This window comes from Thunnus thynnus, chromosome 21 (assembly GCF_963924715.1).
Source record: "Thunnus thynnus chromosome 21, fThuThy2.1, whole genome shotgun sequence".
Taxonomy (NCBI): domain Eukaryota; kingdom Metazoa; phylum Chordata; class Actinopteri; order Scombriformes; family Scombridae; genus Thunnus; species Thunnus thynnus.
In genome coordinates this window covers 4,401,079-4,522,974 of record NC_089537.1, presented here as the reverse complement: position 1 = coordinate 4,522,974, position 121,896 = coordinate 4,401,079, and the positions used below count along the sequence as shown (strand labels likewise).

At 39.3% G+C, this 121,896-nt stretch overlaps 7 protein-coding genes and 2 long non-coding RNA genes across 15 annotated transcripts in view; 5 read left to right on the top strand and 4 right to left on the bottom strand.

Annotated features, from left to right (window-relative positions):
- Positions 1-395: 395 nt before the first annotated feature.
- Positions 396-10,520, top strand: irf9 (interferon regulatory factor 9). 2 transcript variants are annotated; one of them, XM_067577854.1, is made up of 10 exons: positions 396-478; positions 841-947; positions 2,492-2,614; positions 2,700-2,880; positions 6,616-6,746; positions 7,192-7,276; positions 7,443-7,502; positions 7,939-8,328; positions 8,746-8,861; positions 9,484-10,520. In XM_067577854.1, exons 2-10 carry the CDS (start codon positions 891-893, stop codon positions 9,634-9,636), a joined length of 1,296 nt encoding a protein of 431 aa, XP_067433955.1. In that variant the 5' UTR covers positions 396-478; positions 841-890; the 3' UTR covers positions 9,637-10,520. The 2 variants fall into 2 exon arrangements, with proteins under 2 accessions (XP_067433955.1, XP_067433956.1); XM_067577855.1 differs by lacking the exon at positions 396-478 and adding an exon at positions 8,946-9,001 and having other exon boundaries at positions 519-947; positions 9,484-9,619.
- A 2-nt stretch (positions 10,521-10,522) lies between these two features.
- Positions 10,523-16,048, bottom strand: emc9 (ER membrane protein complex subunit 9). Of its 2 annotated transcripts, none has more exons than XM_067577858.1 (6): positions 15,873-16,048; positions 15,534-15,736; positions 13,740-13,816; positions 13,505-13,574; positions 13,198-13,292; positions 10,523-12,218 (listed from the first exon to the last, which is right to left on the bottom strand). In XM_067577858.1, exons 2-6 carry the CDS (start codon positions 15,726-15,728, stop codon positions 12,038-12,040), a joined length of 618 nt encoding a protein of 205 aa, XP_067433959.1. In that variant the 5' UTR covers positions 15,729-15,736; positions 15,873-16,048; the 3' UTR covers positions 10,523-12,037. The 2 variants fall into 2 exon arrangements, with proteins under 2 accessions (XP_067433959.1, XP_067433960.1); XM_067577859.1 differs by having other exon boundaries at positions 15,534-15,733.
- A 2,526-nt stretch (positions 16,049-18,574) lies between these two features.
- LOC137173047 (uncharacterized) lies at positions 18,575-27,543 on the bottom strand. 5 transcript variants are annotated; one of them, XM_067577732.1, is made up of 7 exons: positions 27,430-27,543; positions 27,295-27,341; positions 27,084-27,223; positions 26,856-26,966; positions 19,576-19,812; positions 19,360-19,401; positions 18,575-19,281 (listed from the first exon to the last, which is right to left on the bottom strand). In XM_067577732.1, the coding sequence occupies exons 1-7, from the start codon at positions 27,444-27,446 to the stop codon at positions 18,721-18,723; spliced, it is 1,155 nt and encodes a 384-aa protein (XP_067433833.1). In that variant the 5' UTR covers positions 27,447-27,543; the 3' UTR covers positions 18,575-18,720. The 5 variants fall into 5 exon arrangements, with proteins under 5 accessions (XP_067433833.1, XP_067433834.1, XP_067433832.1 ...); XM_067577733.1 differs by having other exon boundaries at positions 19,360-19,392; XM_067577731.1 differs by lacking the exon at positions 19,360-19,401 and having other exon boundaries at positions 18,575-19,323.
- Positions 24,503-26,849, bottom strand: LOC137173046 (uncharacterized; the record flags this gene model as incomplete). Its single annotated transcript, XM_067577728.1, has 2 exons — positions 24,503-24,598; positions 24,733-26,849. Coding segments are annotated over 2 exons (2,160 nt in total), but the record flags the coding sequence as incomplete, so codon positions are not given.
- Positions 27,544-28,122: 579 nt separating the features above from the next.
- Positions 28,123-35,637, top strand: LOC137173049 (neutral cholesterol ester hydrolase 1-like). The gene is made up of 5 exons (XM_067577734.1): positions 28,123-29,607; positions 31,558-31,780; positions 32,062-32,131; positions 32,820-32,991; positions 34,072-35,637. Exons 1-5 carry the CDS (start codon positions 29,473-29,475, stop codon positions 34,690-34,692), a joined length of 1,221 nt encoding a protein of 406 aa, XP_067433835.1. The 5' UTR covers positions 28,123-29,472; the 3' UTR covers positions 34,693-35,637.
- A 19,550-nt stretch (positions 35,638-55,187) lies between these two features.
- tnfsf10 (TNF superfamily member 10) lies at positions 55,188-70,464 on the top strand. Its single transcript, XM_067578728.1, has 6 exons — positions 55,188-55,381; positions 56,368-56,493; positions 60,574-60,619; positions 60,796-60,912; positions 62,210-62,454; positions 65,937-70,464. Exons 1-6 carry the CDS (start codon positions 55,274-55,276, stop codon positions 66,144-66,146), a joined length of 852 nt encoding a protein of 283 aa, XP_067434829.1. The 5' UTR covers positions 55,188-55,273; the 3' UTR covers positions 66,147-70,464.
- Positions 70,465-72,863: 2,399 nt separating this feature from the next.
- Positions 72,864-79,979, bottom strand: msl2b (MSL complex subunit 2b). The gene is made up of 3 exons (XM_067578727.1): positions 78,647-79,979; positions 74,848-76,217; positions 72,864-73,682 (listed from the first exon to the last, which is right to left on the bottom strand). Exons 1-3 carry the CDS (start codon positions 78,786-78,788, stop codon positions 73,392-73,394), a joined length of 1,803 nt encoding a protein of 600 aa, XP_067434828.1. The 5' UTR covers positions 78,789-79,979; the 3' UTR covers positions 72,864-73,391.
- Positions 79,980-109,041: 29,062 nt separating this feature from the next.
- Positions 109,042-113,014, top strand: LOC137172990 (uncharacterized). The gene is made up of 4 exons (XR_010925097.1): positions 109,042-109,101; positions 109,508-109,577; positions 111,652-111,714; positions 112,141-113,014. It is a non-coding gene; the product is annotated as an uncharacterized lncRNA (long non-coding RNA).
- Positions 113,015-119,802: 6,788 nt separating this feature from the next.
- LOC137173440 (uncharacterized) overlaps positions 119,803-121,896 on the top strand; it is a 2,895-nt gene continuing 801 nt past the window's right edge. The window contains exons 1-3 of the long non-coding RNA XR_010925186.1: positions 119,803-120,198; positions 121,322-121,391; positions 121,824-121,896. The exon at positions 121,824-121,896 is cut by the window's right edge and continues 801 nt beyond it. This is a non-coding gene — a long non-coding RNA (uncharacterized lncRNA). The remainder of the gene's footprint in view (positions 120,199-121,321; positions 121,392-121,823) is intronic.

Below are 121,896 nucleotides of genomic sequence, written 5' to 3'. Positions count from 1 at the left end.
TCAATTTCAGTTTATTTTAATGCAGAACACTGAGGAATTAAACTATTTTAACACATATACATGTATTGTTTTTCTTTATATTGTATTCATCATGTAAAGAGGTTATTCATGACTTTTGAATGTACAGTTATGCATTTGTGTTTGGAGTTTTAGGAAATGGAGCATAAATGTAAATACAACCGGAAACACTGTATTTTATTTTTTAAAGTAATGTAGATATTTTTTAAAAAAAGAGGGGAACATATAAGAAATAACTTAAATAAAACACTGCTTTGATGTGTTACATAATACATAACCTGCACAATACACGGTGTTTCCGGTGTGTTTGTCGCCCCCTCGCGGGCCGCACGCGGACCCGTTTCTCGTAAGTCACGTGACTTCTGGGAAAAGGAGAGTCTGCTGCCTGTGAAGCGGCAGCATCGAGCAGCACTGACCGTCTGTCACATTCTGCAAGCACCGCGGAGGAAACGCAACCGAGGTAAACGAAACTTAAACCTACTTCCTAAATCCAACACCTCTCCGTCTATATTTGATATATTTATAAATATCAAGCGAAAGCGGATGTTTCTTCCGATCATTTATATATTTAGTCTCTAGAAGCGGGCAGCATTTTTTTTTTTTTTAATAAGGAAACATTTTGGATGTTGTGGGTTTAACGTGTTGTTGACAGCGGATTTCAAAATGTGCATTAAAACGACTCGATCGTGCAGTTTAGTTGCTGTTTTACACTTTGAAAAAAAAGAAGAAGGAAGTGTTTTTTCTGTCAGTGGAGGTATACGGGCTGTGATGTGTCTGCTCACGGTGGCTGTTTATTTGTTTTTGTTTGTTTGTTTGTGCCAGTGTGTGTGTGTGTGTGTGTGGTGGGGTTTTTTTGGTGCTTTTTTGGAGACATGGCAGGAGGGAGAATGCGCTCCACTCGCAGACTGCGCAACTGGATCGTTGAACAGGTGAGTTTGTGTTGGTTTCTTGTTTTTTATTATTATTCGTTTGTTTGAGGGTGTGTGAGTGAGCTGGGGGGTGAGGAAGAGGAGGAGGAGGAGGAGGATGATGAAGGAGAGGGAAAGGGAAAATAGAAGAGAGAGGGAGGGGGAGAGAGGGGGAGAGAGGGGGCTCCACTGAGACTGAATATACACGCAACTGCACATATTGAGGACTAAAATCTTCAGTAAGACTTTACTTGTTTTACTGATAAAAGGTTATAAACACCAGTCAGATCATCTATTTAAGTAAAAGTACCAATACTGCAATGTACAAATACTCCATTACATGTACTGCATGTAAAATCCTACTACAGTAAAAGTACATAAGTATTATGAGCTTGATGTAGTTAAAGTATTGCAGTAAAAGTACATAAGTATTATGAGCTTGATGTAGTTAAAGTATTGCAGTAAAAGTAGTGGTTTGGTCCCTCTGACTAATATATTATTATATATGACATCATTAGATTATTAATAGTGAAGCATCAGTGTTAGAGCAGCATGTTACTGTTGTAGCTGCTGGAGGTGGAGCTAGTTTACACTACTTTATATACAGTTAGCTAGTTTAGTCCAGTGGTTCCCAACCTAGGGGTCGGGGCCCCTCCAAAGGGTCAGCAGATAAATCCGAGGGGTCGTGAAATATTGGATCATTTGAACATTTATGTAAATGAAAGCATGTGAGAAGTTAAGAGGGAAAAATCACTATTTGGTGGAGCTGTTAACAACTCATAGACATGTGAAATGTGACCCCGACTACACACTGCTTTTTGTAAGATGTCAAAAGTCAAAAAGGTTGGAAACCACCGGTTTCATCTTTAACAATGTGTTGTATTTTAAAAGCTTGTTATATTATCCATTGTGTCAAATCTTCATCTGAAAAGTAACTAAAGCTGTTAAATAAATGTAGTGGAGTAGAAAGTACAATATTTCCCTCTGAAATGTAGTGGAGTGGAAGTATAAAGTAGCATCACTTGGAAATACTCAAGTAAAGTACAAATACCTTAAAATTGTACTTAAGTGCAGTACTTAGTTACTTTCCAACACTGCATATTACTTCTAATTTAGCATCCTGATGTATTTTTTGGCCTCTTATGTTTACATACAGTATTTAATCTGAAGTAAGGATGTGTTTTGATTGTTCTTTGGGGGGAAACAGTTGTGACACCATATGTTGATTTTTTACTTAAGTAAAAGTAGCAATACTGCAGTAAAGTACAAATAAATAAGTTCTACAGTGTTATAGTGATGATAGAAAACATCCCAACCTAGAAAGACACAAGAAGACAGAAGAAAGTTATATTTTACTTTTCTTTAGAGCTGCAAAAATTAATCACCATCTACTTTGATGACTGATTAATGGTTTTAAACCATTTTTTAAGAAAAAATACAAAAATTTTCTGGTTCCAGCTTCTCAAATGTGAATATTTTCTGAAATGTGACGCCGACTACTTGCTGCTTTTTGTGAGACAGTTTTTAAGTTGTGTTTAAGTGTTTTTACTTTGTTGCTGTTGCAGGTCAGCAGCGGTAAATATCCGGGGCTGGTGTGGGACGACGATGCTAAAACCATGTTCCGCATCCCGTGGAAACACGCGGGGAAACAGGACTTCCGCAAAGACGAGGACGCCGCCATCTTCAAGGTCAACATGCGTTTACCGGCTCTAAACTCTAAATTCTCAAAACACTTAACATCACTTGACACTGTGAAACCTGTGTCCTCTGCAGGCGTGGGCGGAGTTTAAGGGGAAACTGACGGAGGAGGGGCGCGACAACCCGGCGTCCTGGAAGACTCGTCTGCGCTGCGCCCTCAACAAGAGTCCGGAGTTCACAGAGGTGAACGAACGAGCTCAGCTGGACATCTCAGAGCCCTACAAGGTCTACCGCCTCGTCCCCATCAGCGAGCAGGGTGAGACACTGATCCAGACGCTCCGCACGCTCCACTTGAGCTTAAAACCGTTTGAATTCCTCCCACACACACAATATATCAAATAAATAATTGACTAACGTCTCACAGGTCAGTTAGAAACCGTTAAGAGAAACTTTCAGGTTCGCAGGTGGTGAAAAATCTCTCCTGCTGGTTAATAAATGGTAATAAAACATCAGTTCTGCAGTTACACGTTAATTAAAATGCTGATAAGTGCTCGATATCACCGTTATCTTACATTATAATTGGTTTTAAAAGAGTAAAAGCTTAACGTTCAACAATAACATGACTTACAAAATGTGCAAAATACAATATAACAGGGTGAGAAATATGTAAAGTATTCATAATCATCCTTCTGTTAATCCAACTGTTAAAAAAAAAAACCCACAAAATTAAAATATAATGATTTGCAGCAAATATTTTACTGTAAAAGCTCTGCCAACGCTAAAAACTATGACGTGTTCAAGAGCAGGAAGGAAAGTCCGACACGTCATAACTCTCATAACAACATGTAGCATATTAATGTAGGGAGGTGCCGCTACTACTATTCGCCTAATTAATGAAACCAATTAAACTGAGCAGTGAACTGTACGTTGCTGCATCCTGCAAATGAGCAACAACGAAACCTCTAAAAACACCACAAAGTTGAAAACAGTTGACCGAAATGACTTTAAACGCAGCTCGGTGTCTCTTTTAGATTTAGAAAAATCCTGCAAACTATCGATCACTTCTACTCACTAACTTCACCATACACTAGCTGTGCTGCGTTCATGGTTTGCTCTGAAAACAGCGACAGAAAGATGCTAAATTTAAGACCCAAACTAGGCACAACCTGATATTTACATTTTAATTATTCCTCCTTGAGAAAGAAATGAATATTCTTGTCTCAGAGATACAGAAACAGACCAATCGATGCTTTGATGAATAAAATAACAACTCGACCAGCTTCGGTTGTGCTTATTTGAATATATAAGTTCAGCATCTGATATCAGAGACGTTCTCGCTGCAGCAGGTTTACAGTCAGATACCAACAGCTTACACAACTCAGCATGACACACACACATCTCTCCTGTCAGATCACACCACTCGGGAGAGAAAAACAAGCGGGCATCTCCGGGTCAGAGATGCCTTTAATGTAATCAGGGAAGTCTGGTTCTCCTCCGGGACCCCTTATCTCCTCCTGCTGCTGCACTTAAGACAATAAAACACAGCGAGTGTGAGAGGCTGGAGGCCCTCTGATTAATTACCATGTCAACGTACAGTGAAAAAACATTCCTCTATGGCTATAAATCCGCCCACACAGCAATGCACAAATTGAGAACATCTGATCTAGGGCGTGCACGGTACGGATTAGACAGTCAATTAATCAGTTGATCAACGGAGAACATTCTCTAGTTCCTGCTTCTCAAAATATGTTTCTCTGTTTTATATGATCCTTAGTTGCAGCCTTACAGCATGCAACTCTGCAACATCTCATGCTAATTTAAAAAAACGTTAATCAACAATATACAAGATGAAGAGAGAGTTGATTCTTAATTAAACTGTCAAATATCCAAACCTACAACTGTGAACATATCACCGACACTGTTGACACTGTGGTTTCATGAGTCGGTCAGTCTGTACATCAGTGACCGCTGAATGTTTACAGATGATAAAACGAGGACGAGGTTGGTTGTATTTATCTGCTGTGGAAAGAAGAAGTTTTGACCTACTAGCCTGATGAAATACTGAAGCTTCATTCTTGCTCAAACAGACAAATGTAAACATCTCGCTGCTCAAAATACCAGCGTCCGTTTCCTTTATTTATGTTGGTGGTAAACAACGAGTCCGACAAAGAGCCGAGGAGCAACTTTTTATATCTGAGAGCAGCTGAGAGACGCCTCGGATGTATTCTGATAAGTCTATCAGCAGCAACAGGGAGGCTTCACATTTAACAGCCAATTTAAAATTCATCCAGCTGGTTGTAAAACACAAAAAAAACAACATGGAAGTTTTGGGTTGTGAGGTTTTAAGGCTGAATAATGAGGATTAAATTAATATCAGAGTATTAAAAGACGGACGAAGACACTTTAAAAATGTGAAATTGTCCTTTAATGCGAATATTTTAACATCAGTATAATCACAAATATGTCAAACGTTTGCAACGATTACAGTTAAAATAATCAAATTGATCATTAATGTGATTTTAAAAGTGTTTCGCTGCATTTCAACAGACAAAACTCGTCACTGGAGCTCAAACTAATCAATTATCGATTAATCGATTAGTCATTCGATCTTGTCGATCAATGTCTCTTAAAGCCCAAGATGACGTCCACAACCCAAAGATATTCACTTCACTGTCACAGAGGATGAAAGACAGACTGACTAAAACTGATTAATCGATTATTAAAACAGTTTGCTTTTAATTGTCTGTCGATCGACGGATCTTCGCCGCTTAATTTAGACAACAGAAAACAGTAAAACAATAACAGAATATGATGGAATTATTATATATATCGTTATAATATTAAAGTCACTTAATGTTAACGAACTATCAGTCGACCCTCACAGTGATTAAGACTGTAAAACTGTTACTGTCTCTCTGTGCATTTCTATTAACGATAATGATTAATTGATCAGTTGTAATTGAGTAAACAGATGTTTCTCTCGTCTGTAAATACAACAACGTGAGAGAAACGTTGCTACGTTTAACTTGTTGACCTTCATCACACAAACTGACACTCTGAACGTTCAGTCAGCAGAACGAAACACTGATTACAACGTTACACAACAAGTCTTAAATGTACCACAGTGAACCTTCCTCTCGTCTCTTACTGTACAAAGGAAACACGTCGTCACCTTTTCCCCACTGACTCACACACACACACACACACACACACACACACACACACACACACACACACACTCCTCTTCATCTTACTATTGTTTCAAAACTTCTTGTGACACCATCACCTGATAGTTTCTGGTGTTTTTTGGGGGGATTTCTGTATTTAAATTCTGCTTTTTTTTGCACATTTTAAGTCATAAGAACATCAAGGAAATATTTAAAAGCTGCTTTTCTGCTTAAATTATGGACAGAAGATCTTTTACTGCTCTGAAACTGGTGTTTCTTTTATTTTTATTGCTCTTAAACTCATTTTTATTGCTCTTTGCTCTCGTCTATTTGCTCTTAACTCAGTTTTAATGCGTATCAGGGTCTTATATAAAGACACCGTGTGTTTTATAAGGTGTTATTCAAATAAACTCGTCATGCCTTATTGCACCTGGTGGCTCTGGCAAAGCCTGACTGGTGTTACTGGTTCATTCTTTTATTGCTTTTCCTGGCGAGTGGAGATGTTTTGAGATGAAGTAAAAGTTGAGAAATACTTTTGTTTCCTGAAATTCATCTGTAAATCATGAATTAATACCGCAGGACGAAAGAAAGATAAAAACAGATCAGGTGACTTGTCGCCAGGGCAGCGAGCGTACTATCGAATCAGCTGTTTTGCTGAGTCAGCGGGGCAGGGTGTGAGCTAATACTGGGTCCAGAGAGTTCAGCCAAAGTTGACCCAGTTACTGGGGCAAATACACTTAGTGTAGAAACCAGTCATCAAAGCACAGCTGCTCCGCTTTCAATCGCTCAAAAATAAATTTGTTTATTCAAAAACCCAACAGACTCTTCTAGTGTTTGCCAAGACCGATAACGACGTGTCATAAAAAGAGTTTCTGTTTGTTCAGGTTTGGTGACGCCCGAAAAGAAACCCAGAGAGAAACCGACGAGGAGGCTGAAGAGAAGGAGCAGCGACGAGGAGAGCGACGACGAAGGTCGGGTCAAGCAGATAAAGACCGAGGAGGTCTCGTCTCAGCTGGTGAGGTCGCAGCCATGGCAACGGGGTTTTCAAAATCCATCCAGAGTCCATCTGAGATTTAGGAAAACCTGAGTCAAGTCTGACTTGTTCTAACATGAAGATTATAAATAGGATCTGATCACAACATGTTTTCTTTATTATGGCAACACCCAAGCTTTTAACCCCTGTGAGTCTGTTAGCACGTTGAAATTAATCTCACTGAAAAAAGGCTGTTATGGGTCTTATTCTGTTGTCTGGATGAGTCAGATAATCACTAAGGATGTTAGGATTCATCATGCAGGAACATTGACATTTGTATTGTGGCAATAAATCCATATTTAAGACGTACAGCTACACTGCAAATGTAGAAAAAAACAGGAGAAACTCAGAAAGATGATCGAAAATATCTGATTAAGAAACACAGGAGGGCTGCAGGATAAAAACCTTCAACCTTTGTGTTTCCCAGCGTGTTGGAGACCTGCTGCTGCAGAGCGACAGTCCCGTCCAATCAGAGGAGCCGATTCAGATCGACGCCATTATACAAAGAGACGGTGAGTGACAGCAGAGGAAGACTGAACTAATGGAGGGTGTTTGCTTTACTAAGATATGGATCTCAAACATGAACTAACCAGCCATCTAACTCTAAAGTGACACCTGAAACGAATGAAAAGAGACGCTACGCTCAGCTGATCCGTTGCTTTTTATTTCTCTCCGCAGTGGTCGATGAGATCCAGCTGGACGTGCGGATCGAGGAGAGCGTCCCTCCTCCTCCGGGAGGTAATAAACAAAACATTTACTGTACATAACGAGTACTGAACGAATCAAAAATGAGCTTTTCTCAGTGTCAGCTGACTGTGGGGTCTGACACTAGAGAACTGTTTTCCTATGAGCAGAGTTTGTGACATCACAACCAGTTTGGAGCCATTTGTGGTCCAGTGTGTAACTAACATGAAGCCTCCAGTGCACATACAATGAGAGGCTGAACTGAGGAGCTGCATAAAGAGCCAGTATGAGATAAATGAGGAGATATTCCAGTAGAGCCCCAGAATATAAACAGACACCTGTAAATGTGCAGATATATTAAATGTTCATGTCTGGAGCAGATCTTTAACTATAAAAAACATCCTAGAAATGCTGGACGATCTCCAGCTCACCGCCTCTTTTTTGTAGCTTTTTGACTAAAACGTCTCCATCTCTGTTTCTTCGTCTGCAGCTCAGGACTCCTTGAACGTGGCGGTTCACTATTTAGGTCAGGAGGTCCTCAAGCGGCAGATCCAGGGCACCGACGTCCGGATAACGTACTTGCCTTCCTCCCTCATGCCCCCGACGTCGGCCGCCTTGAAAGGCAGGTTCCCGCGCATCCCCCTGCCGGAGCCTCCCTCCACGCTGCCGGCCGGCCCCGAGCTGCAGGCCCTGCTCACCCTGCTGCCCTTCATGGAGAAAGGGGTGGTGCTGACCACCACGCCGCAGGGCGTTTACGGCAAACGCTTCTGCCAGGGGCGGGTCTTCTGGACGGGGCCGCATACGACCAGGCCGGGGCTGCACAAGATGGAGAGAAACACGGAGCCGGTGCTGCTGTTCAGCAAAGACACTTTCAAACAAGGTGAGTCCTCCTTTAAACACCGAGACGCCGAACCTTCACCTGCACGACGACCGTAACGACACGTCTGTGATTTAATCTGAACATGATTTAATTTGTTTTAAGAATATTCCTGAAAGATCCACCAGCTCGTCTGCACATCACCATTAAAAGAGCTTCTGATAATCATTACACAGGGTTATAAACCAGGTTATATTTAACAATCTTGTTGAGATTGAGACCACAGAAGAAGAAACATTCAGAAACACAACACGTATAAGACCAGTCGACCAAAATCAAGCGACACATAACTCATAAAAACTCTTTAGATGACAAAGAATATTCAGTTTTTTAAGATGATACAAACAGAACAATGTTGTGAATACTTCATGTTTGTGTTTCACTTCTTTTATTTTGAAACTCACTTCTTTTCCTGTTCAGAACTGGATAACTTCCGCTCAAACGGCGGCGAGCCTCCTCAGACCAGCATCACTCTGTGTTTCGGTGAAGAACTGTCCAACACAGAAGATCCATCCAGAAAACTCATTATTGTTCAGGTACGAAACCTTTTCTCATAACATCCTGATGTGTCACCTGCTACATTTAGTGAATTTAACTGTTTCTTTATTTGCTCTTAACAGGTGGAACTTCAGAACATTTTTGTTAAACCCTGATTTGCTTACAACACACAAACACAGTATGTGATGAACTTGACATTTTCTGGCACTTTTCTACAAAGATAAAAAAATTCTACTCGTAGCGGTCAAATGTTTAGTAAAAAAATAAAACCTATTTCAAAATAAAGCTTTTGTGGCATAATCTAAAAATGTTTTATTCAAAGAAAAAAGTAGTTTTGAGATCAAAACAATGAACTTGGTTGTATTCAGATCTATCTGCTGTCTCTATTCTCAATTAATTAATTGAAACTGCTCTCAATTCATTTGTAATTAATCCCAAAACAGCTTTTTGCTTTCATTAAAATACAGTTTGACTGCAGAACCACCTTAAAAACACAATGATCTTCGCTGCATCAGAGGCCTTTAAATGAACCAAACATGAGATCAGAATAAACACAAAGTTAACATTTACACTTGAAAAAGGAAAAAAATCCTCATAAACGAAGCCAAGTAAAGAATAATAACAGCTACTCTTCGTCTCCTCTTTTTCTCTCCTCTGCAGATCTCGTTGCCGTGGGCGGAGCGGCAGGTCCAGAACGCTCAGTCCATCTACGAGTCCATCACCATCCTCCAGTCTCTGGCCAGCCAGTCTCCATTGGGAGAGATCACCCTGAACCTGGTCACCGTGCCGACGCCGATTGCCGAGGCCGTCTGAGCACTGCGCCCAAGCCCCCGCCCCCCCACAGCATCAGCTTACAGTTTATAATGACAGAAACTTTTTTTTTTTGGAGGGGGGCGGGGTCCAAATTTAACAAACAGATCAATTACTGAGTCTGAATTCTGTAAATGTAATAGTGATAAACATATTTCAATATTGTTGGAATGAATCTGTGAGTGTTTCCTGGTGACAGGAAGCACAAAACAACTGAGCACTAAAAAAAAATATAGAAATAACTTTTTTTTTTCTTTTAAAGCTTTATGACTGGAGATCAAAGGTGTATTTTTTTTACCATGGAAACGGATATTGAGCTTCATGGATGGAGTTCATGTCCTCGTAGACATTAGTTGGTGTACTGGAAGCACTACATGTAAACCAACACTGACACCTTGTCTGTCAGTCTGTATGTACATATATATATAAATATATCTCTATCTCTTCTTTAATGGTTGCACATATATGTTCCTCTAATACCAGTGGTTCCCAACCTGTGGGTCGGGACCCTCACAGGGGGTCGAGAGGACAACAGGATAGGAAAGCAGGACTGGATCATTTTAGATACCTTTATTAAAAACAAACTGGTTGAACTGGTCACAATTGTTTTGGTTTTTTTTAAAACAGGTTGGGAACCATTGCTGTAAGTGTTTCTACTATAGTACTATATAAACCTTGTTTTGTAAAAAATGATTGTTTTTGCAGTAAATAAAAAGGGAAACTTCAATAAAAACCTTAGTAGTTTTTAAATAGTGAAGTAGAGTAGAAACAGTAGTGAGCAAAGACATATCTTGCAGTAGTTTTTCACTTTTTTTGTTTATCTGACTCTTCTTCCTGATTGTTTCGTCATCGTATTTGTTAAAAACAGACATGAAAACTTTTACAAACGTTGGGTTCATGGTCGTCTTTTAATAGATAAAGTTTCACACTCATGATGAGACAGAATGCTGCACCGTGCGCCAGGTCTGTAGTGGTGCTAATTCAGGATCAATAAAAGAAAAAAAAAAAACAACAACCTGTTATATATTCTTCCTCCATCTGGGACATTCAGTGCATTTTTAGAGTGTTATGTGAACTAATCTAGTAAATTAATGTTTTCCTCCAGAGGAGACGTGTAAACTTGAGATTAGTGTTCCTGAAAGTTACACCGAAGTCTGACGAAGACGCTTTAAAAAGCTTTTTTAAAAATGTTTTTCCTCCCGTCAGACTCTGTTGTAGCTGCTCTGGATGTACAGTAAATGGGTTCAACAAAAGTATCGTTTAGTTCAATACAACAATCCTGCAGTAAATACAGTCTGCTGAAGCTCACCATATTTGCTTTTTGTTCAGACTTTATATTAGTTTTTAAAGGTGTTGCAGATGTCTTGTTAGACGCCTGTTTGTTGTTTTGCTTTATAGGAAATTTCCTCTGTACATATTTTCCTTCTTTTTGCTACTGATGCAAAATCAATTCAGTCAGGAAGCAGCCACATTAAGCGAATCATGTCGATACCAATAAACAGTGTTTATCAGCTTTAAAAGCAACAACTACTGAGGATTTCAAGGCAGCATAAAGCAAAGTACAAAAAGATACATAAGCAGACACATAGCTGCTGCCTGAATATTTGGTGCATCGGTTACAAAAAGCAGAAATAAAGAGACATTTAACCAGATGTATCGAAGTCCATCTGAGCCACAAATGATGTATTTATACATTTATAGGTGGAATTTTATCTAAAAGTTAAGAGCTGAAAGTTTTTTTTAAATGATAATTTACTATTCAAACGTGTTACTACTGTTGTTTGATGTTTCAAGAATATCAGAAACTTGACTTCACGTGTTGAAAATCCGACCTCACGAGTTACACTTGAAAGCAACATCTGCAGAACGCCTTAAATCTACCATCAAACATCCACCTGCGGACAAAAAAACAAACATTTTGAGCTTCAACAAACTGATATTTACTGCAGGACTTTTGTATTGTCAGATGTTTGTTACTTTGTCAACCATTATGTGTTTTATGTAGGAAAAAATAATAGTAAAGTATCAGATAACAAAACTGGACCAGAAATACCACAGCTGCTTTGTTATAGTGTGTAAAAGGTGATTTTTAAGGTGGATTTTTTTTTTTCTTTAAATCAGCAGGGTGTCGGGCTAAACCACAAGGCACACTCTGAGGGGGGGGGGGGAAGACTGCAGAGATGGGGGGGAAGACTGCAGAGATCTACCAAGATGTAAATAGTTTTGTTATTTATGCATGTTCTATGTTATGTTCAGTCATGAAAATGCATTAAAAATAAAACGTATTCCTAAACTCTGGCTGGTTATAAAAGTCACACGTGTGTGTGTGTGTGTGTGCACGACGTCGGGTCAGAACAGAAATAAATCTGCGTTCTGGTACAAACTGATGTCACTTCTTCGGCGTCTAGATGTTCCCGTTGGCCGGCGAGGCGAGCTCCGCTATCTTGGTGTTAAGTTTCTGATTGGTCCAGTCTTTTGTTATGTCGTCCAGGTGGCTGTCGTAATCCACCAGTAGCGTGTGATCGCCGGACTCCTGCATCTGACTGGCTATCGCCCGGGTCTCCTCCCACTGTCTCAGCATTATCCTGAACAGAGAGAAAAACAAGAGACGGGTTAATGTTGGTGAGATCTTCATTATTTTTGCCTGATGATCGTTAGTCTGAAGCGCCCGATGCCCTCTGCTCCACACGGCTGGAACAGGAGCTGAACTTTAACATTTAACTAGAACAGATTGGAAAAATATATGGAATGTAGCGATTAAATCCTTTTCTTAAGCTCCTCTTCTTCAAGATTAAAAGGTAATTCAGTGTCAAATTTTGTGCAGAGCTTATTAAACTCTCACTTGGAGTTTCTCAGAAGTGACAACTCTCTGGTCTGGCTTAGTTTTGGTTATGAGTGAAATCTGCTGTGATGTGACAAGACGAGAGGACGACACATGATAAGAGCTCTAATCTTAAACCGAGGATGCAAAGTTCACCTCTGACACCTTCACTCATCTGCTCTCTTTTATTTTTTCTATTTCTAACATGAATGCTAAGCTAAAAACAAAGGATGTGTTGACTTTTATGTTAAATTTCTTCCATTTGCACAACGGTTTTACATGCACAAACTGATAATATGAATAAACAGGTGGATTAAAACATAACTTAAGCTTTTATCTTCAGCATACTTTGTCTATAAACTATGTGCGGTGCTCTGAAGAACGATCCTGCGGCTCGACAAGCAAAGACGAAACCGATGAGACGGCAAAAACTTGTCAAGTGTGTCATTTATAATTTCCAAGTTAACAGAAACCTACATATCAACAGTGATGCCTACAGGACATTAATTAAGCGGCAAATATTTAAACTGAAGTGGTAATCAGTACTCGATCTGGAGCGGAGTTTCCCAGGCTTGGCGACGCTCCAAACGAGCTCTACGGATCAAACCCTTCGGGTCATATAGTGATTCAAGAGATTGGAATTTAGCCTTTAAGCCGTCGACAGGCAGGTAGGATTTGGACGCAGCCTGAAAGGTTCAACTCAGGACAAAAACAAACCCGCGAGCCCTCTGGCTGGTTCTTACGTGTGTTTGTCTTTGAGCGTCCATCTTGAATCTTTTCGCTCGTACATCACTATGGGAGGAACCCGATAGTCTGGAGACATCTTACTACCGTCAAGCTGTGAAGAAGAACAGAGCAAAGAACGATTAACAGAGCTAATAATCAGATTTCTTTTAATAAATCAATCATTTATTAAATATCAAAAGTGACAAAATGCTACCAGGACCCAAAGAAATGCCTTTAAACTGCTGAACAACAGCAGAAATCCCAAAGTATTCATGTTTTTAATGATAATATTAAAAACAGCTAATGTTCTTGTGCTTTACTCACCATTAACAAAACAGCGCTGTCAAACTGCTCAGCAATCTTATCGGCTATCTTCAGTGCACATGGTGTCGGGCTGTTGAGTGGAAAAGATGAGGAGAGGGAAAAAAAAAAAAAAAAACTTCATTTTTAGAGAAGTTTAGAGTGTGTGGTGTATTTAAAGGATCAGTGTGTGGGATTTAGTGCCATCTAGTGGTGAGGTCGCAGATTGCAACCGACTGAAGACACCATGGAAACTCACCTGCTGTCTGAAACACAGGCGTTGGCTTGATAGTATCCCACTATCCTCTGCTGCGTCTGTGAACACCACACATCCACCTGAAACGGGAGGGAAAACTTTAAAATCAACATTTAAATCAGATGCAAAACTGGATTTTCTCTGCAAACAGCTGACAAAACACAGCCGGCAGCAGGGACATTTTTTTTTTTAGCTATTTTAAAGGGGGCTTGTTCTGCACATTTACAGGTTTATATTTATATTCTGGGGCTTTACTGGAATATCTTTGCATGATTTACAGTTAAAAACTCCTTTTTTATCTTATACTGGTCCTTTATGCAGCCCCTCAGTTCAGCCTCTTTCTGAAACAGGCTGTTTTAGCTCCGGTCTCTTTAAGGCCCGCCTCCTGAAGCTGCCTGGAAGGTAGTATTATTCCAAACGGGGGAGACGTGATATCATTTAAATACGGGGATAACGGCGCGTATTTTCTGACAGTCCCTCCTGGAAGGCCGTCATAGTGATGCACTCAGCTGTTCACATGAAAAGCGACAGAAACTGTTGTGGGAAGAATGAAAGAGTGAGAGAAAGAAGTTCAGACTCTGGCTCCTTTCTCACCTCAGCTGACCAATCACTGTGTGAATGTCGGTTTGTCTGTTTCAGAAAGTTACAGGTATGGCCGTATACCCCCCTCCCACCTTAACCGCCGTCGGAGTATACAGCCACCTTAAAGCTGCAACCAACAGTTATTTTCATTATCAATAGGTCTGACAATTATTTTCTTTCATAAAGGATTATGTAATTGTTGCAGCTCTAAATCGATTGATTGTTCAGTTTACTCTCATAGAGGATTAAAGAAACAAGAAAATATTCACATTGGAGAAGCTGAAATTAAGAGATTGTGGAAATTTTCTTCTTAAAAAAATAATTAATCCATTATCAGAATAGTTGAAGATTAATTTAGTAGCTGGCAACTAATCCATTAATCCTTTCAGCTCTAGAGCACTACCATGTGTAGTGGGGGTCAATAGAGTCCTGATTAATCCGGCCAAAGTATTGCAGTAAAAGTACATAAGTATTATGAGCTTGATGTAGTTAAAGTATTGCAGTAAAAGTACATAAGTATTATGAGTTTGATGTAGTTAAAGTATTGCAGTAAAAGTAGTGGTTTGGTCCCTCTGACTGATATATTATTATATATGACATCATTAGATTATTAATAGTGAAGCATCAGTGTTAGAGCAGCATGTTACTGTTGTAGCTGCTGGAGGTGGAGCTAGTTTACACTACTTTATATACAATTAGCTAGTTTAGTCCAGTGGTTCCCAACCTAGGGGTCGGACCCCTCCAAAGGGTCAGCAGATAAATCTGAGGGGTCGTGAAATGATTAATGGGAGAGGAAAGAAGAAGAAGTTCTGATACACAAATCTGCTTTAAGTTTTTGGACTTTTTCTCTAATCTTTGATTTTTGCTGAAATATTGGATCATTTGAACATTTATTGAAATGAAAGCATGTGAGAAGTTTAGAGGGAAAAATCACTATTTGGTGGAGCTGTTAACAACTCATAGACATGTGAAATGTGACCCCGACTACACACTGCTTTTTGTAAGACGTCAAAAGCCAAAAAGGTTGGAAACCACTGGTTTCATCTTTAACAATGTGTTGTATTTTAAAAGCTTGTTATATTATCCACTGTGTCAAATATTCATCTGAAAAGTAACTAAAGCTGTCAAATAAATGTAGTGGAGTAAAAAGTACAATATTTCCCTCTGAAACTGTACAGTACTTGAGTAAATGTAGTTACTTCCCACCGCTGTTACCTGTGTGAGAGCCAGCTGAGTGATGGGAGCCAGAGGCAGGTGGGAGTGAAGCAGTGGGACACAGTCGGTCACACAAACAGCTCCGCCCGCCGAGCTGGACGACAACAGCAGCCCGTTGATGCTGCACCGTGGAAACAGACAGGCGTGCAGGTACATCTTCACATAAGCCCGACAGGAAAGCTCCACCTCACCCATGACGACTACTGAGGAGACACACGGACAGACAACAAGCGCTGAAAACACACCGAGCAGAGGCTGCAGTCACCTCACACTCACATATATGAATGTGCATTAGCATTAGCACACGAGCTAACTGTGTAGAGCTGAGTTCAGTCTTACCTCTAGAGAAATATAATTATCAAAGAAAAATGTAGCAAGCGTAGCCTCGACGGACAAATGTTAATCTCACGATTTTCGATTATAACGGTTCATCTAGGGTAGTAAACCACCAGCAATAAAGATATAACGGCTCACTATTTAATCTGACAGTTAGTAAAAGGCAATTGAACGGCTACTTCCTGTCTCGCCCAGATCTGTGAAATGTAATCATTTGATTGGCCCTTTCGTCGACGTCCTCGTATCCGATTGGAGGATAAAGGTGCCAATCATTTCTTCATCCCCTGCATCACGCTTACGCTCTGCGGTAGTTCTCCCTCTAGTGGAGAGGATGTATAGAGACAAGTGAAGTAGACAGAAAAGTATAAACTGAAAGACAATATGAACCTCATTTGATGTTTTGTCACTTTAATCATAAATATTAAATTATTTTCTATTTATCGTCAGTTTTTTGTACTGTTTTGTCATCTTGATTTTCCATTTTTACTGTTTTAATCTGTTCTGCATGCACATTTTGAAATCTGAATTGACACTGTGAAGACAAAACAAAACAATACAAGACAAAAACAATTTACATATCCTCTACCTTATCCTTCTATGCCAATGTTTATTTCTGATCATCCATTTTTCATAGTTGTTCATTAAGTAGTTTTTAAACATTTTTTTAAAACTTACTAAGTGCTCAACATGTTTTCAGTTCCATAAATTCACACCTTTGACTGAAATACAATGTTTTTTTGTTTGTTTTGTTTTTTACATTAGTCTTCACTAATTGTTTTTAAACATGAAAATTCCTCTCAAATTACATTGACTTTCTCTTATTTTAATGACTTTTGGATGCTTTCATGTAATAATTGTTTTTTGCTTTATACATAATTTGAACTGTTTGAAAGTCAACCCAATCATTAAACATTAGAGCCTGTAATTCAATGAACAGTTTGTTGTTTCTCTATAAGTAGTTTTGTTTACAATTCTTATGGTTCTCTTTGAAAGTATGAAGATTGGATTAGTATGTTTTATATGAATTTTCCCACCCTTCCACACAGTAAGTTACTGTATATTGAGACTATTAGGGCACAGTATGAGGTTTATAATGAAACTTGATTTAGAAGATCTTTAACTTTATACAGTATTGCAATTGACTTCCTGGAAGAGGTATCCCTCCTCTGTTGCTCTTATAAATATAAGACTTGACCAGAAAAATAAGCTAATAATTGCTAAGAAAGTGCAAGTGGAATTTAAGATGAAGTATTTTGAGCATCAGTGTCAGATATCAGTTAAAGGATAGGTTCATAATTTTTCAAGTGTGTCTTAAAACAACAGTCAGGTGTCCATATGAACAGTGACAGAGGTTTTCCTCGCTGTAATCATTCCTCCTGTTCTTACTGGCTATTAAAAGATCCCCTTCAAATGTGCTTTCAATGTAAGTGATGGAGGCCAAAATCCACAGTCATTCAATGCAAAAATGCATTTAAAAGTTGATATGAAGCTTATATGAGGCTTCAGCAATTCTAGTTAGTCATATCAAGTGGATATCTGCCACATTTACAGTATTTTTAGCATCAAACTCCCTCTTTGTGTTTCCCTGTTGAGCTGCGGTGGAAGTATAGTAACAAAGAGGAACTTTGGCACTAAAAAGTTGAAAGATATCTACTTGATTTGACTCATTTGGACACTGAAGCTGCAGATAAACTTAAGTACATTTTTGCAGAGGATTGGATTATGGTCCCACACTACTTACATTGGTGCATTATGAAGGGGTCGTCTGGCCAGTATGAACATGATTGTGGCAAAAAAAAAAAAAAAAAAAAAAAAAAAACCCCATTTGGGTCCTTTAATATTTTAAAGGAGAGCACAACATAAGCCTTAAGTGTCCAGTAGATTGATTTGTCCCAACTACTGGAGGCTGACAGTAACAATCTAGATAAGATTGATAAAGACACCCAATACTAAAACTTGAAGTGGAATTTACTTGTGGCCAACAATGGATTCTTGCTGGCAACTTTGTGGTAGAGATGGTTGACATTTGAGACTAAGTGAATACAAACTGTTTTGAATCAGGTTTGAAGAACTAAGATTTAAGATTGAGAGTTAGATTTCCAGAATTACATGTTCACAGCAGGTATGAAACTAGCATTACCTGGTAACCTCAGCCCATCTAATCTGGTTGAAAAATACAAGTTGATTGCCAGTGCATTTTAAATCTGAAAGTGGTAAAGACTTGCCAGACTCCTTTTACCCAGAGTAGTTAAATGTGCTGCCTCAAAGCCTTATTTGCATATAAACTGCCCATGAATGATCAGGTTGAAGTGATGCTAAACTGTCCAATACCAAAGATTTTCTAAAAGAAAGATGGTCAGAAGCGTCAAGTCATAGAGATACAAGCTTTATTTGCATTTGACAAGTCAATACAATGGCTCAGTTGAAAGCAGTCTTTGATGCATCTGCAGTGTTGTAGTTCCTAAAAAACAAAACATGGTTTTAAGGAAAAGCACAGCATTTTAAGTCTTGCATCATCCAATTGCTGAGTATTAGTACATACCCTGCCCATTGCTCCTCTGGATTTGTTCCAAGTCCATACCCATTGCCAATGTTATTACTATAAACACCAGTGGTGCTGTAGCTGGAAGAAATTCAAGTTGGCCAGATTAAGCACTGATACTACCCATCTAGATAATGTGATGTGAATGATCCCAGCTTACCTATTTGAATCCATCTGGGCAGTGACTCCTTTGGCGAAAGTTGGATAATCATTGTAGCTTGGCTGCCAAGAATGCTGGGGTGAGTAGCTTGGTTGCTGGGGAAACTGGGGCTGCTTGGGAGGGTAGCTAGGCACCTGGGGTTTTTGGGATTAGTGCCTAGGCTGCTGGGGCACCTGCGGCCGCTGGGGTTTTTGGGAAGGGTACCTACGCTGCTGGGAAGGGTACCTAGGCTGCTGGGGCACCTGCGGCCGCTGGGGTTTTTGGAGCGGGTACCTAGGCTGCTGGGGCACCTGCGGCCGCTGGGGTTTTTGGAGCGGGTACCTAGGCTGCTGGGGCAGTTTGCTTGGCTGCTGGGGCACCTGCGGCCGCTGGGGTTGCTGTGGCTGGTACCTAGGCTGCTGGGGCACCTGCGGCCGCTGGGGTTGCTGTGGCTGGTACCTAGGCTGCTGGGGCACCTGCGGCCGGTACCTAGGCTGCTGGGGCACCTGCGGCCGCTGGGGTTGCTGTGGCTGGTACCTAGGCTGCTGGGGCAGTTTGCTTGGCTGCTGGGGCACCTGCGGCCGCTGGGGTTGCTGTGGCTGGTACCTAGGCTGCTGGGGCAGTTTGCTTGGCTGCTGGGGCACCTGCGGCCGCTGGGGTTGCTGTGGCTGGTACCTTGGCTGCTGGGGCAGTTTGCTTGGCTGCTGGGGCACCTGCGGCCGCTGGGGTTGCTGTGGCTGGTACCTTGGCTGCTGGGGCAGTTTGCTTGGCTGCTGGGGCAGTTGCGGCCGCTGGGGTTGCTGTGGCTGGTACCTAGGCTGCTGGGGCAGTTTGCTTGGCTGCTGGGGCACCTGTGGCCGCTGGGGCACCTGCGGCACCTGGGGCTGGTAACTTGGCTGCTGGGGCACCTGCGGCACCTGGGGCTGGTAACTTGGCTGCTGGGGCACCTGCGGCACCTGGGGCTGGTAACTTGGCTGCTGGGGCACCTGCGGCACCTGGGGCTGGTAACTTGGCTGCTGGGGCACCTGCGGCACCTGGGGCTGGTAACTAGGCTGCTGGGGCACCTGCGGCACCTGGGGCTGGTAACTAGGCTGCTGGGGCACCTGCGGCTGCTGGGGCTGGTAACTAGGCTGCTGGGGCACCTGCGGCTGCTGGGGCTGGTAACTAGGCTGCTGGGGCACCTGCGGCTGCTGGGGTGGGTAGCTAGGCTGCTGAGGTAGTTGGCTTAGCAGCTGGGAAGGGTACCTAGGTTGCTGAGGCACCTGTGGCTGCTGGGGTTGTTGGAGTGGGTAGCTGGGTTGCTGTGGTAGATGGCGTAGCACCTGTGGCTGTTGTGGCAGGTACCTAGGTTGCCTGGGCAGGTAACCAGACTCAGCCACCTGTTGCTGTTGTTCCCCTCTAGAGCCAAAGCTACTTGATGGTTGATAGCCTGGAACTGGCACTTCCTTGTCACCATACTTCCCAGAGTAGGCTGCTGATCCAGTTCTGTAAGCTATTGAGCAGATATTTTGGTCCATGAAACAGCAAATTAAGTAGATATTTTCACAAATGGAATAAACTTACCATTAGCTTGATGCCCTCCTACAACTAGCAGGGACACCAGCAACCATCTAGATAAGACATCCACAAAGACAAGTTATGATTTAATCATGAATTTAATAATTAAAACTAATTTAAAGCTGAAGATCTTTCTTCTACCTTATGAAAAACCCCATGGCTGAAGCCAACAATAGTAGGCCAGTGAAGCTGCAAACTCTGACACTTCTGTCAGCTCCTACCAAACCACACAACTGAACCAAACTGAAAACAATAAGTCACTGAGGTAACTCTGAACCCCTTTATAAGTCCTCCACACTCACTCTGCTTGTTGGTTAACGGGACACAGGTGTGAGTGGTTGAAGGCAGGTGTGGATGATTATCTGTCAGCAGAGGTCCACTGGATTATAGGAACGAGGAAAAGACTTTCAGCATTTTATTCCTTGAACATGGGAATCTTTTGACGAGCAAAAGGCTTCATCATTGTTTTATATCAGCTACTTGACAGAACATGATGGATTTTGAGTCCATCATTTTCCCTTAATTAAAATATTTGGGTCAGTAAATATGCAGATGAGGGCAGAGTAAACTCAGATCATCCAACCTCATCAAAACAATAAGTCAGTGTAATATCTCTGTGGATATAATAGCTCTGATCCTCTGTATAAGTCATCCATTCTTTGGTATAAGTAGTTGAAGGCAAGTGTGGCCAATTATCAGATGGGAGAGGACCACTGGACTGTAGGAACAAGAAAAAGATGACATTAGTCTTTCAGAGTTTCAGCATTTTATTCCTTGAACATGGGAATCTTTTGATAAGCAAAAAGATTGTGGTTTAATCTTTAGACATGTCCTATTTACAGTCCAACAGCCCAGACAAATAGATATTTGATAAAAGTAGGAACAAGTACAAGTACTAGGTCAGCTTCATCATCATGTTATTTTCAGCTTAACTTGATAGAAGATTATGAAATTTGAGTTCATGATTTTTCCCATTCATTAAAATATTTGGTCCAATAATTATCCACAAGAGGGCAGACTAAACTCAGAGTCTTCAACCTCATTAACAATAAGGTGATAGACACAAATTTCAAACTCAGTTTTGATTATCGGGGTCATTCCTTTCAAACAGCATACAGAGTGGTGGCTGTTTTTCTTTTCAATCTAACCCTGTTTAAGAGTCGCTGATCACGCCGGTGTGATAAAATCATGTGTCTGTTTCAGGAGGTCACAGCAATCATTGTTAATCACACTTAACAACAATTACAAGCAGCATATTTAACAAAAGCAAAATAAATACCTAAATATAAATTAAATTAACTTTAAGGGGGGGTTAATCAATATATAAAGTGAGTGGTTCAAAGAGGCACTTCTGTTTAAAAATGAAGTCACATTGAGCATTGTCGTCAACTTCTGTCGAAAGTGCCGGCTTGAAACTCCATGCTTGTTTTTGTTTAATGTTGATAGACTGAGTAAAAACTGAAATAGGGTGATATAAATTTGATATAAAAATCATATTGACACGTGCGTAAATGCAAGATGGGATGGGGCAGACGTTGCATTTATTTTATATCTTCATTGTTTTTTGTCATATGATGAAACAGAAAAAATGTCAGAATCTGCTGACCCTGGGGGTCAACTGAGCAAAGCACATGCAGAAAGAGACATGGAGAGAAACAGAGACATGAGGATATATTGAGTTAGTTTTTGGAAGAGTTTTTGTGGGGGAAAAATGAAGCAAACACTAAACCAAGCCATCAACTTTTTATTTCAAGAAGAAGATGCTATTTGCAATTCATTGTCTGAATCGGAGGGTGATGTTGGCGATGATGAAATTGACGACCCGTCTTTGTTATTGACAATGAGAGGTGAGACAAACTTCTAGTGAAAATGTATTGCTTTTGTTTTGCTTATTTCTCTTTGTGTAAACTTTATAAACTCTCTTTTTATATGTGTATATGTTTACATATGTACGTGTGTTTGTGTACATGCACAGTGATGATGAGCAGCCTGGAACAACCCCAACAACAAGCACAAAGAGGGGGCATGGGAGGGGGAATCAAACCAGGTCAAGATCTCCATGAGCCCGGCGACCACACCACAGCTCTGAGCCCTGGAAAACAGAAAACATTCTTGATACTGCCCCACAAACCAGTAGGTTCATGCCCCTCAGAACACCAGGAGCCCAGGTGAACCACATTCAGCAAACTCACCAATGGACCTTTTCCAGTTGTATTTGTCCACGGATACAATGAGGACATTCTGCAAAAACACCAATAAGTATGCAGCAAAAAACAAGGAAATGGGCCAGAAGTACAAATGGGTTGACGTTGAAGTTGAGGAACTCTACAAAATTCCTTAGTCTCCTCATATACATAGGGTTGGTGTCGCTGCCAAGTCTCCAAGACTACTGGAAACACAACCACATCTTGTCTGTGCTGTTTCCAGCCACTGTCATGACAAGAGACAGATTCCGGGTGTTATTATGGAACATCCACCCCAGTGATCCAGAGGAGGATGTCAAAAATGACAAGAAGAAGGGAACACCACACTATGATAAGATGTTTGGACTCAAGCCCCTTATTGATGACATTCACACTGCCTGCCAGGCTCATTACCACCCAAGGAAGGAATTGGCAGTCGATGAGAGGATGGTGGCGACTAAGGCGAAAACTGGCATGACCCAATATTTGAAAGACAAGCCAACGAAATAGGGGATCAAGCTTTTCATGTTGACTGAGTCAAATAATGGATACACCATCAATTTCAATATGTACCATGGCAAATCTCACACACCAGGTGTGCATGGACTGTTGTATGATGCTGTCATGGACCTCATTCAGCCATGATATCTCGGGACTGGATACCATATTGGACAATTTCTACACCAGTCCGAAACTGTGTCTTGACTTGGCCAGCATGAAGTTTGGAGCCTGTGGCACATACAGGGACAACAGGAAGGGGTATCCCAGTGGGAGAGCAAATGCCCTCACCAGAAAATCAAAAAGAGACACTGTGAGATGGATCAGAGTGGACCCCCTGCTCTTCGTGAGGTGGATGGACACACAGGAGGTGGCAGTATCTGGTGGGGTGGTCCAGAGGAGAGTGAAGGTTGGAGATGGACACTGGGCAGTGAAAAATATTCCCTGCCCCTCCCCCATCATTGTCTATAATAAGAACATGGGTGGGGTTGACCTATCGGACCAACTCATCCAGTATTACTCCACCCACCGCGAAACTGCTCCCTGGTATTGTACCCTGTTCCTGCACTTAGTGGACACTGCAACAACAAATGCCCACATCCTGCACTGAGAGATCAGCAACACACAACAGACACAGCACATGACGCATAAGAACTTCCTGGTTGAACTGGTGTCCCAGCTGTGTGGAGTGGACAAGACAGGAGTTCCCATCAACAGGAGAACCAACCATGTTCCTGATGCCATGGTTACAGATGCCAGTCAGAAAGCCACAGGACCTGCCAGCGCTGCCAACAAGTGGACAAAAAAAAAAGGAACCTCATACCATGGAAACACGAGTCCTGTGATGTGGCCCTCTCATCATTGACAAACTTTTTTCAGGGAGTGGCAGTTATGCATTTATAGTAAAAATACAATTTTCCAAATCCGATTGTGTTTTTGGGTCCAATATGTTAATATAGTATATCAAAGTGGAAAAAATATATATTGTCAGGTCATATAGGTGATGTGCTGAAAAAAAAAAAAAAAAAAAAAAAAAGACACCAGGCATTGGCATGGTAAACCTTTAAATGTGGTATATAAAAGCAAAAACATATGCAAAAAAAAAATCCCAGCCAAAACAGCCCAACACTCTTGAGTCTTTACAATTTGAGATATGTACTGGCAAAGTGTTCTGCATTGTCAATTAGGTCTTTTTAAAAGGTAAAAACATAAGCTGAGAAAGAGCAGCTGGTGATAGTTTTTGTTCAGATACAAATTTAATCAAATATTTTAAAAGAGCACAGTTCAGCATACCTTGGACCCCATGAAGTTTCACAAGATTTAGTAAAACTGGTAAGTTACCCAATACATTTGACGCCTACTAATAACACCCCCTTACCAGTATTAATCTAGATAGTTTTAAGACTGCAACAGACACCAATACCAAAACTTAGTTATGATTAATGATTTAGTAGTGATGTTTCAGAACTTGTGGCCCCACAATAGAGTCTTGAAGCAAGTTTATGGCAAGGAGGGTTGACATTTGAGACAACATTTTGGAGATTTGGTTTGTAGAGGGTCTGAAGCTTAAGATTTTAACTCCTTTTAGCTAGAGCAATTAAACGTGCTGCCTCAAAGCCTTTACTTGCATGATAAACTGCCCATGAATGATCAGGTTGAAGTGATGCTAAACTGTCTAATACCAAAGATTTTCAAAGAAAGATGGTCAGAAGCGTCAAGTCATAGAGATACAAGCTTTATTTGCATTTGACAAGTCAATACAATGGCTCAGTTGAAAGCAGTCTTTGATGCATCTGCAGTGTTGTAGTTCCTAAAAAACAAAACATGGTTTTAAGGAAAAGCACAGCATTTTAAGTCTTGTATCATCCAATTGCTGAGTATTAGTACATACCCTGCCCATTGCTCCTCTGGATTGCTAATGTGATGTGAATGATCACAGCTTACCTATTTGAATGCATTTGGGCAGTGACTCCTCCTTTGGCAAAAGTTGGATAATCATTGTAGCGTGGCTGCTGAGAAACCCAAGAATGCTGGGGTGAGTAGCTTGGCTGCTGGGGCTGCTGGGGACGCTGGGCAGGGTAGCCAGGCACCTGCGGCTGCTGGGGACGCTGCAGTCTTGGCAGCAGCTTTGGCAAGTGGCTGGGCTTCCTCAATTTATAGAAAGGCTGTTGCAGAACTGGCATTCGCCTGGGCAGATAGCGCTGCATCTGAGGCTGCTTTGGCAGGTAGCTAGGCTGCTGAGGTTGTTGGGGCACCTGGGGCCGCTTGGGTAGGTAGCCAGGAACCTGGGGCTGCTTGGGTAGGTAGCTAGGCTGCTGAGGCACCTGAGGTTGCTGTGGCCGCTTGGGCAGGTAGCTAGGCTGCTGAGGTTGTTGGGGCACCTGGGGCCGCTTGGGTAGGTAGCCAGGAACCTGGGGCTGCTTGGGTAGGTAGCTAGGCTGCTGAGGCACTTGAGGTTGCTGTGGCCGCTTGGGCAGGTAGCTAGGCTGCTGAGGTTGTTGGGGCACCTGGGGCCGCTTGGGTAGGTAGCCAGGAACCTGGGGCTGCTTGGGCAGGTAGCTAGGCTGCTGAGGCACCTGAGGTTGCTGTGGCCGCTTGGGCAGGTAGCTAGGCTGCTGAGGTTGTTGGGGCACCTGGGGCCGCTTGGGTAGGTAGCCAGGAACCTGGGGCTGCTTGGGCAGGTAGCTAGGCTGCTGAGGCACCTGAGGTTGCTGGGGCCGCTTGGGCAGGTAGCTAGGCTGCTGAGGTTGTTGGGGCACCTGGGGCCGCTTGGGTAGGTAGCCAGGAACCTGGGGCTGCTTGGGCAGGTAGCTAGGCTGCTGAGGCACCTGAGGTTGCTGGGGCTGCTTGGGCAGGTAGCTAGGCTGCTGAGGCACCTGAGGTTGCTGGGGCTGCTTGGGCAGGTAGCTAGGCTGCTGAGGCACCTGAGGTTGCTTGGGTAGGTAGCCAGGAACCTGGGGCACCTGTGGCAGCTGGGGCTGCTTGGGCGGGTAGCTAGGTTGCTGGGGCACCTGTGGCAGCTGAGGTTGCTGGGGCTGCTTGGGCGGGTAGCTAGGCTGTTGGGGCACCTGTGGCAGCTGAGGTTGCTGGGGCTGCTTGGGCGGGTAGCTAGGCTGTTGGGGCACCTGTGGCAGCTGAGGTTGCTGGGGCTGCTTGGGCGGGTAGCTAGGCTGTTGGGGCACCTGTGGCAGCTGAGGTTGCTGGGGCTGCTTGGGCGGGTAGCTAGGCTGTTGGGGCACCTGTGGCAGCTGAGGCTGCTGGGGCTGCTTGGGCGGGTAGCTAGGCTGTTGGGGCACCTGTGGCAGCTGAGGTTGCTGGGGCTGCTTGGGCGGGTAGCTAGGCTGTTGGGGCACCTGTGGCAGCTGAGGTTGCTGGGGCTGCTTGGGCGGGTAGCTAGGCTGTTGGGGCACCTGTGGCAGCTGAGGTTGCTGGGGCTGCTTGGGCGGGTAGCTAGGCTGTTGGGGCACCTGTGGCAGCTGAGGTTGCTGGGGCTGCTTGGGCGGGTAGCTAGGCTGTTGGGGCACCTGGGGCACCTGTGGCAGCTGAGGTTGCTGGGGCTGCTTGGGCGGGTAGCTAGGCTGTTGGGGCACCTGGGGCAGCTGAGGCTGCTGGGGCTGCTGGGGCTGGTAGCTAGGCTGTTGGGGCACCTGAGGTTGCTGGGGCTGCTTGGGTGGGTAGCTAGGCTGTTGGGGCACCTGTGGCAGCTGAGGTTGCTGGGGCTGCTGGGGCGGGTAGTTAGGCTGTTGGGGCACCTGTGGCAGCTGAGGTTGCTGGGGCTGCTGGGGCGGGTAGCTAGGCTGTTGGGGCACCTGTGGCAGCTGAGGTTGCTGGGGCTGCTGGGGCGGGTAGCTAGGCTGCTGGGGCACCTGCTGCTGGGGTGCCTTGGGTGGATTCAGCTGCTGGGGCACCTGTGGCAGCTGAGGTTGCTGGGGCTGCTTTGACAAGTAGCTAGGCTGCTGAGGTTGTTGGGGCACCTGGGGCTGCTTGGGTGGGTAGCTAGGCTGCTGGGGCACCTGAGGTTGCTGGGGCAGCTGGGGCAGCTGAGGTTGCTGGGGCAGCTGGGGCACATAGCTAGGCTGCTGCTGCACCTGCTGCTGCTGGGGTACCTTGGGTGGGTTGCTCAGCTGCTGGGGCACCTGTGGCTGCTGGGGCTGATAACCAGACTGAGCCATCTGTTGCTGTTGAGGATAACTAGATGAATACCAGATTTCTGGCACAGATTGAAAGTTTGGTTCCTGTGATTCAGCCTTAGGCTGATAACTGGAAATTATTAGTTGTATGTTGTCACCACTTGCCTGATTTGCATTTGAGTTTGAATCCCGACTATCAAGTGGCCCAGTGCTCCATGAAGATTCACCTCTAGTGTCAAAGCTACTTGAAATTGGTTTATAGCCTAGAACTGGCACTTCCTTGTCACCATGCTTCCCAGAGTAGGCTGTTGAGCAGATATTTTAGTCCATAAGACAGCAAATTAAGTAGATATTTTCACAAATGGAATAAACTTACCATTAGCTTGATGCCCTCCTACAACTAGCAAGGACACCAGCAACCATCTAGATGAGACATCCACAAAGACAAGTTATGATTTAATCATGAATTTAACAATTAAAACTAATTTAAAGCTGAAGATCTTTCTTCTACCTTATGAAAAACCCCATGGCTGAAGCCACAGTTGTAGGTCAGTGAAGCAGCAAACTCTGACACTTCTGTCAGCTCCTACCAAACCACACAACTGAACCAGTCTGAAAACAATAAGTCACTGAGGTAATTCTGAACCTCTTTATAAGTCCTCCACACTTGTCCTGCTTGTTGGTTAACGGGACACAGGTGTGAGTGTTTGAAGGCAGGTGTGGATGATTATCTGTCAGCAGAGGTCCACTGGATTATAGGAACGAGGAAAAGACTTTCAGCATTTTATTCCTTGAACATGGGAATCTTTTGACGAGCAAAAGGCTTCATCATTGTTTTATATCAGCTACTTGACAGAACATGATGGATTTTGAGTCCATCATTTTCCCTTAGTTAAAATATTTGGGTCAGTAAATATGCAGATGAGGGCAGAGATCACCAACTTCATCAACAGTGAAGTAATAGTTGACTGAGTGCTTATATAGATTTGTGTCTCATATCTGGCTCATTTTACACTGTTTAAACATCAAACACGCATACTAAATCAGACAGACATAGATGTAAAACCAAACTTTTAAAGCTTCAAATTTAATTTAAAATACAGACATACAATCCAACAGTGTAATGGTATGATGACCAAATATATTTGCAGAATAGATTCAATTTAAAAGCTTATAAGAGTTAAAGTATATATTTAAAATGATCTCCCAAAAGACGACAGTGTCTGAATGCAAATAGCTTTTTAAAAAAAAATGCTGGATCAGAATTTTCATTGAGATCATGACGATGAATTTTAAGTCTGACTCTATATTTTACCACTATACATTATTTTAGTTAGCCCTGTTGTTGACTGGTAACCTGTCCAGGGTGTACCCCGCCTCTCACCCAGTGTCAGCTGGGATCAGATCCAGCCCCCCTGTGACCTTCTAAAGGATAAGTGGGTGTGGATGGATAGATTATTTTAGCCTGCAGAATGACATTTTCAACTTTAACTAATTTTTCCAATGTGAATATCTTTCTGATTCAAAGCACAGAGTTTCCGTATAGTATAGTAAGTTTTTCTTTTCTTTTTTTTTTTTTTTTTTACAGATTTGTAAATATGAATTTTCTGCAGATTCCTTCACCAGTGTCAGAACTTTCTTTTTCTGGTTGAAGATTGAATATTTGAAGATAGTCAAGTGGTGAAGGATTAGGGGACCTTGTGGAAAAATATAAAGGTAAAGGTACTTTATTTGTCACACAAACAGTTGTACAGTGAAATTTGATCTCTGCGTTTAACCCCATCCTAAGTCTTAGGATTATCTCTCTTTTTTGTGTGTGTTTATGTATGTATTACAACTGGAAAAGAAATTCTAATTCTAAATTACAGAATGTGTATGAAACCCATGACCAAAATAGTCATACATTCTGTCATTGTGTTACTTATGGATGGAATTATAGTGAAATTAAATTATTCCTGCTTTTGCTGGAAACCCCCTGAAGGTCCCCAGATCCCACTTTGAGATCCACTTATTTTGTGTATCTAGCAGCGTTGGTGTTACTATTTATAAGGACCAACAACAACAAAAAAACTTTATTGTAACAAGTATACCAATAATAAAAAAAATAACACGTTCATAACACTTTTTGTATACAACTTGAACACAATCACAAACACGCCAGGGGAAATAAAGGTTAATAATAAATACAAAAATAGAAAATAATAGTTAAATAAAAATCCTGTAGAGCTTAAAGTGGTTATACGTATAAAGTTATATATATAAGTTGAAAAGTTTGGCTTTTTGCTTTTTATAAGGACTACATTTCCCTTGGGCAACAACATTACGCAATTCCTATACCACTTCCTGTACTGGCATTTCAAAATAAGACAATGGTCTTCGCATGTCGTTGCCAGCTCCGATGCAAACTTTAAACTCGGCTTTTACTTCGAAAACGGGGTCATTCCTCCGTGTTTCGTCGATCCCTGGCTGGCGGAGCCACCAACAACCTGGGACCGGGGCAGGTATTCCCGTGTGAACGGCAGGCTGCAGCCAGGTCCAGGTCCAGTCCGCCGCGATGAGGCTCCGTTTGGCCGGAGCCGCGCTGCTGTCGGTGGCCGCTTACTACGTTTACCTGCCGCTGCCGAGCGGCGTGAGCGAACCGTGGAAGCTGATGCTGCTTGACGCGCTGTTCCGGAGCTTCATGCATGCGGTGAGCGCTGACAGGAGCCCGGAGGAGGACAGGTTGATGTGAGGGAGAAACAGACCTGAGAGAAAACACAAGAAATAAGTCTGGTTATTCATATACAGAGCAGAGGGTCAGACAAAAGTGTGTTACATGCCTGTAAAATATAGCTAATTATAGCATATACATGATAGGTGACTGTCATGTATAGTTGGGGCTGGGCAATGTATCGATTTTATATCAATGTCATGATATGAGACTAAATATTGTCTTAGATTTTGGATATTGTAATATCATGATATGGCGTAAGTATTAGTAGACTGTCTCAGCTGTTGTATTATTTGCTTTTACCCACTTAGTCATTATATCCACATTACTGATGATTATTTATCAAAAACCTAATTGTGTTAATATGTTGTGAAGCAACAATACTGTCACAATATTGCTATCGAGGTATTTGTTTAAAAATATCGTGATATTTGATTTTTGTCCATATCGCCAAGCCCTACATATAATAACATGTTAGCAATATCAGCATAACAGAGATTATTTTAGAATAATGTATCATGCTGTAGAGAAAGGAATTATATAATATAATACACAATCAAATAGAATAAAACAAAAATTGGTAATAAAATAACACATCACAATAGCTTTTAGTGTAACAGATTCAAGAAGAATAGAATCAAACTGAGTACAATAGATTACTGCGTACTGTACTAGACTAGAATATAATATTTCATACTATACTATGCAGTATTATACTACAATATAATTTTCTTTATACTACAATATATAAAACTGTACTAGAATGGTATAGCATAGAATACTGTGAACAATACATTACTATACTATCCTATATTATACTACACCGTATACATAATGTAAATATTTGTAATGTACATATAATTATTCAGTGTTGTGATTTATTAGACTGAGAAAGAACTGAATACGCTGAAGTATACTACGCTTTACTATATAGTACTATACTGCAGTATACTATACTGTAATGTAATTTACTACATTATATATTGTGCTAGAAAAGACTTTATACTGTATATAACATATAATTTAACAGGAAATAATAGAATTGATAACAGAGAATAGAATAGATCTTTAGTATTATAGATTACTGTATATTAGGTGGAACAAGTGATCAGAGTCGAGTGTAGTGGAGAAGATTCATGCACAATAGAATAAAAGTAGGATCTTTACTTTAACAGGTGCAAGAACTGAAGCCACATTAGCAGCAGGTATAGAATGAGAGTTTTGTGACCTTTGACCCTGCAGCTGAACACCCTATAACATGTACCCATTTGATTGTATCATGAACCCGCGTGATGATGTTGTAATATGTACGTTTTAAGTTAAGCTGCTCTCAAGCTTGCAAAACCAGTTCACACCCAAACTATTTAATCTTATGGATCAATGTAGCGCAACAAGTTTTCAGGCCCAGTTAAGTCTTTCGCTACAGCTCTGGTGGACTCGCCTTCTCTTTATTATTTCACTGTGTTGTTAACCGACACAACGGCCGGCTTCAGATAGAGAGATTTTCTAGATATTAAAGGATAAGGCTGGCGATTTTCTAGATGTTTCTTATCGTCAACAAATCTCATGTTTAGAGACAAACCAACAATGATCTACTTACAGTTATTATGTGTCTCAAAGAACTTGATTATATACAGTGTAGTACAGAGGTTGCGATATGTGGCACAATAAGCTAGCAAAGCTCCTGCACATGCTCAGTTGCCTCACACAGAACTACTCTCCTGAGACTGAAAACGTGATCGCTGTTATTAGTCATTGGAGCTGTTTCTAAACAACACGATCAAACTCTTCATAAGATTTTGGATACACACACAATACTTAATAGATCAGTTCATTATTGGTTTGGATCTAAATTTGATGATAATACATTTGTGCAACCAGGGTATAAAACACTCAGATGTCATTTTTGTGTGCGTTTCTTATTTCTAGAGCGACGTGGCTCACGCGTTTGGCGTGTGCCATCGTGTCCACCTGCTGAGCCAGGTGGTGTCCTGGGTGGAGGTGATCGAGGCTCGTTCCTGCCCCGCCGTGCACGTGTTCGACTCCACGCTGGGCGGCGTGTCCACCCGGGTCTTCCAGCCGAAGGGCGGGAAGAAACTGAAAAGGGGAGTCATTTATTTCCACGGTGGAGGATGGGCCCTCGGCAGCGGACGTGAGTGCCGGTTTTGAAACTCTGTACTTTAATTGGATTGTAAAAATAATGTTAATTGGCTTCGGTTAAGTTTTGCTCAAACTGCTGCAGTACTGTTTAGTGTGTTGAATAATATTAATATTGATAAAAAACATCTATATTTAATTATATGGTCGATTCTACTGAAAAGAGAAAACAAACATCATCATTTTGGGTTAAAGTTCTATAAAAAACGTCACAGAATAATAACATTATAGTTTGCATCATTTCAGTATCACTTAATGAGTTTATCTGCTTCACAGGGATGCGATCATACGACCGTCTGTGTAGGAAAATGGCGGAGGATCTGGACGCTGTTATCATGTCTGTTGAGTAAGTTTTCATGTTAAATAGTTTGTATTTTGCTGACTGTCAATAAGATTTCTTCAGATTAAGTGAGTCAGTATATATATTGTTCCAAAAATGACAAGAAATCATTGTTTTCACTTTGTGTTAACAAAGTTTTTGAAGCTGCATAATGTTGGTGGTTGTTTTATTTAATTTAAATTCAAATCGATATTGATTTCTTATTTCTAATAAAAGACTCATTTCAAGCTCTTTCCAAACAGGGCTTATTATTGTCATTTTCTATTTTTAAAAGTAGTTGGGAATCATTTATTTGGAATTTTAAAAATAGGTTTTAAGTAGTAGTTTTAATCAAAAATACAAAAACTAGTAAAAAAGGATTGAACCATATGTTGTTTTTTACTCTGTTTTCCACTTTTAATTACATACAGTTAAGTATATTCTGAGCTGTACTTGTAATAAACTGCAGTGAGTTGTGTTTCCTTGAGCTCGGTCAATTAAATCTGAGTATTTTTCAATTAAAAATGGAAAAAAAACCCTGAAAATGATGAAACTGTCTTATTAGAGGTCTTGTGTCACTTGTTCAGTTTGTTCAGTCTGAAGATTTCCAATTAATAATGATATAAAATAGAAAAAAAGCAGTGAATCCTCACAAGTGAGAGGCTTGTACCGGCGTTATGTATCAAAATAACATCTTCCTGTGCGGTTGCTATAGTTACCGTCTTGCTCCGGAGGCGGTGTTCCCAGAGCAGTACCACGATGCGTTGGCAGCGTCGCGGGCCTTCCTGTCGGCTCGGGTTTTAGAGCGCTACAGCATCGATCCAGAGAGGGTGTGCGTGTCCGGAGACAGCGCCGGAGGAAACCTGGCCGCTGCTGTGGCTCAGGAGGTACGAAAAACACACACACACACACACATCTCACCATCATCTTTGCATATTTTAACCTTTTTACTTTTTAAAATTAATTTTCTATCCTGAGGCATAAAGGAGATGCTTTCAGTTATAGTTTGGAGGCTCAGTGTCCTGTAGTTTCTGCTCTCTGGTTGTAAACGAGCCGTATCTGTTTTCTACTTTTATCCACCAAACTGCTGTGCGAGCTGTTGGATTCTTCTCTTGTTCTGCAGAATACACAGTAGATCCATTTTCCTAGTTATCTATTCCCCTCTTTGTTGCAAATATCACTGGAAATATGGATGAAAGAACTAAAGCAGTAGAAGCGTGTGTCTTCTTGACACCAGCTGCATCCCAACTGTCAGAGTTTATGTTTACATGCACACTAATATTCCCAATATGACAATATTCCAAATTTGATACGGGTCATGTAAACAGCATAGCACAGCAATGTAGCATTAAGACATGTGGGATACATCAATATTATTCAGGTTTTAGGAGGATTCTTTAGACGTGGACACAGCACATTAGGAATATGCGTCTCAATTTGGTGTTTTTACAGCAGTTTGCGAAAAACCGGCTTCCTGCCTGTTTACGATCAGCTCTGTGAGTTGTAAACAAACCAGCTAGCCAACAGTTAATAATGATGCATGACGGCTGGTTGTGTAGCGCACTCCTGCTCAGGCAAAATGACAAGCTGGAGCAGACAGAGGACAGATCTTGTGATTCCCGTTCCCACCGGAGCAGAGGGTGTGTGTAAACGGGAATATTAGCGCAATATTCATTTCCATCAGCCATGTAAACAGCTTAGTAGGAATGTGCATGTACACGTAGTCAGAGAGGCACAACTGAATGATAGATCCTGATGTTAGAGTTTCACATATTAATCCAACTGTTGGATTAACAATTGGATCAGTCAGGAGCTGATAAAGAATTTCATTTACGTGGGGAGTTTTAGCAGTTTTAGCACCGTTTCCAACAAAAACTTTTGGTGGAAACAGTAAAGAAATGAAATATATTGGCAGAAATGATCAGCTATCTGTTTCGGTGTATTTTAAACCTCGTCTGTGTCCACAGCTGAGCTCAGATGAGAGTCTGACAGTGAAGTTCAAGGCCCAGGCGTTGATCTACCCCGTGCTGCAGGCGCTCGACTTCTACACCCCGTCCTACCAGCAGAACCAGGCGGTGCCCATCCTCTACAGGCCCGTCATGGCTCGTTTCTGGCTGCAGTACCTCGGCGCCGACTCCTCCCTGGAGCCGCTCCTGCTCGCTAACAACCACAGCTCCCTGGACCAGCTAGCCATCAGCGCCGGGACTCGCTCCAAGCTGGACTGGACCGCTTTGCTCCCGGCTAAACGTAAGAAACACTTCCGGCCGGTCATCAGAGAAGAAGGATCGCTGGGGGTGGTGGGCGAGGTGCCGGCGCTGATTGACGTGAGGGCGGCGCCGCTGCTGGCGGAGCAGGGGGTTCTGGGTAGGACGCCTAAAGCGTACGTGATGACGTGCGAGTTCGACGTTCTGAGGGACGACGGGCTGATGTACGTCAGACGGCTGCAGGAAGCCGGCGTCACGGTGACCAGCGATCACTACGAGGACGGTTTCCACGGCTGCATGGTGTTTGCGTTCCTGCCCATGATGTCTAGCGTTGGACAGAGGAGCATGAACAACTACATCCGCTGGCTGGACCAGAATCTGTAGACAAACTGACTCCTCCAGATTCTTTTGAACAGGGATCCGGAGAATCCAGCGGAGTCATTTTGTGGCACCAAAGATGTACCGGAGCAGGAAGTCTGGTACTTGAGAGCTCCTTGTCAGACCTGCAGGGAGGAGAAAACTCTTTAGGTATCACAGATTTCATCCATGTGGGGGCAGAATGGACTACAGGTTAAAAATCTCTGACCTGTAATCCAGAAGGTCACAGATTTGATCCTCTGTGTCCATCAGCATCCTTCTGTCTGCTCTCTGACGCTTTGGAAAGAAGCATAATACTTTAAATCTATATAATCTAGAATTAAAAAAAACAAAATCAACAAGACAGATTCTAGTCGTAAACCAGAACCGCTGGATCTGTAGATCTACGATCACAACCACGAAGCATCTTCACTGCACCCTAAAACCAAAACTTCTCACATCAACTGTAACCAAAGAGAAACATTTGTATTATTCAAAGTCTGAATATTCAATACAACTTTTTGGAGAACGATGGTATTCTTAAGGCTCATGATTTACAAAATCTGGAAATTTATGCACACGATAATAACAGACAAAGTGTTTAATTTGACTACATCTTTTCAGAATAAAACATCATTATAAGAAAACACTGGAGACAACGTGTAAAACAATATACAAACATTACTGTTATGTACGGATGATCAGTAATCATAAAAGAGAGCAATCAAAAATAAATAATTCTATAATTTCTGTAATAGGATTAGTAGGATAAATGCGCCTGAGCAGCAGTTCTTATAAAATCTTTTTGAAATCGGCTTTAATCACAATCAAAAAGTTTACTAATTACCCTCAAATCATAGAAACAAACCTGCTTCATAGGAATCCAGTTATACTGTCCATTATAAGAAAATTAATGAACACCAGCCAGCCAGGATTGTGAAAATCTGTCCAAATTAGATTTAAAACATCAATTTAATTTTCAAGACAAAACTATGTAATTTAATCATATATCGTATGTTAATTGTTTTGAGGGATATTCTGCAGCTCATTCATGTTTCCTTTCCGTTCTTATTTCACTGTAAACTGAAGCCAGAACAACAAAAAGCATTTCTCCTTTTAAAAATCATTCTGTGAGAAGAGTTAAAGACTGAAAATGATGAGCCTTGATTATACTGTTCAACAGGCTTCTTATCAGACTTGAGTTGGAGCTCAAAGTCACTCAGAAACTATCTTCAGCTTTTATGCTTTTACGATGCACTGAGACACTGAAACAGTCTCACAGACACACACACACACACACAAAACAGGCCCGTCAAGGCTACAGTGTGTGTGTGTGTGTGAGTGTGTAGTCAAAGTATGCCAGAGTTCACAGCTGTGTATACTCTCTGGATTGTGCAATAATGTATGTTTGAAAGTATCCCTCATCTTCTCTAACTTCACCCTCTGATGACCACTGTACGGCAGGGCGAATGCAATGACGACGAAGAAGACGATGATAGCTGTGAAATTTATGCGAGCATTACTGTATCACCACAAGAGAAGAGATCCCAAATGGACTATCATGCTGTCCTCCCCCGACCGCTGTCAGCCCAAAGCTAACATAATGAACCGACGACAGCGAGCGCCTGACAGACTCGGTTTGGCTTTCGGCCCAAAACCGCTGCGAGCCAAGACTGTAGCAGAAACACTGAGCTGAGTGTGGCCGTTACAAGGCTTCACATTATCCAAGAAAAAAAAACATTTGAGAGTGTTACACTGGTTATCAGGACACTGTGATTTTTCTTTTCTTGAAGAGAAATGATTCCAGACAGCTTATTTCCTAACATGGATTTCTGTAATTAAGGCAAATTCCAAGCATTACCCCCTCCAAGCACACATCTTGTACACTTTCTAGTTAAAAAAAAGTGACTGTTTGATATGCATGAACAGTAAAATAAGTCATTTATAAATTTGAAACATGGGTTTTAAAACTAGATAAGGCGGTATGGACTGTAGAGAAAGACGTATGAATGTTTTCAGCGCTGTGATTTAAATGCTGTATGTGAAATTAAGCATTAAATAGTTTTATAATGTACAAATAAGGCTTTAATATAAGTAGGGTTACGTAACAGGTAGTCCCAGCCAAGCAAATACACAAAACCGGTCCCAGATGTACTCCTACAGCGCTAATAAATCCCATAAAGTAGTTATTTTATTGGCTGCTGTGACAACTCAAGTGGTACGCAGGGAGCAGAAATATCATAATATTTCTTGTTATCCCTCTGTTATTATTTTTTTTCTATATGTGTGTTATTGTGTAGCTTTTTAAAAAGATATTTTTCTGTCAGTGCTCATGTGTGATGTATTTTTAAAACCATCACATTCCTGGACAGCGTTTTACTGTGATAATGAGGATGTGGAGGCGCTGCAGGCAATATGAAGCTGCACCTGTACATGGCAGGAGTTCAGGTGATGTAACACACTGGTGGCCATACTGGAGGTCCTTAGATTTTAAAGGTGCAGTGTGCAGGATTTAGCGACATCTAGTGGTGAGGTTGCAGATTGCGACCAGCTGAATACCCCCTCCAAATGTGTAGGAGAATCTACAGTGGCTGTGAAACTTGTGAAAAACATGAAAGGTCCTCTCTAGACCCAGTGTTTGGTTTTTTTGTCCATTCTGGGCTACTGTAGAAACATGGCGGCCTCCATGGAAGAGGACCCATTCCCTATGTAGATATAAAGGGCTCATTCTAAAGTAACGAAAACACAACTATTCTTATTTTCAGGTGATTATAAACTAATTAAAACATACTTATGAATATTATATTCCATTTCTGCCAATTCTGTTCTGCTAGATGCCACTAAATTCTACAAACAGCACCTTTAAAAGAGATTTTATTAAGTACTAATGAGTTAAACTAAATATAGAAAAACTACATTATCTAATTTCTTGCTTTTATCTACAATGGTGCAACTATGAAGATCTATACCCATGAAATATCTCTTCAAATGACTCAGAAAGAAAAAAATGCATTATGTTATATTAATTATGTATTATTTTGATATGTGCTTTTTTTTAAACAAATGTTTTTTTTGCCCTGATGAAAAAAGAATATGTAAATTCAACACACAAACTTTCACAAAGATGCATTTAGTCTTTGTAAATTTGACACAATTCAACACAAATGTGATTTTCAGATATTGATCATGTGAAATACGAGACATCACATGTGGAAAAGATACTTTATATGTGAGAAATTCACATTTTGGAAAATGCAGTTTATCACATGTGAAGCAGCATTTCACAGCTAGTATTCACACATTTCACATATGAATTGTAATATTTCACACGTTTTTTGAGTAACTCTGTTTCAAAATCAACAGACGCCAGTGAAGTTAAAGCTAAAGTATTTAGCTTGATATCTGTTATTACTAAGCTAAGTGTAACGTTCTACATGGAAATATAAAATATGACCTATATGTCATGAAAATAAAAGATATTTGCCAAACTTGAGAGGGTTTCACAAGTGTGAAATGTAGTTTCGTAGTGTCTTCGTGGTTGTTTTGTTTACTTCTGCAAAAGGAAAATTTTACTTTTTGTTTCACTTTTTTGCATGTTCAGTCTGTTCACGTGTAGACTGAAAAAAACTGGCACCAGATTTGATTTCTAGAAGATTTGTGACGCAGCTGCATCACCATCAGATCACACTCGTAATCACAGTAATCACATTTATTTTTGCTATAATTACTAATCACCTGTGATGTAAAGGGGTTTAAGAGGATATATTTAAATGTAAATCACTCAGATGTTCAGCTACTGTATCTGCACACAATGTAAAATGTTCACAATTTACTATTTTTTGATTTATTTATGAAAAAAAAAGATTCATATAATGATTTTTTTGTTTCTTGTTTTTTGCAAACTCACCATTCACGCATTCCTTTTAAGAAATAAATATTAATATCCCTAATATACAGTCTGTAAGTGTGTTATTTTGTAAATGAAAATCTGCTTCACTAATAATAATAAATATAGTTATTACGTCATAATTTATGAAATCATTAGTTGTAATTAAAATTGATACACTCCTTTAAATTGTTCATTTATTCCTTAAGTAATTAATTCAAAATATAGTTTATTATGGATTAATTTCCAATTAGAACCCTATTTTATATTTATAAGATATAGTAGATATCCTGAATATATTATTATATATATTGTTATTATACTATTAATTAATGGTAATTATTTAATTATAATATTAATTAATTATAATATTTATTTTTAATTTTTATTTTTAAAGGGTTATTCCACCCAAATACTACTTTCTAACAAATAACTTCTTAAGTCTTAACAAAGACTTCTGTCTTCTTAAAGTTTTAAAGGACAGACACACACACACACACACACACACACACACACACACGCACACACACACACACACACGCACACACACTTTCAAAATAAAAGCCCCATAGAGTAACTGTATCTTAACAGGAAACTAGGATTGGACCTACTTTTTCAAAATGAAAGCCCTATACAATAACTGTATCTTAACGGGAAACTAGGAATGCACCTTTTTTTTCAAAATAAAAGCCCAACACAATTATCTTAACAGGGAAGTCCAAATGAGGTTGTTGTTTTTTTTTTCAAAATCAAAACCCCAGACAGTAACTGTATCTTAACAGGAAACTAGGATTGGACCTAATTTTTCAACATAAAAGCCCCATAGTGTCACTATATGTAACAGGACGTTCAGGATGACACTTGTATTTCAAAATTAAAGCCTTGAAATGTTAATAGGAGCTTACTGGAGGCCACAGATAAGGCTGGAATTTCAAAATAGTGATTCATTTCAGGTTTCTGCTTTTCAGTGATGCTTCGCAATTTGTTCTTCTTCTGTGTTTTCTGGATGACGACACCTTCTTCATTCTTCACTTTAAGCTACTGAAACCATTTAAATGTTAAACTTGGTCTTTGAGGACATTTATACGTCCATTCAACTTTTTTATACTTTTTAAAATATTAAGCTTTTTCAATAATTTAGCATAGCATAGCATAGTAATAGCGATGCATTTCAGCTCATAGATTCATGAGATAATGCAGTTTAGCCTTCAATTCTAGCAATTTATTTAACATTTCTGCATTTTTATTAATGCTTTTCATCTCTCAGTCCTTTTGGCCGATGCTTTTTCTTTTCCAACGTGTTTAACAATTCAGTTCATCTGTGTGATATTAATACAAAACATTTGTTCTTTCAGTCATTCCAGGCAATTTATTCCAACTTCCATCTCTGAAAGTATTAAAGTTTATCTTCCATTTCTTAACTCTTTCAGTTTTACAATTCAGCTTCCAGGGTTTTTTCGGCAGTGCAATGCGTTTGAGCTTTCAGCTTTTTTAAATAAAATTTTATTTCAGAGTTCTGCGTTTTCAGCAGTGCTTTGTGATTTATTCCAGCTGTCAGCATTCACAGGCGTTTTCCGCTGGAAACGCATTTTCTAGTTCGTGTTACAGTCCTAATTCCTAATTATTCCAGTTAACAAGGATTTCACAATGAAATGCTTATGTGACTTTTTAAATACAAAATGTAATTATTTATCTGACAAACCAATACAATAGCTGCTCTCTGGTGAGTCAGGTGATTTATTCCTCTTTAGTCCAAACACATAATATGAACTTTTGATCAGTTTACAGCCAAGTAAAAAAGTCAAAAATGTAACATGGTAAGAGTTTGAAGTAGAGCTACAATGTTTAGTTGATAAAGCTGATTGGAAGAAAATTAATCAGCAATTATATTTAAGTTTATATAATTGTTTCACTATTTTTTTTAAAGAAAAAATGCCAAAAATGTGTTGGTTTCAGCTTCTAAAATATGCAGATTTGCTGCTTTTCTCTGTTATATCACTGTGAATTAAATATCTCGGGGGTTTGGAGTGTTATTAGTAATGTTTTTCGTTATTATATGGATTAAAAACATTATAATCCATTTGAAAAATAAAGCTGGTAATAGATTACATGTGTTATAAATATATAATGTGTTGTTTTTAGGGGTCAATATCACATCTTGGAATAATTTTCTGACACAGGAGATGGCGCCAAATCCTCCTGCTGGACATCCGGCTCCAATCACTAAATCAGAGGTTCTGAGTATGTGTAGATATTATTTATCACAAGCATCATGTGTCTTTCATTCTCTCGTTTTTATCCCCAGGTTTTACTATCATCATAAAATTAAATGGGATTTCTGTTATGGATTTACGCTGCTCCGTTTTAATCCCTGGATTCACAGTTTCAGGCTTTGCTTTTGATTTATGTCTGTGATCTGACACTCTGTGATATTGGAGAATAATAAAGACAGGGCGTCAGATTTCTTCCAGACTTTCTGTTTCTACTTTTAGCTGAATCTTCTAGAAACCAGTTTGTTTTTCCTTTTTTGTTTCCGTCTCTTAGATTCACCCTCCGCTTCTTTTCTCTTTGTCTCAAAAATATTTGTTCTTCATGTCAAAGCCTGCAGAGAAACAGAAACCAAACCCGCGACAGAATGTAACGTGCCTGTCAGATCATGTGATCAGATTGGATGGCAGCGAAAAAGGAGAGCAAGAAACACGCTCCTCCTGACAGACAGGTCTCTGTGTGTGTGTGTGTGTGTGTTTGCGTGCCATCGGCAGCTAAACCTGCATCATCAGACCTGCATCTGGATTGCCACGGGGCACGCTCAGTGTGTTTGTCAGCTCACATCTAACACACTTGATTGCTGTGCGATTGCCCATCAGGACTTGATTACCCACAAAAATTGTGGGTGGTGGATCAGTGAAGTAACAGTCAGCCTGCAACACTGCAACCGGCTGCCAAACAGGCCGCATGTGTGAGTTCTGAATGAATATTAACTCAGCCATTGTTTTTCCATAACCACGTAATTCCATTTAAAAGTCACAGGGGAGCAGACAGCTTCTCTCAGCATGTAGCATGTGTCCCGTTTCAATGTCTGGACCCTTCAAAATTTACATTTTCAAGATGGAATAAGTCATAACAGGCTAACATGTCTCGTCAAAGTTTACATTTTCTGTTTTCTACCAACAGGCGGCATTTGTTTTCCATCACCGTGACTAAAATATGACCTCAACCTCACAATTTTTCAATGAGTCTTAAAACAACAGTCAGGTGTCCATATGAGCATTGAAAGAGGTTTTCCTCGCTGTAATCATTTCCTCTTGTTCATACTTCATCCTTCAAATGTGCTTTCAATGTAAGTGATGGAGGCCAAAATCCACAGTGTGTCCACACATTTAGAAGTTGATGTGAAGCTTAACTTCTACAGACTTGCTTTTAAGTGATGTTGTTTTATCGTCTTCATATCGTCTTTTAATCTTTTTTATGATCTCTTTACTGTTTTTCATTGTCTTCTACTGTCGTCTTCTTAATGTCAGACTTGTTATTGCTCTCTGTGTCATGTCTCTTTGCTTTTGTTGGTGAAAAGCACTTTGTAAAGTCTGTTAATAAATAAAGTTATTATCATTATTATCATTATTATTATTATACGGGGCTTGACCAGTGTTGTCAGGAGTGTTCAATCATAAAACGTAATGACACACGACATATTTGGTCGTTTAGTTCAAAGGAATCGTTGACAGATTGATAGTTTGACCCCCCAGGAGAAAATGATTTTACACTCAATGACTGCAGCTTATTCAATAAATGTGAAAACATTTACTACTGTGTCAATAATGATTATTTGGCTGCTATACTATTCAGTAACTATATGCAGTGATAGTGATAAGTGGCCCTTTGTTATTACCAGGAAATTAAATTGAATCTGAGTTATATATTAAAAAAAAAAAAAAAAAGGAGCAACAATAGAAAGGCGATAAATCCCAGAGAAACAATAAGAGACAAAACAGCACAACACAAAATACTTTTTACAGATGTAGACTGAAGCTACAACCTGGTACAAGTTTATCCTTCTTAGTCTTTTTGGCATCAAAAGTCAAAATTTATAAAAAAGCTTAAAGGGCTGCTCCAACAATGTAGTGTCTCACAGACAGATTAAAGGGTCAAAATCAAAGCAGAACATGCAGAGATGTCTGAGTTTTATACCCGATTAACACATGGCATTAAAATATGAACTGTATCTGGAGATGTTAAGAATAATAATAATAATAATAACTTTGTTTATATAGCACCTTTCATACAAGAAATATAGCTCAAAGTGCTTTAAAACAAAGGAAATTACCAAGTGCTTCACATGAAAAATCACATAAAATTTACATAAAATGGAAAATAAAACCCACTTGATAATAATAATAATAAAAAAATAAGATAAAATAAAGTGACAACAGAATGCATGGAATGTAATGGTGGTAATTTGAGACTAAATAAGCGAACCGCCTCTTCCTGACAGCTAAAACAAACCTGGCAAAAGCTGCAAAGCAGTAGCAGTCAGTCCTGCAAAGAAGTGTTGTGAAAGTCGTCCGTTCCCGGGAGCAGTTTCCATGACCCGGGACGTGTTCGTTGATGTTGAGCCCCCGACTAGCTAATTTACATATTAAGATTCAATCACAACGGCGTCACAACTGAGATAACAAGAAGGTATTTTTAAAACCAGATGTAAACGCAAAGGCCCATTGATCAGATGTCATTATCCAGATACACATCACATGTTAATACCAGGTGGAAATGGGGCCTTAGTTCCCAGTATGAGTCACACCCCTCAAAACACAACACTTCCCATAATGTAACTTGACGTCCACATCTGTCACTCTTTACCATCAGTTTGTAATGCAGGCTTTTTGTTAAAAATCAATAATCAAAAGATCCCTTCAGAGCCACAGAAGATATTATACAACACAGACTGACTTTATCTACTAATAGACCGGAGATCAGTCACTACTGTTTCCACATTTAAAAGAAACCTTTCTGTTCCCTTGGGCTTATTATGACTCGCCAGTTTCTTACCTGAATGCGACTGGACAACTGATTTTTGACACATCATTATTTCTAATTTTGTGAATGTGTGTGTGTTTATGCTTGATTCTGTGTCCATTTTTAATTGTTGTATTTCTGTATTTTTTTAAACTTTGCTTTAAAACGATTTTATCTTGTTGACCAGTTGCTTTTGTGATGATGTTAAACCATGGATGTATAAAGAGAACTGGATACAGCATCGTTCATTCCTATGAAAGTTGCTAAATGGTGCATGAAGCAATAAAAAATCAACTTCCCGGTATGAAGGTACCCGGATCTTCCGCATCGTGCGGCCCATAGAGCATGCGCACTAGTGACTTTCGTTGGCCGAGTTGGCTACTTCCTGTTTAGCCCTCCGGCCAACTTGAACGGGGATAAAACAATTCAATCATGCGGCTCTTCTAGGCTTTTGAAATGTGATCGGACCGAACAGATTTAATTCTGATAGCGAGATGAATCATTTCGCGGGGGTTGTGACGCTCAGAAATGTCTCTTTCACAATGTAAGTCTATGGGAAAAAGTGTTTTTGGGCCAGTGTGCATCATGTGACGTTGTAATTACACGGTTTCAAAGCCTGGTGCTCTTCCTGTATCCAGTTCTCTTTATACATCCATGTGTTAAACACCTTGAACCAGCATTGTAGACTCGACGTAAACTTGGTGGAGTGTCCCTTTAGTTGTATTAATGCCAAAATGCAACATTTCAAACCTCATCTTGAAGCTCTGCTTTGAATCAAAAACTCAAAAAAGTTTGAAGCTTTATCATTTTAGTTTAAATCGTGCAAATCCGTAATTATCGTAGACTAACTGACACACCAGATAGGACTCCACATGGGAGTGATGTTTGGTTTGTGGAGCACTAGACAAAACATAATTAAGGTACCATGTGTGGTTTGCTGTGTCCACTGTACTTTAAAGAGTAGGGATTATAGTGAGAGGAAGGGACGGACGGTCAAGGGGCCCAACAGCACATATTTTGGCCCCAGGACCCCCTTTTAAGTGAATCTATCATTGCCTCTGGGTCTCATTCGCAGACAGCACAGATGGGAATGAATGAAAAAAAAAAAAAAAACCCCACGATTTAATGGAGCTTTTCACCGTTCACACCGATTTAACAAACCATCAGTTATGACTGTGACACATGTGAGAAGATAAAAATAAAGATGAGACACTCAGCCGGAGTGTGAATGTATATTTAGTGCATGTATGTGTGTGTGTGTGTGTGTGTGTGACCCTGTGGAGGCCTAACTTCCTCCCTGCCCACTGGTGCTGCTCGTTAATCACTGGCTGCCGAGATGATCATTTCTAAGGAAAACAGAGCCTCCGGGAGCGAAAACATACCGGTGAGAATGTGAAAGGAAAGCCGGAGCGGCGGGGAATTCATGAGGGAGAATGTTATCGCTGCGACTAAAGGTCATATTGTTCACTTCTTCCTGACAGGCCAAGAAAGAGAGAGAGAGAGAGAGAGAAAGACAGAGAGAGAGAGAGAGAGAGAGAGAGAGAGAGAGAGAGAGAGAGAGAGAGAGGAGGGAGTGTAAGGCAATTTGGAAAGAGGTGGAGGGAGGGTGAAGCTACATAGAGAGAGAGAGAGAGAGAGAGAGGGAGGACAGAGAATGATTGGTAGGGAGGAAGAGAAAACCACAATGTGGGCCTCATACTGTATGTTACTCACACATACACACACACACACACACACACACACACGACATGGCCAAAAGTATGTGGACACCCACGCATTACAACCATATGAAATTGTTTAGTAAGTGTCCAAAACCATGTTCATCGATCTGCTGCAATAACAGTCTCTGGTTTCAGGCTTTTCCACCAGATTTTGGAACCCGGCTGCAGAGATTTGCTCCAAGCGGCAGCTACAACGACTCCAGGCTGAATCCAAAGCAGCAGTAGATGCTCCAACTGACTCCCGTCCAGAAAGTGTCAACTTTTCTCCAGAAATACGAAGTCAATCATTTTTTTAAATGAGTCATTCTGGTCTCAGTCTATAAATTCAGGCCCTGTAATAAGTGTGCTGGTGGTCATTTTGGAAATTATTGCTCTGTTAATAAGATTTGAGGACTTATAGTAGCTTTGTTGCCATGTTGATGTTGATTGACAGCTGTGACTCACCTGCTGCTCTCCCCGTTTCCAGGACTTACACCGAGTCGAACTATTATCACAGTATTTCACTAAGTTTAATGTTATATGGTTACGATACCTGCTTTGTTAGCACAATTTAGCTAAAGTAGCTAACGTAAGCCAAGATGTGTAGCGCTCTGTGTTTCCAGTAAACTAGCGTTAGCTTTGGTCCGAGGTAGCGGGGCTCGTTTCCAGAGCGTGAAAGGCAACTTATTTGGGAGGTCCTGGCTCCAAATGGAAAAGATGGCGCCGACCATAAACGGCAACGGCAACGGGTGACGCCACACCTCGCTACGTCCATCTTTACATATATACAGGATATGGTTAATCCAGCAATGGCCAATTTCTTTTTGGTTTAGGGTTTGGCATCAATTAATTAAAGTTAAGTTCAGGCGTAATGAATATTTTCTTGAACAATCAATTAGTTGTTTAGTCCATAAAATGTCAGAAAATGGTGAAAAATGTCGATCACTGTCTCCCAAAGCCCAGGATGACGTCCTCAAATGTCATGTTTTGTCCACAACCCAAATATATTCAGTTAATTGTCATAGACGACAAAAGAAACCAGCAAATATTCACATTTGAGAGACAAGAATGACATAATTTTTATATTTTTCTCTTAAAAAAATGCTTCAAAGCGATTAACTGATGATCAAAATCATTGCAGTTTTAAAGTCAATCAACTAATTGATTAATTGACTAATGGTTGCAGCTCTAAAGTCAGTGCGGTGTCCTCCTAAGTAACAGAAACAGGTTTTTATGTGTGTGAACGGTCGACTTAGATCTAATATTTGTGGAAATAGATTATTAATATATACAGTATATCATCTATTAAAACAATAACTATGAAACATGTTCTAAATCCAACTCTCTTTTTCTCTCCTGCTTGCCAAGGTAAACACCCTCTTAACACACACACACACACACACACACACACACACACACACACACACACACACACACACACACACTGTATTAATTTCATCCCTCCCATTAGAAAGAACACAGTACCCAGAGCTGAACAATATCACTGATATCTGGCTCAAACACACGCACACACACCTCGGGACAACTGGGGTGGGACAACTGAGACGGCCAATGGGCATGCCGGAAACCCGAGAGCTGACCAATGAGCAAACAGGAAACTTTTGGGGACTTTCCAAAGTTTCCAAACTTTTTTTGGCTCCGCTTTTGTCAGATTTTTTATTTTTTCTATGTTGATGTGTGTGTGTGCATGTGTGTGTGTTTCGTACTGTATGTGTGTTACTGCCCTGTGTGGTGTTACCGCCCTGTGTGTGTGTGTGTGTGTGTGTGCACACATTTTTGTTACCTCTTGGGGACCTTTTCCGGTATAAACACCGACCTTGTTGGGGCCAGTAGGCCTCATGGGGACCAAAGCTCAGTCCTAAAGAGGCAAAATGTCAGTTCTAGTTTCCTGGTTAAGGTTGGGGGTAAGGTGTGAATTATGGTTTGGTTAAGATTAGGGTGAGTCATGATGTGGTTATGGTTAGGGTTGGGATCAGGGTTAGGCTGTCCACAATGAATGGAAGTCAATGTCATGTCCTGACAAGGATAGCTACCCAAACGTGTGTGTGTGAGTCTGTGTGTGTGTGTGTGTGTGTGTGTGTGTGTGTGTGAGGGAGCTAAGGTTGAGGCTGCTCGCTCACTGCTTCATTTCACTTCAGGAATCAAGAGTTCAGAGAGAAGCAGGCGATCGAGGAGGCCGCCACTCCCAAGAGAGAGAGAAAGACCCCCTCCAGTCAGATACAATTACCAGAGTGTGTGTGTGTGTGTGTGTAAGTGTGTGTGAAAGTAGGCTTGTATCTCTATCTTTGCATCTTTGTGAGGACCAGCTTGAGTTTTAAACCAGTGTAGTGGGGACATCTTTGCGGTGTGAAGACATTTTGGCCAGACCAGCGTGTGTTGATATTGGACGATTCTGCAAAAGCTCGGATTGTGTTCAATGCCAAAACAATACGTCACTGTCTTGTGAAAACCCTGTATCTCCAATGTGCTAATAGACACAGCCCTGTTTTCAGTTTTGTGACAATGAAATATGGTTTATTTTGCTTAAGACGCAGGAGAATTGTCTTTTAACCATAAAAAAACACTCGATTCTTCAGTTTCTTCATCTGAAAAACCCCAAAATCAACAAATGTGAAAATACATGTTTTTCTTATAATTATGGCATGGTTTGGAGAAAATTGTGGTTACGGTTAATAAAAAGGCATTTTAAGTGGAGTGATGGGACATGAATTACAGTCTCCTGTATAAAAGTCAGACAAGCTACACGCCCTTAAGTGCCACATAATCACTTACATGGAAATTGTTATATTGCTCTACCATGCTACAATCTTTGTACCATGGCAAGTACCATTGTAAGTATCATGGCACAGTACTGGTGCACTGACCAGTACTATGATGTACAAATTCTATCATGGTCAGTACAGGGAACATGGAAAGTACCATGATAAAATTGAAAATACCATCCATTATTTATCATCATAATACCCCTGTAGTTTTTTGTAAGGTCCCAACCTCTACACCACTACCACTCCTTTCTTTCCACCTCGCTACGCAAAGGCACTACTTCCTGTACTGGCACTGAATGTTGGCACTGGATCTAAATTGTAAGGTCTGAAATCCCAAGGAGACGTAGCTGTTTTTCATGGTTTGTGCCCCTTAGTTCCAGTGAAGGAAAACATTAATGCTACAGTATACAATTATATTTTCAACAGTAGAGCTCTTCCAACTTTGTGAAACATGACAATGCCCCAGTGCACAAAGCCAGGTCAATAAAGTAATGGTTTTTCCCAGTTTGGTGTTGTAGAACTTGACTGGTGGGGGCTGGTGGACTCATCATGGAGCCCTGACCTCAACCCCATCCAACAGCTCCAGGATGAACTGGTCTTATTACCCAACGTCAGTGTTGAGACCCACTAATACTATTGTGGCTGAATGGGAGCAAACCATAGCAAAGACTGTACATAAAGATGGACGTAGCGGGGTGTGACATCACCCGTTGGTTTGCACCGGAGCCAGTTTGAAGTCCAGAGTTGCAGTTTATGGTTGGCGCCATCTTTTTATTGCAGCCAGGACCTTTCAAAGAGTGTTTCCTTTCACACTCTGGAAACACGCCCCGCTACCTCGGACCAAAGCTAACGCTAGCTTACTGGACAAACAGAGCACTGCACATGTGGGCTAACGTTAGCTACTTTAGCTAAATTGTGCTAACAGGGCAGGTATCATAACCAAGTAACATTAAACTTAGTGAAATATTGCCACAATAATCAGACTCAGTGTGGGTCCTGGAGCTGAGGAGAGAGGCAGTGAGCCAACTGTCAATCACAGCTGTCAATCAATGCCATAAGTCTTAAATAATTTCCAAAATGACCACTAGCACACTTATAAGAAGGCCTGAATTTATGGCTTGAGACCATAATGACTCTCTGAAAAAAATGATTGACTTAGTATTTCTGGAGAGAAGTCGATGCTTTCTGGACGGGGGTCAGTTGGAGCAGCTAGTGGCCGTCGGTGGCACTTTAAAGTACTTTTGTATTGGCTTCAGCTTCAAGCCGTGGTAGCTGCCGTTTGGGATTATATAAGCAGTTTGTGGGTCTTGTGTATACATAGAGTCATAAACTGCAGACCATTTGTTGTATTTTTTGCCACATTCTTACTTGTTGCATGCACACAGTAAGTACAACCTGTTTTCACAATGCTGTAATTAAAGGGAAATTACAGTTTATTTCAACCTGAGTTTTTGTGTTTGTATCAGTTACACTGTAGTTATGCAGAACACTGTATTCACCAAAGTAATTACTGAGATCTCAGCGACTCGAGCCTCCCCACAGACAACAATACCACAGGCTTGCATCCACTACTTGTACACATCACTTTAACCCTCTGCGCCCTACAATCCACTGCACTGTTCAAAATAAGCTACAACTCTACATGCAGTAATGTTTACAACAAACATCTTGTTGCTAACCAACCTGTGGGAGCGCTCAGTCTTACCTCAAGACTGTCTGGTGTTTGCATTGTGTTAATATTCTGTTTCTTGCACCTATTTATTGTTTTGCAAACGCCCTAATGTCTCTTCTGTGTTAAAATTCAACTTTTACCACCAACTGAAGGGATCTTTTTACTTTTGTATGACATCTAGCTTCCCTTTATGTCTATATGGATGAATATATGTGGAAATGGTAATAAAACTGAACTTGAAGTGGTGACATTGCAAGCCAAATTTGTGATTTGACTTAAAAAAAAAAGGTCCACTGGCTCACTGAACCATTTATTTTGGAGGTAAAACTGATTGTAATTGCTGAGTGTTGTTCAGATAATTATATAAAGATAAAGTTTAGTAAGTGAAGGAGGACAATTCGGCTAAACATTTCACCCTGTTCGAGCCCCTTTGAGGGGTTTTTTTCACCTCTCTATTACATTTTTCTGTTGTTTCCGTGTATATCAACTTATATCTTCTACATATTATAAACAAATCATAATCATAAAACCTTCTTTTTCTTTTTTTGAATAAGTTTGACTGACCTGGGAGTTTTTCTTCAAACTTTCCTGATCGTTTGGCTGCTTGTGTTTCTTTCCCAGTTGGACCTTTTTGTAGCAACATCCTCCCCAATTACTTCAGTCAGCATAATATTATCATAGCTAATGCAACCTACAGAGAAGGAGAGAGATATGAAAACTCAAGTTTTATTAAACCTTTTTTTTTCTCTGTTACCAAATGTCATGATGATAAATATTTGAATTTGAGGCAAAGAAAGGGAGACTGAAAGAGATAGATAGACGTTGGACTGAAAAAAGAGAGACAAAGAAAGAGAGAGGGGAGGCAGACAGACCCAAGATCGAGGGCAGAGGGGAGTGGGAGACAAAGTTTGGAAGGCGACTGAGGAGGGAGGGAGCCGACTTTGCGGGGGAGACGGTTAGCTCCCCTCTTAGTATCAAAACTTGGCCGCCGTTCAGAAATACACTCAGTGAGTGTGTGTGTGTATTAATCACTATGCGGGGACATCATACATTAGCCGTTCCACAGAAAGTAAAGATTTATTTTAGGTTTAAGACTTGTTTTTTAGTCAGAGGTTAAGTTAGGTCAGGTTAACGTTGGGTTTGGGCACGCACTGGTTTAGAGGAAGTCTCCAGGGAATGAATGTAAGTCAATGAAGTGACAAAATCAAGCCTGTGCATGTAAAAGAGAGAGTATTTATGTCTCTCTCCAGCGTGTAGCGGCGAGGATGCTCTCATGTTCTCTCCGTGCTCTCTATCACACACAAAGATTACTGACTGTTACCCCCAGCAGGCCGTGCAGGCGTAGCAGAGTGAAACCGAAGCGGAGAGCGTCTCTCTCGGGGGACGGCGGGGCGTAGGAGCCAGATTGAGGCCAGATGTTGCAGATGCAGGAACGAGCCAAAAGGACCGGGGATCCATTTATAGGCTCAACCCGCCTCGCTGCACAACAATACACTGATAATAACACAAGCAGAGCTTTTCATTACACTGGCCGCTGCGCTTGACATCAGGGGAACATGACATTACTGCTCAGATTGTGTGAAGCTTCTAACTCAAAAGCCCGTCAGTAGCTTTTTTTTCCCGTGTAGTTTGGTAAGAGTACAGGGAACATAACATAAAGGGAACCGAATGCACTCATACGAAGAACATAAACTCTGCATACATCAAAAACTCAGACAAGATGTGTCAACACCTCTGTCAAAGGTTTTTACATTACTGAAATAACAAAAGCAGCCTGTACTCGCATAACTGCAGAAGAAGGAGGAAAAACTAAACAAAAAAAAGAATAAGATTTACTAAGAGTAAGACTACTTTTTTAAAACTTTTTTCACATATTTGAGAAGCTTTTACAGGCACTCTGTGTTTCAAAAAAAACGACAAAACTGTCTTCATACTGAATGTTTTTCACGATTTATCACCACACAGGATGTTAATGCCAAAAGAAAAAGAGGCTTTTGAGATTTTTTAGTTTGTAAAGGTATGTTTGATGATGTCAATGCGAAAGATTTACTATTTTTTTTGACATTTTCATGTGTTTATCTTGTTTTTCTATTTTTTATAGCATGGTGTTACTTAATTCTGTGTGGCATACCTGCATATCGAGTTTAAAGTAAAAAAAATGACAACTTTTACGGTTTTTAAGGTCTTAAAGGACGGGTTCACAACAACAGTCAGTTGTCTGTATGAACAGTTTATTAATCATTCCTCCTGTTCATACTGGCTATTAAAAGATCCTTCAAATGTGCTTTCAATGTAAGTCATGGAGGCCAAAATCCACAGTTTTGTGCAAAAAAATGCATTTAAAAGTTGATGTGAAGCTTATATGAGGCTTCAGCAGTCTGAGTTAGTCATATCAAGTGGATATCTGACACATTTACAGTCTTTTTAGCATCAAATTCCCTCTTTGTGTTTCCTCAGACAGTGTTTCCCTGTTGAGCTACGGTGGAAGTATAGTAACAAAAAGAGAGACTTTGGCACTAAAAAGACTGTAACGTTGAAAGATATTGTGGTGGAAATTTACCAACCGACTATAAAATATAAATAGAATTGTGAGACTATGTATTACGCTTATCAAACACCTGTCTAGTAATTCATTTAATCACCAATTTTATGATATATGACCTTGTTTTGTCTGGAGTAGATGTCTCGCCAGATCATGTGCTATTAAGATTAATGTCTCGTCAGTTATGAAAGGAGAATCGAAAAAAGCTTGTTTTCGAAGTACATGATTCACATGATGACCCCGATTCTAAGAAGAGATTGTTGTAATAGAGGAAGTTAGACTGGCGAGCCGTGAAACTGGTGTCACACAGGAGTTGTGCAAAGGTCATGTAGATATGGTATGTACTGTAAGTTAGCGATCATGCATTTATTATTCGAAGCTTTCATTGATCTACAGCTTCCCATGTGCATGTAATAAAGAAGCCCTGAACTCAGAAGAACCATATATACTTGATTTGACTTATTTGGACGCTGAAACTTCATATTAGCTTCAGATAAACTTTTAAATACATTTGTTGCACAGAAGGAGGACTGTGGGTTTCATCACTTCCATTGTAAGGTCATTATGAAGGGATCTTCTAATGGTCAGTATGAACAGGAGGAATGATTACAGCAAGAAAAAACATGTTTCACTGTTCATTTGGGCTCCTGACTGTTGTTTTTAGACAGAGAGATTGTGAAACCGTCCTTTGTTATGACTGAGTTGACACAAAGGTTTTTGTGTTTGACCATCTGACAAGAACTTTGGTCGAAGCATAAAACGCTGAAGCAATACAAAGTGTTTATTAATCCTGCATTTACTGATTTTTTTTTGTCCACCAGTTTTCAGCAGAACCTGGTGAATCTAAGTCCAATATTCACTCTCTTTTAGCTCTGTTTTTACTCTCTACCAACTCCTGAGGGAAATATCTGGCTCTTTAGCTGCTAAATGCTCCACTATGTTCACCAGCTAGTCTACAGCTAACTGTGTCTGTTTGGTGCTGAGCAGGTAGTGTACAGTGACTTTTTTAGAGCTTTTTCTCGGAAAACAGCTGCCTGCTGCGGTCCAAAACGACGCTATGAGAGCGCTGAGAGTGAACCAAGACAGTAAAGTTGCAGCTGGACAGTTAAACAACAGCCTGAAACTCACTATAAAGCTCTGAGAGGAGCTTCAGAGTCACTGATAATTCTCTGTAGGTTCATCACTACGAGCAACACATTATTTACGCAATGAGATTTATGATAAATAATCATCAATAATGTGGATATAATGACAAAGTGGGTAAAAGCAAATAATGGAACAGCTGTAATCACTTTACTGTGATGCAGCCTTTAAAACCAGGACAAAGAAAACACTTATTATGCCGTATCATGATATTATGATATCTAGTCTCATATCACGATATCAATATAATATCGATATATTGCCCGGCTCTTGTATCGTGATATTTCTATTGCAAAAACACTTTAATAAATTACATATTAATGTGCAATTTTAGCAACAAAATGTTGCTGATACACTATTTTGAAGTTTCTATCAATCCAGGAAACACCTGCAGTGTTTAATTTACACGAAAGGTGCCAAATTAAAAAAAAAACATTCATTGCGCAGCTAAAATGGAACATTTGACTTCTTTATGTTAATTTTTGCCTCGGATTGAACGATAATCCTCAGTCAGTGTATATATGATTTTATATTTGCAATATCGATACTATGATTTAGTACGTTGTTGGATAAAATAACCACACAGTAATTTTGGGTTAATCCAGCAAAACCTGGAAAACAATATAATTAAATATTAAAGCGAGAGATACAACGATATAAACAGTCTGACAAAATATCTGTGAAATATGATCTAGTTCCTGATTCGTCTTCTAAATTTTGTCTAAAAAATAAATCCCAGAGGACAAAGGTTGAAGCTTAATAAGTCTGACTAACACAAAACTTCATATTTTCCTTCTGGTTTGAAAGGTTAAAGGTCAACACTATGAGACAATGTGGAAACTGAGGTATATTTTTCCTTCATTTTCACTTCATCACCACTCATTATCTAAACCTCAGACATATTTCCAGTGTGCTTTGTCCTTCAACAGAGTGGTGAGAGAAAAAGAACATCATGTCTTTGTTATGCAGCCCTGATAAAGACACAAAATCCACCAGCCTCCAGTTCTCTCCTCCCACAGACAGAATATATATTCCAATAACAGCTAATAAGAAAATTACATTTCTTCTATTTGTGTCCTTAACTGACTTTATCTTCCTAACGCGCCTCACCTGACACAGAAATATGATAGATGTTTGGTATATGATGAGATAAAATGCCAAGAGATCTCAAACTAAAACAGATGAAATAGTTGAAAATGTCAGGAATGTCTATCGACCTTTATCTAAAACAATCTTGGCTACATGTGGTCTAAATTTTCATAAAGTGGTAAATAAGTCCACTAGGCCTAGCCCTTTGAAGAGAAGCTTAATTTATGGGTTTTCCCTAAAAAGACCCTTCAGTTATATAATCAGTGTGCTGCTCTTCACTGATGCAAATATATCAACTGATGTCTTAAAGTTTTAAAAAGCGATTAAAACTGACGTCAGGTGAGTTTTTACCCTCAAAAACATTATAATAAAAGTCCTTTACGTGCCAAAATTCAGCTGCTGTGCCACTCTGTGCATGCTTTACAACAATATCTCTGATCATATTCTGATGTAAAAGGTGTTTTTCTCACAGTGAAGCTCGGAACAAAGATCTAAAGTTAAGATATGAGTGTTCACAATAAACTATAGAAGTCTATCTGTGTTTTTCCAGCGCAAATATGAAACAATAATCTCTGCAGGAGAAATTCAAAGAGGGAAAAACTCTTGTTCTCAAAGCGGGCCCCGCCTCCGCCTCCTCCTCCGTGCAGGGGACGGGGAGGGTAGAAGTTAAGAGTCAGCTCTCTGCCATTGTTCTTGTTCTGGAAGTCTGGGAACGGGACGGGACGGGACGGGACGGTGGGACGGCGCTGGTCGGGTACCGGACGGCGGTCTGTCGTTATGACGGGCTCCGGTCCGAAGCTCGGGGTTCTGCTGCTGCTGGCGGTTCTACTGCAGACTGTTGTCGTCACCATCACCGTGCTGCACTTCACAACGGCTCTCAACTCGGTAAGGAAAAGTAAAAGGTTCGGACTGGCGAACCGGAGACGCGCGGAGGCTTTTACGCATCGCCGTGCAAGTGCGCACCGCGAGCTCTGCGCGACGTTGGTGGGCTTTTGAACGCACCCACATGAAAACTAGACTTGTTGACCTCGACCACCTCACTGTAATGATCATAGACTTATTGTGCGTTAATTAATGATGACAGCTTTTTAGACAAACGCGTTCTTGCGTTCTGGTTTTGCTGCTGCGCTCCAGAGAACAAATAGTCCACGTCTATTTTCCTTTTTTTTTTTGCAGAATCCAAAGCAGGCCACATACTGTATGTTGCTTTCACATAATGTCAGTTCAGTTTTGCACAATGCAATTTCATGCAGAGACACACACCTTCTTTTTTTTTATCTTTGCAAACACAGAAAAGAGGACAAGGAAGTAAAAAGAGCAGCAGCAGCAGCGGGAGAGGTGGACTGCAGCTATTTTTATGATTAGCTGCGATTATCGGGAAGAGTTTTTACAGAGCTGCATGTGTGTGTGTGCGTGTGTGTGTCTGTGTGTGTGTGTGTGTGTGTGTGTGTGTTGGACTCACTCTGCTTGTTTTGGTGAAGCCGGAGTCCTTTGGTTACCTGGATGTTGTCCAAGACAACTCTCAGTCTGTGTTTACAGGAATTAACCATTAACCCAGATGAGATGTAGCAGCAATATATGGGGAAATGAAAACCTAAGAGATGTAAAACAAAGAGGAGAGACACATGCCAGGAAATTATGTTGACTTAGTTTCCTAGCAAACTTAAAAAAAGAGAGAGCCTTCATTTATTTTCCTCATAAAAGATGCATCTTCATGTAATTGTGCAACACTTTCATTCAAAGGTTGATAAAATTCTGTCCTTGCTAAATGACAAAAATATCTCCAACATCAGGAGCCTCTGACAACAAGTTGAAAGAGATGTTCAGGTCTAATTGTTTGATGCCCTTCTTGTCATTTTCACTCTGTGCAGATGAAGGAGACGTTCGCCAGGAGCAGCGTTTCCTGTCTGACGGGCGCTGACCTGCAGAGCATCACGGCTGTGCGAGGTGATCCGTGCTGGCAGGTCACTCAGCAGCTTCACCTGCTCATCGAGAAGGTACGACGAAACAAAAACCTGACCGCTAAACCCTTAAAACTCACTGAAAAATCTCCCCCCCCCTCCCAAAAAAAAACCCCAATTGTAATTCTTACTTTCAAGTGGTACCAAGTATGATTTCACCACACTCCCAACACAAAATGACCTCTGCATATCAGCGCTTGTTGATCAGTATTAATGACTCAATCATTATTTGGCCGGCGGCTGAGATTTCTGGCTTTCAAAGCTCAGTTTACGTCTCTTGCACTGGATCAAAAAACTCCCCACCCACTGGAGTTTCGAGACATTACTAACCCCCCCTACACTTAAAGCTGCAAAAGCCAACAAAGCAAATGATAAAGCAGCTTTATTGTTATTATTATTCCAGGGTCTGTTATGTAACACTCTTCACCACTTGTTGTTTTCCCTTGATGATTACATATGAGTCAAACCGCAGGTTTTCTCGAAGAAACAGGAGTAAAACAGACAAGGTTTGATGCCGTTTTGAGTTCATTTTATAAATCAGAAAGACTTCTGTCATGTGGATATGAAAACTATTCAGAGTCTTAAAGCCTTTTAACTCATAAAAGATGACAGTCAAAATGTCTCTGCTCGTCTTGTAGTTAAGACACAAGTTTTGTTTATATATATGAATCTCATTTTCTACTGTTTTCAGATTCATGTGTGAAATAAAACACCATTAACACACATTGACTCAGCTCAATCACACACATCGTCCTGCTGCTGGAGATACTACTGTACTGTATTCATCCACTGCTGAAAATAGTCCCCAACAAACATTTGTGAGCTGTTTTGTCTTCAGTCTTGTGGATGTAATGTTGAATTATAGTCCTAGTAAACTTTAAAAGACCTCTTAATAAGGAGAAGAATAAATGAATTACAACAAATTCATCAAAAAGTTGGTAAAATTGTGTCCTTGCAGATGTAAAATGTAAAATACCATGAAAACACTCACTAGAGCACCACATGTGTATTAATCTGCCTGAAAAATAGTCCCCAACAAACATATTTGTGAGCCGTATTTTCAAGATTCATGTCTTCAATCTTGAGGGCATAATGTTGAATTATAGTCCTAGTAAACTTAAAAAGACCTCCTAATAAGGAGAAGAACAAATTAATTGCAACAAATTCATCAAAAAGTTGGTAAAATTGTGTCCTTGCAGATGTAAAATATAAAATACCATGAAAACACTCACTAGAGCACCACATGTGTATTAATCTGCCTGAAAAAAAGTCCCCAACAAACATATTTGTGAGCCGGTTTTAAAGATTCACATCTTCAGTCCTGAGGATGAATTATAGTCCTAGTAAACTTAAAAAGATGTAAAATGTAAAATACCATGAAAACACACACTAGGGCACCACATGTGTATTAATCTGCCTGAAAAATAGTCCCCAACAAACACATTTGTGAGCCGTTTTTAAAGATTCATGTCTTCAATCTTGAGGGCATAATGTTGAATTATAGTCCTAGTAAACTTAAAAAGACCTCTTAATAAGGAGAAGAACAAATTAATTGCAACAAATTCATCAAAAAGTTGGTAAAATTGTGTCCTTGCAGATGTAAAATATAAAATACCATGAAAACACTCACTAGAGCACCACATGTGTATTAATCTGCCTGAAAAATAGTGCCAGACAAATGCACTAAATCCTCCTGTTTGAGTAACATTTGCTTTAAAAAAACAACAATGAAACAATACATTCGTGAGCCGTTTTGAAAGATTTCTGACTTTTGTCTTCAATTGCTCAAACGAAAAAAAAGAGGCGAGGAGCAGCAGAGTGCGTTATGAGGACACCGCTGGGTCCTCGTAAGTGCAGTAAAGCGATGAAGTCACAAAGTTATTACTGTTATCATTCTCAGGGGGCTTCCTGTGCTGCTGATCTCAGCTCTGAACATTAGCAGAGGAGAAGAAGAAGAAAAAAAATAAAAAAAATGCTGAAATGATCCAAATCACTGTCTGCAGACGCACAATGAGCTCCTTCATAGCTGAGATGTGATGTGATCCTGTGTGGTTTAATCAGCACAGGAATGCATTCACCTGCCCTGAACACACACACACACACACACACACACACACACACACACACACACACACACACACACACACACACACACTTTTATCCTTTTTCCTTTACTTTCTATTTGTATGTACTGTTTGTTTTTGTTCCCTTCTTCTGATTCTCCTCCTCCTCCTCAGACTTTGCTGCTCTCCTAAATAACTCAAGTCGGGTATTTTCTGTCTCTTGATTAAATTTAGTTCAGAACATAAACACAGAGCTGGAACAGTTTGACCCAGCATATTAGATTTTTATGCTTTTAACTCAGGACGCTTAATGAATTTACATTTAAGAGTCCCTGTAAAATAAGAAATAGCATTTTGTTATAACATTGTTTCATTGAGCTTTTTTTTTTTTTTGTCTTTTTTGCTTCACATAACTCAAATAACAGTCATTGCTCTGTCGGTTCAATAGTTGTTAAGCCAAAGGATGTGATATAAAAGTATCCAGTGACGTGTAATTAGTGAGTGAAAAGTGAAGCAGTAATAACAGAAGAATCCGAGGAAGAAAAAAAAAAGAGAGAAAAGCAACAAAGAGCGTAGATAATTTCACCCAATTACATGCAATTTCCTTATAAATCATCGAGCATTTTGAGTATTTAGAGAGTATTGACTCTGCCCTGAAGTTAAAGTATTAATCCAGACAATTTTTACTGGTTTGGGATGTTAGTTTTCCCTTCGATATGTATTCGGTTTTTTTGGGAAAGAAAAGAGTTTGTGAGCTGATGTAAGATTCACTGTTGACTGCGGTGAGCCGAGGATGATTCATAAAGGATCTGGTTCTAAATTAGAGGTAACGACTTTAGAAATAATGTGAAAAATACCAGAAGAAAAGGGCTAAATTTTAGGACACTAACAAAAAAAACCCCTATGATTTAAAGTTTCCTCTCGGTCACATAGAGTTTGGGGAGAAACATGCAGCATTTTGAATAGAATATAACAGTGTTTTTCTTCTATCTGTTGAAGCTTCTTCCTCACATATTTTACGAGGCGAAGGGGCACCACACTGGGGTTGCATTTATATAAATTCCACAAAAAAAATTCCATCAGATAAAACCTTCCTCCCCTGCTCCCTTAAAACGAAGCTTTACTTCACGTCCTGTTTCATTGCAGACGTCAGATGTCAAACTTAATGAGAAACTTACAGTCTGAGAGAAATGTCAGGGAGCTTTTAGCCCATAAATTCTGGCTCACTGACTGAATGCAGGTAAACTGAGCTCATAAATGACTTGTTTTCTTTCAATTCCTCCCACTTATTGCTAAAGCTGTACAAATATTATTAAAGGGGAAATCATTAACCTTTGCAACCTCTACTGGTGACCAGTAGAAACTGCAACAACACCGGTGAAACTTTTCTCTTCTGACACAAACCCCATTAAAATATACGATTATGGAAAAAACAGCGTCTGTTATGTAACGTGTCCATCTTCCAGTTTAAAACTGACACAAACACATCCAGAGTCTGCTTCAGCTGAGAAAATCGTTATCATCAGTCAGTTTGGCGGTCAGTGCGGTTTCTTTGGAGCCAACTCACTGGGTGGAGGGACTTAAAATACGAGAGGAGGAGGAGGAGGAGGAGGAGGAGGAGGAAGGGGGAGAGAGAGAGAGGAGTCGGTTACCGGGGAAAGGATCGGTTACTCGACCTGAACATGAAGGCTCCTTTTTATTCACCAGAGCAAACTTCCTGATCCTGATGTCAGCAGGTTTTCAGGGTCAAAATCGAACAACGAGCTGCTTGGCAGGACTGTGGAATGAGCTGATTGCTCTTCTTGGCAGAAGTTAGATATTGTACTTTTTAAGTTTTAATCTCATGGTTTTTTTTTTTTTTTGTAATGAATCCATTTTCCATTATCCACTTAAACGCCCTTTGGAAACAGATTGCTGACTTTAATGTGTCAACATGTTTTAGGGAAAATGCTTTTCTATGTGTTGTTTTTTCTTGGAGAGATATTACGAGGAAATACATCAAACATAAATTCATGCATTCTCTAGTAAATGTTTTCTGCTGTTTTCCCTGCAGTCTCTGTCCCAGCAGTATCAGAGGCAGATATCATCAGCAGTAAGAGGTGAGAAAACCAAACCAAAAACTTAAAACAAACTGTTGAAATGTTGAAAATATATAATTCATACTACTTAGAGTATCAAGTAGTTCTTATCAGTACAAAAGCATAGTTGCATTTTCTTCAGAAACTTGTTTAACTTGTATAACTTGTATTGTTTTCTTCATTTTTTTCCACGCTAGATGAAGTATCTCGGGTGCTGCCCTCACTTGTGATGGAGGACAGGGCTTCGCCTCGACCCAAAGTAGCAGCCCATGTCACGGGCAGCTTTGTGCCCAAACTGGAGCGAGAAGGAGGAGGTGAGTCCTGCTGAAATGAATCACGGTGGGATTCAAATAGCTCATCCGGGTCGTAAAGTAATCGATGAATTTATCTGCTAGCGTACAAACGTTGCTTGTTGTGGTCTTGCAAAGCTAAGTAGACTTGTGTTTTGGTTTAAGGGTGTCATCTGTAGTCAGAAACCAAAGCTAGTTTTTAAACTGGATCAGCCTGCACTAGAAAACATTTTAATTTGCTCAATTTCTGAATCTTAATTGATGAAGATCTACGTACCGAAATGTCACATCTAAATGAAAGTGAGCACCGTGACTGACTGAGTGCACAATTTCTGGTTTTTCAGGTGTCGGTTGTGGCCATTAGCCAACATGACAGGATGTCAATAAAAAGATACCTGAACCAAAATGATGTATAAATGATGTTTTCAAAGGAAAAAAATGTATTTTCTCTAATTCGGGACTACAAAATATGGAAGCCAATTTCTGCCAGGAAAAGAAAAGAAAAACATAAAAAGTTAGAAATACACTTTTATAAAAATGAAAACACTCATATATCAAACTGTTGCTTTTTAAAGTCACATTATGAGATAACAAGTTGATATGAGCTTTTAAATAAAAAAATTGTCTTATGAGACACTATGTGGCATATTTAACTTCTTACTATCTCATAATAAAGTCATAATTTAGATTTAGTTAATCTTACAATTTTGACTTATAAAGTTAAAAAATTGACTTAAAATCTCATTAATTTGACTTACAAGTAGTGTTTTATCATTCCTCACTTTTCATCCATTTAATCAATTTTGTATTAAAGAATACAATATTCATAAGTATGTTTTAATTAGTGTATGATCACCTGAAAATAGACATCGTTGTGTTTTCATTACCTTAGAATGAGCCCTTTATATCTACAGAGGGAGCGGGTCTTCTTCCATGGAGCCCGCCATGTTGCACCGCCATGTTTCTACAGTAGCCCAGAATGGACAAACCAAACACTGGCTCTAGAGAGGACCTTTCATGTTTTTTGCGAGTTTTGTGGCCGCCGTAGGTTCACCTACATGCTTGAAGGGGGAGGGGAGGGGTTTTCAGTTGGTTGCAATCTGCAACTTCACCACTAGATGTCACTAAATCCTGCACAATGCACCTTTAATCTGTCATCGTTACGACTTTGTAGGTCCTAAAAAGTTTTCATTTTGACTTACTGTCATAATTTTGACTTAATTTCATTTTTGTAACCTCTTAAAGTTCAATGGGCTTCCATAACGAATCGTCACCGTGAGCACTGCGATAATTTTACTCTGAATGTGTTTGTTTTCTGCAGCTCCAGCCTCCGCCGGGCGTCGCGTTCAGGGCCAGAAGATCTCGTGGTGGGAAGGACAGAAGGGGCTGGCCTTCCTCCAGGACGTCCAGCTGGTGGACGGGGAGCTGGTGGTTCCGCAGCCAGGCCTCTACTACGTCTACGCCCAGACCTACTTCAGACACACTCACGCCCTGGAGGATGATAGCGAGGGTGGCGAGGAGGCGGAGGACAGAGGAAGACCACTGCTACAGTACATCTATAAAAAGGTTAGGGTCACTGCCAGTGATTTTATCTGTAGCTTCTCTCTTTGCACATTGTCCTGTGGGGTTTTGGCGTTTCACTTTAATGTTCCTCCACTTTTCTGACTTAATGCAATAGTGGAAAGTCATTTAAATGAATATTTAAACTCATAAAAATATCAAATCTACCCTTTTTGCAGCTTGAATGATAAACACTGGTGATGAATGATATGAAATGGTTGGTTAAATAACCTAATCAAATCACTTTAGCACATGAATATTACTTTTTTGTATTCGATCAGCTAGTTCTTTCTAATCACGTACTTCTTTTTAGCAGATGTATTTCTTCATCTCTTTGTTTAGTCTCATTGTTTTATCCCTGGTGCACTAAAAACCACAGACTGATGATTCACAGCAGGACAGTATCTTAGGATGGATGTGTACTTTGACTAATCAAATCTGACTAATGTGAAGCCAGACAGTGAGTATGTGTTGCATCACATCATGGTAAACATCCAAACCCACTCACATTCTGCTTTGTCGGCTAAAACTAGAGTACGATCTATTTCAGATACGACTAATCCGAAGACGTGTGTCCCTAAATAAAATCATATTACGTTTAATTTAGTGCTTCAACATTAATGTGATAAACATGCAGTTTTCAGTTAATAGTAAGCTAACAGAGAGAAGGGTGGTGATGAAGAGGAGAGTGTCAGGGGTGATTTGCAACAGAGAGATGCTGGTTATACTGGGAGAAAGATGCAGAAGAGGAGGGTTATGAATATGATGAGGGACGACAGAAACGGATGATCCGCTGTGGCGACCCCTAACAGGAGCAGCCAGAAGATGAAATATGCTAACAATGTTCACATATTAAGTTACCTAATAATGTAATAAAAGTCCCACCAAGCAAGTTTGTTGTGGTTGAGAGTCAAAGTTGAAAAGTTATTTCAGTTCATTTAAAAGAAAAATATTTAAGTATTTCTAAGGATCTAAAGGTCCAATCACTCATTTTTTGACTATATAAATCACAGGAAAATTAATACACGGTGTATAATTATATGTTTGACTTATATAATGAAAAATAAGCATTAACATAGACTGTTTTTACAAACCTAACTGACATAAACGAACCTCATCAGAAAACATGGCAAGCAGACTCCCATAACTTAGGAGGAATAATGTAAAACATGTCTTCATAAGAAAAATTAAAATAGTTGACAAAGACTGTACACTATTAAACACTTAAAAGGTCCTTATATCTGCTTATAACTACATTATATTGTGTTATAAACGTTTATTAAATGTTTATATACTGCTTATAAGTGCTAAATAGAGGGACTTAAAGTAAAGTCTTACAGAAAACATTAAATATTCTAATCTTGTGTTCTGGGTTTCTGTTTTTCTTACATTTAGATCATGAATTCTGACCTCAAGTATTTACTAAAGTATAAACAAACACCAAACTTTATGTTTTATGTTGAGTCAACTTGAGTGAAGCTGCAACTAGCGATCGATTGGTCCACAAAATGTCAGAAAATAGAGAATCGTTTTGTCCGACCAACAACCCAAAACCCAAAGAAAAGTAAAGTTTTGCCCTCAGCAGCGACTAACCGAGTCAAACACTGTTAAATATCACTATGAGAACACCAGCTGTTGACTGAGGAAACAGATTTTATGCTGGACCAATCAAATCTCGCAGGTGTTTCCTCCTTGGTTTTTCAGATCATGACCTGTAGATCACATGACCTCCAGTTATATTTTGTGTTTTGTTTTGTTTTATCTGAACTGGGGGTGTAATTAATGACTTTTTTACAGCGAGGGGTGAATTCTTGTATCGGTGCATTTCTGAGGAAAACGAAAACATTTGCCAAGAATATTTTAATGAATTTTAATGGATCACAGATGACCAGATATGGTCATAGTGTAGTGACGCCACCTCATAGAAAGGGCAGTAGATGTTTCTTGGCATGTTATGTGCAAAAATAAATGATGTTTATTAACAAAAATATTAATGACAAAGAGGCAAAAACCTCAGGAATTCAACAAAAATAACTTAAGCTTAAGCAAAGAACAAATAGTCCCTCCTACTCCATCACACCCACAGCCATGTAGTGCACCAAATTATACATAATGTTATTTACTACAGAACAGTTTTATCCTTCCTACATTAACTTGACACTAACCTGTTGTCACTGTCACTGATTAAGCAGAATCACAAAACTCTCAAAATAAACATCACAGCAGGACTGAAACACTTCAACAAAACACTGTGAAACAAACTAACCAACTCAAATCTGTATTCAATCATCTGTGTAACATGACTGATAAATTAACAGAAACCCTGGACTAAGATGATTGATTTAACACAAAAAAAACATCAGTAATGTTGGGAACCAACCATAAATAATCCAGCAGCGTTATGAATCAATCATCTGATCGACAGATTGATATCTCTCGAGCCTGTAGGTGGTTGTTCTTGGCTGTTCTTAGTCGGTGGAGCGGTTTGTTGAAGACATTACATCCTGAAAGCTACAAATTCCGACCACTGACTGTATATAAATACGGACGACGCGTCTCCACTTCCTACCGTTATGCAAAAGTGAAGCCAAAATATCTCCTTTCTGGGAGCGGCCATCTTGCTTGTTTGATGTCATTTGGAGCCAGAGTCTGCGTAGTCTTTTTATATTGTCAAATAACTGATTAAAAACAAACTTATCTAAAAAATGAGCACTTGGACAAACATCAGCTTGATAAGAACGACAGAAAACATCTTTGGGAAAAATTTACTTGACGTGTACTTTGATGTTTTTGTTCGGTTCATGTTCCATCCGCTAACGTAGACCTTAGCTGTGTCTAAAATCACATACTTCTGATAGTACACTTTGATGTAGTACAATGTGTACACTATGTACTTACTGGCGTAGTGGGCGAACTTTGACAGGGTAGTGTTGTCTCAAATCAAACACGGCCGTTGTGCACTTACTGGAAATGACGATCGCGAATTAGCATTAGCTAGCTTTAGCATTTGCGTTACCGTTCGTGCTGCCAAATCATTACAGACTGCTAAATTAACCCAAAAAACATACTGATGGTTTATATCCGACGACAGTATAGTGGTGCTTAGTGCTAAAAAACACATGTATAACGTACTCGGCCGCCATTTCCAGTTTGAAAAGTGGTCCCTCCCCTTCGTAGCTACGTAGCCAAGATGGCGACCATTGAGGGCGAGAAGTGTCCATTGTTCCAGACTCAACTTTTTGAAAGTTTTGAGTGCATTTTTCCATACTTCTACGCACTTATGCACTCAAAATGTTAAGTGTAAGTACAGAAGTATGCGATTTGAGACACAGCACCAGGGGGCGATCCAGATGTTTTAGCTTCACTTTTGGGGAGCTGTCATGGCGTCCATATTTATATACAGTCAATGATTCCGACCTTCATCCGACCCACCAACGCATCACAAACGCCTCACCCCCTCTCTCACTCACCTCTCCTTCTCCCACCAGGTGAGCTCCTACCCGGTTCCCATCCTGCTGATGAAGACGAGCCGAACCTCCTGCTGGTCCCGGGGCTCCCAGTTCTCTCTGCACTCCGCCCACCAGGGGGGGCTGTTCCCGCTCAGCACGGGCGACCGCCTGTTCGTCACTGTGACCAACGCCTCCGCTGTGGACATGGACGAGAAAAGCAGCTTCTTTGGAGCGTTTCTCATCAGCTAGAAGATCACCGGCACAGACGCCGCCGTGTTTTTAACGTTGGTAAAGAAATATCAAATTGTTGCGGCCTCGAGGCTTCTCCTAATAATGAACCCATGATGGTGAAAAAGTGAAAAACTGAAACAAGGAGTCACGGGGGAAGGATGTCTTCTTAATAACAGCAGAAAAAATTTGACAACACTGGTTTCGTGGGTGTAGAAGGAGGAAAAGACTGACATGGATTTGGGGCTGTTTGTTGAGTCTGTGTGAGAACTTATCACTAAAAAAAAAACAGACGTCTTTTGAGTGTGTAAAGGTTAGTTGTGATCATGGAGACAATTTTGTTCCACAAACATTTCTTGGAGGCAGAAATAATCTCCGTTGTTGATATAAGAGTCAGTGTGAGGAGCCAAAGAACAACAGTTAAAGTGCATTTCCTACCTTAACTTGAGAAGAAACTCTAGACAAAATATCAAAGAAAACATACTAAACATTACTTTAGTAGTTTAGGTTTAGGATGTTTGTTAATTTGCACCATTCTCGCCGTTCTCCTCTGGCCCCTGAACTATAATTTGTCCATAAATTGCCAATTATTGCAATTTTTCTGGCTTTATTCTCAGTAAAAGCACCTTTAGGCTCTGCGACAACAACCATCATGTATGTTTTCTGCATGTCACACTGAGCGAGATGCGTTGAATAAAATGTTTGTCACAATCTGTGTCAGACTGTACAATCGGTGAATCGTAGTGCTACGATGTAAAAAAAAACAGTATATGAGAGCAGAGACATGTCAACTGCGCCGCTCTGATCGTTTTGGTTTGTGTGTGCCTTTTTTCCCTCCTAAACTTTACTCAAAAACGGCACTCACGAAACATCACACCGATTGTATTTTGATTGGTTTGTTTGTAGACGTGGGTCAAACCAGCAGCAGTCACATTGTGATAATTAATCCCTAAATCTCTGACAGTTAAAGCTTCAGATCGGCCGTCAGTGGGCGTGTCCCACAGTGAGATCTGGGTGCAGCATTTTTGATTGACAACCAAAGATTTCATCATGTTTAATCTAATCTAAAACAATCAGAAAATAACATTTGATGCATCTGTTTCACTGCTCTTCATTCTCTCACTCTTGCATCGTCGACCCAGAGACGACGGGCCAACTTTAAATGTTTTGTTTACAAACTCAGCCCATCGAATCCTGCACACTGCGCCTTTAAATCCTTGAAACTGTTGTGTGTGTAAAAATCCCAACATGTATGCCAAGTATGTGCTATGTTCCCCATTTTAACAGAACTGTTGGTCTTTCTGGTTTATACCAAACATTGTCAACTCTGTGAAGATAACCAATTATGGCTATACTGCATTTTTACATGGAATTGTTTTCTATTTGATCCAAAGCACCATGTGAAATTGGCTCGTAACTTACTGAGAAAAGTCACAATTTCGCAGATGTTTCTTTAGAAGCCTGCAGATTATCCGCTTTGCATACTTTTCCTTCTTTACTGAGAAAACAGCTTCTGCCTCTTAAGAAATGTTTGTACAAAATTCTTCTCAGGTGGACGTCAGTGTTTATCTGAGTCCATCCACATGCATTTTAAGTGAGTGTGTGCATATGTAAAGATGTAAATAATCTGCTATATTTTGTGTTTATTTTTCCAAATCAGTCTGCAGATTTCTGTCCTCTGCTCTTAATTTTTCGTGAGGGTGGAGGCATATGAACATAACGGACAGTTTACTGCAGCCAAAAGAACAGACGGTGTAGTAATTTCACCTCTTCATGAGTTTTACAGTAAAGTTAAAAAAAAACAAAACTGCTGCTTACAAATCAGGATTCGTGAAGCGTTTTTGTTGGCTGCACCACCGTCTCTCCTCCTTCTGCTGTCGGTCTTCCAGCACGTTGGCTCGTCCATCGCAGCCATTGTCCAAACGGTGCATTTAACACGTCATAACGGTCGGTTTTCTTAAGGATTCGTGTCATGTCGGATTAACTGCAGATGTGATCCGAACACTTGGAGAACAATCGTTCACATTAACATCCAGACAGCAAGAAATATGTGATTTATTTCCTGGTGATATGACCTGCTGTTGTGAACGTTGCAGCAAATCAACCGATGCTGCTTGAACTAAAACGGTCAGTTATATTTGACAAATTTTGCTTCACTTACTAGGTTTTTTTTCTGGAGCTTTCAGCCACAACTTGTGGATGGAGTTAAGAGATACAACCCTGCGTAAAACCATCTGTTATCATGTGACCACACCATAACTGAACAATCTCTACGATCAGCTGATGAAGGCCGTGAGATGTGGTTGAAAGCTCCAGATGACGTCTAGTAAATTTCAAACTACTATTTCCAAGGTGAAGAATGAACCTTCAAGCTCAATCTAACATTCACTGATACATCCAACTAAACATGTCAGTAGTTTTTATAAATAAAAAATGGTTTTGTTGCTTTTTTTTCCCCCACTATGACATGAATGCAGCATTCAGTGTAGCACTATGTTATTTATGTAAATATTACAAGACGTCACCGTTTTCTGCTTAAAGGACGAGTTCACACTTTTTTAACTCTGTTAGAACAAACAGTCAGGAGCCCAAATGAACAGTGAAACCTGTTTTTCTTGCTGTAATCATTCCTCCTGTTCATACTGACCGTTAGAAGATCCCTTCATAATGCACTTGAGGAATTAAAGGTGCACAACACATATTTTTGTATTGATTTTAGAAGTCAAATAGTAGACCAATGTGCAATAAATATGATTTAAAAGGACATTTTGATCTAACAAAGATCTGACACCTATAAAAGGTTTTTTTTTCAGATATGTGTGCTCTACACTCTGTTGAATGTTGATTTTAAGACATTAAAAATGATTTGTGATTGTTATTAACCACGTTAGGTTCTTTAAATGAAGCATCTGTTGTCTCTTAATGGATATTTGTGTTGACGATCAGGTTTCATGTACAAAATTTGGACTTTGTATCATAAAATGTGCTTTCAATGATTATTTTCTCGATTAATCAATTAGTGTGTTTGATCTATAAAATATCAGATCGTGGTGAAAAATTGTTTTGATCATCCTCAGATGTTTTGTTTTGTCCTGACTGACAGTCCAAAAGACAAAAATATTCAGTTTACTGTCACAGAGGACTAAAAAACCAGAGAATATTCACATTTGAGACGCTATGTTTTCTCTTAAAAAATGACTCAAAACGATTAATCGATTATCCAAATAGTTTGCGATTAATTTAATAGTTGGCAACGAATTGATTCATCGACTAACTGTTGCAGCTGTACTTTTAGTTAATAAGCTATAAGACAGGTGTTGAACAGCTGTCCAGTCACTGCAGACCTCAGATCCAAATTAACTAAAAACTGCCATCAAAAAAGTGTTTAATTTTGTGCAGAAGCTATAAAACAAATGACAGTCATGAACAACGTCTCACCGCTGGCCTGTTCTCTCTCCATCTGCCTGACAATGTTAGTGATGGAGGACAAAATCCACAGTCCTCCTTCTGTGCAAAAATGTATTTAAAAGTTTATCTGAAGCTGATATGAAGCTTCAGCGTCCAAATGAGTCAAATCAAGTAGATATCTTTCAACATTACAGTCTTTTTAGTGCCAAAGTCCCTCTTTTTGTTAGTATACTTCCACCACAGCTCAACAGGGAAACACTGTCCGAGGAAACACAAAGAGGGAATTTGATGCTAAAAAGACTGTAAATGTGTCAGATATCCACTTGATATGACTAACTCAGACTGCTGAAGCCTCAGATTGACTTTTAAATGCATCACTTACATTGAAAGCACATTTGAAGGATCTTTTAACAGCCAGTATAAACAGGAGGAACGATTACAACTGACTGTTGTTTTAAGACACACTTGATAAATTGTGAACTCGTCCTTTTACATTCTTGTTTGTGGTATGAATGTGTAGACTTTTTTAAAAAAATGGTTGTTTCAGTTTTGTTATCTAGAAAGATTACTGTGTGAAATTTATACTCCAGGACCAAATGTGGTGTGAAACAGACGGTGGCGGCTTTCAAATCTTTATTTGAACAGTGTTGTGTTTGTGACAGCAGAAGTGTGTAGTTTTAGGTTGTCGGATAGTGAGGTGGATGTTACCGTGTTTTTAAAAAAAATTTGTCATCTGATTAAAGTGCAACAAGAGACACTGATATGAAAACAGACTGTATCTAACATTTCTCCTCCTCTGTGTGGAATAACTGGAAACATCCACCTGCACTGAGTCTTTGTCAGCTGGAGTAACTAAAGGACTAAATGTGAATGTAAATAAGCAAATGTCTTTGTCTGTAAATATGTGAAATAAAGACACTGTAAAAATCAACGCTCGTTCATGACTGACAGTTCGGTAGCAGCCTTCATCAGGGTGTCTGTCGTATCAGATTGGCTTATAAATAGTCTATCTATCAATACTAAACATATATATTAACATTATCATCATCTTTTCAAAGTAAATTTTACATTTTACTCCTAGCAGATACAAAAATTTACATAAATCTTTGATTTGAAATATTTCTTGAAAAGTTGGTTGTGATGTTGTATATTTTGCATTTACAATTATGTATTGTAAATTTCTGAACCAACTTGTAGTAATACTGCAGTTTAATTTTGGTATTTTTTGGTATTATTTTGTATATTTAGTATAAATGGTGTCAGTCGTGTGTCTGATCATATAAGAAACAATCAGACATCCTGATGGAGGCAAAAAAGCTGAAAAAAAAGTTACAATAACTGCCAAACTTTATCAAAATTACAGAAAATGTAGATCAGTTGATCATCAAATGGTTTTAACCCATAAGAACCCACCAACCCTTTCAATGCTCTGGAAAATTCCTTTAACAGCTTTTATCCTTGACTTTAACTCATCAAGTCCCTAAAGTGACATCCTGGTGCAGTCATGTGACCATGTGTGAATCTGTGGACCCATGACATCACTTCCAACATGGCGGTCTGCCTGGTCAGCAAATGTGACAGAACTAGCTGATTTTAAAAAAGCTTGTTTTTTGTTACTAAAGGTCGGTTTCAACCCATTTAATAAGACGTCCTGTATTATATTTAACCTGTTCTGACCACGTTTCTTGAACAAATTGATATAAAACAAGTTATGACATATATGTTACATTACAGATCTTTGACACTGAAGGTAGAATTTAAAAAAAAAAAAAATCAGAAATGTGTTCCTTGTGGTCCATTTGATCTGTTTTATATTCCCTATAATTTTCCTTTAAGGAGACATGGATCCGGGTTCTTTATGGGTTAAGTTAAATAATTTCCATTTGTGCAATTAATGACAGATGGAAACTCAGAAGTTGCAGTAGGATTGTGCAAACTGATGAGAAAAAGTCACAGAATGTGATAAAAGTTTTGTTGCAAAGCCAAAACAGGAAGATAAATCCTCCTCATGGAGCTGCAGAAAGCTCCACGTCGCCCTCCAGTGTTTACATGCAGCAGTGCAAACAAACACCCTCAAACCCTGCAGAGATCTGCAGACCGAGCTGCTCATGGATAAATAAATAATCACACGACACATTTTAAGTTTTTGATTTTCTTTCTTTTTTGTGGAAATATGTTACAGTTATATTACAGGTATTTAAATGCCCCGAGGGAGAACAAAAAACCGTTTTGGAGACACCAGAAACTAACACTAAGAAGTAGAAGAAGAAGAAGACAGCAACTTAACCGAAGACAGAACAGTCCAGTACTGGATCGACAGACGTTTGACAGGCAGAACGGGCAGAAACGACGCCCAACATGTAGCCTATGTTAGGAGACGTCCAATAAATACTGCAAATGTTGTTAACGCGACTTATTAAAAAAAAAAAGAAAAGAAAAAAAAAAAAAAACAGAACAAAAGACAAGGAAAACAGGTGTGCTCCCCTTCTTGAGTCCTTTGTGGTATTTAGCAGCATGTGTGTAGCTTCCAGAAACCATAACAGGTGAAAAAAAAACAACAACACGCAGGGCCTGCAATCAACCAGAGTTTTTAAACACAAGGAAGAGAATAAGGTGGTTTTAAGAGGTGTGTGGTCAGTGTGAGAGTGGAAAAAAAAAAGTGCTTAATACAAGAATACACATAGTTTAAACAGATGAACTGATCCTTCTTTTTCCACAGAAAACAAGGAGGAAGTTTGTCTTCCATCAGCCACGACGGTTGATTGACTACAAAAGAATTCACCGTTAAATATATTTGTTTTTTCTGTTTTTTTTTTTGTTTTTTTTTAAATATACAAGAAAATCTTTGAATGATCTGCAAACAGTGGCTGACGGAGTAGAAACATTCAACACACACACACACACACACACAAAATAATCACATTTTTGGCTGGTGGTGTTTTCAAAATCTAGTTCTTCAGAAATCTGCTCGTTTGAAATGTTTTTTTTTAGCTTGTAGTTACACTTGTTTAGTGGTATAACATCGTTCACCGAAATACTGTAAACCCACCGCTCTGCCTCTTCTAGCCTGTGTGAAATATTCTGGTTGAATGCAGGTCTACCCTGCTCCGGCTTCCATTTGTTTTGTTTTTTTTAATGCAACTTATAAAATATATCATAAAATGTCTTCTTAAATGGAAACTGATGAGTCCATGTACAAAAAGTTCATTCTTTTATATAAATTACACCAGTCTCTGATGATGACGATGATGTCTCCGTTCCTGCTAATAACGTTAATCTCCAAAAAAAAAAAAATAAAAAAAAAATCAAAACCCTCACCCCCCCCCTCATTCATACACACTCACATGCACGCACGCACACACACACACACACACGCACAGATGTGTGACCGACCACACAGCCTGGCCAACACCCCCGACTTAGCTACACAACATGCTCTACACATTACCCATAGTAGAGAAGAAAACAAACAAACAAACAAAACAAAAAAAAAGAAACTCTATCCCCACTGAAATGAAATCTCTGCACATACAGTAACGCTACATCTCCTCTTGTCTCTTTGTTCTTCTCTTCCACTCTCTGCATCTGTTACGCAAGACCACGAGCATGGTGCAGTTTCGGGCGATGGACGGAGGGCGACTCCTCAGCTTCAGCTGGTGACCCTCACTACCGCCTGTCACTGTAGCTGCCTTGTTCTGGCTCCGCCACCACAAGTCCCTGTCGCGACCCGATGGATAACACTCAGCTGGCAGGGCGGGGAATGTGCGTGACGACTGACCGGAAGGGGTTGGAGGGGAGGTTGGGGGGTGGTGGGGGTGGGTGGGTGGGTGGGTGGGGTTTGGGAGGGGAGGCGGGACCTCAACAGTCAAACAGTGAATCGTCAAAGCCCCTGTTGTCGTGACCCGCCCCCGACAGGAAGGTGGCCGTGACGGGCGCCCCTGTGCCCGCGGTGACGTTCAGGAGGGTGTTGCCGGGGGAGCTGGTTGCCGGGCTACGGAGGGCCGCCGCGGTGATACTGGTGAGGTTGATGCCCAGCGTGAGCCGCGTCTGTTCCAGAGCTTTCTCTGGCACCGCGAACGCCTCCAGCTTCTTCTCTCCGTTGGCCATGTAAGAGTTCTGGCAGCCGCGGCAGATACAGTCCAGACACGCCTGAGAACAAGAATCATAATTAATACCAACATGGAAAAACATATAAAAACTAAGGATGGAGGCCATGTGTGGACTATGATTGCTGCTGACTGTTTCTCTGTTTTTTCTTAGTGTGTGTGATAATAAAGTTAAATATTTTGAAACAGTTTTGCTTTCTGCAGTTTCCGAGCTCAAGACTGAACTGTCAACATGGTCGGAGGTCCTAGAGATGCTCAGAATAACAGAAAGTTTAAACATGAATAGCTGATGATGACATGATGAGGACTGTATAATAATCCAGAGCAAACAGAGCAGTGAGCTTGAGCTGAGCTGCTATTACAATAACTAATACTAACTACAGATAAATAATTTTATAAACTGCTGTAAGGCACAAAAGGAAAAAATCAACATTAATCAAATTATAAAAATCGACTATAGTAGAGAGCAGTTGTTCCTAAAGAGCATACAGTGGCACCTTGTTCCTCTGTTTAAATGTTTCAACACATAAAACATTTAAAAACTGCAACATTTACAACAAGTTCAAGCTCAAATAATTCAGTAAAATGGTTCTGTGCATCTTAATCTTGCCATTAGTTAATAAATATTACATTATTTTGTAAGTTTGTTAAGTTAAATTCATTTAATAGATATTCATGGTGTTTATTTTTAGCTGACAAGGTTGAGTATGTATGTGGTTGGTGTGTGTGTGTGTATGTGGTTTTGTGTGTGTGTGTGTGTGTGTGTGTGTGTGTGTGTGTGTGTGTGTGTGTGTGTGTGTGTGTGTGTGAGGTTGGCATGAAAAGGAAATTACTATGAAAGGATGTTGTGGTTTTAGAAAGTTTGGGAACCACTTGCTGTAGAAGTCTTAACTTCCCTAAAATCCAAAAGCTCTTTATGACTGTGTCAACAATATTTCAACGCTGTGCATCCCAAAGAAACAAATTAGTCATAAAACTATGTTGCAACGTAAACAAACACAAGCTATCAGTTAACTGAAATGAGCCTCCAGGCGCATATTAAAACGGTTAGTGTACACACAGTATGTTGTTAGACGTTTAGATATTTCCCATCATTAGCGGCTCTGGTGTTGACAGCAGACACTAAACGAGGCAGCAGAAGGTGGGGGGTGGAGGGGTGAAGGGGGTGTAATTACAGATGCTGGGAACAGTGTCAGCGTTGTTCTCACCTTGCGGTTGGAGTAGCAGGGGCAGCGCTGCCCCCTACAGGTCAACACGGAGGGGTTCTGTGTGGCTCGGCCGCACTTGCAGCCCTTCTTCTCCACAGGCTTCTTGTACAGTGGCTTCGAGGGGCTGGGCGGGTGTGTCAGGGGGTGAGCGTGGGGGTGAGGGGGTACCCGGTCACGGGGTTGTGCGCGGGGCTTGGGGGCACCTTGCCTGGCCTTGGTGTAAGCCTTCTTGGGGCCCCCGTGGTGCTCCACAGTCTTTTTCAGCCCCTTGTTGGAGACGAGCACAGTCTTGCCCACCTTTGGGGGGCCGCCGTTAGGCACAGGTGCCAGGTGGGGGTGGGGCGTGGCTGCAGGGAACTTGGGCTCCTGTTTGGTAGTGGCACCGGGGTTAGGGTGGTGGGGGGAGCTGTTGGCACCGAGGGGAGACCCTCGTAGGAGGCTGATGGGGAGGGGCAGCACCTTCTCGCTGTCGCTTTCTGAGCGGGAGCGTTTGCGGTGGCACCGAGGGGGGACACGGGGGACGACTGTGGAGGGTTGAGGGGGGGGCTGCAGACAGGGCTGCAGGTGAGGTTGGAGGGGGCGAGGGCTGTTCTCTGTGGGGAGGGAGGGGATGAGGCGGCAGGAGTCGGGGCCGGATGGGCAGTGAGGCCCGTTGAGGCTGGACTGAGGTACGGAGGGGCAGTCCGGCTGGGGGTTGGGGTCGGGGTCAGTGTCCGTCTCCAGTGTCCTAAGCACCTCCTCAACACTCAACAACAACGGCCCCCCGCCATGTTTCAGGTCGTCCCCGAAAGTGCTGATGTCACAAAGGCCCGCCTCCCCGGTCCCTGTGACGCTCACACACACCGGGATCTCCTCCGAAAAGCTCTCCTGCTTTGCAACGCTTCCACCCGTTTCTATGGTGATGGGTTGCAGTGTGTCCGAACTGACCAGGCCGTTACAATCATGCAGTCCGTTAATGCTGACGGGGCCCGAGTCCTCCCCCTTGAGCTCCTTCAAAAGTGGAGCTTCGTCGGGATGGACCACCTCTGAGGTGGACGCAGTCTGTGACAGGCCGACCGAGTCTGAAACGTCCTCCGCCTCCGGCTCGCTCTCGGCCAACGTGAGGCCCTCGTTGAGGATGGCCTGGAGGTCCGGCGAGTCGCTGGCGGCGCTGGCTATGTGCGGGGCGAGCGGCGATTGAGTGATGTAGAGACAGAGCTTCCTGTAACAGTGGACAAGCAAGGAAAGCTGCCTGTTTTCCTCAAAGCGGGAATAGTCCTTACACCAACTACAGGACGGCTTCAGCTGCATCCTCTGACCTTTACAGCCTCGACAGACGTAATGCTGACATGACGAGTCGGTGGGAGCGATGGGGTCCTGCAGCAGGTTACCTGAAGATGGGGAGAAATATCGGAAATATTAATACATTAAATTATACATTTCACAGGAACAGAACAGCTCATACTGATGATTAATTCACAGACACTCACAAGATCCAGAAAAAGCAACATTGATTCACATCAACATAAGTATGGCAATAAATATCTTATCTGACCAACATCCTGTCTATGATCTCATAAAATAAATAAATAAATAAAAATGTCACCACAGCTTATGAATATTTAGGATTTACAAACTACTGCTTCCTCGTTTGCTGTCCTCCTAAGCTGACATGTATTTGTAAACCTGAGTGGTGCCAGATTCGATGACAACCGCTCTTTGAGAGGAGCTTCCTTAGCAACGCTAGTCGCTAGGGAGTGCAGCTGCAGATGGGAGAAAAAAAAAAAGGGATGAAGGTCCATTCATGAGAAACAGGAAACCTCACACACACACACACACACACACACACACTGTGCACTCACTGCCTGTCTGATGAATCCCACGTAACGGCAGTTAGTCTATATTTAACACAATGTATGGAGTGCTTCATATTGATCTGTTATTCACACAGCGGAGGTGGAGTTATCTTTGATTCCACAGCAACACAAAAATCACTTTTACCTCACACTCAGTTGGGTAAATAAGAAATAAAGCATTAATAATTCATATAAAATCCATACGTCCGTGCATTTACTGACAACCTGCTAAAGAAAAAAGGTCACCCCTCGCTTCCTCCGTGCTGCCACACAGACAACATGAAACACAGGGAACGGTGCACCCATCTATGACTAAGGGAGCGTCCCTGCATTATGTATGAACAGTGAAAACCATGCATTAAATATACAACCAAAATAAATCAAAGAGATGCAGTTTATTTACGACCTGACACACAGAAAGCTCCCTCGCTTGAATCGCAGCCCAGTTCACGCTGCACAGTTTAAACTGGTGTTTTAAGTTGTAAATAAACACTGTATTAACACTATTCCCTCTTTTTTTTTTTTTTTTTTTGCTCACTTATTTTATTTTTTCTGCTTATTTTTTTGGGGATTGGTAGAGTGAGGAGATTAGGTGCAGAGCATCCAGTATGTGGAGGGTGTGTTGTTCAACAAGATAAACAGAGAAACGCCCCGATGCTGCCAAACAGCACACAGAGGGGGGTGTGTCATGATGGGTGTATCTGTGAATTATGCTGCGTTCAAGGCGCTCTGGAAACATGACACTTCAGACTTCATAAACCAGGAGTTCACACAAAATTCAAGTGTATTTAAAAGCAAAACTTTAAAAGACAAATATGGCAGCTAATTTTGTGTAGTTGCAATATGAAAAGGAGAAAAGCATAAACATCATATCAGCAAAATATACTGCAGTACTCATTATGCAGAATGACACATTTCAGGATGTTTTATTATTACTATTATATCATAATAACATTATTATTGTCACCATTGATGAATTATAAGTAAGCAGCATTTTCTTGTTATAGCTGCTGTTTATATGTTGCACATTTTAAACACCTTATATAATTTTATTTATGTATTATATAGCAGGGTCATTTCATTTCTAACAATGCAATATATTTATTTTAATTATATTATTATTATGTTTCTCTTTCAAACCACTTCTCAAAAAAAAAAAAAAAAAAAGTAATGTCAACCTTAAATTGTAATTTCCGGTTCAAATGTTTATTTATTCCACTACATTTATTATATTTTATTCTATCTACTCCTCTGTACTTAATAATAACAATAATGATTATTATTATTAGTTGTAGTACTAGTTAGTATTAGTAGTACTACTGACTTTTTATATATATATATTTTTAAAAAGGTATGTTTTTTTTCAGAATATATATTTATATATTTGTATTGCTTTTTATAATTAATTATACTTTATATATATATTTATTTAATGTTTTTCAGTAACAGAGCCTCCCAGCCACCTCCCACAATTTCACGATTGAACCTAACCGAAGTGACAATAAACATCTTGAATACAGTAGTAGTAGTAGCCATATTACTCTCTAAAATCAGCATAACTTTTATATATAAGATGTTCATCTTCTAAGTAACTAGTAATTGCATCTGTAACATAGTTTTAAAGGAGGAAAAAGTACACTATAGTGGAGTTTAAGTAAAGCAGTATAAAATGTAAATACCTGGGTAAAAGTAAAGTACAACTGCCTCAAAGCTGTACTTGTACAGGACTACTTGAGATTAATTTACTCCCTAAGTGCTGCACTTATTAAGGAATAACGATATTTCCGACAGCACCTGAAGGCGGCCTCGGTTAAAGGCTCGCTCCCACAGAGACCACAGCTGACAACAACGCACGTTACCGAAAACCTCTCACAGTACACATTTACACACAATCACAGTATCCCACTAGAATAATAATAATAACAATAACCATCATAATAAATAAATAAATCACACACACTCACCGCAGACCAAGCAGGACAGGGACTGGCGGAAAAACGGCAGCAGCTTGCAGAGCTCCGCGAGGGCCCGAGGGTCTCGGGGGTCGCACTGCAGCACCGACCGGCTCGCGGACACGTAAAGAGAGGTCGCATTCACCGGGTTCATCTCAGCTGCCTGGCCCCCTCCGGGCTCCGGTACGCTCCGGTTGCGGTCCGTTAAGATGTATTAATGCGTTTAAAACACCAAAGTCACACAGTTATACAAACAACTTAAATTGCTGTTTTTTTCAAGGGAGTCTGGTGGCTTTGAAGAGAGCATAGATGGATATAACTGCTTCAGTTTCGTCGGTAAATCCCACATATATATAAATATATTTATATATAAAGCAACCCAGGTTTCCCTGCACCGCTTAACGACCAGTCACATCCAATCCATCCTCAATGTGATGCTCCAGCGCTGGAAGTAGTGCTGCTGCTTTTTTTGGTGGGAGAAGATAATAAGTGCATTTACACGGAGGCCGACCGTGCATAGAAACGTCGGTTCATCCAAGTCGGTTCGGTTTGTTTCCATACAATCCGTGAGTTACGGTCACACAAAGCATCATGTGGGCGCTCTCGTCCCGCCGCCGGTGGCCTTTTAACGGGTTACTTACGAGCAGCGGCGGCTCCGAAATCCAACCAGAAAGTGCTCCGGTTTGCAATGCGATACTTCCATCATCCACGGTTTCCACCTCGGCCCAGAGCTGGTGTCATGCACTGCGTTTATTATCCCCGTGTGGCTCCGGTGTGGCTCCGGTGTCGCCCCGGCAGGCTCGGTTATATTACGGCTGTGTTATTGTTCGCGGAGATTCATGGCGGCTCGAAAACAAAACAGGCCGCTCCGGCTTCAAACGGCTCTCCTTGACACACACACACACGCACAAAACGCCGACACCTGCGCGTTCACAGGGAGGGAAACGGGTGGAAGAAATGTTTTGTTTGGTAAATCAAAAATGATTTTTAAAGCCGCAACGCTTCTGTTGGTGCGGAGAAAAACGAGCCAGCGGAAGCACCGGGCTCTGGTGACAGCGCTAGCCGGCTGAGCTGCACCGGGAAGTCGGCTACAAAAGCAGGCCGCTTCCCACTTCTCGGGATTAGCGGGGTTCTCCTGTTCCCGCTGCTCGCCTCGGTGGGGACGTAGCAGGAAAAACAAAAGGGGTTAGCCGAAATTATGTCCTCCTCCAGCCTTTGGTAGACCCCCAGAGTGTCCGTAATGGAAGAAAGTGTATTAAATCCCGATTTGTGTACCTTGCTATCGTTAGCCGCGGAGAATCTTCAGACCTCTCGTCGCGTTTCCACGCATAAACAAGGGGGGCGCTGTTGACCACATCTCGCGAGAACACGCGTGACGCGGTTAATTTAAAAAAAACAATGGGTGGATGTATTGAAATTTTCATCAACAAAGTCAGAGAGGTATTGAAATTAAATGATAGGTTCACAATTTTTCAAGTGTGTCTTAAAACAGCATTCAGGTGTCCATATAAACAGTGAAAGAGGTTTTCCTTGCTGTAATCATTCCTTCTGTTCATATTGGCGGTTAAAAGATCCCCTTCAAATGTGCTATCAATGCACGTGATGGGGACCAAAATCCACACACACGGTCATTTTGTGCAAAAATGCATTTAAATGTCTACCTGAAGCTTATATGAGGCTTCAGCAATCCTAGTTAGTCATATCAAGTGGATATCTGACACATTTACAGTCTTTTTAGCATCAAATTCCCTCTTTGTGTTTCCTCGGACAGTGTTTCCCTGTTGAGCTGTAGTGGAAGTATAATAACAAAAAGAGGGACTTTGGCACTAAAAGGACTGTAACGTTGAAAGATATCTACTTGATTTGACAAAGTTGAATGACTGAAGCTTTTAAATACATTTTTGCACAGAAGGAGGACTGTGGATTTTGTCTCCCATCACTTCCATTGTAAATGCATTATGAAGGGATCTTCTAATGGTCAGTATGAACAGGAGGAATGATTACAGCAAGAAAAACATGTTTCATTGTTCATTTGGGCTCTTGACTGTTGTTTTAAGAAAGACTTGAAAATTGTGAACCTGTCCTTCAAGAACTGAATTTTTACAGTATCTCATATAACCCAAAGCTTAAGAAATCTGTTTAAATTAATCGATATATAGCCTACATACTCGTCCAGAAAACTCCTTGGACTCAGATTCAATTTTGACAGTAATATTTGTTCTTTTTCTAAAACAGATATTTTCTTTTTTGTTATCACTTCTTACTATATTGGGAATAAACCGAAGCATGATTTAAAGAAAATATGAAATATTATATGTGCAACACAACATTTATGAAAACTCTATTTTTCACATTTTCCACAAAAATTTCCAGTCGCACTGCAACTGGAAATTTAAATTCTGCAACGGATCTGTTGAGATGTGTAAAACTTCACAAATGAATAAAGTCAGACTTTACTTACGCTTTAAATTAAAATTACAAGTTTATGTTGTTTTTTTAAATGTACATATTCCTCTTCTTCCTCTCATTATTATTCATTTATCTATTTAACTTATTTTTCTTGTTTAATATTCTTAATTTCAATTTTTAAGGTTTGTTTTTTTCTTTTTGCTACTCAGACACAAAGGATTTAAAAAGAAGGTTTTTCAGCTGATTTATCCAACTAATCAACTTAAAGAAATCTATAAATGACGTTTCTGATTCTGTTATGGTGGCACAGAATCAATTTATTTAATGTGTATGTGTGAAGCTTATTTGGATCCACGTTGAACATGTGTTGGAAATACTAAGAAGGAAAAGAATGAGTTGAAATCTTAATAAGAAAAAAAAAGATAAATATGATATTGACAGAAGCATGAAAAGCACTGTATGGATGGAAATATTTAGAAACCACCAAGAACATCGATATCTACAATTCATGTTTAATTATTGCAATTACTATTTATTGCCTTTACAGAAAAATCTCCCAAGGATCATTTTGTTAAGTTGTCTATTACAGTAATTGCAGAGTTGATTTATTTTGGAGTTGAAACTGAGACCAAAAATAAATATTGTTAAATGGATTTAAAATGTGACAGACTTTTCTTTATGTACCACATCTAGAATAAGGATTGTTTTTTACCTGTTTAAACAACATAAATATATCTAAGGCAACTACATGTATGTAATTTGATTTTGAACTTTAATATGATTACAAAATAAGAAAACAAAAACGGTAGATGTTGTAAAAATGAAGCAACATTGACAATAAACAACCCTTACACATATGTAGTTATAAACATTTGCTGTTTAGTTTTTACAGCAAGTTGGTGTTACATAAACTCATAATCATGATGACGTAGATTACAGTTATATGTTTAATAGTATAACAACAGACGTTTCAGCTCATGTGTAATAACTCAATGTGTCATGTCGTGGCTGCATCTGAGGGTGAATATTTCAGTTTATGAAAAGTAATCTGTGTTTGTAGAGTTTCAGTTTTGATTATTATTATTTTATATATTTTCATTTCTGGCTGCAGCCATGATTTTATAAATACTGAGGTCCAAATTGCTCCAACAGAAACTAACAACATTTTCAACCCAACAACTAAACTCTGTAAAATTTTAAAAGAAATCATAAGGAGTCGCATTTTATTTAGTCATTTAACTGCTCAATTATATATTTTCTGTAAATTTTATCTTCCTGCAGTATGTTCTGGAGCCAGGTATGTAACTGTGGTGGACAATACAAATGTTCTTTTTAAAAAAAAATCTAATTTAGTTTAAAAATATCAGAATCTTCCCTAAAAACCCAACATATGTCATATATATGGAAACATAGAGGGTCCCAAACATCCAGGAATATTACAGAAGACTTGATCTTGTATGTTTGCATGTGTGTTTAGGACAAACTGTAGTGCAATTTCATGAAGAACACACTGTGAGGTGCTGTCTGAGAACTAACAGGGTGAGCAGTGAGTCGGGGGGGGGGGAAAGGGAAGTGGGAGCTCATCATGAAAGTCTTTCGCAATTTCTGTTAATCTATAAAAAAAAATAGCTGCAAACACACACCAAGACTCACTGGATGATGCATGAAAACTGATACCATCTATCAATGCATTCGTCTCATCATTATCTTTCTTCTTCTTCCTTTTTTTTGTTTTCTCTTTTCTTCCCTGGTCACACACAGACTTGAGACTGCTGACCAGCCGGGACTTTCCTCTTTGAGGCTTGTGTTGAGGATAAAAATAGTTCACATTGTCCACTATGTGTTGTTTTAGCATTTAGTACAATTATATATTTTCATGAGCTGGTGTTTATCTTGTTTTATATAAAAACAGATTTTGTATGAAAAATGACTTTTTTTTTTGCAGTAATAAAGTCACAACAGTGCTTACATAACTTGTTCTAGCTGCTCAGTTAAACAGAAATACTCAAATATATGAAATTATATGGAGGGTTTGTCACGCCTCATAAAATACAGACTTTGGCAGCTCAAAATTATTTTAATGTTCTATAAAAATGTAATCAAAACATTAATTTTTCTTATCTCATTTTTCTTATTACTACACTATTATGTGGTATCTGGAAATCTTGTGATCTGGACTAGACTTTTTTAATACCATAAATGCAGATTCAAATAATAACTGGTAGTGGAAAATGATTTTGAAGTACTGGACTAATAAAACAAGTTTCTGATGAGTTTTCTAATCCCACAGCAGCACACAAAAGCATACAAATCTGAAAATGTGTCACATATTCATTGATAAAGTCACCAGAAACATGTATTTCATCACAGGAAAGCATGCAGGTATTTTAAAGTGTTCATCATTTAAAACCACTGTGAGAGCAAACTTGCAGATGAAGACTGTGAGATGTAGAAAAAGCTAGTAAGAGGACCTTTGAGTTTTGTCAAATACACGCCGTGAAATAATTTCTAAAGGCACAGAAATGTAGTTTGACTATTTTTGATGCGGCTGCATTCCATGAATGGGAGTCATTCCTCTTTTAAGGTTTTCAGCAGAGTCTCATGCTATCATGACACTTTTTTTTAGGGTTTATGGTAACAGTGGACGCTAAGAATAGTTGGGCGGTCAGTCTGTGAGGTTTATTCATAGTGCAGCTCTGAGCAGGCCGATGAGTCGGGGTGATTCCCCTTCTGTTGCTCACTCAAAGGATAAAGCTGTCTTAGTGTCCTGCCCTCTGGAATATAATCAGCTATGCAAACAAGGTGCTTTAGATTTCATTAAGATATTTCTTCCTCATACTTTACACTCATATGTTCTGTACTATAAAGCAGAAGTTTATTTTTATAATAGTAACTGCATTAGGTGGTGTGAGGCACCAAAATAAAACACACAACATTCACCAAATGAGTCATGGGGCTGCGAATTTTCAAAGATATTTCCAAATCTTTTTTTTTCATCATCATGCATAATTATGAAACTGAATATTTATTTAAGATTTGTTAGTTTTATACTCTGGTTCATTGTTTTACTATAGTTTGTTTCTTCTTAAGTTGGTGTTGTTTTGTATGTAAAGAGGCTTCACACTGTGTGATTTTGGTCTTTCTGAGACAAAACTTGACAATTGTCAATCGTCAATCCAAGACAATGCTCCCAGATCTCACTGTGAGACCCGACTGTATGTCCACTGATGATCAAAAACATCCTGAGGCAAAAATTTGACAATGTCAGAAAGTTAAGACCAGTTGTGATGACCCACGTCCACAAACCAACCAATCAGAATACGACATGAAGTGATAAAGAATACACTGGTCGGCATGACATTGTGTAAGTGCAGTTATTTATGGGGGAAAACACACTCGTTCTCCTTAAAACATCCATTAAAACACACAAAATGATGGAGGCCAAAACAAAAGAGAAGTTTATGTGACTTTTGCTGCATTTTCAAACATCAGATCTGCAGATGGACGACGAGCTGATGCTTCCATATGAATGGCAGGTACACAGTAAACCAGACAGTTTGGTATCACAACAAACTTGAACATATATGGACATGACGCCAACACCTTCTGTCCCCCCTTCCTGTCATCACTGCAGCATGATTTTTTCCATCCATTCCAGACACATTGTGCATGACAGGGACAGTTCCTCTTTTTGTGTGAAGCTGCGGTATTTAAGGTCAAACCTCTCTGGTTCAGCAGTTAGTAGCTGAATAACAAAGCAGCTGAGATTCAGAGTCCAGAGAGAATTTTTTGGTGCCGAGCAGTGATTGAAGATGTGGACGACTCTCTCCGTCAGCCGCTGGATTTTTCTGCTCACTCTGGCAGTCGTGATGGTCCTCTCTGTAACACAAGGTAAAACTGATTGAATTATGTTTTCTGCAATCTTTTCAACTTTTATCCTCTGCAGTATGTATCCCACATGGAGAGGAGGGACTTTAGAAAAGCAATTAGCTGCTTTTCTTTGTATTATATGACAGTAAACTGAATATATTTGGATTTTGGACTGTTGTAAAACATGCAATTTGAATACGTTGTGGGCTCTGGGAAAGCATTTTTCACCATTTTCTGACATTTTATAAACAGAACAATTACTAGATTAATCAGATTAGTCGACAGTGAACAGAATCATACTGTAAATTGCAGCCTAAATTGAAAGGCAATTACAGAATGCAAAATCAAAATTTGTGTCTGATATAAAGACAATCTTAAGGATTATGGTAATTATAGCATGAGTACTATAAGAGCGTTTTCCACAAATCAATACATTTTCCTTCATAGTGAGTAGACTTCATAATTTTTAATAGCAGGAATTTAGGAATCTAGTTTATTTATCTGTATTATTTGAATTAGGCAACAAACAGGACTATCAGTGATTCAGGGGAACTGTAACCATGGCTGCAGTGTGTGTTGGATTAATCATATTTAATGGGTTCCTCCCCGTGTGTAACAGCTTATTCTTACTATATTGATGACTAACGAATTGGTGATGTAGTGCTGAATAATGACAGTATTTCTGTGTGTGTGTGTGTTGCAGTGGATTCCTATGTACCGGATGTAGGTTTACCCTGCTGTAACAACGTCAGCTCCAGGAGGATAGAGAGAATCAAGAAGTGCTACGAACAGAAACCACGAGAAGGATGCCACCACCATGCTTTCCTGTAAGCAACATCTGAGCGTGCCCATCTTCATTTCTGTCCAGTCATTCTCTGTAATCTGCTGAAAAATCCTTAATTTGTTTCTAATCTGGTTGCACAAAAGAATCTCTGAAATGATTCATGTTTGATTCCAACGTTTATGATCTTAAGTAGCTTTACTCTCTTTAGAAGTATGAAATAAATTCAAAATGGCCTGATTTAGAGTATATCAAATAAGTATGAGCCAAATAACAAAACATTCAGGTGATGAACATTATGTTTCTCTGTTTTTCTGTTTCTAGGATTACAACCAAGAGGGGTAAACAGTGGTGCATCAATCCAAATTCCAAGTGGCTCAACGTGAAGCTAGAAAAGGTGAGAATCATCCATTAAAAAGAAAAATCCATCCAATCAGTCACACAAAGAATGTTAAGATGAGTTTATTCAGCAGACAAAATTAAATCTGGACTCATGTGTTAAATACCAGAAAGGGTTCATAATGTTGATGCAAGATTTGCAGAATCAGAACTGTTTCTAACTTGGGATACGTTGCTAAAAGTTTGTCCAGCTGCTTCTGACTTTGTGGTTTTAACTTAGAAACTAGTTTCACCTGCAACTATGCAGTTCAGACTCAATAAAATATGAGCTTTCCCACTAAAGTTTGAGCCAAAGAAAAGTGCAGATACAGACCGAGAGTAGAAAACATCGCTGTAACGAGACAGATGTTTTGGTGATGCTCTCTAAAATGAAATGAAATGCTTTGATTGGGCCACAGCAGCAGAACTGTAGGTCACTTAACTTCTGTGTTTTAATTAAGAAAGTATTTTAAATGGAAAACAATACTAGAAATGAAGGTGGTGGAAAAATACTTCACCCACATGTTTGAGGGTTGTTTGATCATGTCATTGTCACTGTAGCACTAGTGAATCCCACTTAAAGGCTATAAATAGACAGATCAAACAGTCACATTTCTCATTGTCTCATTTCTGCTGCTTTTAACTCTTCTCTCTCCCTCTCTATGTTGCAGAAAGAGCTACACTGTCCTCCAGACTTGTCGATAATAACCGAAACCCCGCAAGTTGATGCTGCGTAACAGAAACGTCCCAGCAAAACAGCTACTCTGAACATTTTCTGCTACTCCACTATTTATTCCTTTTACATTAATATATCTATTTAAATTTTAAGTTATTTTTATATGCAATTTTATAGCAGCTTCAAAGCCATTTTTTGTTGCATTGTTTTGTAAAGTTGTCAATTACAGTGATGGCAGAGTTGCTCTTCTTGAACCTGGAACCAAAAATAAATCATGTTGAATGGTTTTGAAATGTGACTGACTCATGTTTTCTTACACATACTGAACAATGTCTGGATTTGACTGGACGTACAGCGATGATTCACTGCATGAATGAGTTGCTTCATATTTATTTCAAACCACACTGTAAGAATTACAACACAGCAACAGGCAGATAAAAAAGCAAAGTGTGTTAATTTCAATTGATATAGAATTCACATTACAATACAGAAAAGGAAACAAAAACAGTAGAAATAACACAAAAGCAACACAATAAGATAAAAACACAACCTTTTTTTACACAATTAAATTAGCAAAATGGCGAAATATTAACTTACATATAAAAGATAACTCACTGTTATCAACACAGCTGTTACTATTGATTGTTTAATATAAAATACACCAGGGCTGTGACTAATCATTATTTTCATTACCAATTAATCTTCAGATTATTTTGTCCGTTAATTGTTTAGTCTATGAAACATCAAAATCACAATTTCCCAGAGTCCAAAGTGACAAACAAACAGGCCCAAACCAAAAGATATTTCATTCACTGTCATATATGATATATACATGCTGCAAAATCCTCATATCTGATCAACTGGAACCAGCAAATATTGGCGTTTTTGCTTGAAAAATGCAACTATTAATCAATTATCAAAGTAGTTGCCAACTAATTTTATATATATGGACAAATATATGGACAAAAGTGTGTGGATGCCCCCACATTACACCCATATGTGATTATTAAACCTCTCATTCAAAAACCACAGGAATGTCACAACAACAATGTGCCAAAGCATCAAAAATCAATGAAATAAAATAACATTAACATTCATTAAATATATACAGTATATTCTATGCATGTTTGTGTGTGTGTGTGTGTGTGTGTGTGTGTGTGTGTGTGTGTGTGTGTGGAGGTCATTCACTGTCTTCCAGGTTGTGGCGTGTTGATTCATATTGGGCAAGAAAGATGAGAACTCCTGCAACACTTGTAGTATGAGGAACAACTTTATTACTTGACCATCGTGTTTCGGCTTGTCGCCTTCATCAGGGTCGTCATAAAACACATTACAAACACCATTTAAATAAAATAAGTTGGGTATGAAAAAAGGTAAAAAAATATAAAAGACAACAAATCATATACAAATAGACACATATCAGCCAATGGGACATCTACAAAGATGGGTTGGATATATGGTCATGTGGTTTCAGGCCAATCGTTGTCCAAGATTAACAGAGGCAAGGGGAGTGTCCAAGAAGGGACATGGGTGACACCATATTTGGTCCATTAACTAGAAAGGTGCAACTAGGGGGTGGTACTTGGGTTCATCCAAAAATGTGCCTATTAGATATGGCATACATGCTTTATAAAGTGCTGTGTATCAAGGGAGCAGAAAGATGCATAGTACAACAATATAAATTGATAGAAAATTAAAAAATAAATAAAAAAATAAAAATTAAAGTGATAAAAAATCATAATACATCATTAAAAAATTCCATCATAAAAGATATATCATAAAAATTATATCATAAAAAAATATATCATAAAAAATACTACAAATCCACATAAATGAGAGGCATCTTTGTAGATGTCCCATTGGCTGATATGTGTCTATTTGTATATGATTGGTTGTCTTTTTTTATTTTTTTTAAACTTTTCTTTACCTTTTTTCATACCCAATTTACTTTATTTAAATGGTGTTTGTAATGTGTTTCATGATGACCCTGATTAAGGCCACAAGACAAAACGCGTCGGCTAATGAAGTCGTTCTTCATACTACAAGTGTTGCAGGTGTTCTCATCTTTCTAGACTTATTTCCCTTCTCCGTGCACCTTGGAAGTAGGTGAAGTTTTGCCAGAGACCCTCACTCTGCATCTACAGATTCATATTGGGCAGCAAGATATGCCCTGTTTCCTTCTCTAAGGAGGTTTTTTTTAAATTTCAAGAGGTTATTGATCTCTCTGAAATCTGAAATTACAGAGTTAAACTTCTTAAAGTAAATTTTCTTATTTCATTGAATGTTCTGCGTTGCCTCCACTTGTCTGGTTTCAGGCCTTCCAGCAGATTTTGGCCTGCTGGCTGCAGTGAATTAGTCCCATTTGCTTACATGAGTATTAGTGAGGTCCAACACTGATGTTGGGAGCCATGAGGCCTGACCTGAAGGTGTTGGACTGGGGTTGAGGTCAGGACTCTGTGCAGGCCAGTCAAGTTCTTCCACACCCAAATGGGAAAAACCATTTATGGAGCAAGATTTGTGCTCAAAGTCATGTTAAAACAGGAAAGAGTCTAGAGTGGATATTATAATGCTGGTGAAGTTACTGCAGAAGAAGATATCGAGGTATATCGCGATATTCCAACAAACCTGAACATATATGGACATGATTGAGAAACTACCTCCTGCAAGTGTTTGTGCAAGTGGTCCATTTCTGTAAGTCATCAGCTCAGTATAATGGTTCCTCTTTTTGCGTGATGCTGCAGTGCATGAAAGATAAAAATATCTCCAGTGAACTCATCATCAGAGTTTGGCGAGGTGAGCTCTTTTTCAGCTGAAATCCAGAGCCAGTTTTGGTGCTGTGCAGCATTTGAAGATGTGGACGTCTCTTTCCGTCAGCCGTTGGATTTGTCTGCTCACCCTGACGACTGTGATGCTCTCATCTCCATCTCAAGTTACAGCTTTTCATTTATTGTTTGCTCTGTTGTGAATAAAGGGTAGGAAATAATAATAATAATAGTAATAACTGTATTTGTATGGCACCTTTCATACATGATAGAATAGATGGTGATGAATTGTCAGGCCTTAATGCAATAAAGCACAATATCAGATGTTTTGTGGGTTTAAATTTAATCACAACTATTTAGGGCTGGGACTAACAATTATTTTTTTATTATTGATTAATCTGTTCATTATTTTCTTGATAAATCAGTTAGTTGTTGTGGAAATTGTGGAAAATGTTGATCTCTGTTTCCTAAAGCAACCTAAAATTAAAAGACATTCAGTTTACTATCAGATAGCACACGGAAGTGGGCCACTTCAGGCGATGATGTGGCACTGCTGGCCTTCCTCTGGCTCAGACAACATGGAGGTGAATGAGCCTGTAATGGCCCACATGTAAAATAGCAAATATGGCCCAAATATCCCAAATCCAATGTGGGCCTTTTTTGGTAAAGATGCGGTGCTTTCAGGTATGTGTATTCTGGATGTGGGCCAGTTCTGGTTTATCTGGTTTGTTCTTGGTTGACATACAGGTTGCTTGTGGCCCACATCTGAGAAACAGGAGAGGACCGCTAAAGTGCCGTCATTCCATGCAGTATGTGGGCTGGATCTGGATCACAGCAATGTTGCTATCTGGACTGTCACAGAGGACTAAAGAACCCAGAAATTATTCACATTTGAGAAGCTGGAATCAGAGAATTTTAACATTTTTCTTTAGACAATTACTCAAAACAAATGAATCCATCATCAAAATAGTTGGTGTTTAATTTTATGCTGACTAATCGTTGCAGCTTTACAATAATTGCATAAGTACTGTATGACACCAATAAATTTGCCTTCACAAGAAGTATATCATTTACTACAATTGCTGGGATCTGGTTTAGCTAGTTGGTGTGACTCTTAACCTCAATAATGATTTCTAAACATCTCTTTGTTTCTTCAGTCTTAATTATAGAAATAGGTCTGGATTTTTCAATACAACTGTCACATGTAAGCTGAAAGAGTTACTAGTCCTTGTCATAATTCCTCCTCTCAGTACTGGATGTAGATAAAGCTCTTCCTAACTCAACTAAAAGATGGTGGACAAAATCCACATGCTGTGTAAAAATGCATTTAATGACAGTAAAAGGCAAAAGAAAAGGAGAAAAATTAGTTTGTAAAAAGACCAATTTTGTAACTTTTGAAAAATATGCTTCCCTCCTCAGGTATAATTGCAGAATAAACTTACTTTGTTGAATTAATTTCAAACCTCCAGGTTGGTGTTGTTTTATTTTCATATAAGAGAGATCAATTAGAAATGCATGACAACAACAGAGAAAGACTTTCACATTTAGTCAACATATGAGTCCTCTTCATAAATCAAAAAGATGCAGAAAAACTGATCCATGCTGAGAAAACACTGACAGACTTCAGCTCAGTCAAAACTCTGCAGCTATTAACCAGGAGCAAGAGGCTAACACTGGACTGAACACATTAATCCAGTTTTAGCTGCTCTGCTCTGTCTTCCTGTAACATTTAGAATTGACTTCCTCCTTAAATACAAAGCCTTTAATGGGCTAAGACCGAACATTGCTAACTTCCTTGTTAACTATCTGCCTTAATAAACACTGCGATCATCTGCTGCTGGTTTACTGGAGATTCACAGCAACAGCTGAAAGTAAATCGTTGATGCAGCCTTTGTAAATTATACCCCAAAACTATGGAACACACTACCGATAGATATCAGGGAAGCCAGCTCGCTAGATATTTTTAGAAAGCTAACAACTTATTTCCTCACCTTAGCCTTTAACTAGCTTTTGTCTCCATCTGCTTCACACTTCTACTACTCTACTCTACTGCACTTCTTTTAAAATGTTGAATTTTACTTTATATCATACATTCTGTGTATTTTATGTTTTAACTTATTCATTTCATTTTACTTTTATTCATTTTATTTTATTATTAGTTCCATTTTCACTTTATTTGATGACGCTTAAGTCTTTGTTGATGAGAAGCACTTGGTGCATGTCATTTCTTTTGCTACAAAGCACTTTGAGCTGCATTTCTTTTTTGTATGAAAGGTGCTATACAAATAAAGTTGTTATTATAATTAAGCATAAACCCATATGAAGATACAGTAGGAGATAGGACAAGATCCCCTGGATTTCCTCTTATCATTAGTAATATATTATTTGTTGTGTCTTCCAAGATAATTTTATTATGGTTTCTTGTGTATATCTTGGCATGCTTTTGTCTATTATTAATTCATATTAACATTAATTAATTAAATCAATTATTATTAATACAGAACAGGAGAAAACAAGACAGACTGTGCATTACAACAACAAAAGCAGGGTTGTGGCATCCTCGTGGCCGAGTGGTTAAAACACCATTTAACCACAACATCCCCATTTTGATTGTGCATGTCATCCTATTCTCTTCCTCTCCATCCTGTCATCTGTATCTACATTGTCACTTTCTAGGGCAAAATGCCTAAAAAATTATCTCTCTAAACAGTTTCCTCTGATGGTCCAGCTGCCAAAATCTAAATGTGAGAAAACAGTCAAAATGTTGATACACTCATGTGAGTCGCCTACAGTTGTTACTGTGCGCTCAGAGCAACATACAAGCTCCCCTATGTTATTTACAGTGGTTGTTGGGGCTGCCTACTCTGTATATTTTCCACTTAAAAGAATAATTGAATCTATGTACCTATTTACAGTTAATTTTCTCCTTAAAAGATGCTGGATGTAAACACCAATTAAAGATGAGGACTTAAAGGACCCTGCTCTAGTGAAGTTTGTAGTAAAGATTATTTATCATTTCAGGTCTCTGTCAATGAAACTAAACATGACTTTCAGTAGGTTTAGAACATTTATAATACAGATTAACATAACATTTGTACATTTTTTTGTTTTTCCAGCCTTTAATACAATCCAGTCCAGGCTGGCACTCTAGTTCGCTCAACCACAGCAGCTCTCTCTCTCAGCTCTACTGTCTTTACAACGTCCTCCAAAAATACTAATACTTGAAGTCTATCCAACTTACAATGAACCAAATCAACTAGTACGCAGTAAATATCCTGCACTTTTCTGTCTAACTGTTCCCCTTTCTTTCTATTATCACTTCCCCCCTCACCCTCTCTCCACTGCAGGGAAAATTTGGTTGTCCACCTTTCTGGACTTCAAAGCTCAGCTTTCAAGACATGGAGGAAGATGTTGCAGCATAACCAACACATCAAGGCAACAGGGCTAATCTGAACTCCTGATTTGCTATTCATTTCATTCATTAAAGTATCTGTTTAAAATGTATGCCATTTTATATCAACTTTAAAACCAATTGTTATGATCTTATGTTGTAAAATGAACTAAAACAGTAATAGCAGAGTTATTCTTTTTTGGAGTTGAACCTGGAAACAAAAATAAATCATATTAAATGGAGTTGGGTCATGTTTTTCACACATACAATGTTTGACTGGCAATGCAGCGTCAATGGGAGAATATTAACTTGATATTAACAAGAATATATACAAACTAGCAAAGAGGAAGACAAGGGCGTTCCCACAAACTGTTGCTACAAAGTTAGAAGACTACTGTCTGACATATCAGTGTATGCTGTAGCATTAAGATGATGACTGGATCGAAGGAGTCCAAACCATTAAAAACAGCCTCAAACCAGAAGTATAAAAAGTATGTGGACTGGGATGTGCTATGGCTATAGACAGTGGTGGAATGCAATTAAGTACTTAAGTACAATTTTAAGGTACTTGTACTTTACTTAAGTGTTTATATTTTATGCTACTTTATACTTCCACTCCACTACATCTCCGATGGAGATATTGTACTTTCTACTCCATTACGTTTATTTGACAGCTTTAGTTAGTGTTTCCCAAAGCCCAAGGTGACTCAAATGTCTTCTTTAATCCCGACCAACAGTTCACAACCCAAAGATATTCACTTTATTATCATAGAAGATTGAAGAAACCAGAAAATATTTATATTTGAGAAGCTGGAATCAGAGAATTTTGGCATTATTTCTTAAAAAATGACTCAAAACAATTAATTGGTTATCAAAATCATTTCACTTTATTTTATCTTAAATCAAAATGTTTTATTTCCCCTCTTATGTAAATTTACATGTTTTTATGTTCATTTTATGATGCTTAAGTCTTTGTTGATGAGAAGCACTTGGTGCATGGCATTTCTTTTGCTACAAAGCACTTTGAGCTGCATTTCTTTTTTGTATGAAAGGTGCTATACAAATAAAGTTGTTATTGTTATTAAGCTTAAACCCATATGAAGATACAGTAGGAGATAGGACAAGATCCCCTAGATTTCCTCTTATCATCAGTAATATATTATTTGTTGTGTCTTCTAAGATCATTTTATTATGGTTTCTTGTGTATATCTTGGCATGCTTTTGTCTATTATTAATTCATATTAACATTAATTAATTAAATGAATTATTATTAATACAGAACAGGTGAAAACAAGACAGACTGTGCATTACAACAACAAAAGCAGGGTTGTGGCATCCTCGTGGCCGAGTGGTTAAAACACCATTTAACCACAACACCCCATTTTGATTGTGCATGTCATCCTATTCTCTTCCTCCCCATCCTGTCTTCTGTATCTACATTGTCACCATCTAAAGTGAAGTAAAAATTATCTCTCTGAACAGTTTCCTCTGACGGTCCAGCTGCCAAAATCTAGATGTGAGAAAAGAGTAAAAATGTTGATACACTCATGTGAGTCGCCTACAGTTGTTACTGTGTGCTCAGAGCAACATACAAGCTCCCCTATGTTATTTACAGTGGTTGTTGGGGCTGCATACTCTGTATGTTTTCCACATAAAAGAATAATTGAATCTATGTACCTATTTACAGTTAATTTTCTCCTTAAAAGTTGCTGGATGTAAACACCAATTAAAGATGAGGACTTAAAGGACCCTGCTCTAGTGAAGTTTGTAGTAAAGATTATTTATCATTTCAGGTCTCTGTCAATGAAACTAAACATGACTTTCAGTAGGTTTAGAGCATTTATAATGCACATTAACGTAACATTTGTACATTTTTTTGTTTTTCAGTTACTATGGAAAGCATCTTAACAATTTAATTTTAAGATCTGGATGAAGTCTGATTTCCTACACTTCAATAAGAAGACCTATGTACTTGTCTGGGTACCTCTCTGTATGTAACAATGTGTATTTACTATTTTGCTAAGTAAACAAATACCAAAGGTATTACTGAATAATGTCTGTGTATGTGTGTAATGGTTTGTTGCAGAGTTTTCATCGGGTATATTTGTACCGCCAGAGTGCTGCACTGCAACTGGCAACAAAGTACAATGGCCAATTGATTCGAACTGTTAATTGAAGAGTGTTATGAACAGCGTCCTAGATGGGGTTGTTGGAAACATGCCTACCTTTAAGCATGTCTTTGAACATGCTCACACAAATATTCTCTTTCCATTGTCATTTCCTGTAATCTACTGAAAAACAGTCACTCTGACGTTTTTCTTCTCTTCTTTCTGACACTGTGGGCTCCATCCTGAAAGTGACAAAAATGTTATTGCTACTAAAATCATTGTTTTATTGTGGTTAAATTCTATACAGATCCAAATATATGATATAACTGGATCATTGAGTGTCATTTGATTCGATGTGTTTGCACAGGGGCATTTTTGAAATGATAAAAGATTCCCAACTCTTATGAGTTAACAACAACAGGGAGAAACTCTTAAGCTAATGTTTAATTAGAGGTTTTCTGGAAAAGAGCATCAGCCAAATGACGAAATATTCAGGCAATGTCTCATGATTTTATTTCTCCGTTTCCTGTTTCCAGGGTTAAAACAAGGATGGGATGGATGTGTATCTATCCAAACTCCAAGTGGCTGAAACAGCAGATGAAGGTGGTAAGGATCTGCCATGAAACAAGACTAAGAGTCTACTATGTTGGTGGATCTTTGCAACCCTGTCTCCTAGAAATTATGTTCATATACTATTGAATTGCAACAGCAATACATTTTGCCAGTAACTAATGCTGGCCGACTTATGTTTTCTGTCGACATAAAGAGAAAAATTGAAGAATTGTTAATTAATTGTTAATTAATGTATTTGGCAAGTTGCAAAAATGTTGATAGTGAACGTATGAGTGAAATTTTCAGAGACAACGTAGTTCTCTTTTTCCACCAAAATATCTATTCTTGCAGTACAATATCCACTAGTAGAAACTACAGCATCAGTAAACTTTTCATGCTTATGTTTGGGCACTGGCAGCACTTGGTTAAGGTTAGGGAAACATCAGATATTCAGATGAACACCAGGTATTTGTAAGTGTTAACCATCTCCACATTACTCCCACTGATGCATACTGGAGCAGGTGGGGCCTTCTTCCTTCTAAAGTCCACCACAATCTCCTTGGTCTTGGCCACGTATATGCAGGTGGTTTTCTGTGCACCACTTCACAAAGTGGTCCATCAGGTGTCTATACTCCCCCTCCGGTCCATCCTCCACACATCCCACAGTGGCAGTGTCATCTGAGAATTGCTGCAGATGACATGATTCAGAGATGTACCTGAGATCTGATGTGTAGAGGGTGAACAGTCCCCTGGGGAGGCCTGATATTGCACACCAGGAGTGCAGACACACAGCCCTGTAGCTTCACAGTCTGTGGTCTGCCCGTTAGGTAGTCCTTGATCCATGAGATCATGGGGACGTCCACCTGCATAACCTCCAGTTTTTCCCTCAGCAGCCTGGGCTGGATTGTATTAAAGGCAATCCAGCTCGCTCAACCACAGCAGCTCTCTCGCTCAGCTCCACTGTCTTTACAACGTCCTCCAAAAATACAAATACTTGAAGTCTATCCAACTTACAATGAACCAAATCAACTAGTATGCAGTAAATATCCTGCACTTTTCTGTCGAACTGTATTTCCCAAAGCCCAAGGTGACTCAAATGTCTTCTTTAATCCTGGCCAACAGTTCACAACCCAAATATATTCAGTTTATTATCATAGAAGACTGAAGAAACCAGAAAATATTCACATTTGAGAAGCTGGAATCAGAGAATTTTGGCATTATTTCTTAAAAAATGACTCAAAACAATGAATTGGTTATCAAAATAATGGCAATTAACTTTCTGTCATTCAACTAATCAACTAAATGCTGCAGCTTTAGTTGTCACCCTTTAATTTATTACTATGAGGGTCCGTTCCAGAAAGCGGGTTCAGTGAAAACTTGTCATGATGATAAGAACTGTAGTTCATTTTGGATGTGAGCATCAGCAACATGTGAACGTAACAGTAAACCACAGAAAGGACAGTGTCATCGGTGAAGAGGATGAACCTCGGTCTGAGATACAGAACAAACCTGAACATATATGGACATAATCAACAAAGTCGACAACCTTCAGGGTTTGTGTGAGCCTCCCCAGAAACATTGTGCATAAAAGGGTGGTTCCTCTTTTAGTGTGAAGCTGCAGTATATAAGATCACACCTCTCTGGTTCAGTCATCATAAGACTTTGGCAAGTTGAACTGTTAGTAATTGAATCAAGGAGACGTTTACAGCTGAGATCCAGAGTCAGTTTTTGTGCCATGCAGTATTTGAATATGAAGAAGACTGTCTGGGTTTGTCTGCTCACCCTGGCTGTTGTGATGTCCTTTGCATCACAAGGTATGACTCTTCATGTTTTTTTGCATTGCTTTGAATATAGGGTAAGAAAATAATAGTAGTCAAATATTCTTCAACAAAACTAACAAACAGGATTGTTTGTTAATGTGATTATGGCTCTGGCCTTGATGTTAATTACTTACAGTCAATGTCAAGTTAGTGTAGCAGGAGGAAGTGAAGTTACAGGTTATTATGGTGCATTTTCCTTTATAAGCTTTTTTATTGTTGTGTTTACCTCTGCTTTATTTTCAACATATGACGATATATCGGTTTATGCAAGTTTCTGTTAATTACTGTCAGTTACTACCACAAATTATTGTGTGGAGAACATGAACTCTTTTATCGTAGAGCACAAATGAATAATTTGTGCAACTCCTTAGGACCTGCATTACTTGATTGTTTTGGCCAACTGGGGGCAGTGGAGCAAGCTAAAAACTTATCAGTGACACATATAAAGTTGCTACGGTGAATATGTTTGCAAGCATTTATGTACTTCCACATGTTTTTGTCCACCTGCTGAACCGAATATTTAATTTCCTTTTTGCAGACTCAACTTGTTTGATAATAGGATAAAGAAATGCATTATTTTGCTTTTCCTATTTTCATGTGAATTAAAAAAATGAAATCCACTTCCCATTTTTTACTGTTTTTGTTTTTGTTTGTTTTTTATAACACAGATCAACGTAACATTTGAGCAATTTCTTTTGTTATACCATTACATGGAAAGCGTATTAACAATTTCATTTTAATTTTTGGTTGAACAACTACCAAAGGTTTTACTGAATAATGACAATATATGTCTGTGTATGTGTGTGATGGTCTGTTTTCAGTGAGTGCATTTCTAGCGGTACCCTGCTGTACTAGAGCTGGTAAAAAATTACAGTGGACAGTTGAAGAGTGTTATGAACAGTTTCCTGGACGGGATTGTGGGAAACATGCCTACCTGTAAGTACATCTTTAAAAGTGCTCACACAAATATTCTCTTTCCATTGTCATTTCCTGTAATCTACTGAAAAACAGTCATTCTGATGTTTTTCTCCTCTTCTTTCTGACACTGTTGGCTCCACCCTGAACAAAAATGTTATTGCTACTAAAATCATTGTTTTATTGTGGTTAAATTCTATACAGATCCAAATATATGATATAACTGGATCATTGAGCGTCATTTGCTTCGATGTGTTTGCACAGGGGCATTTTTGAAATGATAAAAGATTCCCAACTCTTATGAGTTAACAACAACAGAGAGAAACTCTTAGGCTAATGTTTAATTAGAGGTTTTCTGGAAAAGAGCATCAGCCAAATGACCAAATATTCAGGCAATGTCTCATGATTTTATTTCTCTGTTTTCTGTTTCCAGGATTAAATCACAGGAGAGATGGGCATGTATCACACCAGACTCCAAGTGGCTGAAAAAGCAGCTGTGGAAGGTACGGATCTGCCATGAAACAAGACTAAGAGTCTACTATGTTGGTGGATCTTTGCAGCCCTGTCTCCTAGAAATTATGTTCATATACTACTGAATTGCAACAGCAAATACGTTTTGCCAGTAACGTAATGCTGGCTGACTTATGATTTCAGTCGACATGAAGAGAAAAATGAAAGAATTGTTAATTAATTGTTAATCAACGTATTTGGCAAGTTGCAAAAATGTTGATAGTGAACGTATGAGTGAAATTTTCAAAGACAACATAATTCTTTTTTTCCACCAAAACATCGATTCTTGCAGTATAATATCTGCTAGTAGAAACTACAGCATCAGTAAACTTTTTATGCTTATGTTTAGGCACTGGCAGCACCTAGTTAAGGTTAGGGAAACATCATAGTCTTGGTTTAATACAGAAAAAACTCTGCAATGACTTGAAGCACATGATTATTAACCCAACCTTAACCAAACTGCCTTTGTTCCATAAAACTAACAAGGTGGGAATCAGGACGCAAAGCCAGGTCACTGGTGTCAGAGTCCTGCGTCTCTATGTCCTCTATCCAACCTCATGTCCTCCCTCTGACTTTAAACCATGTCCACAAGGCAGTATTTAGACTGTATTGGTCTGAATATGGCCCTTTCTCTTCATTCACTCTCTAGCTCGTTCAACCGCAGCGAGTCTCTCTCAGCTCCACAGTCTTAACAACATCCTCCAAAAATACAAATACTTGAAAAGTCTATCCAACTAACAATAAACCATATCAACTAGTATGCAGTAAATATCCTACACTTTTTTGTCTAACAGTTCCCCTTTCTTTCTATTATCACTTCCCCCCTCACCCTCTCTCCACTGCAGCGGAAGATCAGTTGTCGTCCACTCTTGGGGACTCCAAAGCTCAGATTTCAAGACGTGGAGGAAGATGTTGCAGCATAACCAACACATCAAGGCAACAGAGCAGCTCTGAACTCCTGATTTACTATTCATTCCATTCATTAAAGTATCTTTTTAAAATGTATGCCATTTTATATCAACTTTAAAACCAATCGTTATGATTTTATGTTGTAAAATGAACTAAAACAGTAATAGCAGAGTTGTTCTTTTTTGGAGTTGAACCTGGAACCAAAAATAAATCATATTAAATGGAGTTGGGTCATGTTTTTCACACATACAATGTTTGACTGGCAATGCAGTGTCAATGGGAGAATATTAACTTGATATTAACAAGAATATATACAAACCAGCAAAGAGGAAGACAAGGGCGTTCCCACAAACTGTTGTTACAAAGTTAGAAGACTACTGCCTGACATATCAGTGTATGCTGTAGCATTAAGATGATGACTGGAACGAAGGAGTCCAAACCATTAAAAACAGCCTCAAACCAGAAGTACAAAAAGTATGTGGACTGGGATGTGCTACGGCCATAGGCAGTGGTGGAATGCAATTAAGTACTTAAGTACAATTTTAAGGTACTTGTACTTTACTTGACTGTTTATATTTTATGCTACTTTATACTTCCACTCCACTACATCTCAGATGGAGATATTGTACTTTCTACTCCATTACGTTTATTTGACAGCTTTAGTTAGTGTTTCCCAAAACCCAAGGTGACTCAAATGTCTTCTTTATTATCATAGAAGACTGAAGAAACCAGAAAATATTCACATTTGAGAAGCTGGAATCAGAGAATTTTGGCATTATTTCTTAAAAAATGACTCAAAACAAGTAATTGGTTATCAAAATAATGGTTAATTTTCTGTCATTCAACAAATTGACTAAATGTTGCAGCTTTAGTTGTCACTCTTTAATCTATTACTACGAGGGTCCGTTCCAGAAAGCGGGTTCAGTGAAAACTCAGAGTTCTGTGTCAGCTTAAAACTGCTTTAAGGAACAGGCTGCAGGTTACTTGTCATCATGATAAGAATCGTAGTTCAGTTTGGATGTGAGCATCAGCAACATGTGAATGCAACAGTAAACCACAGAAAGGACAGTGTCATCGGTGAAGAGGATGAACCGTTGTCCGAGATACAGAACAAACCTGAACATATATGGACATGATCAACAAAGTCGACAACCGTCAGGGTTTATGTGAGCCTCCCCAGAAACATTGTGCATAAAAGGGTGGTTCCTCTTTTAGTGTGAAGCTGCAGTATATAAGATCAAAACGCTATGGTTCAGTCATCATAAGACTTTGGCAAGTTGAACCGTTAGTAACTGAATCAAGGAGACGTTTACAGCTGAGATCCAGAGTCAGTTTTTGTGCCGTGCAGTATTTGAATATGAAGAAGACTCTCTGGGTTTGTCTGCTCACCCTGGCTGTTGTGATGTCCTTCTTTTCATCACACGGTATGACTCTTCATGTTTTTTTGCATTGCTTTGAATATAGGATAAGAAAATAATAATAGTCAAGTATTCTTCAACAAAACTAACAAACAGTATTGGTGTTAATGTGATTATGGCTCTGGCCTTGATGTTAATTACTTAAAGTCAATGTTAAGTTAGTGTAGCAGGAGGAAGTGAAGTTACAGGTTATTATGGTGCACTTTTCTTTATAAGCTTTTTTTATTGTTGTGTTTACCTCTGCTTTATTTTCAACATATGACAAAATATCGGTTTATGCAAGTTTCTGGTCATTACCGTCAGTTACTACCACAAATTATTGTGTCGAGAACATGAACTAATTAATCTTAGAGCACAATTACTTACAATTTACAATTACTTACTTACAATTACATTACTTGATAGTTTTGACCAATTGGGGGCAGTGGAACAAGCTAAAAACTCATCAGTGACACATATAAAGTTGTTGCGGTGAATATGTTTGCAAGCAATTATGTACTTCTGGCTGAGACTCGACTTGTTTGATAACAGGATAAAGAAATGCATTATTTTGTTTTTCCTATTTTCATGTGAATTAAAAAAATGAAATCCACTCCCCATTTTTTACTGTTTTTGTTTTTGTTCCCCAACCTGTTTTCCTCTTCAAACCGGCAATTGGAATAGAAATTGAACCTAAGCCAGAAAATAACTTGTTTATCACTTGTCAGATGGACCTGTGTTCCCTGGAACCATATGTAAAGCCCACTGTAAAAAAATTTGGGTGTGGTACTGGACAGTGATTGTAAATTGGACAAACAGATAAACCCAGTGGTCAAATCCAGCTGAGGCAATTATCTAAGGTCAAGTCCTTCTTGTCATTTAATGATTTTGAGAGGGTTATACATACTTTTGTCTTGTCCTGACTTGACTACCTTAATGGCCTTTACATTGGTGTTATGTTTAAAATGTATGTCATTTTATATCAACTTTAAAAACCAATCTTCATGATCTTATGTTGTAAAATAAAATAAAACAGTAATAGCTGAGTTTTTGGAGTTGAACCTGTAACCAAAAATAAAACGGATTTAAATGGAGTTGAATGATGTTTTTCACACATGCAATGTCTGACTTTGACTGGTAATGCAGTGTCAATGGGGAAATATTAACTTGAGAGTAACATGAATATGTACAGACTGGCAAAGATGAAGACAAGGATGTTCCCCAAACTGCTGCCACAAAGTTAGAAGACTACTGTCTAACGTATCACTTTATTCTGTAGCATTAAGACTTCCCTTCATTAGAATGAAGCAGACCAAACCATTAAAAACAGCCTCAAACCAGAAGTGTGGCCCGGGATGTGCTGTGGCTATAGACAGTGGTGGAAAGTAACTAAGTACATTCACTCAAGTACTGTGCTTAAGTACAATTTTAAGGTACTTTTACTTTACTTGAGTATTTTCATTTTATGCAACTTTATACTTTCTACTCCACTACATTTATTTGACAGCTTTAATCATTTATATTTTATTTATAAAATATAATATTTATCATTAATATCTCATTATCTTTATTACTTACTTATTATCTTTATTACCGCATTATTAAAGATTAAACCGATGGTTCCCAAACTTTTTGACTTGTGGCCTCTTACAAAAATGTATTTGTGTCTCTTTGTCATATTTCAGATGTCTATGAGTTGTTTGCAGTTCCACCAAAGCAATTATAAATTTTGCCTCACATGGTTTCAAATAAATAACAGTTTGAGGCCCAAAGAGATAAAAGTCTCCAATATTTCACAAACATGTAAATATTGAAGAAAAGTTTAGAAAAATTAGATTGATTGATGTTTCCTTTCCTACCCAGTCTCTCATTTCAAGACCCCTCAGATTTATCTCATGACCCTCACAAAGTAGTTCAAACTAGCTCCACCTCGAGTAGATACAACTATGACATGCTGCTTATGTATTGACTCATCAGTAGTGATAATTTATTCAGTTAAATTTATTTAATTTATTAGTCACAGCCTAATTTTCTGCAAAAGGAGTACTCTAGCTTTAGTACTTTAAGTAAAATTAGTTTGTAATACTTCTGTACCTTTACTGAAATAGAATTTTAAATGCAGGACTTTTACTTGTAATGAAGTATTTTTACATTGTGGTATTGATACTTTTACTTAAGCAAAGGCTCTGAGTACTTCCTTCACCACTGACTATAGAGTGTATATTCTTCAGATGAACTCATTGCAGTTCAGTTTGGAGGTGAACATCAGTAAAAGGGCAGCTGACACATTCATGGGCCCCCACTTCACAATGTTTTTCTCCTGTATAGTGCACCTGATAGAGCACCTTTTTTCATATAAATGGCACCCAGTTCTTCACTTCAGTATGTTAGACTTAGGGGAACCCTAAATTATTTTATTAATTTTATTAATTTTTTTTTGTTTATCAGAAGGGCATCCATATAGAACATCCAGCTCATCCCATTACAACAGCATGATAGGACACTGCATTACATCCATTTCATTTAAAGATCATGTTTTGTCATTTTTAGGGCTTCTTTACAGGGCACCATCACTTGATGGTCACATGAGGGCACCTCATTCGAGATTTTCACATATAGAGGCCCTTTACAGGGCATTTCATCCTGATTTACCCATAACTAGACAATTATTACAGAACTTTGGTATGTTTTCTCCTTTATGTGGGCATCTTAGAGGGTATTTTATAATACTGTGGGGGTACCTTAGAGGGCACTTTATAATACTGTGTGGGCACCTTAGAGGGCCTTTTATCATAATGTGGTGGCACCTTAGAGGGCATTTAAAGCTGCTTTAAGGAACAGGCTCCAGGTTACTTGTCATGATGATAAGAATCGTAGTTCAGTTTGGATGCGGGCATCAGCAAAATGTGAATGTAACAGTAAATGACAGAAACGAGAGTGTCATCGGTGAAGAGGATAAACCTGGACATGATCAACAAAGTTGACAACCTTCAGGGTTTGTGTGAGCCTCCCCAGAAACATTGTGCACGAAAGAGTGCTTCCTCTTTAGAGTGAAGCTGCAGTATATAAGATCACACCTCTCTGGTTCACTCATCATTAGACTTTAGCATCCTCTTCCTCTTTACATCCTCTTCATTTAGAGAGAGAAGGGCAAGAGCAAGCTCCAGGTTACTTGTTATGATGATAAGAACCATATTTCAATTTGGATGTGGGCATTAACAAAATGTGAATGTAACAGTAAACGACAGAAACAACCGCGTCATCGATGAACCTCCGCCGGTAATACACAACGATTTTTACATATATGCAACGATACATGCTTGTATTGATATCTCTCTCTCTCTCTCTCTCTCTCTCTCTCTCTCTCTCTCTCTCTCTCTCTCTCTCTCTCTCTCTCTCTCTCTCTCTCTCTCTCTCTCTCTCTCTCTCTCTCTCTCTCTCTCTCTCTCTCTCTCTCTCTCTCTCTCTCTCTCTCTCTCTCTCTCTCTCTCTCTCTCTCTCTCTCTCTCTCTCTCTCTCTCTCTCTCTCTCTCTCTCTCTCTCTCTCTCTCTCTCTCTCTCTCTCTCTCTCTCTCATATTGTCTGGCAGGTTTTGGCATATTTTATCCCTGCTGCACGACAGCCTATGCTCCAAGGAAGAATTCTATTGGGCCAATCAAGACATGTGTTGAACAGAAATCACGAGAGGGTTGCAAGCACGATGCCTTCATGTAAGTACAGCATGTTCTTTTGAACATGTCTTTAAACATACTACATCTGAATAAATCTGTATTCATCTCTCTCTGATGTCATTATTGTAATCTGCTGGAAAACTAGTTGAGAAGAACTTCATGATACCGGAACACCACTCAGTGACATGCAATCATAGTTGTTTCAGGGTTAATGTTTAATGAGGTGTTCTGGATAGAAGCATCAGCCAACATTCAGGTTAAAATATCTAATTGTTTCATTTCTCTGTTTCCTGTTTCTAGGATTGAGACCAACAACGGTTTGGAGTGTCTCAAACCAAATCTCCCGTGGCTCAAAAAGGAAATAAATGAGGTGAGAATTAGCTGTTAAAATCTGCTGGGTTTACAAACATGATATTTTATGAGCCCATACTGTGCTTAATATATCATATCAATATCATTTCAAACCTTGCAGGTGCTTTAACTGCTGTTTTGCTTACAACTAGGAAGTTTAGATTTTAGCGAACTAAAGTGCATTCAGAAAGTATTCAGACCTCTTCACTTTTTTCACATTTTGTTATGTTGCAGTCTTATACTAAAATCATTTAAATTCATTTTACCTCATCAATCTACACTCAATACCCATAATGACAGAGCAAAAACAAAATTTTAGAAATTTTTGCAAATTAATTAAAAAGGAAATATGAAAGTAAGTATTCAGACCCTTCACTCAGCACTTAGTTGAAGCACCTTTGGCAGTGTTTACAGCCTTGAATCTTCTTGGGTATGGTGCGACAAGCTTTGCACAACTGGATTTGGGGATTTTTTGCCAGTCTTCTCTGCAGATCAAGCTCTGTCAGGTTGGATGGGGACTATCACTGGACAGCCATTTTCAGGTCTCTCCAGAGATGTTCGATTGGGATGTCCTCTTGCTGAAAAATACCCTCGCAAAATTATGCTGCCACCACCATGCTTCACTGTTAATATGGTATTGGGCAGGTGATGAGCGGTGCCTAGTTTCCTCCAGACATGAGGTTTAGAATTGGGGCCAAACAGTTCAATCTTGGTGTCATCAGAGCAGAGAATCTTATTTCTCACAGTCTTAGAGTCCTTCAGGTGCTAATTGAAAAGTACAGAGATAAAAGAGTCAAGCAGTACAACTGATCGCTAAAACAAATTCACAAAGATATAATGAATTTAATGGAATCCTGTTCTGTGCGTTTTAACCTTTCCTTCTGCCTCTCTGCACCACAGGGAAGATTGAAGTGTCCTTCAGAATTCTCACACAAACTCAGATTTGAAGTCCTGGATGAAGATGATTTGGAATAAAAACAGCAGTCTAGAACAATTTCTGATGATTTACTACTTATTGCTTTTACTGAAATATCAAGATGTTTCAAGCAGAGTTGTTCTTTTTTGGGAGAAATAAAGCCAAAGATAAATTGTATTAAATTGATTTGAAAACTGTTGTTTTTCTACATGTATAATGTTCGCTTTTAGTATATTAGAGGCTTGTAATACAGTCAGAGCAGTGGTGATTCATTGCTGTATATGTAACTCAGAGTCTGTGCAGTTAAAATGGAAATGCTGGATCTATAAATAAATGTGTGATCAGTCAATCAGGGTCATTCTTAGCTGTAGATCTCAGTCATCATTGTGTCAATGGACATCCCCTCTGATGTAGCCAAGTACAGTATCACTGTAAAGACAATTACTGTGCAATTTGTCCAATCTGTATAAAATAAAATTTCACTAAAGCAGTTTATAACTTAAAATGAGCTTACTGCATGATCTCTATCATGGCAGTAATCTTTGTTTCCAGGGTTAAAACATGGAAAGGAGTGTGGTGTATCAAACCAGACTCCAAGTGGCTGAAACAGCAGATGAAGGTGGTAAGGATCTGCCATGAAACAAGACTAAGACACTACAGCCATGCTGGTGGCTCTGTGCAACCATGTCTCCTAGAAATGATGTTCATATACTACTGAATTGCAACAGCAAATACGTTTTGCCAGAAACGTAATGCTGGCTGACTTATGATTTCTGTCAACATAAAGAGAAAATGTTAATTAATGTACTTAAGTACAATTTTAAGGTACATGTACTTTACTTAAGTGTTTATATTTTATGCTACTTTATACTTCCACTCCACTACATCTCAGATGGAGATATTGTACTCTCTACTCCATTACATTTATTTGACAGCTTTAGTTAGTGTTTCCCAATGCCCAAGGTGACTCAAATGTCTTCTTTAATCCCGACCAACAGTTCACAACCCAAAGATATTCAGTTTATCATCATAGAAGACTGAAGAAATCAGAAAATATTTACTTCTGAGAAGCTGGAATCAGAGAATTTTGGCATTATTTCTTAAAAAATGATTCAAAACAATTAATTGGTTATCAAAATCATTTTACTTTATTATGTGTCCCATTTTCACTTTATTTTATCTTAAATCAAAATGTTTTATTTTCCCTCTTATGTACATTTACATGTTTTTATGTTCATTTTATCACACTTAAGTCTTTGTTGATGAGAAGCACTTGGTGCATGTCATTTCTTTTGCTACAAAGCACTTTGAGCTGCATTTCTTTTTTGTATGAAAGGTGCTATACAAATAAAGTTGTTATTGTTATTAAGCTTAAACCCATATGAAGATACAATAGGAGATGGGACAAGATCCCCTGGATTTCCTCTTATCATTAGTAATATATTATTTGTTGTGTCTTCTAAGATCATTTTATTATGGTTTCTTGTGTATATCTTGGCATGCTTTTGTCTATTATTAATTCATATTAAAATTAATTAATTAAATGAATTATTATTAATACAGAACAGGAGAAAACAAGACAGACTGTGCATTACAACAACAAAAGCAGGGTTGTGGCATCCTCGTGGCCGAGTGGTTAAAACACCATTTAACCACAACACCCCATTTTGATTGTGCATGTCATCCTATTCTCGCCCTCCCATCCTGTCTTCTGTATCTATATCGTCACCATCTAGAGCAAAACGCCTTAAAAATTATCTCTCTAAACAGTTTCCTCTAACAGTCCATCTGCCAAAATCTAGATGTGAGAAAAGAGTAAAAATGTTGATACACTCATGTGAGTCGCCTACAGTTGTTACTGTGTGCTCAGAGCAACATACAAGCTCCCCTATGTTATTTACAGTGGTTGTTGGGGCTGCCTACTCTGTATGTTTTCCACATAAAAGAATAATTGAATCTACGTACCTATTTACAGTTAATTTTCTCCTTAAAAGATGCTGGATGTAAACACCAATTAAAGATGAGGAATTAAAGGACCCTGCTCTAGTGAAGTTTGTAGTAAAGATTATTTATCATTTCAGGTTGTCACGTTGAGTAGCAGGAATGGACGCAATTGCAGAGACCAGCATGCAGAGAGATTGCAGGGCAGATGAAAACCTTTAATCTTGAGGTGGTTAGGACAGGGCAAAACAGAACAAGCTGCACAGAACAAATGATCCAACAAAGACTCAATTCAAAACCAGACCTTAAATATAGACTAAACTAATCAGGGAATGGGGAACAGGTGACGAGACGCAAGAGCAGGCTGGGAGTGATTGGCTTAGGGAAACACAGGAGGCAGGGCAGGGCTGACGAGACTGATACAGGGCAGGTGTGGGGGAAGACAGAGCAGAGCAGGGCTAACGAGGGTGATGCAGGGCAGGTGAGGAGGAGCACATGAACACACAAGGGAAACACAGCAACAAAACCAAAACCCAAAAAACACAAAACTCCAAATACAACCCACACCAACCTGTCCAAGAACCACCATGAACCCAAACCCAAGTACACAACACGTCAGGCCAAACAACAAAGGGGAGTCCAAACCCATCACCCAAATACAACAAGAAAACCCACATGACCAGAAGGACTTAACAGAAGTGCAAACCAGGAAACCCCGATGAACATAAAAACACAAAAAGACCAGGCAGGGTGTGACACATGTCTTTGTCAATGAAACTAAACATGACTTTCAGTAGGTTTAGAGCATTTATAATACACATTAACGTAACATTTGTACATTTTTTTGTTTTTCCGTTACTATGGAAAGCATCTTAACAATTTCATTTTAAGATCTGGATGAAATCTGATTTCCTACACTTCTTTAAGAAGACCTATGTACTTGTCTGGGTACCTCTCTGTATGTAACAATGTGTGCTTACTATTTTGCTAAGTAAACAAATACCAAAGGTATTACTGAATAATGTCTGTGTATGTGTGTAATGGTTTGTTGCACAGTTTTCATCGGGTATATGTGTACCGCCAGAGTGCTGCACTGCAACTAGCAACAAAGTACAATGGCCAATTGAAGAGTGTTATGAACAGCATCCAAGATGGGGTTGTTGGAAACATGCCTACCTTTAAGCACGTCTTTGAACATGCTCACACAAATATTCTCTTTCCATTGTCATTTCCTGTAATCTACTGAAAAATGGTCACTCTGACGTTTTTCTTCTCTTCTTTCTGACACTGTGGGCTCCATCCTGAAAGTGATCATTGAGTGTCATTTGATTCGATGTGTTTGCACAGGGGCATTTTTGAAATGATAAAAGATTCCCAACTCTTATGAGTTAACAACAACAGGGAGAAACTCTTAAGCTAATGTTTAATTAGAGGTTTTCTGGAAAAGAGCATCAGCCAAATGACCAAATATTAAGGCAATGTCTCATGGTTTTATTTCTCCGTTTCCTGTTTCCAGGGTTAAAACATGGAAGGGATGGACGTGTATCTATCCAAACTCCAAGTGGCTGAAACAGCAGATGAAGGTGGTAAGGATCTGCCATGAAACAAGACTAAGAGTCTACTATGTTGGTGGATCTTTGCAACCCTGTCTCCTAGAAATTATGTTCATATACTACTGAATTGCAACAGCAAATACATTTTGCCAGTAAGGGAAACATCAGATATTCAGATGAACGCCAGGTATTAATAAGTGTTAACCGTCTCCACATTACTCCCACTGATGCATACTGGAGCAGGTGGGGCCTTCTTCCTTCTAAAGTCCACCACAATCTCCTTGGTCTTGGCCACGTTCATATGCAGGAGGTTTTCCGTGCACCACTTCACAAAGTGGTCCATCAGGTGTCTATACTCCACCTCTTGTCCATCCTTCACACATCCCACAGTGGCAGTGTCATCCAAGAATTGCTGCAGATGACATGATTCAGAGATGTACCTGAGATCTGATGTGTAGAGGGTGAACAGTCCACTGGGGAGAACCTGATATTGCACACCAGGAGTGCAGACACACAGCCCTGTAGCCTCACAGTCTGTGGTCTGCCCGTTAGGTAGTCCTTGATCCATGAGATCATGGGGACGTCTACCTGCATAACCTGCAATTTTTCCCTCAGCAGCCTAGGCTGGATTGTATAAAAGTGTCTTCTAAGATAATTTTATTATGGTTTCTTGTGTATATCTTGGCATGCTTTTGTCTATTATTAATTCATATTAACATTAATTAATTAAATGAATTATTATTAATACAGAACAGGAGAAAACAAGACAGACTGTGCATTACAACAACAAAAGCAGGGTTGTGGCGTCCTCGTAGCCGAGTGGTTAAAACACCATTTAACCACAACACCCCATTTTGATTGTGTATGTCATCCTATTCTCACCCTCCCATCCTGTCTTCTGTATCTATATTGTCACCATCTAAAGTAAAACGCCTTAAAAATTATCTCTCTAAACAGTTTCCTCTGACGGTCCATCCGCCAAAATCTAGATGTGAGAAAAGTAAAAATGTTGATATACTCATGTGAGTCGCCTACAGTTGTTACTGTGCGCTCAGAGCAACATACAAGCTCCCCTATGTTATTTACAGTGGTTGTTGGGGCTGCCTACTCAAATAATAAAGAATAATTGAATCTATGTACCTATTTACAGTTAATTTTCTCCTTAAAAGATGCTGGATGTAAACACCAATTAAAGATGAGGACTTAAAGGACCCTGCTCTAGTGAAGTTTGTAATAATGTTTATTTATCATTTCAGGTCTCCGTCAATGAAACTAAACATGACTTTCAGTAGGTTTAGAGCATTTATAATACAGATTAACGTAACATTTGTACATTTTTTTGTTTTTCAGTTACTATGGAAAGCATCTTAACAATTTAATTTTAAGATCTGGATGAAGTCTGATTTCCAACACTTCAATAAGAAGACCTATGTACTTGTCTGGGTACCTCTCTGTATGTAACAATGTGTGCTTACTATTTTGCTAAGTAAACAAATACCAAAGGTATTACTGAATAATGTCTGTGTATGTGTGTAATGGTTTGTTGCACAGTTTTCATCGGGTATATTTGTACCGCCAGAGTGCTGCACTGCAACTGGCAACAAAGTACAATGGCCAATTGATTCAAACTGTTAATTGAAGAGTGTTATGAACAGCGTCCTAGACGGGGTTGTTGGAAACACGCCTACCTTTAAGCACGTCTTTGAACATGCTCACACAAATATTCTCTTTCCATTGTCATTTCCTGTAATCTACTGAAAAATGGTCATTCTGATGTTTTTCTCCTCTTCTTTCTGACACTGTGGGCTCCATCCTGAAAGTGACAAAAATGTTATTGCGACTAAAATCATTGTTTTATTGTGGTTAAATTCTATACAGATCCAAATATATGATATAACTGGATCATTGAGTGTCATTTGATTCTATGTGTTTGCACAGGGGCATTTTTGAAATGATAAAAGATTCCCAACTCTTATGAGTTAACAACAACAGAGAGAAACTCTTAAGCTAATGTTTAATTAAAGGTTTTCTGGAAAAGAGCATCAGCCAAATGACCAAATATTGAGGCAATGTCTCATGGTTTTATTTCTCCGTTTCCTTTTTCCAGGGTTAAAACATGGAAGGGATGGATGTGTATCTATCCAAACTCCAAGTGGCAGCAGATGAGGTGGTAAGGATCTGCCATGAAACAAGACTAAGAGTCTACTATGTTGGTGGATCTTTGCAACCCTGTCTCCTAGAAATTATGTTCATATACTACTGAATTGCAACAGCAATACATTTTGCCAGTAACGTAATGCTGGCTGACTCATGTGTAAGCATTTATAATACAGATTAACGTAACATTTGTACACTTTTTTGTTTTTCCAGCCTTTAATACAATCCAGCCCAGGCTGGCACTCTAGCTCGCTCAACCACAGCAGCTCTCTCTCTCAGCTCCACTGTCTTTACAACATCCTCCAAAAATACTAATACTTGAAGTCTATCCAACTTAAACCAAATCAACTAGTACGCAGTAAATATCCTGCACTTTTCTGTCTAACTGTTCCCCTTTCTTTCTATTATCACCTCCCCCCTCACCCTCTCTCCACTGCAGGGAAAATTTGGTTGTCCACCTTTCTGGACTTCAAAGCTCAGCTTTCAAGACATGGAGGAAGATGTTGCAGCATAACCAACACATCAAGGCAACAGAGCAACTCAGAACTCCTGATTTACTATTCATTTCATTCATTAAAGTATCTGTTTAAAATGTATGCCATTTTATATCAACTTTAAAACAAATCGTTATGATCTTATGTTGTAAAATGAACTAAAACAGTAATAGCAGAGTTGTTCTTTTTTGGAGTTGAACCTGGAACCAAAAATAAATAATATTAAATGGAGTTGGGTCATGTTTTTCACACATACAATGTTTGACTGGCAATGCAGTGTCAATGGGAGAATATTAACTTGATATTAACAAGAATATATACAAACTAGCAAAGAGGAAGACAAGGGCGTTCCCACAAACTGTTGCTACAAAGTTAGAAGACTACTGTCTGACATATCAGTGTATGCTGTAGCATTAAGATGATGACTGGATCGAAGGAGTCCAAACCATTAAAAACAGCCTCAAACCAGAAGTATAAAAAGTATGTGGACTGGGATGTGCTATGGCTATAGACAGTGGTGGAATGCAATTAAGTACTTAAGTACAATTTTAAGGTACTTGTACTTTACTTAAGTGTTTATATTTTATGCTACTTTATACTTCCACTCCACTACATCTCAGATGGAGATATTGTACTTTCTACTCCATTACGTTTATTTGACAGCTTTAGTTAGTGTTTCCCAAAGCCCAAGGTGACTCAAATGTCTTCTTTAATCCCGACCAACAGTTCACAACCCAAAGATATTCACTTAATTATCATAGAAGATTGAAGAAACCAGAAAATATTTATATTTGAGAAGCTGGAAGCAGAGAATTTTGGCATTATTTCTTAAAAAATGACTCAAAACAATTAATTGGTTATCAAAATCATTTTACTTTATTATGTGTCCCATTTTCACTTTATTTTATCTTAAATCAAGATTGTTTTATTTTCCCTCTTATGTAAATTTACATGTTTTTATGTTCATTTTATGATGCTTAAGTCTTTGTTGATGAGAAGCACTTGGTGCATGTCATTTCTTTTGCTACAAAGCACTTTGAGCTGCATTTCTTTTTTGTATGAAAGGTGCTATACAAATAAAGTTGTTATTGTTATTAAGCTTAAACCCATATGAAGATACAGTAGGAGATAGGACAAGATCCCCTGGATTTCCTCTTATCATTAGTAATATATTATTTGTTGTGTCTTCTAAGATAATTTTATTATGGTTTCTTGTGTATATCTTGGCATGCTTTTGTCTATTATTAATTCATATTAACATTAATTAATTAAATGAATTATTATTAATACAGAACAGGAGAAAACAAGACAGACTGTGCATTACAACAACAAAAGCAGGGTTGTGGCGTCCTCGTGGCCGAGTGGTTAAAACACCATTTAACCACAACACCCCATTTTGATTGTGCATGTCATCCTATTCTCGCCCTCCCATCTTGTCTTCTGTATCTATATTTTCACCATCTAAAGTAAAACGCCTTAAAAATTATCTCTCTAAACAGTTTCCTCTAACGGTCCATCTGCCAAAATTTAGATGTGAGAAAAGAGTAAAAATGTTGATACACTCATGTGAGTCGCCTACAGTTGTTACTGTGCACTCAAAGCAACATACAAGGTCCCCTATGTTATTTACAGTGGTTGTTGGGGCTGCCTACTCTGTATATTTTCCTCATAAAAGAATAATTGAATCTACGTACCTATTTACAGTTAATTTTCTCCTTAAAAGATGCTGGATGTAAACACCAATTAAAGATGAGGACTTAAAGGACTCTGCTCTAGTGAAGTTTGTAGTAAAGATTATTTATCATTTCAGGTCTCTGTCAATGAAACTAAACATGACTTTCAGTAGGTTTAGAGCATTTATAATACACATTAACGTAACATTTGTACATTTTTTTTGTTTTTCCATTACTATGGAAAGCATCTTAAGTGTTAACCATCTCCACATTACTCCCACTGATACATACTGGAGCAGGTGGGGCCTTCTTCCTTCTAAAGTCCACCACAATCTCCTTGGTCTTGGCCACGTATATACAGGTGGTTTTCCCTGCACTACTTCACAAAGTGGTCCATCAGGTGTCTATTCTCCCCCTCCTGTCCATCCTCCACACATCCCACAGTGGCAGTGTCATCCAAGAATTGCTGCAGATGACATGATTCAGAGATGTACCTGAGATCTGATGTGTAGAGGGTGAACAGTCCACTGGGGAGCCCTGATATTGCACACCAGGAGTGCAGACACACAGCCCTGTAGCCTCACAGTCTGTGGTCTGCCCGTTAGGTAGTCCTTGATCCATGAGATCATGGGGACGTCCACCTGCATAACCTCCAGTTTTTCCCTCAGCAGCCTGGGCTGGATTGTATTAAAGGCAATCTAGCTCACTCAACCACAGCAGCTCTCTCTCTCAGCTCCAGTCTTTACAACTTCCTCCAAAAATACAAATACTTAAAGTCTATCCAACTTACAATGAACCAAATCAACTAGTATGCAGTAAATATCTTGCACTTTTCTGTCGAACTATATTTCCAAAAGCCCAAGGTGACTCAAATGTCTTCTTTAATCCCGGCCAACAGTTCACAACCCAAATATATTCAGTTTATTATCATAGAAGACTGAAGAAACCAGAAAATATTCACATTTGAGAAGCTGGAATCAGAGAATTTTGGCATTATTTCTCAAAACAAGTAATTGGTTATCAAAATAATGGCAATTAACTTTCTGTCATTCAACTAATCAGCTAAATGCTGCAGCTTTAGTTGTCACCCTTTAATCTATTACTATGAGGGTCCGTTCCAGAAAGCGGGTTCAGTGAAAACTTGTCATGATGATAAGAATTGTTGTTCATTTTGGATGTGAGCATCAGCAACATGTGAATGTAACAGTAAACCACAGAAAAGACAGTGTCATCAGTGAAGAGGATGAACCTCGGTCTGAGATACAGAACAAACCTGAACATATATGGACATGATCAACAAAGTCGACAACCGTCAGGGTTTATGTGAGCCTCCCCAGAAACATTGTGCATAAAAGGGTGGTTCCTCTTTTAGTGTGAAGCTGCAGTATATAAGATCAAAACGCTATGGTTCAGTCATCATAAGACTTTGGCAAGTTGAACCGTTAGTAACTGAATCAAGGAGACGTTTACAGCTGAGATCCAGGGTCAGTTTTTGTGCCGTGCAGTATTTGAATATGAAGAAGACTCTCTGGGTTTGTCTGCTCACCCTGGCTGTTGTGATGTCCTTTGCATCACAAGGTATGACTCTTCATGTTTTTTTTGCATTGCTTTGAATATAGGGTAAGAAAATAATAATAGTCAAATATTCTTCAACAAAACTAACAAACAGGATTGTTTGTTAATGTGATTATGGCTCTGGCCTTGATGTTAATTACTTACAGTCAATGTCAAGTTAGTGTAGCAGGAGGAAGTGAAGTTACAGGTTATTATGGTGCATTTTCCTTTATAAGCTTTTTTTATTGTTGTGTTTACCTCTGCTTTATTTTAAACATATGACGACATATCGATTTATGCAAGTTTCTGTTAATTACTGTCAGTTACTACCACAAATTATTGTGTGGAGAACATGAACTAATTAATCGTAGAGCACAAATGAATAATTTGTGCAACTACTTAAGACCTGCATTACTTGATGAGTTTTGGCCAACTGGGGGCAGTGGAACAAGCTAAAAACTTATCAGTGACACATATAAAGTTGCTGCGGTGAATATGTTTGCAAGCAATTATGTACTTCCACATGTTTTTGTCCACCTGCTGAACCGAATATTTAATTTCCTTTTTGCAGACTCGACTTGTTTGATAACAGGATAAAGAAATGCATTATTTTGCTTTGACTGTATTGGTCTTTGCTTTGCTGAATTAAAAAAATGAAATCCACTTCCCATTTTTTACTGTTTTTGTTTTTGTTTGTTTTGTTTTTTATAATACAGATCAACGTAACATTTGAGCAATTTCTTTTGTTATACCATTACATGGAAAGCGTATTAACAATTTCATTTTAATTTTTGGTTGAGGAACCTCTGACTTCATAGTGTACCACTTCTGTAAGAAGACTTATGCACTTGTCTGGGTACCTCTCAGTGTGTAAAAATGTGTGCTTACTATCTTGATAAATAAACAACTACCAAAGGTTTTACTGAGTAATGACAATATAGTCATTACTCAGTAAAATGAGTAATGTATGTGTGTGATGGTCTGTTTTCAGTGAGTGCATTTGTAGCGGTACCCTGCTGTACTGAAGTTAGTGACATATCACCGAGGCCAATTAAAGAGTGTTATGAACAGCTTCCTAGACGGGGTTGTAAGAAACATGCCTACGTGTAAGTACATCTTTAAAAGTGCTCACACAAATATTCTTTTTCCATTGTCATTTCCTGTAATCTACTGAAAAACAGTCATTCTGATGTTTTTCTCCTCTTCTTTCCGACACCGTGGGCTCCACCCTGAACAAAAATGTTATTGCTACTAAAATCATTGTTTTATTGTGGTTAAATTCTATACAGATCCAAATATATGATATAACTGGATCATTGAGCGTCACTTGCTTCTATGTGTTTGCACAGGGGCATTTTTGAAATGATAAAAGATTCAACAGAGAGAAACTCCTAAGCGAATGTTTAATTAGAGGTTTTCTGGAAAAGAGCATCAGCCAAATGATCTAATATTAAGGCAATGTCTCATGGTTTTATTTCTCTGTTTCCTGTTTCCAGGATTAAAACACGGAAGAGATGGTTGTGTATCACACCAGTCTCCAATTGGCTGAAACAGCGGCTGTGGAAGGTAAGGATCTGCCATGAAACAAGACTAAGAGTCTACTATGTTGGTGGATCTTTGCAGCCCTGTCTCCTAGAAATTATGTTCATATACTACTGAATTGCAAGAGCAAATACGTTTTGCCACTAACGTAATGCTGGCTGACTTATGTTTTCTGTCGACATAAAGAGAAAAAGGAAAGAATTGTTAATTAATTGTTAATTAACGTATTTGGCGAGTTGCAAAAATGTTGATAGTGAGCGTACGAGTGAAATTTTCAGAGACAACGTAGTTCTTTTTTTCCACCAAAATATCTGATCTTGCAGTATAATATCTGCTAGTAGAAACTACAGCATCATTAAACTTTTCATGCTTATGTTTAGGCACTGGCAGCACTTGGCTAAGGTTAGGGAAACATCATGGTCTTGGTTTAATACGAAAAAAAAACTCTGCAATGACTTGAAGCACATGATTATTAACCCAACCTTAACCAAACTGCCTTTGTTCCATAAAACTAACAAGGTGGGATTCAGGACGCAAAGCCAGGTCACTGGTGTCAGAGTCCTGCGTCTCTATTTCCTTCATCTAACCTGACGTCCTCCCTCCGACTTTAAACCATGTACACAAGGCAGTATTTAGACTGTATTGGTCTGAATATGGCTCCATCTCTTCATTTACGCTCTAGCTCATTCAACCACAGCAGCTCTCTCTCTCAGCTCCACTGTCTTTACAACGTACTCCAAAAATACAAATACTTGAAAAGTCTATCCAACTAACAATTAAGCAAATGAGCATATATGCAGTAAAGAGCCTGCACTTTTTTGTCTAACTGTTCCCCTTTCTTTCTATTATCACTTTCCCCCTCACCCTCTCTCCACTGCAGCGGAAGATCAGTTGTCCTCCAGTCCTCGAGATTTGAAAGCTCAGATTTCAAGACATGGAGGAAGATGTTGCAGCATAACCAACACATCAAGGCAACAGAGCTACTCTGAACATTTTCTTCTGATTTACTATTCATTCCATTCATTAAAGTATCTGTTTAAAATGTATGCCATTTTATATCAACTTTAAAATCAATCATTATGATCTTATGTTGTAAAATGAACTAAAACAGTAATAGCAGAGTTGTTCTTTTTTGGAGTTGAACCTGGAACCAAAAATAAATCATATTAAATGGAGTTGGGTCATGTTTTTCACACATACAGTGTTTGACTGGCAATGCAGTGTCAATGGGAGAATATTAACTTGATATTAACAAGAATATATACAAACTAGCAAAGAGGAAGACAAGGGCGTTCCCACAAACTGTTGCTACAAAGTTAGAAGACTACTGTCTGACATATCAGTGTATGCTGTATTATTAGGATGATGACTGGATCGAAGGAGTCCAAACCATTAAAAACAGCCTCAAACCAGAAGTACAAAAAGTATGTGGACTGGGATGTGCTATGGCTATAGGCAGTGGTGGAATGCAATTAAGTACTCAAGTACAATTTTAAGGTACTTGTACTTTACTTAAGTGTTTATATTTTATGCTACTTTATACTTCCACTCCACTACATCTCAGATGGAGATATTGTACTTTCTACTCCATTACGTTTATTTGACAGCTTGTCAATGTTGTTAATTAACGTATTTGGCAAGTTGCAAAAATGTTGATAGTGAACGTATGAGTGAAATTTTCAGAGACAACATATTAATTTTTTTCCACCAAAATATCTGGTCTTGCAGTATAATATCTACTAGTAGAAACTACAGCATCGGTAAACTTTTCATGCTTATGTTTAGGCACTGGCAGCACTTGGCTAAGGTTAGGTCAACATCAGATATTCAGATGAACGCCCAGGTATTTAAGTGTTAACCGTCTCCACATTACTCCCACTGATACATACTGGAGCAGGTGGGGCCGTCTTCCTTCTAAAGTCCACCACAATCTCCTTGGTCATCCAAGAATTGCTGCAGATGACATGATTCAGAGATGTACCTGAGATCTGATGTCTAGAGGGTGAACAGTCCCCTGGGGAGCCCTGATATTGCACACCAAGAGTGCAGACACACAGCCCTGTAGCCTCACAGTCTGTGGTCTGCCCGTTAGGTAGTCCTTGATCCATGAGATCATGGGGACGTTCACCTGCATAACCTGCAGTTTTTCCCTCAGCAGCCTTGGGCTGGATTGTATTAAAGTGTCTTCTAAGATCATTTTATTATCGTTTCTTGTGTATATCTTGGCATGCTTTTGTTTATTATTAATTCATATTAACATTAATTAATTAAATGAATTATTATTAATACAGAACAGGAGAAAACAAGACAGACTGTGCATTACAACAACAAAAGCAGGGTTGTGGTGTCCTCGTAGCCGAGTGGTTAAAACACCATTTAACCACAACACCCCATTTTGATTGTGCATGTCATCCTATTCTCTTCCTCCCATCCTGTCTTCTGTATCTATATTGTCACCATCTAGAGCAAAACGCCTTAAAAATTATCTCTCTAAACAGTTTCCTCTAACGGTCCATCTGCCAAAATCTAGATGTGAGAAAAGAGTAAAAATGTTGATACACTCATGTGAGTCGCCTACAGTTGTTACTGTGTGCTCAGAGCAACATACAAGCTCCCCTATGTTATTTACAGTGGTTGTTGGGGCTGCCTACTCTGTATGTTTTCCACATAAAAGAATAATTGAATCTACGTACCTATTTACAGTTAATTTTCTCCTTAAAAGATGCTGGATGTAAACACCAATTAAAGATGAGGACTTAAAGGACCCTGCTCTAGTGAAGTTTGTAGTAAAGATTATTTATCATTGCAGGTTGTCAGGTTGAGTAGCAGGAATGGACGCAATTGCAGAGACCAGCATGCAGAGAGATTGCAGGGCAGACGAAAACCTTTAATCTTGAGGTGGACAGGACAGGACAGGACAGGACAGGACAGGACAGGACAGGACAGGACAGGACAGGACAGGACAGGACAGGACAGGACAGGACAGGACAGGACAGGACAGGACAGGACAAGCTGCACAGAACAAATGATCCAACAAAGACTCAATTCAAAACCAGACCTTAAATACAGACTAAACTAATCAGGGAATGGGGAACAGGTGACGAGACACAAGAGCAGGCTGGGAGTGATTGGCTGAGGGAAACACAGGAGGCAGGGCAGGGCTGACGAGACTGATACAGGGCAGGTGTGGGGAAGACAGAGTAGAGCAGGGCTAATGAGGGTGATGCAGGGCAGGTGAGGAGGAGCACATGAACACACAAGGGAAACACAGCAACAAAACCAAAACACAAAAAACACAAAACTCCAAATACAACCCACACCAACCTGTCCAAGAACCACCATGAACCCAAACCCAAGTACACAATATGCCAGGCCAAACAACAAAGGGCAGTCCAAACCCATCACCCAAATACAACAAGAAAACCCACATGACCAGAAGGACTAAACAGAAGTGCAAACCAGGAAACCCCAATGAACATAAAAACACAAAAAGACCAAAAAACACAAAAAAGAAAAAAAAAAAAAAAAAAGAAACTAAACATGACTTTCAGTAGGTTTAGAGCATTTAAAATACAGATTAACGTAACATTTGTACATTTTTTTGTTTTTCAGTTACTATGGAAAGCATCTTAACATTTTAATTTTAAGATCTGGATGAAGTCTGATTTCCAACACTTCTGTAAGAAGACCTATGTACTTGTCTGGGTACCTCTCTGTATGTAACAATGTGTATTTACTATTTTGCTAAGTAAACAAATACCAAAGGTATTACTGAATAATGTCTGTATATGTGTGTAATGGTTTGTTGCACAGTTTTCATCGGGTATATTTATACCTCCAGAGTGCTGCACTGCAACTGGCAACAAAGTACAATGGCCAATTGATTCGAACTGTTAATTGAAGAGTGTTATGAACAACGTCCTAGACGGGGTTGTTGGAAACACGCCTACCTTTAAGCACGTCTTTGAACATGCTCACACAAATATTCTCTTTCCATTGTCATTTCCTGTAATCTACTGAAAAATAGTCACTCTGATGTTTTTCTCCTCTTCTTTCTGACACTGTGGGCTCCATCCTGAAAGTGACAAAAATGTTATTGCTACTAAAATCTTTGTTTTATTGTGGTTAAATTCTTTACAGATCCAAATATATGATATAACTGGATCATTGAGTGTCATTTGATTCTATGTGTTTGCACAGGGGCATTTTTGAAATGATAAAAGATTCCCAACTCTTATGAGTTAACAACAACAGAGAGAAACTCTTAAGCTAAGGTTTTCTGGAAAAGAGCACCAGCCAAATGACCAAATATTGAGGCAATGTCTCATGGTTTTATTTCTCTATTTCCTTTTTCCAGGGTTAAAACATGGATGGGATGAATGTGTATCTATCCAAACTCCAAGTGGCTGAAACAGCAGATAAAGGTAGTAAGGATCTGCCATGAAACAAGACTAAGAGTCTACTATGTTGGTGGATCTTTGCAACCCTGTCTCCTAGAAATTATGTTCATATACTACTGAATTGCAACAGCAAATACATTTTGCCAGTAACGTAATGCTTGGTGACTCATGTGTAAGCATTTATAATACAGATTAACGTAACATTTGTACACTTTTTTGTTTTTCCAGCCTTTAATACAATCCAGCCCAGGCTGGCACTCTAGCTCGCTCAACCACAGCAGCTCTCTCTCTCAGCTCCACTGTCTTTACAACATCCTCCAAAAATACTAATACTTGAAGTCTATCCAACTTACAAGAAACCAAATCAAATAGTACGCAGTAAATATCCTGCACTTTTCTGTCTAACTGTTCCCCTTTCTTTCTATTATCACTTTCCCCCTCACCCTCTCTCCACTGCAGGGAAAATTTGGTTGTCCACCTTTCTGGACTTCAAAGCTCAGCTTTCAAGACATGGAGGAAGATGTTGCAGCAT

Coding starts and splice junctions, on each gene's coding strand:
- msl2b (XM_067578727.1), bottom strand. CDS start 78,788: ATGAACCCGGTGAATGCGACCTCTCTTTACGTGTCCGCGAGCCGGTCG. Junction 76,218..78,646: donor CCTGTCCTGCTTGGTCTGCG/GTGAGTGTGTGT, acceptor CCCCATCTTCAG/GTAACCTGCTGCAGGACCCC. Junction 73,683..74,847: donor CCTGCTACTCCAACCGCAAG/GTGAGAACAACG, acceptor TCTTGTTCTCAG/GCGTGTCTGGACTGTATCTG.
- tnfsf10 (XM_067578728.1), top strand. CDS start 55,274: ATGACGGGCTCCGGTCCGAAGCTCGGGGTTCTGCTGCTGCTGGCGGTT. Junction 55,382..56,367: donor TCACAACGGCTCTCAACTCG/GTAAGGAAAAGT, acceptor CACTCTGTGCAG/ATGAAGGAGACGTTCGCCAG. Junction 62,455..65,936: donor TACAGTACATCTATAAAAAG/GTTAGGGTCACT, acceptor TTCTCCCACCAG/GTGAGCTCCTACCCGGTTCC.
- LOC137173047 (XM_067577729.1), bottom strand. Junction 20,043..20,113: donor AGGAGGGCATCAAGCTAATG/GTAAGTTTATTC, acceptor TCTGCTCAATAG/CTTACAGAACTGGATCAGCA. Junction 19,402..19,458: donor ACCAGCCCCAGGTGCCGCAG/GTGCCCCAGCAG, acceptor CAGCGGCCACAG/GTGCCCCAGCAGCCAAGCAA.
- LOC137173049 (XM_067577734.1), top strand. CDS start 29,473: ATGAGGCTCCGTTTGGCCGGAGCCGCGCTGCTGTCGGTGGCCGCTTAC. Junction 29,608..31,557: donor TCCGGAGCTTCATGCATGCG/GTGAGCGCTGAC, acceptor TCTTATTTCTAG/AGCGACGTGGCTCACGCGTT. Junction 32,132..32,819: donor GCTGTTATCATGTCTGTTGA/GTAAGTTTTCAT, acceptor CGGTTGCTATAG/TTACCGTCTTGCTCCGGAGG.
- irf9 (XM_067577854.1), top strand. CDS start 891: ATGGCAGGAGGGAGAATGCGCTCCACTCGCAGACTGCGCAACTGGATC. Junction 2,881..6,615: donor CGTCCCCATCAGCGAGCAGG/GTGAGACACTGA, acceptor CTGTTTGTTCAG/GTTTGGTGACGCCCGAAAAG. Junction 8,862..9,483: donor GAAAACTCATTATTGTTCAG/GTACGAAACCTT, acceptor TCTCCTCTGCAG/ATCTCGTTGCCGTGGGCGGA.
- emc9 (XM_067577858.1), bottom strand. CDS start 15,728: ATGGGTGAGGTGGAGCTTTCCTGTCGGGCTTATGTGAAGATGTACCTG. Junction 13,575..13,739: donor GCCTGTGTTTCAGACAGCAG/GTGAGTTTCCAT, acceptor TCCACTCAACAG/CCCGACACCATGTGCACTGA. Junction 12,219..13,197: donor ACGCTCAAAGACAAACACAC/GTAAGAACCAGC, acceptor CTCTCTGTTCAG/GATAATGCTGAGACAGTGGG.